Source organism: Theobroma cacao, chromosome 7 (assembly GCF_000208745.1).
Source record: "Theobroma cacao cultivar B97-61/B2 chromosome 7, Criollo_cocoa_genome_V2, whole genome shotgun sequence".
Taxonomy (NCBI): domain Eukaryota; kingdom Viridiplantae; phylum Streptophyta; class Magnoliopsida; order Malvales; family Malvaceae; genus Theobroma; species Theobroma cacao.
The window spans coordinates 7071014-7201454 of NC_030856.1; the positions used below are offsets into that span (position 1 = coordinate 7071014).

The 130441-nt window shown below is 34.1% G+C and overlaps 16 protein-coding genes, 3 long non-coding RNA genes and 1 pseudogene across 26 annotated transcripts; 9 read left to right on the top strand and 11 right to left on the bottom strand.

Moving 5' to 3' along the window:
• LOC108662865 lies at positions 2988 to 6221 on the bottom strand. 2 transcript variants are annotated; one of them, XR_001928710.1, is made up of 4 exons: positions 6028 to 6221; positions 5360 to 5421; positions 5070 to 5227; positions 2988 to 3733 (listed from the first exon to the last, which is right to left on the bottom strand). It is a non-coding gene; the product is annotated as an uncharacterized LOC108662865 (long non-coding RNA). The 2 variants fall into 2 exon arrangements; XR_001928709.1 differs by having other exon boundaries at positions 5360 to 5441.
• Positions 10192 to 13451, bottom strand: LOC108662750 (leucine-rich repeat receptor protein kinase EMS1-like). The gene is made up of 2 exons (XM_018124288.1): positions 10666 to 13451; positions 10192 to 10325 (listed from the first exon to the last, which is right to left on the bottom strand). The coding sequence occupies exon 1, from the start codon at positions 13449 to 13451 to the stop codon at positions 10689 to 10691; it is 2763 nt and encodes a 920-aa protein (XP_017979777.1). The 3' UTR covers positions 10192 to 10325; positions 10666 to 10688.
• Positions 25460 to 27564, top strand: LOC18594233. The gene has a single exon (XM_007021726.2). The coding sequence runs from the start codon at positions 25563 to 25565 to the stop codon at positions 27297 to 27299; it is 1737 nt and encodes a 578-aa protein (XP_007021788.2). The 5' UTR covers positions 25460 to 25562; the 3' UTR covers positions 27300 to 27564.
• Positions 29535 to 35149, bottom strand: LOC18594227 (polynucleotide 3'-phosphatase ZDP). 2 transcript variants are annotated; one of them, XM_018124048.1, is made up of 12 exons: positions 34690 to 35148; positions 34545 to 34604; positions 33928 to 33947; positions 33750 to 33818; positions 33208 to 33279; positions 33008 to 33064; positions 32623 to 32699; positions 31678 to 31759; positions 31451 to 31567; positions 30623 to 30741; positions 30376 to 30445; positions 29535 to 29758 (listed from the first exon to the last, which is right to left on the bottom strand). In XM_018124048.1, the coding sequence occupies exons 4-12, from the start codon at positions 33783 to 33785 to the stop codon at positions 29711 to 29713; spliced, it is 678 nt and encodes a 225-aa protein (XP_017979537.1). In that variant the 5' UTR covers positions 33786 to 33818; positions 33928 to 33947; positions 34545 to 34604; positions 34690 to 35148; the 3' UTR covers positions 29535 to 29710. The 2 variants fall into 2 exon arrangements, with proteins under 2 accessions (XP_017979537.1, XP_017979536.1); XM_018124047.1 differs by lacking the exon at positions 33928 to 33947 and having other exon boundaries at positions 34690 to 35149.
• LOC18594234 lies at positions 35369 to 39157 on the top strand. Of its 3 annotated transcripts, XM_018125273.1 has the most exons (7): positions 35369 to 36260; positions 36557 to 36655; positions 37329 to 37442; positions 37575 to 38183; positions 38256 to 38387; positions 38493 to 38585; positions 38757 to 39157. In XM_018125273.1, exons 1-6 carry the CDS (start codon positions 35535 to 35537, stop codon positions 38559 to 38561), a joined length of 1749 nt encoding a protein of 582 aa, XP_017980762.1. In that variant the 5' UTR covers positions 35369 to 35534; the 3' UTR covers positions 38562 to 38585; positions 38757 to 39157. The 3 variants fall into 3 exon arrangements, with proteins under 3 accessions (XP_017980762.1, XP_017980761.1, XP_007021789.2); XM_018125272.1 differs by having other exon boundaries at positions 38493 to 39157; XM_007021727.2 differs by lacking the exon at positions 36557 to 36655 and having other exon boundaries at positions 38493 to 39157.
• Positions 39584 to 41522, top strand: LOC18594235 (multiprotein-bridging factor 1b). The gene is made up of 4 exons (XM_007021728.2): positions 39584 to 39793; positions 39976 to 40059; positions 40965 to 41047; positions 41202 to 41522. The coding sequence occupies exons 1-4, from the start codon at positions 39652 to 39654 to the stop codon at positions 41319 to 41321; spliced, it is 429 nt and encodes a 142-aa protein (XP_007021790.1). The 5' UTR covers positions 39584 to 39651; the 3' UTR covers positions 41322 to 41522.
• Positions 42835 to 47101, bottom strand: LOC18594236 (tubby-like F-box protein 7). Its single transcript, XM_018125174.1, has 4 exons — positions 46578 to 47101; positions 45544 to 45631; positions 44384 to 44513; positions 42835 to 43602 (listed from the first exon to the last, which is right to left on the bottom strand). Exons 1-4 carry the CDS (start codon positions 46941 to 46943, stop codon positions 43026 to 43028), a joined length of 1161 nt encoding a protein of 386 aa, XP_017980663.1. The 5' UTR covers positions 46944 to 47101; the 3' UTR covers positions 42835 to 43025.
• Positions 49888 to 51148, bottom strand: LOC18594237 (transcription factor TGA5). Its single transcript, XM_007021732.2, has 2 exons — positions 50667 to 51148; positions 49888 to 50542 (listed from the first exon to the last, which is right to left on the bottom strand). The coding sequence occupies exons 1-2, from the start codon at positions 51062 to 51064 to the stop codon at positions 50251 to 50253; spliced, it is 690 nt and encodes a 229-aa protein (XP_007021794.2). The 5' UTR covers positions 51065 to 51148; the 3' UTR covers positions 49888 to 50250.
• LOC18594238 (axial regulator YABBY 5) lies at positions 51774 to 57168 on the bottom strand. 2 transcript variants are annotated; one of them, XM_018124069.1, is made up of 7 exons: positions 56634 to 57168; positions 55537 to 55656; positions 53398 to 53518; positions 53236 to 53284; positions 53055 to 53130; positions 52759 to 52827; positions 51774 to 52036 (listed from the first exon to the last, which is right to left on the bottom strand). In XM_018124069.1, the coding sequence occupies exons 1-7, from the start codon at positions 56706 to 56708 to the stop codon at positions 52001 to 52003; spliced, it is 546 nt and encodes a 181-aa protein (XP_017979558.1). In that variant the 5' UTR covers positions 56709 to 57168; the 3' UTR covers positions 51774 to 52000. The 2 variants fall into 2 exon arrangements, with proteins under 2 accessions (XP_017979558.1, XP_007021796.1); XM_007021734.2 differs by lacking the exon at positions 56634 to 57168 and adding an exon at positions 55799 to 55903.
• On the top strand, positions 63197 to 64946 carry LOC108662912. Its single transcript, XR_001928772.1, has 3 exons — positions 63197 to 63227; positions 63866 to 63949; positions 64819 to 64946. It is a non-coding gene; the product is annotated as an uncharacterized LOC108662912 (long non-coding RNA).
• Positions 79492 to 80373, bottom strand: LOC18594240. 2 transcript variants are annotated; one of them, XR_001928876.1, is made up of 3 exons: positions 80193 to 80373; positions 79983 to 80094; positions 79492 to 79883 (listed from the first exon to the last, which is right to left on the bottom strand). It is a non-coding gene; the product is annotated as an uncharacterized LOC18594240 (long non-coding RNA). The 2 variants fall into 2 exon arrangements; XR_001928875.1 differs by lacking the exon at positions 80193 to 80373 and having other exon boundaries at positions 79537 to 79883; positions 79983 to 80164.
• LOC18594241 (alpha-1,3/1,6-mannosyltransferase ALG2) lies at positions 79938 to 83444 on the top strand. The gene is made up of 8 exons (XM_018125129.1): positions 79938 to 80375; positions 80691 to 80807; positions 81073 to 81266; positions 81349 to 81454; positions 81552 to 81699; positions 81828 to 81967; positions 82583 to 82749; positions 82837 to 83444. The coding sequence occupies exons 1-8, from the start codon at positions 80315 to 80317 to the stop codon at positions 83128 to 83130; spliced, it is 1227 nt and encodes a 408-aa protein (XP_017980618.1). The 5' UTR covers positions 79938 to 80314; the 3' UTR covers positions 83131 to 83444.
• On the top strand, positions 83991 to 85888 carry LOC18594242 (annotated as a pseudogene).
• Positions 88134 to 90261, top strand: LOC18594243 (pathogen-related protein). Its single transcript, XM_018124072.1, has 4 exons — positions 88134 to 88372; positions 88475 to 88607; positions 88733 to 89031; positions 89948 to 90261. The coding sequence occupies exons 1-4, from the start codon at positions 88241 to 88243 to the stop codon at positions 90107 to 90109; spliced, it is 726 nt and encodes a 241-aa protein (XP_017979561.1). The 5' UTR covers positions 88134 to 88240; the 3' UTR covers positions 90110 to 90261.
• On the bottom strand, positions 90776 to 100342 carry LOC18594244 (anaphase-promoting complex subunit 6). Its single transcript, XM_007021744.2, has 16 exons — positions 99952 to 100342; positions 99431 to 99565; positions 98379 to 98452; positions 97680 to 97719; positions 97252 to 97297; positions 96945 to 97024; positions 96592 to 96773; positions 96330 to 96455; positions 96146 to 96220; positions 95290 to 95415; positions 94858 to 94927; positions 93816 to 93898; positions 93200 to 93313; positions 91624 to 91723; positions 91272 to 91307; positions 90776 to 91028 (listed from the first exon to the last, which is right to left on the bottom strand). The coding sequence occupies exons 1-16, from the start codon at positions 100195 to 100197 to the stop codon at positions 90924 to 90926; spliced, it is 1638 nt and encodes a 545-aa protein (XP_007021806.2). The 5' UTR covers positions 100198 to 100342; the 3' UTR covers positions 90776 to 90923.
• LOC18594245 (thioredoxin-like protein 4B) lies at positions 100566 to 103551 on the bottom strand. Its single transcript, XM_007021749.2, has 3 exons — positions 103204 to 103551; positions 102807 to 102873; positions 100566 to 101086 (listed from the first exon to the last, which is right to left on the bottom strand). The coding sequence occupies exons 1-3, from the start codon at positions 103491 to 103493 to the stop codon at positions 100988 to 100990; spliced, it is 456 nt and encodes a 151-aa protein (XP_007021811.2). The 5' UTR covers positions 103494 to 103551; the 3' UTR covers positions 100566 to 100987.
• Positions 108478 to 110008, top strand: LOC18594247 (organic cation/carnitine transporter 2). The gene is made up of 3 exons (XM_018124289.1): positions 108478 to 108985; positions 109052 to 109389; positions 109478 to 110008. The coding sequence occupies exons 1-3, from the start codon at positions 108478 to 108480 to the stop codon at positions 110006 to 110008; spliced, it is 1377 nt and encodes a 458-aa protein (XP_017979778.1).
• Positions 113659 to 116040, top strand: LOC18594248 (putative pentatricopeptide repeat-containing protein At1g53330). Of its 2 annotated transcripts, none has more exons than XM_018124059.1 (2): positions 113659 to 115698; positions 115852 to 116040. In XM_018124059.1, exon 1 carries the CDS (start codon positions 113694 to 113696, stop codon positions 115074 to 115076), a length of 1383 nt encoding a protein of 460 aa, XP_017979548.1. In that variant the 5' UTR covers positions 113659 to 113693; the 3' UTR covers positions 115077 to 115698; positions 115852 to 116040. The 2 variants fall into 2 exon arrangements, with proteins under 2 accessions (XP_017979548.1, XP_017979547.1); XM_018124058.1 differs by having other exon boundaries at positions 113659 to 115144; positions 115183 to 116040.
• LOC108662751 (cytochrome b561 and DOMON domain-containing protein At5g48750-like) lies at positions 116593 to 117801 on the bottom strand. Its single transcript, XM_018124290.1, has one exon. The coding sequence runs from the start codon at positions 117799 to 117801 to the stop codon at positions 116593 to 116595; it is 1209 nt and encodes a 402-aa protein (XP_017979779.1).
• Positions 118897 to 121505, bottom strand: LOC18594251 (indole-3-acetic acid-amido synthetase GH3.17). Its single transcript, XM_018124057.1, has 4 exons — positions 121188 to 121505; positions 120853 to 120954; positions 119935 to 120752; positions 118897 to 119714 (listed from the first exon to the last, which is right to left on the bottom strand). The coding sequence occupies exons 1-4, from the start codon at positions 121454 to 121456 to the stop codon at positions 119158 to 119160; spliced, it is 1746 nt and encodes a 581-aa protein (XP_017979546.1). The 5' UTR covers positions 121457 to 121505; the 3' UTR covers positions 118897 to 119157.

Sequence of the window (130441 nt, forward strand, 5' to 3'; positions counted from 1 at the left end):
ATTCAGAAAGGAAATTAAACAAGAAGGGCAAATTACCTTGCTAGAAAGAAAAGGCATGAAGCGTTGTATGCATACATGTTAAAATCGTACCATATAGACTTGTCTACATAGACTCTTAACCTGAGCTAGTTAAGGGTCATTGTATGGCTTTTGGGAGTGAAGAGTGAAGACTACGCCAACTCTTTATTTTTCTTGAATGACGTATAATTAAGGGTTCAATGTGTGCCCTTAAATGCTGACTGTAAATAAAAATGTAATTAAGTATTTAATTCAATGATAGATATATAAACAGTAAACACAGTAAAGAGAGAAATGCACAGAGCCTATTGGTGTAAGTATGAGATTAATGCATCAAATTGAAAACGAAAAGCCAAGTATAACAGCGTTTGCATAGGAGTAGAAAATGTCAACCATTGCCCGACCCCTCAAAAGTGAGTTGGAATGAGGTTGATGCTAATAGTGTCCAATACAACATATACTTTCATTTATAAAGTGTAAAATATATAAATACAACATTTTCTTAATAGAAAACAAGCACAATTATTTATTTTGTGATGATGAATGTTGATGTAGAACATTATTTTACACAACCTGAAGAACATAAACATGAGGAACATAAGGAGAGTCCAATGATGATCCTAACCGGTAAGTTGGCTGAGGGAGTTGAACTTAAAAATCAGTTGTGGTTGAGGCTGAGGGAGATGAGAAGTGAACTACGTATTGGAGAAGTGGGGACATGAAAGTGTTAGAATGGAAAGCATGGAGGTCGTTGAATCCTATCGCATTAGAGACGTTAGTAGGATTTGCATATTTTTCTTGAATTCTCATTTGATGTTACTTGGATAATGTTAAAGCAAGAACATGAGTGCAAGGGATGTCATTATGCAAGAATATGTACAAACTTTACTTTTATCAATTGATTGAAGTAACTTTTAAATATGGAAATATATGCACTTAATTATATTGAGCCAAATACTCAATATGCAATTTGTTTTCAATATATACACTATTTTCTTATTTTAACGATCTGTTAAAGTGGACTATAAGACAAAGAGATGATAATTGAAGTAAACATTTAATTTTTATTCCTTTTTATTAACAGAAAATTAAAGTAAACTTCATAATTTACTTATAAAACTTTTTAAAAAATTAAAAATAAAAAATCAGATAATTCAATTGAAATTCTCCCTAAAAGGCCCCCATTTGTTGGAGTTTTTCAGTTTTACGTCTAAGATTAATCCAAAGTTTTATGTTCAATTTTCATACCATAAAAACGCAGCCTCAAAATCATTTTCTTTTGTACTATTTAACTAACATGAGGTGCTAAAAAACTTAAAAATTCATTGAGTAACTCAAAATTGAATCTATCAAATTGGGTCAAGCCAGTGGGCCACCCGACCCATGGATAGGTCTAATGCCGTGTTTATAGAAAGGAAACACATGAATCGCATCGACTGTTGTGGTTCCTATTTGAAGACACATTCAAATTCAATCCCTTTCATACAGTTGTTTCTCAGTAGATTGGACGTAGTCTTCACTCAACAAAGTTAATTAATTGTTAAATAAACCCTTAGCTCACATTAATCCCGTTTCTTACGTATGAAAAAATATATATATATGTAATATTTGAATAATTAATTCAATAATAAGGGTCAAATCTCTACTTCAACACTTTCATCCTTACTCTTTCCGTGCATAACAAAAAATTATTAAATAGACCATTTTTATTATGTCATCCATAAATTTGATAAATTATGATACAAAATATGGATTCATGCATGCTCAAATGACAACTTTTGATTACTTATTACATCAAGCTGAAATATATATGTGATTAGGAGAACCTATCTACTAATTTAATTTAATGATGCTTATTGATGAATGACTGATGCTGATGTAATTTTTAAGCATTGAAACCAAGAGGAAGAAATGAAAAGGGAAATAGTGACAAAAGATGAAGAAGGGCAATTCATAAAGGAATATCAAACAAGATAGGCAAAGTGCCGTGTTACAAAGGAAAGGCTTGAAGCGTGTTGACTGTTGTATGCAAGCATACATGTTAAAATCGAACCGTAAATACTTTGTCTGCATTGACCCTTAACTTGAGCAAAGGGTCATTGTATAGCTTTGGAGAGTGAAGAGTGGACACCACGCCCAGTCTTTTGAGAAAAACCTGTTCTTGAATGACTTTTAAATAGGTGATGCAATGTTTGCCCTTCAATGTATTTAAGTATTTAATTTAATAATAAATATATAAAAAAGAAACACAGTAAAGAGAGAAATGCACAAGCCTAGTGGTGTAAGTATGAGATTACTGCATCAAATTGAAAATGGAAGGCCAAGTATAACACTCTATGTGTAGGAGTAGCAAATGTCAACCCCAGCCCCACCCATCAACAGTGAGTTAGAATAAGGCTGATGCTAATGCACCCAACACAACATATACTTTCATTCATAAAGTGTAAAATATATAAATACAACATTTTCTTAATATAATACAAGCACAATTATTTATTTTTTGATGATGAATGTTGATGTAGAACATTGTTTTCAGTTTAATTCATAATTGCATTTTGATGGATTATTTCTAAAAAATAAAAATAAATTGTGATGCCATGAAGACTCAATTTGATTTGAAATGATTGTAATTATGCTTTTGATTATTTTGGGTAGAAAGAAAATTGTTGAAGCAAAGGGAGATCGGTAGAACCTCGCACAGTTAGCTTGTTTTGAAACTGTCTATGTACGTCTCTTTAAATAAATTAAATGTGTTCTTTCATTATTTTCTACATAAGAAAATATATTAGAGCAAGTGTATGATTATTTTTATTTTGATTTTTTGTGTGACGAATATTAATTTATGAATTTAAAATCAAAATTTTTTTATTATATTCTAATATTTTAAAAACTATCAATTAAGATAATCAATATCAAAACTATGCTAACATATTATAATATATGATATATTAATTGCTACAATCAGTACATCAATCAACAATCCAGTAACAATCAACTAAAATTTCAAGAGAAGAATCAGAAAACAAATGTTCCAGAAAGAACAATTCAGAAGCAAGACTGATCTATAGATCCAAATGCACAATCTACTGACGAATGAAGAAGAAATAAAAAACATATAACAAGAAAAGAAGAGTATAAGAATTCAATTGCAAAACCTCAACTATGATTGGAAGAAGTTCTGCAATCCAGAGTCCCATTTCATACTGTCCGCTCTTATACCATGTTGAAAGATGCAGAAGAATCGAGAGCAAAGTTTGTGTGAAAGGGAAAATTTCTTATTCACTCTTACTGAAAATTCCAGAGCTAAAGCAGCATATGCGGAGGCTATGTTTAGTCTGTCATGAAGAGAGGGAAAGCTTGGTGCAGTTAGTTTTCTAACTAACCATCAACTCTTTAACTACAGATAAAAACAGTAAAAGTAAAAATCCTCTTGTTGTAAAGAGAGTTAAAGTTACTGTCACACGTGTCCATCTTCTTTACTAATCAGATCACGTGTCTTTCACATATGCCGCACACTTTTCTCATTTTAGCTACTCCATTGCTGCAGCTAGTTTATGGGAAGCTTCCCGCAGACATCTCAAGCCGCCATGTTTTCTTCCTAGACCCTGTTCTGGCGTCAGGTTTGAGAACATAAACTTGCCATTGAGATCATAAGTTTATGTTGGAGAACATAAACATAAACTTACCATTCTCCATGACTTCTCACCAAAATTAACTGTGAAAATTTAATAATTTTTAATTATTGGGATTGTTTCTGTTGACAATTTAGATTAGAATAACAGTTAAAAGAAATCCAAAAAATCTCAAATCTTTTTTTTAATTAAACAAACAAACAATAAAAAGATCATTATAAAAAAAAGTAGTTATTATCTTTTTACAAAAAAATAATTTAAAATTTAACACAATTAACTTCTTTGAGAACTGAAGTTAAACACAAAGCTTTATGTAACAAAAAATAAGCTCATGTAAAAAAAAAATTCATACCACAAGAGATTTATATGAAATTTACCCAAAGAAAAAGCATAAATCATATTAACTATTATGGTTCCTATTTGATAACACATAAATTCAATCCCTTTCATGTTGTTTGTTTCTCAAAAAATTGGACGTAGTCTTCACTCAACAAAGTTAATTAACCCTTAACTCATGTTAATCCCTTTTCTTCCATATGAAAAAAAATATATATATATATATATAATTTTTAAATACTCAATTCAATAATAAGTGGATATACATATTAATCAAAGAATTAAATTTTTCATCAATTCAAAAAATAATGAACTTGTGAATGACAATTCAGACTCCCATTTCGCTGCAAGTTGCCAACAGCAAGTGGACCTCTGGCCCCTGGTCCCGGGGTCGACCACAATTTTCAGTACTTCAAGTCTTCAACGTCTCGCTCGTAGCAACAAAGCGATGACTCAAACATGCTTTTATTTGGTGTCCCCATTTGAGAGTTGAGACTTATTAGCTGTATTACAGGCAAATGGCCAATACATTCTTATTTTAAAATACTTTATCTATTTTTAATTTTTTATCTAATTTTATCAACTAATTTGGTAATTTTTTAGCTAAGGACACCAACTCAGATAGCAGTTTTGTCTAGTATATACACGCTAAGATGAACTCTTTTGGTCTAAGCCCATAGTTGAACAGCAAAAATAAGCATGTGGCAAGGATGACAATCAAAAATTATAAAAAGCCTTACTAAATACAATAATCAGAGAAACATGCAAGCAGAGGTTACATGCTTAATAATGAGAACTAAAGATTGTTGCCACAAATCTTGTGATAGTACCAAAGGAAAAATGAGAACTAAAGATCAGTTAAATGATCTCAGCAACAGCAAACACTCCTGACCAATGTAAATCAGCTTCAATCACCTAAAAATTTGAATCTAAGAAAATATTTCTTTTAGAATAATTATAAGTATGCATGAATTTTGAAACAAGCACATATTTTTAGAGATTCACACTACATAATTTAAGTACCATGGAGAAGATAATAGCAGAACCAAATGAGGAATAATATACAAGTTTAACAAACTTCACCTCGAGCAAATGATTGAGGCTTCTCTTCTGACTTCCTCGTTGGCATTTTTTCACTCCGCCATATCATTTTAGAAAAAGAAGCAATTGTGGAAAATGTTGCAGGCACAACTTTTGACAAAATAGCTCCTACCAAGGAACTGTTCCTATCTTCTGAAAGTCTTCAACATAATTAAACAAAAGTTTATCAATAAAGCACCAAAAGAAAAGAAAAAGAGAAACTACCAATGAAAGAATCCCTTCTTGTAATGAAAGATAAATCATACTATATTTCAAAATGCGAAAAAACTAACCTGAAAGCTGAAATCACAGCATCATCTCCAATGGTGACTGCACAATAGTAGCGTTGACATGACTGCCCAACAATAAAAGCAGCTGAATTCAAATACCAGAATAACTTCAGAAAGCTTCCATAATTCATAGGCGAAACAAACAAAAGCATAAATAAAATGTACTATAATGAGCAAAATATTGAACCAGTAAAACCAGTTTTTCATATGCACATTTTGAAGATCAAATGGCCATTATTTAAGAATTGAAAAATAAATTATTTAATTGTTAGCATGAGCTAATAAGATTAAGCAACATTAAAGTGTACATGAAAATCTACAAAAACACACCATTCATGTTCATTTCACTTTTCTACAACTGTATCGTCCATTGAAGTTAAAATATTAAATTGAAGGTAAAACTAAAAAACTAAACACATAAATAAATCCAGCAATTATACTTTTTGAAGAAAAATTACCATTAGATTTTTGAAGAATTAAAAATGAAAATATAAATTATTTAGATATTCGAAATGCATAATTATACTTTTTATATGAAGTAATTAACATTATATTCCAGTCAATGTTCATTTAATCAATTACATAATTTTGCTTTAAAGCAACCTTTCAAGCAAATAGCAATAACACCCAAACCAAGCTCCAAAAAATAAAAAATTAAAAAGAAAAATTACCTGTCTATGAATCAAATCACCACGCAAAGAGTAAACCAAGATGAACCCTCGAGAGGTCCCAACTGCAAACACTTTAATCTCATCGAAAACCAGCCACTCTATGGCCGTGATATGCTCGGCCTCGATAGGTGACAGTTCGGGACAGATCTGAACCGCGGCTCATCCTGGTCGGACCTTCCGAAGTGATCGGTTAGCGATGGTGTTGGGAAATTGCGGAATTGTCTCTAAAGAATTGCCCAAGATCTAACCCAATCAATAGAATAAAGAAAGAGAGAAATCAAGCACACCCACAAGAACACAAGAATTTACGTGGTTCGGTCTTTTGATGACCTACGTCCACGGGCACAACAACAGAGAAAAATTCACTAAGAAAAAAATCAGGAGATTACAAGAACAGTCTCAAACTTATAACCCTTATCCCACGTACACCTAAATCACTCTCTCTAAATCTAGGTGATAATTATTCTTTAACCCATAGAGTCCTTTTATAGTATCAAATACAATACCCTTATCCTAATATAATTAGGAATCTTATCCTAATAGAATTATGAATTGTTATTCTAGTCTAACTAAATTTAAAGACTATTTATAAGGTATACTAATTTAATTAAAATTAAACCATCCTAATTAAATCACAATTCAAGGCTATCCTAACAAATCTCCACCTTAGGCTTGAATTCACCAAGCTCCACCTTACGAACCAATCTCTGTCGACACCGCCACTGCCCCAATTGGCCTCAAGCACTACGAACACCGATCAAGTCCAAGCAATGCTTGAACTTTATCCCAGAAACTGACTTAGTTAGCATATCTGCCAGATTTTCATCTGTAGCTATTTTCTTTACTACAATCTCACCTTTAGAAATAATCTCTCGAACGAAGTTACACTTGTCTTGGATGTGTTTGGTTCTCTCATGAAACATCTGATTTTTAGTCAAATGTATAGCACTTTGACTATCACAAAACACAACTGTTTGTGTTTGTTCAAAACCAAGATCACTAACCAAGCCTTTAAGCCACAAAGCCTCCTTCACTGCCTCGATCACAGCCATATATTCAGCTTCAGTTGTAGACAAAGCAAAGGTTGATTGAAGAACTGCTTTTCAACTGATTGCAGATCCTGAGAGAGTGAACACATACCCCGTTTGAGATCTTCTACTATCTAGATCACCAGCAAAATCTGATTTGGAGAAGCCAACCACATTACGACTAATGTTTGCACCTCCTTCACACACTAAGCCAACTTCAATAGTAACTTTAGGTGTTTTCACAAGCTCCCATGTTTGATCCCAGTGTAGAGACTCAATCTTCTTAGAAGACTCGACATATATAATTTTCTCATGATAAAAGTAAGGCTCTTCAATCTCTACTTCCACAAATAAAACATAAGAATCAAAATCACCATCAATACAAGTAATGCTTCGTTGAGATACCAATTCTTGTACCTCTTGCAATTCTTTCTGGATTTCACTATCATCTCGCACTGTCACAAGAGCATTGATTTCAAGCTCCACCTGCTTGCCAACTTCTTGGTCTGATGTGTTTGCAATTCTAGACTTTATCCCACAAAGTAATGCAGACTTGTCAAAGGTAACATCCCGACTCACCATAAACTTGGGGAACTTACAATCAGTACACCACAACCAATAACCCTTCACCCCATATGCATAGCCTAGGAATATGCACTCTGTCGCCCTCAACTCAAGTTTACCATCACTCACATGAACATGAACAGGACAACCAAATACTCTCAATATAAAATAATCAGCAGGCTTACCAGACCAAACTTCCTTGGGAGTCTTAAATTCAATTGCAGTTGATGGAGACCGATTTACCAAGTAACAAGCCTTGTTGATAGCTTCTGTCCAAAATACTTTGGTTAGGCCAACATTTGAGAACACGTATTTTGCTCTCTCCAAAAGTGTTTTCTTCATCAATTCTACAATATCGTTTTGATATGGTGTTTTGTCGACAGTGCGATGTCTAACGATTTTCTCATTCTTGTAGAATAGACCAAACTCACCTTTGCAAAATTTCAAACCTTTGTTTGTTCGAAAGCTCTCGATCCTTTTCTTAGTCTGCTTCTCGATCAATACCTTCCAATGCAAAAAGGTGGTTAACACTTCACTCATAGCCTTTAGAAGATACGTCCACACCTTTCTTGAAAAATCATCAATAAAGATCCACATGTATAATGATCCACCTTTTGATACCACCGGAGAAGGATCCCACAAATCTAAATAGATGTAGTTTACTGTACCCCTGGTTTGATGAGTTTTAGTGCTAAATTTCACTCTACGTTGCTCACAGAAATCTAGCTTTCCACTCTTTTGACCACACAGCAAACTATGCTTACTTAGTTTTCTAATCCCTCTCTCGCTCATATGACCAAATCTCATATTCCATAAACGTGTTACATCATCTTCAGGATCATTAGATGAGACCACAGAAACAGTTTCAATGACCGTGTTTCCCACTAGACAATAAAGGTCACCGGATAACTTGCCCTTCATGATAGTTAAGGCTCCTTTAGATACATTCAAGACACCATCTTGGCCACTATATTTGTAGCCCTTCTTATCTAACAAACTCAAGGATATTAAATTCTTTTTCATGTCAGGGACATGTTTTACCTCAAGTGTTCTTACCATACCATCAAACATCTTGATTCTAATTGTGCCAATTCCAACAACTGAGAGAGAGAAATCATCTCCTAATTGTACAGTGCCCATATTAACAGATTGATAAGTTGTAAACCAATCACGCCTAGGACATATATGAAAGCAACAAGCCGAATCCAAGATCCATGTATCCATCAGGTTACAATTAGTAATTGCAAGAACATTATCAGTTTCCTCAAAAGTATCAAAGTCATCTCCAACCACGTTTGCAGTATTCTCAGACTTATTAAACTTTTCATCATCCTTGAATTTGATACAGTCTTGACGAAAATGCCCTTTCTGACCACAATTCCAGCAAGTTTTCCCTTTTGCTCTAGATTTACCTTTTCTGTCTAAGCCTTTCTCTTTACCTCTACCTCTATTTACAACCAAACCTTCTGCTTGATTTTCATTCCGAATACCACCAACTTTCTTCTTTAATTCCTTGGAATTTAAAGATGCCCTTACATCCTCGAAAGTGAGAGTGTCTCGGCCGTAAAGCATAGTATCCACGAAATTTTCATACGATGGAGGCAAAGAACATAAAAGAATTAGGGCTAGGTCCTCATCCTCAATTTTAACATCGATATTCTTTAAATCAAGAATAACTCTATTAAATTCATCAATGTGGGTATTAACGGACGTACCTTCACTCATCTTGAGAGTATACAATCGTTGCTTCATATAAAGCCGATTCGTCAGGGACTTGGTCATATAAATACTTTCGAGTTTAAACCACACTGCAGCAGCAGATTCTTCATCCGTGACTTCTCTTAGCACCTCATCAGACAAAGCAAGGAGAATAGCACTATGTGCTTTTTCCATAAGGTCATCTTTCTCACCATCAGATAAATTCGAGGGAAGATGCTCTTTTCCCTTCAGTGCCTTCAACAGTCCTTGTTGCACTAGCAATGCGCGCATCTTAACACGCCACAGGCTGAAATCGTTTCTTCCATTAAACTTTTCAATCTCATACTTGGTCGACGAAGTTGCCATAGCGAGATTCAGATTGATCCAAGACCTTGAAGCTCTGATACCAGTTTGTTGGGAAATTGCGGAATTGTCTCTAAAGAATTGCCCAAGATCTAACCCAATCAATAGAATAAAGAAAGAAAGAAATCAAGCACACCCACAAGAACACAAGAATTTACGTGGTTCGGTCTTTTGATGACCTACGTCCACGGGCACAACAACAGAGAAAAATTCACTAAGAGAAAAATCAGGAGATTACAAGAACAGTCTCAAACTAATAACCCTTATCCCACGTACACCTAAATCACTCCCTCTAAATCTAGGTGATAATTATTCTTTAACCTATAGAGTCCTTTTATAGTATCAAATACAAAAACCTTATCCTAATTTAATTAGGAATCTTATCCTAATAGAATTAGAAATTGTTATTCTAATCTAACTAGATTTAAAGACTATTTATAAGGTATATTAATTTAATTAGAATTAAACAATCCTAATTAAATCACAATTCAAGACTATCCTAACAGATGGCGAGAGAATGGGCATCGAGAGCACAGAGGAGAGTGGTGCTGGCGTCAGGGGTTAGCCATCCTTCCTTGCCAGCGCCGAACTCGGACAAGTCTTCGCCGGCGATGCACCAAGATCCGTCAAGCGATGGTGGCTCCCCTTCAACATTGGCAATTGAGATTACAGATTTGAATTTGGAAAGGAAAGAATTTTGTACAGGAAAGTAAAGCAGGAGACTTATTGTGGAGTCCACGTGTAGAGTTGTGAAGATAATTAAGAAAATTAAATAAAAAATTAAAATTACAAGTAAAGCATTTTTAATTAAAGTCTTTTAAATTACAACATTTTTCCATACAAACTTCAAACAAAAGCTGCTGTGCTCGCAAATTTAAAAAGGATAAAATGCTGCTCCTCACTAAGAACACCCAGAAGCTGCTGTTGCATTAGATTCAGTTCGAAAGCCACTCTGACAAGTAGAAAAAAGAAAAGGAAAAATCACCTATGTATGATCTGGATGTAGTGCTAGTTTCTTCTTCTTCTGCTGCTTCTGCGAATCCACTTTGTAACATTATTTTGCCAATCTCTCTCAACCATTCTGACAAACCACCATGGTCTTCCTGTTGTGAATAAAATGTATCCCATGCTCAATCCTAACACCACTCCACATCCATAGCCCATCATTACAACTTTCCAAATAAAGGCTATTTCAGAACCTTCATCTTCCTTAAGCATTGGTACCGGCGGTTTTGGCTCCTCATTGTTGCCACATTGCTTTGATAGTGGGAAGCCACACAATCCCAAGTTCCCACTATAAGAATCATTCTCAAAAGTATCAAATTGCTTCCCATGGGGAATTGGTCCCACAAGATCATTTTGTGAAAGATTTAACACTTCAAGGAATGTCAGATTCGTCAATTGGGAAGGAATTCCGCCACCAAGCTTGTTTGATGAGAGATCTAACGATTCAAGTGCGACCATATTTCCGAAAGATGGTGGGATAGGACCAGTCAAGTTGTTGTTAGACAAGTTGAGCGTTTGGAGCGAAATAAGTTCTCCGACTTCCTTAGGAATTTGTCCACAAAATAGATTGCTCGAAAAGTCGATGGATTTAAAAATGGTTAAGGTTTCTGCCAACTCCATCTCCAATTTTTTTGTTGTTACATTCACAGAAGCTTTCTTAGAATCAACCATAGAAGATTGGCAGTCGCGATCATAAATTGCACATCCACGACTATACAACAGTGGGCCTAGACCACCATGTGTCTTTTGATCTTTCATTGCTCTCAAATTTTGGAAGAATTTTGTTGGTAAGGGGCCGGTGAGCTCATTATGAGAGAGATCAATTATTTGCAATGCCGAGAAGTTAGATGGAGCTATGGAAGTGGGCATGGGACCATACAATCTATTATTTCGCAAAATAAGAACTTGTAGGTCACGAAGTGAAGCTAACCGATGGGGAAAGGTATCAGTGAACTTATTGTTCCTTAAATTCAAAATTCTCAAGGAACTACAATTAGCCAAAGATTGCGGCAGTAATCCTTCCAATTGGTTGTCATTAAGGAAAAGATATCCCAACCGATCTTTTGTAAAAGAATCAGGGACTTTGCCATAAAAATTATTCACCTCCAAATTCATGAACTGGAGAAAAAAGCTGAAATTTCCAAGACAATTTGGAATGGTTCCAGTCAAGTAATTTCTAGACAAGTCAAGAAACACAAGCGAACTTTGATTGCAAATCAAAGAATTTGAAAGAATTGGCCCTTGAAGCAAGTTTGACCGAAGGTCAAGAACTTTAAGATTCATTCCTGGAAATTGCTCCAAATTGGTCAAAGAGTTGTTAGAAAGGTACAACTCGAGCAAGCTTTCCCACCCTTCTGCTTCCCATTTGGAAATTCCACCACTAATATTGTTATTGGAAAGCTTTAAAATCTCCAAATTTGATGTTCGAAAGAAACTTGGGAATTGTGTTATGCTACAAGAAGAGAATGACACATTATAAAGCTGAGGGAAGGAATAGTTAACATCATTTTCGCTTGCGCTTAATGATAGTAAACTATTATTTGAAAGATCAAGATCCGTAAGATTTTTGAGTTTTGCAAGCATATTTGACTTGATGACACCACTCAAGTTGTTTGAGGAAAGATCAAGCATTTCAAGGCTCACAAGATCAAAAAAGGAGTTTGGTATTGATCCATGAATGTCATTAGAACTCAAACAAATATATTCAAGAGAATTAGGCTTCTGAATTTGGTCAATTGGACCGGTGAGCTTGTTATAGCTGAGATCTAACTTTCTCAAAGATGGCAAAGTAAACAGCCAAGAAGGTACTCCACCACTCATAAGGTTATTGGATATGCTAATATCTACTACCAATTGAAGCTCACTAACATGATTTGGCAGGGAACCTTCTAATCGATTATATGACAAATCTAGATGGGTAAGATGTGTGAGGTTGAACATAGTTGATGGAAGTTGACCACTAAAATTACAGGAATCAAATGACAAAAAAGTCAATTTATTAAGATTTCCAAAAGCATCAGGAATCTGTCCTCCAAAATCATTTACAGAAAAATCTAGGAAGATGATTTGAGTGAGATTTCCAATTGATGCAGGAATTGACCCTCTAAAACTGCATAAGGAAAGGTCCAACAACTTAAGGCCACTACTCAAGTTTGACTTAGGGAAATAACCTATAAGATTTCTGTTACCACTTAAATCCATGTGCTGGAGGTATGGAAGGCGAAAATTTTCACTTGGAAATTCCCCATGCAGATCACAAAAACTGAGACTCAAACGTTCCAGAGATGAAGTCAAGTTCAAAAAGGACTGAAGTGCAACATCAGACATATTTACAGAGTCAAGGATAAGGTTTCTTAATTCAGTTAAGTTGCGTGCAAGCATGTCAAAACCTTGACTATCAAATCTCAAGTCGGGATAACCATTCCTTGAAAGATCGAGTGAGACCAATTTTGACAGGAGACTGATTTCATATGGGATTAAGTCAGAGAATGAATTATGGGAGAGATTAAGATGGGTCAGACTCACTAATTGATTAAATAACTCTGATGAGATAGAGCCATTGAAATCGTTGAAAGCAAGGTTGAGTTGTTGGAGTCCTTGAAGGTGGAAGAGGCTGCTGTTTTCAAGAAGAGAGCCATGAAGGTTGTTGGCAGTGAGGTCGAGCCATTGAAGTCTTTGAAGGTGGAAGAGGCTGCTGTTTGCAGGAAGAGTGCCGTAAAGGCAGCTGCTACTGAGGTCGATGCCAATGACATGACCCGTCACCATGTGGCAACTGACTCCATCCCATGAACAGCAATCCGTGCTTTCATTCCAAGAACTTGTCCTTGGGTAATTAGAATAAACTGGCCCACAATAATCATCTAGAGAAATGGCGTTTTTGAATTCGAGCAAGGCAGCTCTCTGTTCTGGGAGGCATAAATGAGTTGAATGAAGAAAAAAGGAAGGGGAACTCAATGAACAATGGACCTGGAAATGCAAGAATGCTAAAAGCAGGCAAAGGATTCGATACAACATGCTAACTACCTTTCCCATATTTTCTCGAGAAAAAGGAAATTATGAAACAAGGGTAGTCGAAAAAGGGAAAGCTATGGGAGGTGAAACTGAAAATGAGTTGGGGTTGAGGTCGAGGGACATTATAAATGAAGTACTTGAGAAGTGGAGACATCTCCTTTTTAAGTCAACCAACAAGTCCTTGCAAAATCTCTTAAATTAATGGAAAAAAAAAGGAAAAATGTATTGTCCGTGTTAGAATGAAAAGCATTAAGGCCACTGTATCCAATCCCATCTGAGACGTTAGTAGGATTTGCATATTTTTCTTGATTTCTCATTTGATGTCTATTTTTATTTTGACCTTATTGGATCCAAATCTCAGTAGAGACATAAAACTAATTCATCTTAGAATTGCAACTCATTACTGTTTAACTCACTTGGTGTGATAATAAAAATAAAAATTATTAAATAAAGGAATTCTTTATTGTAGATTACAACTAATTCAAGTTCTCGTCAAAGTAACTTTAAAAAATTATAAAGATTTTCACATTTTGAGATCACCATCAGAAATTAAAGGTAACTTTTTCTTTTTATTTTTTTTCAAAAAGAAGAGAGATAAGTCAAAAGTAAGAATTCATATCAAAAGCAAGCCGTGTGTGATGGTATGACACTTATCAATGTTAAAGGAAAAACTTCAAGATGATAGAAGGAGAGGAATCAGAAAATTGCTGGAAAAGTGTATAAGCATGTTTTTCCCATCCTTCCATTGCATTTTCAAGTTAAAAGCACCTACTGAAAGTTAAAGTAGCATTATTTTTCCTTATTTTTTTGTTTTTACGTATTTAACTTACCTGATAAAAAATTAAATAATTTAAAAATAAAATTTATCAATTTATGATATGTCAATTTATTCATAAATACAATGTTCAAAATTGAATCAATTTATGATACATCAATCGATGGTATAAACAAACGAAAACTAAGAATTATACAAAAACAAAATTGAATAATATTTTGAAAACAATCCAAAAGATCGTAACGTGAACTTTGAAATTAAAGAGTAACAAAATTGATCATCTAAGTGACAATTCAATTATGAAAACTATCAAGTCAAAAGGAAGATGAAAAACAATTTATTGCTTCTTTGTTCTCTTATAATTATTAGTATTTATCATCACATGTGTTATACATAAAATTCTTTAAATTTCATGATGTGGAAGATTAGATGTTTTTTTTAATTGGCATATAAACACTGCACTTTAATAATCTTGAAATGCAATCTAACGAAAAAAATTAGAAAATATGAGATTCTTTTGGCTTTTTTACAAAGAAATTATGATATTTTTGTTGGTCATATTTTCCCAAAAGAATTATTAAAAAAAAGTATATTGAAAGAATGAATTTGAAAAGCCAAATTAAAAATATAACAAAAAGAAGCATTATAGGCTCAATATATTTGTTATTTTTTTAGAGTGAATATATTTCTTATCTTTAATAAAGGCTTAAGGGTAATAAAATAAAGAAGAGAAGGTAGATTTAAAATTTAGTTTTATATACATCATCAATGAAATTTTTAAACTCTACAATCGAAGTTAGAAAGTTCCCATGTATCATATTAAGTATATTAATGTAATTAATGAATTAATATAATAAATAAAAACAACATATGAAAATATTCTAACTTTTGTTTTGTTAAATTTAAGAACTCAAAAGATAGTCTTTGTTTACATTTTCACGCTTTATACACAGTTAGTCTTCGGCAACTTTCCCAGCAATTATTGATTACTTCAAGACGGGATATCCTTTTGCTTTTTGTTCTTTGATAATTATATGTATCCTTTTGCTTTTCTTTGGTCTTAATTAATTAATTTACTTAATTGGAATTCCCATTACATGCTTTAGCTTGTGTTTGATCTTAATTAATATAATTACCATGACTCTTCATCTGTTATGACTTCTCTTTTTTAGGTGTTGGGTGTTAAAATAATGAAGGGACCTCCATTACTATTATAAGTGATTGTATTGGTGCATTACATGTATATATAGTTTTATGTGTTTGAGGAAGTAATACTAGAAAAAAAAAACATAATAATAATGAGAATAAAAACAAATAATTTCTTTTTTTTTCTCTCAAGAGTAATTTTTTTTTTCGAAAAGTGATTTTATTAGCATTAAAACTAATATACCATCTGAAGTCTATAGAATTGCTAAAGACTTCTGTTGGCATATAATTCTAACTCGTGCATCATTAGGACCTATGGCATCTCCTCATGAAAATCCTTACAATTGACAATATTATAGCAGTATATATAAAACCATGGAGGACCAATTAGGAATTAATGGAAAAGTGATGACAGCAATAAATAATTTTATCGTCCTATGATAAGGTTGTTATATGTATCTTTCACTAAATCTAACGTTACTTTTAAAAGGAAATGTAAAATGGGCAAAGTAATGTTTGTCAGATAGGAAAGCGTCAGCCATGTTGTCTAGTTCACACCTCAGAGAAGCCAATTTTTTTTTTTTGAGGGGGTGCAACTGCAACTGTTCCTTCAAGAGCAAGATATGAACGACTTACTGTTACATAACTGTTATTCTATTTTCTTTCTTCTAGCTGTTCCAAAAAGGTACCTATTGCTTGAAATTACTGTCGAAGCATACTTCAGAATACAATTGAGGGAAAAATTAGTCAGAACTTCATTTTGCAATGCTTTACAATTGCTCCTACATCATATTATAGTTAACACCATTTTCATTCGTGCCTCGTTCCAACTACAATATTAAGTAGCTTATTTCCAAATGAGATAAATATTATTATATTTATAATAAAAATATTTTTAATCAAAGTTAGTTGATATAATTAAATTTGTGATACCTTATTTTACATTTGATATAAATATGATTGTTAAGACATATATAAACAATCCAAGTCAATTACTATTAACAACTTAAGCTTGAGCTTCTTGCAACCATGTGATTTAGATCTAAAAAGTTATTTGATCAATGCTTAGACTTAAATTATTACAAATGGTATCAGAGCATTTGTCAGCTCGATACAGACTTTCATATTACGCTGATGAGATCTTAATCCTGTGGAATGAATATTGATTGTGATTGTAATGTATGCTACATTTGATGTGAATGTGATTCTTAATTATTAAGACTTATATAACGATCAAAGTCAACCACTATTAACACCTTGAGCTTACCCTTTTGAGAACCACGTAGTTTAAACTAGAAATCTATTAATAACTTGAAATTTATGTTTTTGAAAGCCACATGATTTAGACTTGAAAAGTTACTGGACTCACATCTAATTTAAATTTGAGTTTAAGTTTTTAAAAAATTATGTGATTTAACCATGAAAAATTATTAGATCTACATGTGATGTGAATATGATTATTAATATTTATATAATGATCCAAATCAACCACTACTAATAACTTAAGCTTGCTTAAAAAGTTGCCGAACTAGTGCTTATACATCAATTAGAACAAAGTTAGATTTAAAAATTATCATTCATCGACAAAAAAAAAAACAAGTCATGTTTCTTTATCAAATTAAGCTGTTTTTTTTTTTCAATTTACTGTCAAGTCATGTTTCTTTATCAAATTAAGCTGTTTTTTTTTTTCCAATTTACTGTCTGTGTGAAAATAAAAGAAGGCATGATTAGTACCATCATTCTTTCTACAATTTACATTTCATGGCACCTTAATTTGCAGTCACAGAGGAAACAAACAGAGATGGAGGCGAAGATATGAGATATCGAACAAAGAATGAACTTTCTATGTAAAATTATTTTCAATTAAGAAAGCGATTCAACACTGACAGTTGACCAGAGCCTCCGTTTAACAAAAAAACTTCCTGAGGAACATAAGGAGAGTCCAATGATGATCCAAGTCGGTAAGTTGGCTGAGGGACAAGCGAGGGAGGTGAACTTAAAAATGAGTTGTGGTTGAGGCTGAGGGACATGAGAAGTGAACTACGTATTGGAGAAGTGGGGACATGAAAGTGTTAGAATGGAAAGCATGGAGGTCGTTGAATCCTATCGCATTAGAGACGTTAGTAGGATTTGCATATTTTTCTTCAATTTTCATTTGATGTTACTTGGATAATGTTGAAGCAAGAACATGAGTGCAAGGGATGTCACTATGCAAGAATATATATAAACTTTACTTTTATCAATTGATTGAAGTAATTTTTTAAATATGGAAATATATATAAGCACTTAATTATATTGAGCCAATACTCAATATGCAATTTTTTTTTCAATCTAGACACTATTTTCTTATGTTGACAATCTGTTAAAGTGGACTTCGAGACAAAGAGATGATAATTGAAGTAAACATTTAATTTTTGTTCCTTTTTATTAACAAAAAGTTAAAGTAAACTTCATATTTTAGTTATATAACTTTTTTAAAAAATTAAAAAATAAAAATCAGATAATTTAATTGAAATTCTCCCTAAAAGGCCCCTATTTGTTGGAGTTTTTCAGTTTTACATCTAAAATTAATCCAAAATTTTATGTTCAATTTTCCTAGCATAAAAACGCAGCCTCAAAATCATTTTCGTTTGTTCTATTTAACTCTCATGAGGTGATACAAAAATTAAAAATTCATTGAATAACTAAAAATTGAAATCTATGAAATTGGGTCAAGCCAGTGGGCCATCCGACCCATGGATAGGTCTAATGTCATGTTTACAATGAGGAAAAACATGAATCACATCGACTGTTGTGGTTCCTATTTGAAGACACATTCAAATTCAATCCCTTTCATACAGTTGTTTCTCAATAGATTGGACGTAGTCTTCACTCAACAAAGTTTTTTTTTTTTTGAAAAGTGGAGTTTATTAGCCATTAACCGGTATACCATTGATAGTCTCGAACTGCTGCAGAGACTCTCATTGGTATCAAAATGAAACCCGGCTTGGCAAGAAAAGTCAGAACAAAAAGGTTCATCATTACAAACATAAACCAGCAGTATACCCTCATCAATCAGCAACTTCACAAAACTAGACTGAATCCTGCTTAAGATCAAAAACAAACAGCAGGAAACAAAGAAGCTAAACAACAAAGACATAATTTCTAAAAATCAACCTCAAACAGTGACAGCAATACCCTAAGACCACAAAACAAAAATGATCCAAAAACAGAGAAGAGACTTCAAGATCCCTTGAAGCCCTTGATCATCAAAGCCAAGATCCAATCAAGTCGGGGAAGTTGACAGCACATTGAGAAATCCAAGCTAGTTAATTAATTGTTATATGAACCCCTAGTTCACGTTAATCCCTTTTCTTACATATGAAAATATAGATATATANAAGACAACAAAACAAAAATGATCCAAAATAGAGTAGAGCCTTCAACGTCCCTTGAAGCACTTGATCATCAAAGCCAAGATCCAATCAAGTCGGGGAAGTTGACAGCACATTGAGAAATCCAAGCTAGTTAATTAATTGTTATATGAACCCTTAGCTCACGTTAATCCCTTTTTTTACGTATGAAAAACGTATATATATATATATATATATATATATATATATGTGTGTGTGTGTGTAATTTTTGAATAATTAATTTAATGATAAGGATCAAATCTATACTTCAACTCTTTCATCCTTATTCTTTCCGTGCATAACAAAAAATTATTAAATAGACATATTTTTTATGTCATCCATAAATTTGATAAATTCTGATACAAAATATAGATTCATGCATGCTCACATGACGACTTTTGATTACTTATTACATCAAGCTAAAATATATATGTGATTAGGAGAACCTATCTAATAATTTAATTTAATGATGCTTATTGATGTATGACTGGTGCTGATGTAATTCTTAATCATTGAAACCAAGAGGAAGAAATGAAAAGAGCAATAGTGACAGAAGATGACGAGGGGCAATTCATAAAGGAATATCAAACAAAATTGGCAAAGTGCTGTGTTACAAAGGAAAGGCTTGAAGCGTGTTGACTGTTGTCTGCATGCATGTTAAAATCATAGCATAAATACTTTTGTCTGCATCGACCCTTAACAACTTGAGCAAAGGGTCATTGTATAGCTTTCGAGAGTGAAGACTACGTCCGCTCTTTTGAGAAAAAAACTGTCCTTGAATGACTTTTAAATAGGGTATTCAATGTGTGCTGCTCTCAAATGTATTCAAGTGTTTAATTTAATAATAATTATATAAACAAGAAACACAGTAAAGAGAGAAATGCACAGAGCCTAGTGGTGTAAGTATGAGATTACTGCATCAAATTAAAAATGGAAAGCCAAGCATAGCAGTGTTTGTATAGGAGTAGAAATTGTCAGCCCCTCCCCCACCCATCAAAAGTGAGTTAGAGTAAGGTTGATGCTACTACAGTACCCAATGCAATACATATAAGATCATTTATAAAGTGTAAAATATGCACATAAAAATTTAAAAAAAAATTAAAACTGAAGGGTGGACTGCCACCCCTCTTCCTCCGCCTCTGGTTGTCGAAAAGGGGCAAGTTAAGGAGGTGAATTTAAAAATGAGTGCAAATTAAACACAATTGCTCTCAGAATTGCAACTCATTACAACCAGTGTTATTGTTTGTGTCAGATTAATTTTCGATATTCAAGTAGTTTCATTCTATTCGTAAAACGCTAATGTTACTTGGATAATGTGCAAGCGAGAACATGAGTGCAAGGGATGTCATTATGCAAGAATATAAGCGTTACTTTTATCAATTAATTGAAATAACTTTTTTTTTCTGTAAATACATAAAAGAATTATTGAGTCTTAAAAAAAGGAAGTAACTCTCTCCAATCTTTTTATTTTGACAAAAAGAAACCATATCTTCAAGCCTAACTTTGTAAATGTGGAAATATATGCACTTAATTATATTGAGTCAAATACTAAAATACAATAAAAACTTATTACAAATTCAGCATACAAAATATGAATTCATACATGCTAACATGATAACTTTCAATTACTTGTTACCTCAAGCTGATATATATGATTAGAAGAACCTATCTAATAATTTAATTTATGGATGCTTATTGATGTATGTATGACTGATGGTGATGTAATTATTAAACATTTAAGCCAAGAGGAATAAATGAAAACGGAAATTAAAAAAGATGGGCAAATTGCCGTGTTAGAAAGGAAAGGCATGAATGAAGGGTGTTGGCTGTTGTCTGCATTGCATACATGTTATAATATTTGTACCATATAGACTTGTCTGCATTGACCCTTAACTTGAGCTGAGGGTCATTGTATAGTTTTTGGGAGTGAAGAGTGAAGACTACGTCCCACCCTTAACAACTTGAGCAAAGGGTCATTGAATAGCTTTGGAGAGTGAAGAGTGAGGACTACGCCCACTCTTTTCAGAAAAAAACTGTCTTTGAATGACTTTTAATAGGTGATTCAATGTGTGCCCTTCAACGTATTTAAGTATTTAATTTAATAGTAAATAAACAAGAAACACAGTAAAGAGTGGTGTAAGAATGAGATTACAGCATCAAATTGAAAATGGAAAGCCAAGTATAACGGTGTTTGTATAGGAGTAGAAAATGTCAACCCCAGCCCCACCCATCAAAAGTGAGTTAGAATAAGATTGATGTTAATACAGCCACTACAAAAATAATTACTTTTGAATGATCAACATATACTTTCATTTGTAAAGTGTAAAATATATAAATACAAGATTTTCTTAATAAAAGCAAGGGCAACAATGGATGTTGATGTAGAACATTATTTTCAATTTAATTCATAATTGCATGTTGATGGATTGTTTGAAAAAAATAAAATAAATTGAGATGCCATGAAGACTCGAGATGGTTTGAATGAAAACAACTTATTGAAACAAAGAGACTTAAGTAGAACCTCACACTTTGCTTGTTTTGTTTATTTTAAAACTATCGTATAAATAATTTTTTTTAAATGAATTAAATATTGTCTTATTATTTTTTTATATGAAAATAAAGTCAAGTATATCATTATTTTTTATTTTAATTTATTTATATGACGAATATTGATTTATGAATTAGATATGAAATTTTTTATTCTGTTCTAAAATTTTAAAAGCTACAAATTAACCTTGAGAAGTGAGATAATTGACCCCAAAACTCACTGTACAACCCTGTTAACGAGTTATGGTATTTTTTTTTTTTTGTTTTTGGAAAGTGAATTTATTGGCACTAAGCTGCCATACCATATAAACTCTCTAGACTTTTTGCTAACGAGTTATGGTACTTAGTGTATAATTCCGTTAACTAGTTATAATAGTTAGCATATTATCTCACTAATGGATTACAATAATTAACATAAGGTTCTATTAACGGATTATGATAGTTAACAAAGGATGCTACTAACAAATTATGATTAATAATAAAATCATGAGAATGATGATATGATCTTGTCATAGGTTATAGTAGTGACCATAATCAAATTAGATGATGAAACTTTGTGAGTTTTAAAAATTGAATTTATAATTTGCATGATACAATATTTGAATTATTATATTTATTTATTAATAATTTGATTTTGTTTGAAAACATGGGTTATTGAAATAATATTGAATGATTTATATAAATATATTGAAATCAATACTTGACGTGGTTGTGGGAAAGGGGCAATGTTAGGGAGGTGAAGCTGAACATGAGCTGTGGCTGAGGCCGAGGGACATAAAAATACAAGCAGTGGACATCTCTTTTTCAAGTCAATCAACAAGTCTTTTGAGTTGTTTTCCATTAACGCATTTAAAGTCAAGTCTTCTCAAATTTATTGATTGTGTTGAGAAATTTCAATAGCACAAGTGTTAGTGCGTGGAATCAAAACTACATTAATGGAATAAAAGAAAAAGTGTTGGTGCCGTGTTAGAATGCAAAAGCAAGAATCCTATCCCATTTGAGACGTTAGTAGGATTTGTATATTTTCTTATTGGGAAATGCTAATTAGACCAGAATTTCATGATCCAAATCTAAGTGGAGTAAGAAAGATAGCCTTTTTTTCCTTCTTGTTTACCAAGAGAAAAGCTCAAAAGTAAGAAATTCATGTCACATGCAAGCTGTGTGTGTGACAAAATTAAAAGAAAAACTTCAATATCATATAAAGGAGAGGAATTAGGAGATAGCTGGAGAAATTTGTAAGCATATTTTTCTCATCCTTCCGTAGCATTTTCACATTAGAAGTTAAGAGTAATATTCTTTTTCCCAACAAAGAATAATTGACTATTTTTATTACTCTATTGCATAGGCATCATATCACCTATAATTATTGTTATTAAGATACTATGATATTTAATATAATACCTACTAATTAAGATCAATTAAAGAAAATAATTTATATAAAATAAGACATAAATTTTTCTCCCATGAAAATTTCTCTTTTTTTTTTAATTTTCAATTTATGATTTATTCACTTAACAAACTAACCAATATAACAATATGAAAAGAAATGAATAAATAAATAAAGTTAAATATTATTTATTATAATATTTTTAATGTTGAAAAGAAATGTTTTGAATGCATTACATAATTGATAAAATGTCTATATTTATATGATGTCATGGTAAAAAATTATTGAAGATGGAAAAACTTTTGAAGAAGGGTCATGATGGAAAATATTTTTTACAAAATTATCTAAATAATAGAAAATATTTTTGACTGTTTATCTTAGACCTAACAATTAATTTTGGACATGAAATGCTAACACGATACAAGAAGATATGGAATTAACTAGATTTGGATTTATCGACTTTATTGTGTTTTATATCTTAATCATGTCAAACACAACAAACATGTTTAAACCCGTTTAATTAATCGTATTAATCTTGTTATCATCTCTAACCTATATAAGTGAAAACATCCACCTGTTTAAGTTTAGTAGTAAAATGTTATTTCACTATGATAATAGATTTTATAGATGTTATTCATGTTGAAATTCTAGTATTTTTTATGGTATTATTATCTTATTCTTGATTTTAAATTTAAATGATAAAATTATATTTTAATTTAATCGTATTAAACGTGTTAATCTTTTAATTATGTTGTATTGAATAAAACTTAACCTAACACATTTAATAAATATATTAGTTATGTCGTGTCTCATAACACGGTTATTACACAATTAGTTAATCTTGTCTTATTCAGGTTTACTCATATAATTGTTAATATTTTATATTTACACAATACGATTAAAAAATGAAAACATGAATTGACAAGTTTAATTTATCTAAACAAACTAATTTTTTTTATTACGAAACAGAACTTAATCAATAATTAGATAAAGCTGGTACATACGGTAAGAAAAACCTATCTAATAAATAATAGATTTTTATTGATATATGACTGATGCTGATGTAATTTTTAAGCAACGAAACCAAACCAAGAGGAAGCAATGAAAATAGTGCCAGAAGATGAAGAGGGGGAATCCGAAAAGGAAATTAGAAAAGATGGGCCGACCAAAAGTGAATTAGAATAAGGTTGGGTCGGACTTGATGCTAACACACCCAATACAATAAATATTTTTAAAGTGTAAAATACCCAGATACAACATTTTCCTAATAAAGAACAAGCACAATTATTTATTTTTTGATAATGGTTGTTGATATAGAACATTATTTTGAATTTAATTCATAATTGGTCTTCGATGGATTTTTTGAAAAAAATAAATAAAAATTGAAAAGCCATGAGAACTCAATTTGGTTTGAATTGGTTACGTTGAATGATTCTGATTAGGATTTTAATTGATTTATTTTTTTTGGGAGAATGCAACTAGTTGTGGTTGAAGCAAAGGGAGGTAACTCGAATCTCGCACATTTTACTTGTTTTGAATTATCGTATATATATGCTTCTTTAAGTGTATTAAATGTTTTGTTTTATAATTTTTTGTATATGAAAATAGAATCAAGCATATGATTATTTTTTATTTTAATTTATTCATGTGATGAATATTGATTTATGATGGGATATATATGAAATTTTTTGTTATGTTCTAAAGTTTTAAGAGCTACAAATTAATTCTTGATAAGTGGGATAATCAACACTAGAACTAATTTTACAATTTTGTTAATGGGTTATAGTCGTTAGTGCATTACCCATTAACGTATTATAATAGTTAGCATACGATCCATTGACTGCCGAGTAAACCCTTACTAAGTTATAATAGTTACATAAAACCCTACTAACAAGTAATACCATATAGTAAAATTATGAGAATGATATTATTTATATAATCTTTATCACAAGTTATATTAGTGATTGCAGTTAAAGATGATGAAACTGTGTGAGTTTTAAAACAATAATTGAATTTTGATATTTATTTACTGTAATATATGAGTTTACAAATTTATTTGTTTTGATTATAATAATTTTTTATTAGAAAGAAACAAAATCGATAAAATTACATCAAAATAGTGTGCGAGAATGTCACTAGCATAAATTGACGATCCTTGAGAAGAATCGTGCTAATAAAATATTAAGAAACAATATTGGTGCAAAAATTCATCAAACGATTAAACTTGCGGTACATATGAACTTGCCACTCATTCTTTAGTAGGTTTTTAATGATAAAAATCAAACTTGAATTAACATTTTGCTTATTTGCTTCCATTGAATAGCCTACGCAGCACTTGACTGTTCTGAGACTCGTAGCTATATTGGGATTTTCTTTGGTATACATTATCACTCTCAGCTACGAGAATTTATTTATTTTTCTAGTGCAAGGGATATATATATATATATATATATATATATATATATGCATATTAGTAAGAGCTAAGGCCCTGGGATCTATATGATCCCAGCCCTACGAGTTGCCTCATCCCCGAAATCCGACGGTTGGGTATCAATGTGATTCTCCCCGTCTTTTTAATTGATTTTTCGATATTTCCAGTTCAATTTTCCTTGCGAAAAATGCAGCCTCAAAATCTCTCCTTCTCTAAAACCCTAAACCCTTCTTTCCTTGTCTTCCCTTCCCCTAAGCCACTCCTCTCCCCTTCCCTACCCCGCCGATGCTTCCCATTTTCCCGCCAAAAGCCCCCCATACTTTCCGTTCATCACCGAGACGTCCGGGCCTTTGCTGGCCGGAGCAAGAAGAAACCGGGAGGCCAATCCTCGGGCCGGCTCGAAGGCAGCGCGGAGATAAGGCGCGTGGCCAAGCGAAACGCGCGTCGAAAATCAAAAAAGCTAGCCGAATCCCTCTTCTACCGGTTGAAGAACCCAGGGAAGCCAAACCATGCCGATAACTTCACGGAAGAAGAGCTGGAAGCAATCGGACTCGGTTACGACCGGATGGTCCGGTTCATGGAAAAAGACGACCCGAATTTGAAACACCCTTTTGATTGGTACAAGTATGGTGAATTTGGGCCTTATTCTTGGCGTGGGGTTGTCGTTGGCGACCCAATTCGAGGGCGGTTTGCGGATGAAAGGGTCACGATGATAGGGGAAGTGAAGAATCATGAGGAATGGGAGAAGATAGAACAGTTCGAGATGGCTTCAGAGTTTGGGAAAAGGTTGGAAATGATGGATAAAAACGTTGGCTTTAGGTACTTTTGGGTGTTTGTTAGGCACCCGAAATGGAGGTTAAATGAATTGCCTTGGGAACAATGGACTGTAGTTTGTGAAGTTGTTGTTGAAGCTAGGAAAAATGAGAGGTTAGACAAGTGGAGTTTGATGGGGAGATTAGGGAATAAAGCTAGATCTTTGATTACTCAATGCGCGGCTTGGATGAGACCGGATATTATTTATGTTAAGAAGCCTGTTTATCAATGTAGGTTTGAAGGTCAAGATGATTTTTTTAAGGCGTTGATACCGTTTCTTGATCCTAAAACGGAAGGGGAATATTTGTTTGAGGTTAGGAAAGAGGATGGGAGTGTGGAACTGTGTAGTTATTTTGAGGGGTTGTGTAAGATTGTGAAGGTGAGTCAAAAGGCTTTTGTGGATGATGTGGTGAAAGGGTTTGAGAAGTTGAGTGAGGAAGGGAAATCGCGCTGTTTAGAGTTTTTGTTGAGTAATCATCCGGTGCCTCTTTTGCATCCATATACAAAGGAGTGGAAGGCTAAGTTGGAGGAGATGGAGTTGGGTTGTGATGCACCGGATGATGATGAGGATGATAGGGGCCGAGATTCTGGTGAGACCCAGTTCACGGATTGGATTGAGGATGATGGTGGTGGTGATGAGGAGGTGGAGGATCAAGAGGATGTGGTTCTGGATATGGAAGAAGGTGGACATGAAGAATTTCGGACTGAAGGAGAGGAATCTGAGGAAGAAGAGGATGAAAAGTACTGGGAGGAAGAGTTTCAGAAGGCAGTAAGTAGCTCTGAAAGGATGGAAAAACTTGCAAAACGAAGTGTTGAGATGACTACAGAGTTCTACAAGAAGCAGTTGGGGGTAATGGAAGCTGACAAAAAGAAAAAGATTATGGAAGATGGAGATGAAACTGCCCTGAGGGGTAAAAGAGCAACAGTGAGACCAGAAGAGTGGAAATATGCAGGGATTGGTCCGTGGAGGAGAAGGATTAAGAAGAGCAAAATTCCTCCAGAGCTGTTTTTACGTGCAGCTGTTAGACCATTTACTTATAGGAATCTTGTGAAGGAGATTGTCTTGACAAGGCATGCAATATTGGAGGGTGAGATTGGTAGGAAAGAATGAGGCAGTAAATTTATCGGAAGCAAATTAGCTATCTGATTATAATGCAGATGACCACATATTCATGGCAAATCTGTCTATATGCTGCAACAAGCTTGTATTTACTGTTAAAGGAATCTTGAAATTATTTGTAAAACAGTACCGAATGTATGTTGTAGAAAAATTTTTGTTCAGAGTTGAGGGAGTCATGTAGCTAGAGTTTGCACAGTTTGTCGTAACTCATATTGAATTACATATCTGATAGTTCTTTACATATTTTATCCTACCATTGGCATTGATTAACCCTCTGCAGAATTACATTTTGATACATCTATTGAAATCAACATACTTTTGGCTCTGATTACTGGCGTTTGATTATGAAGAGGCTGGGCATCATTTGTTGAAAAACTATTTAGGAAGTGTATGCCAGTTTTCCCAATGTATGGATTGATATTAGAAATCTAGTGAAAAACAGAGTTCTCCCTGGAATTACTGACCAGATGCTGTGCTATGGACACACTATACTTTGTATATGCTGATGTGGTCCTTATATGATTATATGAATCTTAGTCTATTAGGCTTCACATTGTTTTTTTTTTTCTATTTTTAGCCAGAGGCTTCATATTGTGCTTATGCTTGGAAATATCAGTGAACGTCGTCTAGTTGCCTGTGTTAGAGAATTGGAAACACTCGCTTTACTCGGAGACTTTTTTTTCAGTCTTGTGGCCTAGCAGCAGAGAATAGAATACAACAAACTGCGACAACCTTGCCTTGGGTTTTTACATTATCTACACTTTAAGAAACAGACATTGGAAATCTTACATCTCTTCCATTTATAAATCTCTCTTGCATACCATCAATTGTCTCAGTGTTTGCTGTTGAGTTGAGAATTTGATATCCTAGAATACGTCTCAGTGGTGGAGCTTCCTTTTAGTGATGTAAGTTTATAAGACACCGAAAGTAGGTTAAAATGATCTGTTTCATATACTATGTTCCTACATGTTGTGCTCAGTTTGGTTGATGTTAGGAATGTCATCTTTTAGCTTTTCAGTGTAAGCCTTCTTTTGAACATTACTTGTGCTTATGCTGTAAAGTCATACATAGCAGTGGCTTACCTTTCCTGTTTCATCTAATGTTGAGCTATGCTTCCTAAAGAATGCTATATCCATTTCATCCCCTGAATTAATGGATGTTTTGGTCATTTGGATATATTATATATGTAACTCCTTTAAGCTAGACAGTAACATGAAAAGATTTGCTCGCCCAGGAATTCGCTAGCATTTTATCAATGAATTGAATTCTACAATTCAGGGTTGAACCAAGCACTTGGGAGCCAACTCAGTTTGCATCAATATCATGCTAGTTAAAGGGTATGAAGAAGCTGATGCCGGAAAAGATGCAACAAGGTCATTTACAATTAATCTATGAAGTTTGAATCAATATCGAGCCCACTTAGTATTAGAAAATGGCTCTTATATACTAAAATAAAGGGCATGAAGATCCTTTAATAGTACAAGTAAACACTGCGATCTCTTCACAATTCCTGGCTAACAGTGAAAAGTTTATGCAACAACCAGCAACAATCATTAGTACCTATATGCTGCCAGCATCTTAATCGACCTTTGTGTGCACATAGCTATAGTAAGAGGAAGAAAGTTGGTGTATATGATCCGTTATTTTGCAAGAGAATACATATTGCAGCATCTTGAATCCGTCCCCTCCCACTATTGGCATATCTGGATCAATTTAACCATTGAGGATTGGGTTAATCCCTCAGCTCATTAGTGTTCAGAGGGATTGTTGTCTGCATTATGTGGATTATAAATTGTGTATTTTTTACTTGTTACTCCTATTAAAAATAGATGGCATTATAGAAAAGCTCAGTTTGGTTCCACTGGATGTTATGCCCTCTAAACATTTCAGATACTAGTTATCTTAGCTATTGGTTTCAGGTTCTGTTGCTGAAATGCTTAACTAGATCTTAACATACACTCCATCAAGATGAGATTGCAAATCAGGCAATGAAACTTCTAACGGTCGTTGATGCATAGGCTTGATGCATCATGTCGACTTCCAACTGCCACGCTAGCCAGTCGGGATGATTCAGAAGCTGATTCTATTATTGATTAGCATGGGAAACTCACTGTTGCTCTTCGGACTGTAGGTAAAGAATGTGCGCTGTTTTTGGGGATAGTGGCTGCAAAGTTGGTTTTATTCTCACTTAAAAATAAGCTGCTCAGAGTCAGAGAAAGAGAGAGAGAAGCCTTAAAATAAATTTCTCTCAAGCATAATAATCTCCGATGACATTTGTGTTGCACAGACTTTGCTGTTAAAAAGATACATCAGACAAGATGAGTATAGCTTATAAATAATACAGAACTACACGCCAACAACATTGCTACTTTGTGCATCAGGAGCTACCATAAAAAATTCACTCAAGTGCTGAAGTATTCCTCAGGAACATAAAATTTCAATCCTACCGCCTGCAACCAAAAGAAAATCATGTCAATGACTCTGTTGACCATGCTGAACCAATAATTAATATTTTTTATACTACTAGAAACTAATGAAACAACAATGAGTGAATGCCTTCACATATCTAACAACTTCACACATTTTTCACATGATATGAAAGAATTACTAACTTATGTTTACTTCATGTATATAAGCTTTAACCTTATCGATAGTTATGAAAGCAATGCTTCTAGATGTGATCATCCTAGTTATCTGGATTACTTATATTGATTAATGTGGTTCACTTTGCTAGAACTATTTCAAAAGAAGTCGCACATGTCTTTTCTCTTCCTGGCAAAAGCTTCAGTGTAAGACTTAACCATTCCATATCAATAATCCAGGCACCCAAGAGGCACACATTGACATGTGGAAAAAAAACAGGGCAGTTTAGAAAATGGGTATTAAAATGACCATGGTTTCTTGCACATTATTAATCAGCATAATAGCACAAAGGGAGCATTTCCATATTCCAGTCTCTGCCAAATGGCATAGAAGACATGTTATTGCATAAAAAATCAATAACTGAAAACTGATGATTGTTGAAAATAAAATAAAATATCAATAACATGGACAAGTTCAATGAAACCTGTGCAAATTTTATATCAGCATCACTATGGTCATCGGGTCTCCCTGCAGCGTCGCCAACATAAAAAGATCTAAAATTCAGACAATCAGAGCTTCTGTCAGATCAATGTTCCACTGCTACATCACAAAGTTAAGCAACCAGATCATGCTATCACAGTAAGTAAATTCCCATATCACTATCAACTATTACAAGTCAAATTACTAAAAAGCTTAGAAGAGGAAGATGAGATAAGGAAGAGAAAAATAACTGATTCATATCAATTGGAATGCCAGAGTTGAAGTGTTTCTCCATAATGTGCCACATCCCAGGATTAGGTTTTCGAAAAGGATCATCTACTTTACCGCCTAACCCACAAGCTATAAAAACCTGCACGCATATATAACAACGGAAGACCTTTCAAATTTGTAGTATTCTACATTATAGTAGAGTGCTTCAGACACGTTAGGCCATCAGAACAAAATGAGAGACAGAAACAGTCCCCTAAAATCCAGCTTGATTCAGCTGAATGGTGGCATTCATAAAAAAAAAAAAAAGCATGAAAGCAAGCAAGAAGATCATGGTCAGATGTTTATTATAGATGATTCAATCATTCCAGAAATCAATATGGTGATGTGTAATTCATTGTTCAGATAGCATCATAATGGAGTGACTACGAAATTAGGATTTTCCAATACCAGAGAATGATACCTAAAGAGTGAGTTGTTTTATTTATAAACCATTTAAAATGTATATTAAAGAGCCCAGAATACAGCAAAGTCTGGACATCTCCATTAATACTCTATTTATATTTTGCTGGGAACCTTAAGCAGCACATTAACTAAATTCAAATAAACCTTAATTTAGTTGGGGTTCGCTAGATGAATGCATTTTGCACTTTTCTCAGTGTAACACTATTGAGATGCAGACTGGAAGTAATTATTTGATGAAGCACCATCATGGTGATCAATATAGAATCTGGACAAGTTCGGCACCAGAAATGATTTGAGATTTGGTGCTACTGAGAAGTCCAAATAGTTAGGAAATACTTGATTTTTATAGAGGAGTAACAAAGGTAACTAAATGGATCAACCCCAACCTGCATTGGAACCTTTACTTGATTAATGAAATTGTTGAGACGTCCAATTTTTGAGTCCACAGCTAGCTGTCTTTTATTCTTCCAGCGCTCAATATTGGATTCATTTGTAAAGATTACCTGTAAACAGAATTCACAATAAGAAAAAAAATTAACAAATGCACTAGGATAATAATTTTCTTATAGAAAATAAACAGCCAGAAAGCTTTTAGAAGAAAAAGAAACAAAACCAGCTTATAGCCCTCTTCATAAAGACTCTGCAGCTTCTCTGGTATTGAAGGATACATAAGGGACCAAGCATCTGCACCTACTCTGAAAACCAAAAAGTATAGTTGTCAGTTCAAAAAAGTGATCTGTGGCTTCAATTTGATGGTTAAAGCACAATACATAGGATTGGGCTTGGCATTATAGAGTGGCCCATGGCCATTCTACATTTTGTTGGCAAAATAGCCATTTCCATTTTCCCTTTATCCCCTCTAACTCCTAAACCTCTAAATCCCATTCCAGCCTCCCCATGGTTTTGGTTGATTTGGTTTAGCTTAGGTTAATCACTAAAGACCTAAGTTACATGGACTTGGGATAGGGTGTTGGACACAGGTACAGTCTGTTTTTGACAACCTTTTACATTAATAATGAGGATGTAAGTGTCATATCCATAATAGTAAAGTGTCCAAAAAGTATCAGACACAGGTATGTTAGGGTAAAATGAAGATCCCATTTAACATAGCTGAAGACAATATCTTGAGACATTTCAGTACAGAAAGAAGATTACATTAACAACAGTATTCTGAACCAATCACAAGATGAAGAAACAAATAAATGAAATAGAAATGAAAAAGAAAATTGCAACCCTGTTGAGCAACTATGTTGCATTATATTACATTCTACCAAAGTTAAATGGCATGGAAAAGGAGGAATAAAGGATTAAAAAATGCAACATCAATCAGAACCAAAAACAAGATAAAAAATTAGCATGCAAGTGAGTGACATAGAACAAACTAGTGGAATTTGAATCTCATTTAACAACAATGTGAAATCAACTGATAGAAAAGCAATCATTTACTTCATTCATCCAATACCAACGCATGTAAGATTATGAAATTTCATATGTTTGTATGTACGTATATATGTTTAATAGCCATACTTTAATGCACAAAAACTGCATACAATCATACCTTTTAACAGATGTTTTAGCCAGACAGCCGTCAAAATCAAATGCAGCAATTTTACCCGAATCATGAAGACCATCATCCTGAGAAAGATAAAAGGAGATGCATCTTACAACTGAAGTGCTCCTTACCAACAAATCAACTAAAAGGAAGACTGAGTCAAGAAGATTAGATTACATCTCGACATCAGAATTATTTGGATATGCCACCAAAGATTAAATGCATAAAATGATGAAGGAGATGAAAGTGATGATAATAAATATCTAGCTAATAAAAGTAGTTAGAATCTACAAGATTAAATCAAGTAATAAACTTCAGTATCCACCATTATGAAAGCAGCCAAGTTTTTTCTTCTTCATATCTCTTTTGTACTATTTGACTGGTATCTCACCTGCTCAAGAAATATGATTGTCTGGAATGCCTTCCATTTTGGTTTTAAAGCAGCATCCTAAAGCAAAGATAAAAAGATAAAAATAGGTAAAACAGAAAATTTTCAATAATTATATAGAGCTTTGATCTAAAATAAAGAAACTTGTTTAGAATATGTTAAGTTTCTAAAACATATCATATAACATGCAAAATATGCTATACCTTATACTTATCCTTCACATCAGAGACAGAAAAGGCTATGTCCATCACAGGTTTCTCATCTGGCGTTGACAACTAGTTGAGAGCACATAAAAGTTAAAGCTGATCAATCGTTGGGCTTGACAACTACACCAACATCAAGAACTCAAACAAATACATAGGCAATTATACAAAAAAGTTAGGATTAACCACAAACTAGTCACACTTCACAAATTTTTGGTCCATCCCAAATTAGTCCACAGTCAAATAGGCAGACTTTGACGTTGGAACTCATAAAAGGTAATCACAGTCATATTTCTTGAGCCACTTGAAGGAAAAGGATAACTTGCCCCCTTAATTTTGAATTACTTTCCTCTACATTGTTATTTTCTTTGTCTTTATCAGTTCTCTGCAAATGGTGCAGGATATGACATAAAATACAACAGATAAATGATACAAAGTGCAAGTCCAAAGGTGAAAATAAAAACTTATTCTCCTTTTCTCCTTTTCTTTTTTCTGAAGGTCTCTAGATCATGCAAGAAAGTGGAAAGGGATGAACCCCTTACCTTAATTTTCTTTGAATTACTTTTCTCCAATTCCATTTCTTCTTCTTCATCCTCATCTTTTCCCTGCAACTGTTTATTAAATAATGTAAGAATAGGTCAAGGATACTCATAAACTTACAAAGATAAAGCGGAAAACCCATAATTTTAATTTGGTCTTTTTTCACCCCCAAAAATACACCTAAAGCATCTCCTCTTCATCTACATGAAAAAAGGAAAGAAAAAAAATGGAAAACCAAACACATTAGCAAGTGAGTACAACCTGGGAAAAATTTTGTCAACTATCCAATCTAGGGGAAAACCACGAAAGTGCAAGAACAATGTAACTGCAAATGACTAAAATTCCGTTACATTCAAATTCTAGTAAAGATACACAACTGCTCAATTCAGAAAACAAAACTTCTGAAGTAATGTGCCCCTTTCAAACCACAAAACTCGGTCTTAAACTCTAATCTACTACCAACATATATTATAGAATATGCTGCACAAAAAAGACAAAGGTATAGAGGAAAAAAAGCATTGTTTTAATTAAAATCTACTTATGTGTTCATAATATAGAGTTTAAGGTAGGAGAGAGTAACACATATATATACTTCTACTCCTGAGTCATGACCACAGATAAATCTTAAATACTGAACAAAAGTCCTCTTGGACACAACTAAAACACTATTTCTCAAATCACACTCAGCTTGTTGTCGAGCGTCAAGCTATAACCAACTACTAAACTCTAAAGTTAACCAGCAAGAGATAACATCATTTCACATTTGCAATCACAATTCACAGAAATTAACCAAGTACCTGCTCCGTCAACTTATCAGACTCATCCGCCAATTTCTTCAAAGCTTCCTGATCAACACCCTGACACCAAAAAAATCACTTTTGAATCCAAACCCAAATCTCTTTAAACTTTTTGGCTGCAAATGAAAAGCTAAAAAGGTTCAACCTTAAGTAAGTCAAAGCCCTTAATTACATCCAGAGAATCGATCTTTTCAGAGAAGCAAGGCAAGTGATGCCATTTGGTCATGTCAAAGCCTCTTAAATCTCTGGTGACAAGGCCCAACCTCAGGGCCTGAGCAGTTATTGCTTTGCCACATTTCTTGCAAGAGGACCTGCCAGACTTGGCATACTCAGCTATAATTTTGGTGGACATTTTTCGTTTTTTTCCAAAAGTGAAAAGAAGGGGGTGAACAAAGGTTGGGGCTTTTTGGGGTTTTGGTCTCGGGAAGTGGAAGAATAAAAGAGTACTTTTGGGTTTAGCGGGGATTGTAAGGGTAGAGGAGAGCTTTAGCATGGAAACAAAGATGAGAGGTTTAATGGGTTCCCGCCATTTTTGGTGGCTCCGTTGCGGAGTTGGTGTTTAGTGTTTAGTAGGAGTTACCTGTTAAGTCGTCAATGTGTTTGGGAGGTGAGAAAACAAGAGGAAGTAAAAGGGTGCGGTAAAAATAAAAGAAGGAGAGTGGATTATTTTACCATTTTTAATGGATATTTTTATTTTTTACTTTTTGGAAGAGAAAGAAAGAAGGGTCGATTTGATTTAATAAACAAAATTAAAAGTAATGGTGAAATAAAAAAGACAAAATTTATTTTTTAACTTTTTTTCTACTTATTTTCCAATAAAAAAATGAAAGCATATTTCCTTTCCTTTCTCTTCCTTCCCCACGTTTCCACTTCCCTCACATTCCCTTCTCCGGCCTGCAACTAAGAAGATTTTTAACAGTCATTCAAGCCTGAAAATTCTCAACAAATAAAGAAAGACCCAAAAAGAAAGAAAAGAAAAACCTTCTCTCAATGAACCCATACGATGAGAAGAGGCTAAGAGATGAAGTAATCTACTTGCACTATCTCTGGCACCAAGGTCCCCCGCAAAACCCTAGCCCAATCCCCCAGAAAAGACCCAGACCACTAACCCGGAATCCCACCAACAAAAGCAAAAGGCTGGCCACTTCAGGATCCTACCCACCACCCAAACCAGACAATGGACCCGACTGGTCCACCCTCGTCAAGCCCCCACCACCTTCATCGCCAGGATGGCCAGCACCCAAGTCTAAACCGGACCACCCGACCAAACCCGTTTCAGTTGAAGACCAAGCGAGGTTTTCCTCCTTGAAAATGCAAAGCAAGGTTCTTGAAAGTTGCAAAAAATTTTTCAACAAAAGGGTTGTTGATGATGAAGAAAGTCAAGACGAAGAAGAAGAAGATGGTGAGGAGGACAAGTTTTTTATGGGAATTTTTGTGAATAACAGTGAGTTGAGGGGTTACTATGAGGAGAATCATGAGAAAGGTGAGTTTTTTTGTCTGGTTTGTGGTGGCATTGGTGAAAATGTTGGTAAGAAATTCAAGGGATGTGTTGCACTTGTACAACATTGTCTGTCGATATTGAAAACCAAGAGAAAGAGAGGGCACAGAGCTTTTGGATTGGTCGTTTGTAAGGTTCTTGGTTGGGATATAGATAGGTTGCCTGTGATATTGTTGAAGGGTGAGCCTTTGAGTCGTAGTTTGGCGAATTTGACCCAGGTAAATTTCTTGTGTTTAGTACGACTTTTTTTGAGTTTACTTGCTTATTAATTGAATAATTTATAGATGGTTTGAATTGAGTAATTTGTAGAATTATGGGGAGAATAGTTATAGTTGATATAAACCTGTGAACGGTAAGGTTTCTAGGCTTGAAAGGAGTAATGTTGGAAAGATGGTTTGTGAAGTGAGTGAGGCGTTTGGATTATCTGCTTAATTTAATGTGAATTTTCGGAATGTAAGTTTAGGAATGAGATGTGAAGTTAAATAAAGATTTGTATCCTAATTGTGTTAAGCAGCAGAACACGTTAAAGGGAGATGATTGCGTTAAAAATGTGGGAAATATTGAAACTGAAAATTCAGATGTGGAAGTCCAGAAAGGAGCATGTAATTGTGTGGTAAGACTTTATGTATTTTTTTTGTTAGTACTTTTTTATGTCCTTTTTGCAATGCTGTGATGGTAGTGATCATCATACAATGTGATAAAACCAACTGCATGAAGTTTAGTTGTGTAATCTTGTGTCTTCCAAGATAGTAAGTTTGTGTAATTTTACTAATTAGATGAAAAGATGAGGGTTTTGATTTGAAAGACAATCTAGATAGCTGAAATTTCTTTTTCAAAAAAAAATCATAATAATAGTCGTACAACAATGTAGGTCCAGGGTTGACATTTCATGGAAGCGAGCAGGAATACTAGAGTTACCACTATTATTTTGCTTGTAAACTCAATATCATCACCTTCATCTTCATTTCATTCCTAAGAGCACTATAATGATGCTTCCTAAATTTTAACGATCTGCAAGTATTTAATCTCATGACTTATTTGCAGAAAGAAGGACAACAGATGATTTAAGGATATGCCAATAGTTGCTGAAAAGCCTAATTTTGAAACTAAGCTTTTCCCATAAAATACTAAGCCTACCTTTTTTACTCAATTCTGATAAATTATGCTTTTGTTTAGTTTCACCCAAGTTTTGGCCTTTTGCTATGCTTCATAATCTGACATTATTCATGCATTGGTTAATTTTGGTTTTCCAAGTTCACAGGATTGGGTTATGTTGAATTTGGCAGGAAAAGGGGGATGATTTGAATTTTATTTTGGGTACTCAGTCTGTGAATGCTGATGGTAGTGAATCGGTTGAAAATGAGGTTTCTGGTGTTGATCAGAGTAATTGTGAATTGCTGGTAAGCGTTTCTTTCATATTCCCTCACTTCCCCACTTCCCCCCTTTCTTGTGAATGTGAAAATAGGAAAAAATGGGTTAATCATTTTGGTATTATCAAAATCAAAATTTGTTTTGGAATGTGTATAATGCAGAGATTAGGCTTATCACGGATCCCAAGTGCTGAATGGCCCTGCATAGAATCTATCGATGAGTCCACTTTAACAATTATGGGATGGCCTAGCTTTAAGCCTTGTTCTGCTCCTGTCACACATGTGGTTCCTGCTGAAGAACAGACTAGATTCAACATGGTGCAGTTGCAGCGTAAAGTCTTTGAAGGTTGTAAACATTTCTTTTCTACAACTGATGAATCTGACCCTGATGAAAATGATAATGAAGTTGATGATGAAGATGAAGATGATTCAATGGATGAAGATGGGTCTAACGAATGTAAGGAGTTCAATTTCTTTCTGAGGCTTTTCAAAGAGAACAATGAACTACGAAGTTATTATGAGACTAACTGTAGAGGTGGGGATTTCTGTTGTTTGGTCTGTTGTGGGATTGGGAAGAAAGTTTGGAGGACTTTTAAAGACTGTGTGGGGCTTCTTCAGCATTCCACTGCAATATCAAAGACGAAAAAGAAGCAAGCTCATAGAGCTTTTGGGCTGGTTATTTGTAAGGTTCTTGGTTGGGATATTGACCGTCTTCCATCAATTGTGATAAAGAGTGAGCCTCTGAGTCACTCATTAGATGACTTGTCACAGGTATTGTCCATGTATAATACCTTCTAACTGTGATGTTGTTGTCTATTAATGGTTTGAGTTAAACAAATGCAGTGTCAGCTTGATGGAAAAGCTAGTTGCAACCAGGATGAGCCGGATGGTCCTATGGACAAAACAGATTCCGGATCAGCTTCAGAGGAGGATATCAATGCACATCAAAATAATAGCATGTTGATAAGTAATGAGGTCAGTAATGCACCCCTGTTGAGCATTTCCGCCTTTATGGCTTTGTGGAATCCCCAACTCTTTGCCCTCCTTTTTCTCTCCTTAAGTAGCTTCTTCACATTGCAGATTACTTTGAATGAAGAACCAAATAAAGACAATAATTTGGAAAACATTACTTTTGAGTATCGGAGCTAATGAAATAAAGCAGTAAATTCCCTGGTGAGATAGTTGGTTTTTTGTTTTATATTATCGTCATGCTTTACACCTTTTAAAATGGGTAAGCTCTACAAGACATGGTTTTTATAACTGACTTTCTCAATTATATAATTCTCTTCTTTTTAAAGTAAGCAGTTGTCTTGTTCTTTGTTGATAAGTATAAATTGTCAACAGAGTTCGATTACGGAAAACAATTTTTAGACAATATTCAGGTGGAGAATTCAAGTATTGAGGAGCAGCATGAGGATTGCTCACAAGTAGAAGTAGAAATATTTTAATCAAGAAACTGTGTAGACAACTGAAAGTTAACATTGCATAATAGCCATTTGGATTCTGTTGGCTCAAGAACCTTGCTGAAGGTTCAAATGTAGTTTGGCAGTTTGCTTTTTTCCAGACTTGTAAGTAGGTAGACAGCTTATCAGCTTCATTCAAGACATTACAGGGTAGTAGATTATTTAGAAAGAACCAACAGTTGATTCAATGGTGTAATTACTAGTTTATAACTATATACTTATTGTATAGCTACCATTGCATCCTCTTCTTCATGCAACCTGAACCAATTCATGCTTGCTTTACCTTACTTTGGTTTAATCATTCCTGTATTGCTTCATAAAGTGTTTGACCATTTCTAATATCTGGATTCTGTATAAGTTTACACTTTTCCGGGCATCGAATTTTACCTCCGGCAAACTCATTTTCAGGTGGAGGTCCGCCGTTAAATAGAAAAGATAACTCTTTTCGAGAGTCATTATTGACATATCGAGACTCCCTAACGTTAATCTCGATGATACAAGAATTTGAGCTCGAGATAATTTTAAATAAAAAAAATAAAAGAAAAAAGAAACAAAGGACCCTGATTGGGTTTAGGGCTCTGTTAAAAAGTCCAGCGCAGTCCAACTAAAATCAGGGATTTTCATTTTATTGCCACGTCATATATATATCTATATATAAGAATAAGATATGGCCGCTTGGTTTCAACAATTTTAGTTTAGCAACGAAGACACTTTGATTCCTTTACCTTACATCCAAATCGAATCAAAAAAAAAAAAAAATTAAGACAACGGAACCAATGGCCGGAATCGGACCTTTAACTCAAGACTGGGAACCAGTGGTTATTCGAAAAAAGGCCCCAAGCGCCGCCGCCAAGAAGGATGAGAAGGTCGTCAACGCCGCCCGTAGGGCCGGCGCCGAGATCGAATCCATCAAAAAATGTATTCTTTTCTTTCTCTTTTCTCTGTTTTTTTTTTTTGTATTTTTTGACGAATCGCAGCATTTAATAAGATCATAGTACCAAAATACCAATATAAGTACTAGGGTTCTTTTTTTTTTTCTTAATGCAAAAAAAAAAAAAGAAATTATAAAATTTCTATTTTTTGTAAATGGGAATTTGCAGCAAATGCTGGGTCGAACAGGGCAGCATCAAGTAGTACTTCTTTGAACACCAGGAAGCTTGATGAAGAAACTGAAAATCTTGCTCGTAAGATATATTTTATTCCTTCCTTCCTTCCTTTTTTTTTTCTGTTTTTTCTAAATTTTTTTAATCTATTTACAAATGAATTGGTAATGGATTTATGTATGATAGTAATACATAAACCTTCCTTCGGAATTTATATCTTGGGATGGATTTTAATGTTTGTATGTTTTACACGAGCAGATTGTCGGTTTTAAAGTGGTTCCAGGTAATGACTGCTGATTGCTTTAGGGAATGTATCATCTGCGAAAACTAGTAGTTTTCATTAGCTTATGAGCAGAAGGGATTTGACCGATGGCTTTACAATGTTAAACAGAGAGAAGTTCTATGAATTTAATTTTATTTGTGGGTTTAAAGAATGGGAGTTGAAATGCACCAATATGTTTTGTTAAAATGTCTCGCTTATTTTCATTTTTATGTTTTTCTTTTTTTTTGAAAAAAAATTTGAGACATGGTTGGCTGGCATTGGTGGTGTTGGATGCATATTAGTCCTCTTAGCCGTAGAAGGATTTCACTGCTTCAATTGGACAGCATTTTGTTCTAGAGTGTTGGGGTTGTTGATCACGTGCAAGTTGACTTAGCTTTGCGCTATATTCGTCACATTGGGAGTTCAATTATGCTTTTATGATTTAATCTACATATTGCTTTTGTAATTTTCCATATTCTTTTATAACAACCATTGGAAATATCCTCTGTTACAAGTGGTGTGGTTTGATATTTACATAATTTGACTATGATGATATATTGTAAACCTTGCCTCTAATAATTTGTAAAACTTATAAGCATATGATATACGTTCTTACCTGCCGAAGTTAGTGTATATCTTTTCACCAGTTTGCAACTTGTGTAGCACCTTGCATTTTAAGATGAAACCATTCTAAAATTTTGCTGGTGTTTAAACTTATTAACAGATGATCGAGTGCCAACTGAACTGAAGAAAGCCATCATGCAGGCTCGAATGGAGAAGAAACTTACCCAGGCTCAACTTGCTCAGGTCTCTCTCTCTCTCTCTCTCTCTCTCTCTCTCTCTCTCTCTCTCTCTCTCTCTGTGTCTGTTTGTGAATGCCCGTGCATGGATGCCCTAAGGTTATGATGAAACATCTATAATTTTTAAGTTTTTTGATTGAATCTGTCTTGTCATCCAACAGATGATCAATGAGAAACCCCAGATTATACAAGAGTATGAATCTGGAAAAGCCATCCCTAATCAACAGATAATTGGTAAATTGGAGAGGGCTCTTGGTACGAAGCTGCGAGGGAAGAAGTGAGGCAGGTCTTGTAGTAAACATCAAACAGAACTCAAATATAATCCAGCGTCTGAGTTCTAAACCTTGGTGGTGTAAATGAATGTTATCTACCATTGTTATGGCTTGCTTGTAAGAACAGTGTCTTTGACTTTGTGTGATGACTAGACTGAAATAGAGTGTGTTCTTGACTCTTACATGGCATTTGCTGTGCTCTTTGTGGTTTGCTGTTGTCCATTTCGAATAATTTCCCTCAGAAACACACCTTTGGTAATACAGATGAAGAGTTCAGCTATTAAAAACACCAATAAAAATATGTTTGGCATTTTAACTTTTTGCAATTGGAATTTTATGCTTGGAAATATTATATTAACATGGTTTTGCTTGCTGCCTCCTTTGGAATAAGGTTATCAAGTGAAATAGTCAAATAGAAACAATGTGTCTCTTTCCATCCACTCAACAATTTTTCCTACCAGCTATAATTTAATTGTTGGCAAAAACTATATCCTTTTCACTTGTTTAACTTACCTGTCAAGCAAAGCCATAAAAAGGTAAGAGACTCAAGTTTAATAACATGATATTCTTCTCCTTTTTGGCAAGGGGTGGATAGGGAAAAAATGAATAAAAATTTATATTTATCAATAAAATATATCTTTTCATGATATAATGAGCATCACATATAGGCTGGAGACCCAAGGAAGTGTGGAATCAGATTTTGTATGTTGATTGTTACCCAACAACTTTAAAACTTTTATATACCATTGTTTGACTCCTGATGTTATTCAAACAACAATAACAAAACGTTGCTACCTAAAATTAGGATTTTGGAAGATTTCAGATGTCTGCCTACTTTGGACAAATTGAGGGGCAAGTAATCATAATTAATTCTAGAACAATACACAACATTTGGTTTGGTTTTATGCCTTATGCATGAACATAAAAAGTATATTCCATTATCTATGCCTGGTTAAAGTGCCCATCACCATCAGGATTGAGAATTTGTGAAATGGGGTTTGGCATTGGGTGGTGAAAGTTCATGGTATTGAACCAAAATCCCATTCTCACTCTGTTGTCCAAGAATCCGATGTGCTAAAAAATATTATATTCATTGTAATTTGAAATAGGAATACTCTTATTTACCCTAAATGATTACAAATTAGTTAAATATAACCCAAAACAGTAGGCTTTGTAAAACATTTGACAAGTACATTTTTAGACCTAAACATCTAGCAAATAAATGGCGGCTTAAGTTTGTTCAACTCCTTCAAAGCAAAAGGCCAAAAGAAAGAGTTGACAATTACAAACAACTAGAACTAACCACCTGCCTTTGTTGTTACTTTGCCCCAGAAACACCAACTCCAATGTGAAAAAAATTAAAAGGATAGAGAAAGGATTCATAACCTCTTATTTTACTCTGCAAAGCCAAGGTTCTGCTTTTTGTCAACTCAATTTTCCAATCCTGACCCCCCAAATTCAAGACACAATTAACTGCAGAAAGAGCTTTCATGTTGCTGTAAAATAAACCATACTCACAGTATATGTTGGCAGCCAATAATTTCAGAAAATGCTGTAGATACATAGGAACATGTACAATGATTTGCTTTGTCCCAACAAACCAAGGCTGTCCAAAACTTTTCAAAGTGACATTCAGTAGAATCATAATTATATTAAACATGGAGGATAACTTGTCACTATAATAAAAATATATATTATACATGGAAATATATATCACTCGCAAGCCAATTTTGTGCCAAAGCTTGTAAGACAGATGGCAAAAGCTAGAAAGGCTGACAAGGGCTGCCTATAATCCATGGTGAATGTATCATCCCCTACTTTCCCAAACTGGAGGAGCACCGTTTCCTCGTCTCCTTTCCCTCCAGGTTGGCTCTGGTCCACAGTCGCGACCAGCTGGAAGTTTTTCACAGATGCTACTGTTACCCGACCATGGAAATTCAAGCACCAGCACTGTAAATGTTCATGCCATCTTGGAGCTTTATTTCTCAAAATTGTTTCACCAGAGGCAGCATACTCTGGCATCTTCATCTTGGAGTCATCTAAATGCTTGTCATCAGCCCTTTCTTCCAGCAAAGGGCGTTTTATTGAGCAAACCATCCTCCTTGGACCTCTTGATTTCAAGAGATTGAACTTGTAAGACACTTGTCCAACCTCAAAATTGCCAGCTGGCACTTGGGGGCTGATTTGCTTACTTGCAAATCTGCGACTGGCTCTGCTGCTTGAGGGCTTCGCACCACTGTGAGGCGGCTGACTATCATAGATCGTAAAGTTGGTGCCTAGAAAATCCGAACTGCAAAGATTTTAAATTTGCATGTGAGTGTAAGCGAAAGTACATAAAAGGAACTCTAAAAGTATTCCAATTTTTACTTTAACAAGACAGAAAATAAATAAGTAATGGTGTCATCAAATCAAGATAGTGCTATTCCCACCATATAAGCCATCTCCCAAATGCTCTCTCAACTTTATGATTATCTCACCTATTACTAAATGCTAAAGTTTCTCGCTTCAGAGCGCTTTTACTTGCTCTAATGACACTCAAAAACTGCATTCTTTAGAAAGAAAATGAACTAAAATTGTATGGCATGATGACTTTGCATGACACCAGACATGCCAAAGAAGATAGTTTTACTATTAGGAAACAGAAAATACATAACAAAGAGAGATCCATTCCACAACAGCAGTCACTAGTTTGAAAATTTCAGGCTACAGCTTCTATACGATAAATGTGGTCCAAACAATGAACACATATGAAGTGCAGTATGTGAACAGAAAAATCCAAGGTAAATCAGAATATGCTGACAGACATTAATTACACTCTGTAACCAAGGAACACTTTGCCTTGCACAAAAGAAGGATAAGAAGTCAACCTTACCCCTTTTATACTTAAAGATTCTGGTTAAAATTCACACTGCCACTAGACAAGAATTTCGTGCCTAAAAGGTCTACAGTAAATAGAAATTTTATGAAAACCATATCCACTAAAACAAAGAACAGATTCTCTTAACTGAGTTCCAGCAAGAGAAGGACCATATCACAAAATACCTCACCTAAACTTAAGTTAAATCTCTTACCTTAACTTCCCAACATAGGCATTACTGCCTTGGGATAGGTCATCCGCATCAAGGGATATAATATACTCAATATGAGCACCATGTCGATATCTTCGTGCTGCCAATAGAAACTTCCCCTTGTCGGTGAATGCTGCAAAGGATCGAGAAAAAGATAACAATAAGCTAGATTTCAACCACTAACATCATCCAGTTGCATGATGACAAAAACAAAGGAAGAGAACTGAAATTGATTGGCTAAAAACAGTACAATCCTAACATTTGCTCTCAAGAACTAAAATCACAAGAACAGAATTTGTCTTAGTTTGTAAATAAAGAGTAACTAACTTATAGAGATGCAAATGATGAGAATCATTTTGGGTATGAGAAGCTCACCCCAATATTTTAATGCGAGCAATGTTGCACCTCATAAAAAAGAAAATAAACAAAATTATAGAACTTTTCAACTGCCAACATCTTTGAGAAAAATGGTTGCTTGCACATTTAATGCGACATGCTTCAATTTGGCCAAGGGTATGCAAGGTATAAAGCTAAAAACGACATCAGACTCGATAATAGATTGATGTCCTGGACTTCTTCAGGAAGTGTAATTGTTTAATGTAATGGAAAAGACAAATGATTACTACTCCTGCATAGTTTCCATTACCAAATTTGCCACTTTCAACAAGAAAATAATACTAATTTGTATCTCTTTAGATCGAGAGAGATACAGAGAGACAGAAAAACAGGGTAGATCCTCAGAGGGGTAGGGGGCACTGTAACAAATCAGAATCCAAATCTAAGATGATAACATGCTGTGTATAGTACAGACAGGTCCAAACTCCAAAGGACTACATCTCATTACAGTTGTAAAGAAAATGGTTGTGTAAGACCAATAAGCAGATCGATTGTCTTTGTTGACCATTCAGAATTTTCAAGATTAAGACCAAGTCAAGCTGACTTAGGCAAAGGTATTAGGTCAGAAGACAGAAATCTACATTTATTCTCTACCTAGACAAAAGTCAAAAGTCAAGTAGAAGCTTTGACAAAGTGGAATATGTCCCTATCAAACTTTTTTTTCCCTTCTCACTTATTTTCAACTATATTATTAGCACGTAATTTCGCATAAAAGTCTGATTAAGATGTTACCATGATTTGCTTATGACACCAAAAATATCACTTACAAGGTGTAAGAGCAAGATAAAGGTAGAATGTTGAGTTTTTTTTGTTCCGCTTTATAATACACTGGTTCGGAAAATCACGGGGACCAGGCTGCATTAACAAAAGGCAACAAACCATCAGTCACAAAACATATTAACAAATCCATTGACTGACAACTGTAAATCCTAAAATGCATTTCAGCTTCATAACCAGCAACCAGAAAAGCAACTCAATTTCTGAAAACTCCAACTCACACCAATAGCCGAAAGTGAAACAAACACATTTAAAGATCGCAAAAGACAGAAAATTCTACATCCTTTATTTTGTTTTCAAATTCCTTCCAGATAATTGATAGCAACAAGCCGTGTTCTGATTATTAGGAGAAAGAACCAATCACAGAAATGCGAACAGCCTAGAAAACAATTCTAACTCTCAGAGAATAATTTCCCATCACAACATAATTAAAAAAGTGTATTTTTGGTGGTTTCTCTTGGAAGCAAAACATTTTAAAAGCTAAAAAGTGACAATACATGGTCAAAGCTTCACTGATTTTTAATTTCCAATGACCAATAAACGGTTAAAAATGTCATTTGATTCAAAATTTTGAACCTCTCTGCCTCCTACATTTCTCTAAAATTACCCAATACACAGAGAAAAAGAAAATAAAGAGAAGAAATACACAAAATGAAAATTCCCTATTAAATTTTAAAAAATGCTAAGAACCAAAAGCATCAATCACTAAGATCTAACTGTACAGCACATTACACAAAAATAAAATTCAAATAAATGAACCCAAAAAATCTAATTTTTCACGAACTCCCCACAAATTATCCCAATTCCCAAACAATTAAAATCCAAAAAATTGTAAATATAAAAAAAAACCCTTAGAAGCCCTCAAAATTAGAAAATTTTGAAACTTTAATGATATTTCTTATATATTACCTGGAAAAAACTAGTAGCAGATAATGAAATAATATCTCAAGTTCACTAACCAGATGAAATAAAAGAAAAAAATTGATTAAAAGTTTAAAGAAAATTTAAGGAAAATTCATATTACTTGTTTAAGACACGAAGGAAACGTGATTTTGCCACTACTAGGAGGAGAAGCCCTAACGATCTCTCTCGTAACTTCTCTCCACTTCTTACATACGCACGCGCAAGCGACGACGTTCTGCCTTTGAGGCCACCGATCTTCACTAGCCTCCACGCGCTCCATGATCTCTCCTAACAACTCCGGCAGCATCGTCGACCACGATTCCCCTCCGTCCTCCGCCGAAGGAGGTGACGACGAAGAAGACGACTCAGGCTGACTCGCCGTGGTCGCGACTGTCCCAAACGACGCCGTTTTGGTCGACGATTTTAATGATCTCGAGAATCTCCGTGAAAGGAACGAAGGTTTCCTCAACGACGACGAAGACGACATCGTTTCAAAGAGGTTCCCCTTACACTTCTTTTCGGGCTAAATTTTCTTTAGAAGAGGAGAGATTCAGAGAGAGACGGGGGATTTTGTTTGAAGAAGGGATTGTAAAAAAAGAAGAAAAAAATTGGGGAAAAAATTTAATGATGGTGGTAAGAACGACGAGGCTGTGAAGGGAAGCGAAGAAGGGCGAATAATTTCGGGAGTCTTTGAAACGTGGCGGTGTGTAACTGGAGGTGATTGATTGGAGTGGGTTGGTGGGCGTTGGGGTTTGGTTTTATCGTTTTACTTTTGACTCGGTCGCTTCTTTGTTATGATGAAGCGCTCAACTGCAATGTTTTTGATTGATGATCCTAAAATGTCTGTCTCATGGGTGTTCTGAGTTGCCATTCACATATATCTTTGTTGATTTTCGAATTTGACCCCAAAATTTTCTAAAATATAGAAACAATTCTATCAAAGTTTATAAATATTCAATTTTTTTTCTGTATTATTGTCCATAAAATCTTTCAACAAGATTGGTAACAAAATAGAAACTCAACAATTTGTGTTAATTTACAGCCAATTCTACTCAATTATGCAAAAAATAATTTTAATCATTTTGAATTTTTAGTCATCACATTATAAAAAATCAAACTTTTTCCAACAAAAAAAATTATTGAAAATATTCCGTCGAAAAATTCTAATGAATTTCCCAGTGAATTTGTGATGAAACTTAATTTTGACTTCTGCGGATGGAAAAAAGTTCTTCCAACTAAATGCAATTGAAAAAGTATTGATGGAGATGGCCCTGGTTCCTCATTGTTGTTGCATTTCTTTGACAATGGAAATCCACACAACCTTGAGTAAGGAATGATCATTTGTAAACGTATCAAACCAATTGTCTCGAGTAATTGCTCCCACGAGATTATTTTGAGAAAGGTTTAACACTGCAAGAAATGTCAGCTATGTTAATTACAGAGAAATCCTTGCTTCAAGTTTCTTTAAAAACAGATCTAAGGATTCGAGTGCTGTCAAATTCCCTAGTGATGATGGGATATGGCCTGTTAAGCTGTCCAGCAATGATGGGATATGGCCTATTAAGCTGTTGTGGGAGAAGTTGAGAACCAACAGTGAATTCAGTTCTCCAAGTCCTTCAGGGATGAGTCCCTCGAACTGGTTGTTTGAAAAATCAATGAGCTCTAACATGCAAACCTTTCATTGTCACAATCACAGAATGATCCCATTTAAGCCATTCATGGTCGAATCAAGAACTTGCAGTGAACTCAGATTGCAAAGCATGGATGGGATAACTCAGGGTCAACATATTTTCCGAAATCAAGAATTGGCCACAGAAAATGGTGGAGAAACAAGTTGTCCTTGGACCAAAGTTGGAACGAAGATCAAGAATTTCAATTTTTCTTGCCAGGGAATTGCTCTATGCTAGTCAAAAAGTCGTGAGAAAGGTCCCAAAAGTAAGAGTTGCTCCCATCCTTCTGACTCCCATGAATTTTGCTTTTGGAGAGATCAGAAAGAAAATCAAAATTCTCCCATGTTGATCTCAAGAATGTCGCAAGAAGAGAAGACCAAGACTTAAGCTGGAGGAAAGTATGGCTATAGCCTCACCACCACTGCTACTCAATGACCAAAGATTCATGAGCTTTGACAGCATATTCGACTCAGACCGTGCCACTTAAGTTAGTTTGAAGAAAGATGAAGCTCAGTAAGGTTCACAAGGTCAAAGAAAGAGGTTGGAATAGGACCATGTAGCTCACTATACGAAAAATGAGGTCTTTGGTTTGAATTAAACCTTAGGTTATACGATAAATATATAAAGTGTTTGTAGGTAGGAAAGTCCACTTACATTTAATGAAAGGTGCTGCTCCTCCAATCTATTAGACGATAAGTGTGAATGGACAAGTTGGGTGAGGTTGAATGTTGATAATGCATGGCAATTGATGTTGTCTTCCAAGAAATAAAGTGTTTTAAGGCTTAAAGATGAAGCTTTATGATCTTTTTTTGTATGGACAAATCTACCGACCAAGCCTTATTTTAGTGAGGCTATATATGAAATAGGGCTTGAAATTTTACCCCATTCAACCTCATTTTATCATTTTTGTTTATTTGAGTTATTTTTCTATTAATAGTATCTCCTAATAGAATTACATCAAAATTTTAGATAAAATTCATGCTAGTAAATGATGAAATTATATTAAAAAAATTTGATTAGGTAATTATAAAATTATATAAAAAAATTTTCAATTCATAATATGTTTTTGTCCTTAGCAAAGACTCAAGTTGTAAATGTATTGATAGTGAAATGGTTAGTGGGTGGTACCCATTAATTATGAAGTATTTAAGTTCAATCTAGTTAAAATTTAACCTTTACTCCAAATCAATTAAAGATCAATACTTAATATCCAATCTGATTATTAATATTCGAAAAAAAAACCGAAACCGAAGCTAAATCCAAACTTAAAATTAAAAGTAAATTTAAAATCAATTTATATATATTATTAGTCAAAATTAAATTGATAAAATCGAATTTAACATATAAAAAAATAAACTCAAATTTAAAATCATATATATTCAGATCTGTTAATAAATTTTGTAAATTTTATATTAATTATATTAATAGTTTATATAAAAAATATAAAGATAAAAATTAATATTAAAAATTATTATGTATAAACAAATTCAAATGATTACCGAATCTTTGATAAATAGTAATTTCATTGTTACCGAATCTTTGACAAATAATAATTTCACTATTTAAATTTTTATCCATACGAATACTCGTATGTGAGGAGTAATAATTTACTATCTAAAATTTTATTAAGATAAATAACCAATTATAAAATTCTTATTATCATAATTAATTAATTAATGTGCTTGCCTTTTTTTAATTAATTCTACTTGAATGGTTGAGTGATTGCCTTTTAGATTGCAGAGACACGTACAATAGCATAAATAAAACCAAGTGTCACGGTGCATGCTACAACCCAGTCATCAAGGAGACACGTATGCATACATCGTTGAGCCCCAAAGCTTAACTGGGCAGTTGGCGCTCTATTTCACAAAGCCAACAAACGACGGTGCCAACAACAACAAACGACTGCAGCCCTTTATCGAAACGACGGCCTTAAAACGCCACCCAAACAACCCTAAGGGCCTTACTTTAAAAGTTTTATAATACAAAATCCAAATACTCAAAAAAAAAAAAACAAAAGAAGATAAATACACCTAAAACGTGCAACAACATGCACACTGCTCATTTACCGTCAATCAAACTCTAATCACCGTCCGATCCTAAATCAATCAACACCGCTAAAAACTATACCTGGCGATCCTGATTCAACCCCCACTCTCTGATCCCAAACTGCAACTCCGCCGCAGCAATCAAGAACTCCACTGCTTGCTGTGGGGTCAGCAAGTCCACCACTCTCTTGAGCGTTCTTAGCCGTAGATCATCAGCCTTCTGAACAATGCTTACCAGCCGTCCGATCATTTGTTCAGCATCTGTGAATGAGCCCACAAGATCGGTTACGCTGTGCTGCCACTCAGATAATTCATCAGTAATAGCATTCTCTTCCTTCACTGTCTCGCATTGTAATTCACTCACTCGCCTGTTTCACACTTATCAAATTCAATTAACATTGAATTAAATATAAATTTATGTTTTGATGAAAATATATAAATTTAATAATAATTCAAAAAAAGGGGTAATTTCTTTGACATGCAGTTTGTCACCTGAACTGGCTAGGAGAGAGGTCACCAAGGTCACCGGTTCGAACCCCACGAAGAATATCGACGATGTGGGATTCAAACAAAATACTAGACTCAGTGTAAACCAAATGGAAAACCGTGGTTGGCCTCCACCCAGCAATCCAGTGGAGGCTCTTCTCCAAAGAGGAGGCCCAAGGAGCGGCGAAAATGTCGAACACATCGCGTTCGGCGGCGGCAGCTTTGACTCTGTAGTACTCTGAGTAGTGGGAGAGAAGCTTGGTGACAAGGTGGTTCAAGTGGTGAAGGTGGTCTTGCATGGTGGGTGGTTTGGGAGCTGAGCAGAGCTGCCGTAGGAGATGGTGGAGTTGGTCGCTCCAGGTGTTGTAGAAGGCGGTGAAGGTGGTGGTGGTGGTGGTGGTCATTTTTAGGACGGGATTGGGTTTTTCGTGAGAGCTGGTTTTTTTCAGTTTACTTGGGGTTTGGGTCTTGGGTTTGGGCACTTTAGCTTTATGCATGGGGGGCTTGAAACGGTCGGTTTGTAAGTGAATGGCACGTGCCTGGCTTACGTGGAAGAAGGTAATATATAGCTATGTTTTAATACCCAAAAAAGAAAGAAAAAGAAAACAAAGTTGATTTCCATTTAAGTTTACCTTACAATCCAAAGAAACTAATTTAGATCATGGGAGGCTGACAAGGTAAGTGCGGTACGAAGAGTTGACGTAGGCACATTAATGGTGCAGCCATTAAATTACCGACACCCAACAAGAGGAGATATATTTGTGGATCAGTTTGGTCCAGACTTAACTTGAAAGGTCAGCCTCAGCCTTGGTCTGCCTGCCAGCCAGCCTCCGACTTCTGTTAAGACTTTTGAGGATTTCCGGGGGTGATGACTCCATCTCCTGGAAACTTTTCAGCAAGCCCAACGGACATAATTAATGGCTACCAAGTTCGTAACATGCAATTTGTCGTTTGTACTATATATTTCACGCATACTTTTGTATTTTAGCACAACTAATCTTTAGTAGATGTGCACCCATACATCCTTATCAATATTATGATGTTAGGACTTTTACTTCATAAGTTATTTCTTATAAGTCATCGAGTTTAAAACTCTAATAAGCATATATATATTGGAGAGAAATGGATAATGCCTTAATTTAACATAGTGGAAACCCTTTCAGTCATCATTTAATTACTTCAAATCATTACATAAATTACTGAAGGATAAAGCAACACATACAAATGCATTTAAAACCAATAAAATTAAGTTCAGGCGGCCCTCATTATAATGAATGCCTCTTACTTCACCAACATACATATCACTAATTAAAATGATCTGCGAAAATCGAGCCATTTGTTTACTTCAGCAGCTGCTGGAAATGCTCGGTCGAGTCCTGCACAGAAACATTGAAAGGAGAAGAAGGAGAAGAAGAGAAGAATAATTAGATGAAAATAAGGCAAGCAGTGAATCAGTAAATGATCGAGGGTTGCCATGCACATTGGTCAAAATAATTCAACTATACCAATCAAAGAAAACTGAAATATGAACAGGATTTCCATTAGAAACAATCTAGGATATTTACCTTAACAACCATTTTCATATATCTATCTAGTTGCAAATCTAGACATTCAAGACTTTATAAGGCTTATAAAGGGTACCAAAGGGATTTCGGGCTAGTTATATATGGATTCATCTAATGGCATTGATAAATGATTAGTGAGTTATAAATAATATTAATCATGCATGAACTCAATTGCATTCAAGTTCTATCAATAGTATAGTTGTCAACTATGAAAAAAGCAAGGCCTCATTCAAGAAAAGAGTTAATGAACTAACATTTATATCATGACAATTGATCAGCCCTTCCCTTTTCCCCCATCTTTGCCTGACAGATGAAGATTAATTCCTTTTGAAGAACATCAACAAACCCCCAACCCCCCCCCCCCCCCANCCCCCCGCCCCCCTTCCCAACAACTTTCTGACGGCATCCAAGAACAAAAATGAAGAAAAAAAGGGAGAAATGTTGGACCTCTGAAATAGAAAAATAGATATGCATGCATATATAGACAGAGGCAGTTACACCAAATTACTTTGCTTCTAAATGAAAGTACTTACATCATTCAGCTTAGGTTGATTGTCAGTCTCCAACATCAGTCCAAAATGAATGTGAGGGAAGCGTGCCCACTATAGAAGAGTAACCAAAATCAAATTAACACTAATATGAAAGTCTGTAATTAGTGGTCAACTGCTAGTAATGAAAATCTGATGATGTGGATATGTTGATAAATTATATACCACATCATCTCGGACAGGCTTCTTTTGTATTGTTGCAGATTATAATTCAAATTTCGATAAATATGAGATTTATTTGATCATTATTTAAAAGATGTTGATGATGAAATTTCACTTACATTTTTGGCAGCAGTGCTAAAGGCCTCCCTATGAGTGATATCAGGATTGTTCAGCTTGATCCTTTGGATCTCCTCCCTATATATAGATATCCCAATTTTTGTTTTCAAAAGATGAGAGGTTATTAATGTATAACTATGCATTGATAAAAAAAAATTAATGAACAAAAAAAAATATTATTACTTGATGAACTGATTGTACAAGGAAGGTGCCCTATGCCTCTTGTCAGGAGCTGAAATAGGAAATAACAGTCCATAAAACGTACTTAAAAAGAATGAAATTCTAATCCAACTTTCATATATATAAACTCAATTAGTGATCTAGCGGTGAGGATACGTTACTCACGTCGATTCACGACCCTTTCCGGAGTGGTATTTACAGTTGTTGCTCGCTTGGGTAGCTTGTTCTTGCATCTGGAAGAAGAGCCTAAGTCAATTCTGTACTCCGACGAGGTGTAGCTAGGCACCTGAAACCATTCAAAAATATTTTTCAACAACCAAAATCAGTTAACTATATATGTGTATATACCCAGCGTTTCAACTTTTATATGGAGTTAATTGGTAATCATTTGCATTACTGCTAGTGAATTCACAAGGGTAAAATCCGGGGTAGAATTAGATTGGTTAACCATCCTCAATTTTCCCAAGAACATACAAACCACTTTCTGAACTAAGATTAATCAAAGAATGGAGTTTAAGCTTCAAAACTTGGTAACTACGACAATGCAATGTACCATCTTGAGTGTCTTTCTTCAGAAATGCAGAATCTGAATGAAATGGATGGTATAGTTCCATTTACACATGTATCAAGATAGACGTCTTAGCAAAATGATTGATTCTTGTTAATTTCCATGTTAATTTCGTAAGGGAAGTATGAAACACAAATGAGTGTTATCTAAAGATCATGACTTAGGTTTCTTCCACCTACTCATAATGTAAGAAAGAGATCTTTAAACTTTTTGTGACCCACTCTATATATCTAATGTAAGTTTTAATTATTATATTTATACCTAAATGTAGAATTAGTTGAGTTAATTGAAAGCAAAGATTATGGGTGCTACTGCTCATTTAGTAGGTAATAAAGAAGAAGTAGATTAAAGAATAACAAGAAATCATTATAATACTACTCTCTTTGTATTGATTAGCAACTGTCTTTATATACCCCTTTGGGGGTGGGTTTGCTACCATTCACACAAACTCACATTTTCATTAAAAAAATAAAATAAAACAATGATAATCAAATATTTGGCTTTCATGTAACATAAATGAAGTGAACTATACACGAGTATTATAGTTAGTATAACATGATTGTAGACTCGAATCGGCATATTGATGTAATCTATTATTCAGTCATTAATGAAATTTGTTTTTCAAATAAAAAATGAAGTGAACTACATATCTCTAGTAAGTGATTAAATCACTTTAAACTTTGAGATTAAAAGCATAATGCAAAAACTTCACCATTTAATATCAAGGTTCATAATCATTGTGATGGTATAGTGGAAAAACTTTTTCCTTTTTACATACTGACATGTATAAATAATGTACATAAACTTTATTTATATATAATAATATTATAATACTTTATTTAATTTATAAATTATTAATTATCATGTTGCTTGTTTTTAAGACATGTGATCTTATGAAGCTATCTTGGTTCCATTCCATTGTACTACATTAATGGGATCTCATTTTGTGAATTTTTCTCTGCAAAAATATTATTATAAATTTACATTTTCTCATAGATCTTTTTAAAACTTTATTTAGATTTAGTTTCCCCATAAAATGAGGATAAAAAAAAGGAATCAAACAAAGGAAAAAACAAGAGTGAAGTGACCAAATCAATCAAATAGATTTATGTGCTATAAGAAAACAAAAACCCAAATCTTAGAGAGAACCAAGATAGATGTTAAATGGGATAAAGATTCTTCTTTTTTTTCTTCTTCTGAAGTTCAAAAAAGAAAGAAAGAAAGAAAGCTTCCTTGGGATCTAAAAACTGAGGCTTTGAAATTTGGTATAGTAGATGACAAATTTATGGAAAAAGGAATCAGTATATAGTGATCAAAACCTACAAACCCTAAAATTCATGTCAATCAAAATCAAAATCAAAGTGATGAGATCATACAAATTAGGGCTCAATGGAAGTAAGGGAAAAAAAATCCCTAAATAAAAGCTATTTGCCCTAATTGGCCAAACCAGATCCTGACTTCTGAAAAAACCTTCAAGAATTAGGTTTTGTTTATGGGTCTTTAGGCAGTTCCTAGGGTTTTTCCAGTGATATGAGGAAGGATGCTTTGAAATCACGTTGTCCTTGGTTTTCTCAAGGAGAAATGAAGCTCAGAAACCCTAGATTTCAGCCCCCTATGAAAATTTATGTTGAAAAACACTGGATTTTCCTTAGAAAGAGACAAAATCCCACAAACCCTAGCTAGATCTCAAAATGGAAAAAAGCAGATTTACTTTGAAACAAAACCATGATCATCACCTGAATATCTTTTCCAGCCCTGGATGGAAAGGAAGTTGCCAAGTTCACTGAACAGAGATTGGTGCACTGCCCACATCGGACCGTGACGGTTTCGAACAAGCTGCTGCATGGAACATTCACCTGCACAAATCAAGTAAAAGTTTAGCCTATACAACCTAATCAAGAAAAAACAAGTTGCTTGAAATAAATGTGGGTTTTTTGAAGAAGAAAAGCTTATGAAAAGTTGTATGATCTTTCAAATAGGAAGCCAAATATGATTAACTGTGTATGTTTTCATGATCTTCTGCAGGTGAAACAAATTGAACTTTCCAGGCAAAAGGATAAGGGTTTTTTGGAAGTATATAAGCTTTTCTTAAACAAATCCAATTAGCACAATACCTAGGGCTCTTTTCTGGTTTTTTCCTTTAAATTTTTTGTATTCTTTTTTGGGGTGGTCAACACTCAACACCCCCCCAGGCTTTCTCATGGTTCGAAAAACATTTTTGCTGCATGAAAATGGGGTTTTTGAGGAAGACAACTGGGATAGTCCCTTTCATTTTCCACGATCAGCTAAAGAAAGAAAGGTTTTGGAGTTTGCAAAGCAAAATCAAGGCAGCTGGTGCAGGGTGCAGTATTTCAATGAGGAAAAAAGGTTGAGGCAATCAGAAAAAATATGAAGGAAATGTCGTCTTCATTATTCAATATATCTATCATCACATGCTTGTTTTATCTTGCAAAAAACAAGTACTAAGAACCATTAAGATCCATATTTAATTACTTCTCTCAGAGGGTAAGATCTGCAAAAGAAAAAAAAATCAAAGAGAATTTATGACTTTTCTGCAAAAGAATGAGAAAAGAAGTCTTAGGATAGTGACCTGACTGCTTAACCCAGGAGACCCTAAAATAATAGGAAAAAGCAAAGAACATAAACCCCAAACAAAAATAAGAAGACTCAAGAAAAAAAAAAAAAACTTCTTGAAACATAGAAGAAAAGAGGACTTTTGCTATGATCTGAACTTTTTGCAAAGTCCAGGCCTTTGTTATAGACATTAAATGAAAAATTCAAAAGCTGATCCCACAGCAGTAAACAAGGGTCATTAGGGATCAAAATTAAATACCGCAAGAATGATGTTGCACAGGTTGCAAGGGATGTAGCAGAGTTGTTCTGGTGCAGAATTGTTGGAGCTTGACATCTTTTGTTTTTGTTTTTGATCAAACAGTTTTTCCCCTTGAATTAAGTTTAAGCCACAGACAAGAAAGAGAAGAGTGATGAAGAGAACGATAACACAAACACAAACTCTTGCAAGAAATCACTAGGCACAGAGGACATACTTATGGTCAAATAACAAGAATAAAAGAAAGAAATATAAACGAGAAAAAAGCAAAAAGGCAAAAAGAAATTCAAGAAACTATCACTACAAAGAAGGTAAAGGCAGTCTGAGAAGAACGTGGGATTTGTAGTGCCATGGCAGGCAGCACAAAAAGAGAGTACACACACACACACACTCACTCACTCATTAAATGTTCAACACAATTACTCAGTCACTCACTCTCAAGAAAGAGAGAGAGAGAGAGTGAGAAAGAGAAAGAATGGGGCCATGAGAAAGCAGACAAAAGAATATGGGGTTAGGGTTAGAAAACAAGGAAAGGGAAAGGTTTTGGGTAGAAAGCATCAACTTACAAGTGAAAGATGATGGTATTGGATATTATGATGAAATCTGACCACCAAACCAAAAAACACTACTCTATCTTTCTCTTTTCTCTTCTTCTTCAAAACCACAATGGAATATATTTAATTTTTTATGAGAAACCATGGGAAAAATTTTCTTGTATGTATAATGAAATGTGGCTACATAAGCAATGCCTAAATGCCATATTCTTGACTAAATTATGGGGGTTTGGTTCGTAGACATATTCACACACATGCAGATGTTGTAACATTTAGGGGACAAGGTTGCTTTATTCGAGAATATAAAGTTTTTCAAGTGCCCTATACAAGGGATTGATGGAATACCTAATGGACCCTGTTGTAGCTGGCTAAGAACTAGCCACCGGGGTTAGATATTATTTCTTTCTGGGAAGCAAACTAGAACGTCACCCTTTTACTTTGCCAACTTGGGACATCAATCAATGTTTTGTTAGGGTTTCAACTTTTCCCTCCCATCTTCTTCATATTCTTCTCTAATATAAACAGTGCTGCTCGAATTTTTCTTTTGAATCCAAGATAGTGGTAGTTTCCATTACTTACATTGCATGGGTTTAGAGAAGGGGAATGAGGTATAAACATGGATATTCTTGGTTAATGCATCTCTGTATATCTTGCATACAGAGGTGCAAGTATTATTTTTTTGGGTAATGTAAGGAAGCTGATGAGAGTAGCTAGACAGGAGATTTAAACAGTAAACCTAAATCCTTTTACCAATGGATATAACAATCATTAAACTAATTAACCTTGTGAATACTTAAACAAGTGAAATTTATGCAAAGCTAATCTCTCAAATTAAGTAGACCATCCAACACTTTAATTACAATCTTAGACATTTAAACCTCCAATTCCTATCAAAGAACCATCCATAATAATCACAAATTCATAAGCTGCAAAGACACATGATCTTATATACAGTGTGAGGTAGTCAAGGTTTAACAGTAAAGTGTTCCTCGTCATAAACCATCCTCTGCACCCATTGCCCTTTTCAAATAAGAAAAGAAATCAGTAGTTAAACTCTCCTCTGTCTCATTGAGCTGCAATCCCTAGCTTAATTACTATTCCTAACAAACTTCTTTTTCTCTGGTTGGGGCTCTGTGCGACAGATTTTGACCAGAGCTGTTACGTTGCAAAGACTCCAAGAATCACTGAGAGCAGTGCATATGCAAACGAGCCAACCAACTTTTGAAAATACATTTTCAGAGATGTTGGATATGGCAATTCTTTCTTTAATGGTTCTGCAGAGATATTAGTATAAAAGAGAGATGGATTTAATCATTTGGTTCGTGACCTTCGGTTTACGTGCTTTCATCTGTCTTTTTCGATCCCGAAGTTAATACAGTCAGCGTTTCTCTCTGAACTAGAAAAGAAAAACCAAAAAAACAAAAAAAAAATGAATTAATTAATGTTAAAAATGTCTCTGAATCATGAACCATGAGAGAGATCAAAGGCAGACAGTGCACACACTTTGGGGTGACGATACCAACATCGTGATTTGTATTTAGACGAACGTACACTGAAATATATATTAAAGGGGAAACAAAATATCTTCTACTTTCTCATTGGTTGGAGAAATATGTGAAGGAGAAATTAATCAAATAATCAAATAAGACATAGAATTGGTGCTTAATTTCCTACCCAAAATCATAATGCTACTAGAATTTTTTCTTATTACAAGAAAATTAATGATCTAATTTTAAATAAACTCTTTATAAAATTGTTCATTGATTTTTTCTTTGAATCAAATGTATGATGTAGTTTATATCTAAAATTATCTGTTTGTAATTATCTTCAGTATCAGGAGAGTGTAGTGTCTGAAAACTTGGCCTGTATCTAAAATGGAGAGTTAATCAATCATTAATGAATTCTCTGTTTTGACCTGAAAGAACTAAATGATATTTAAGATTTTGAAAAAGGGTTATTATATGTGCCAAAACTAGCTAGGAAACTACAGAAATGAGGTCTCATTTGGAGCAGTGAAAAGCTACTAAATGCTTTGAACCTGTGCTATTGGATTAACTAATTGGGGAACAGCTGAAGTAACTATTCGAAAAGAAAGCAAACCAAAGTTTCATTAAAAAAACAAAAAAGGAAAGTTGGTTTTGGAGTTTTGTTGTTCATGAGACAGAGCATGCATGTGAATCATTTCCAAGAAGTAATTAATGCTATTGCTGAAAGTGAAACATTGAATAATGCTAACCAAAACCATATTAGCTCCAGGTACTCTTAATGAAAGGTTAGGACTTAACTTATTGACACAGAAAAGTGACAGCTTCATTTTCATTTTTCTTTATCATGAATCAAAAAGTACAACTACTAAGGACGTACTATATATAGTTTAGATATACTACGAAACACAATGTTGATTGCTGAAAGGGACATCTAGCTACACAGATGAAAATTTTGGCAAGTGTTTGCTAAGAATTAATAATACGACTAAGATATAAATAGATCGTAAAATTGACCAAAAATTAAAAAAATAAATTGTCAATTTTGTGTTTTTTGTTTTAGTTTTTTTATTTTGTATATGTAGATGTCTAATTTTGATTAACTATTATTTCTTAAAATATTGTGTTATAGAAAAAAAAAATTACACCAAGGGCTTTCTGAGAACGGAAGCACCCAAAGGCATTTTGAACGTAGAAGCGCCTAGGGGGTTTTTCGAGCACAGAAGCACCTAGAGAGTTCCAAGCAGAAAAGCACCGATACGCGTTCTAAGTACGGAAGCGTTTAGGGTCGTTTCAAGTGCAGAAACGCCCAAGAACAAGCATGAAACAACTATTTAAACGAGAAAGTGAAAGTAACTTAGAATGAGTGGCAGGGTTTATGAGTTATCTTCACATTTGGGATGTTCTAGAGAGCTTGGCTTGGTGGCTTAAATATGGAGATGGTTAAGAGGACCTCTTTTAACCTTTTCTTAAAGTACACGTGCTTTACCCAAATCGTACATTCCTTAACGTGCTCTTCCATGATTAGCACGTTCTCCCATAATTAAGCTTAACTTCAAAAAAGTCATTTGTCAATGTACTCTCCTACGATAAACACGCTTTCCAATGATTGAATGTGTTTCCTAACTGTTCTTGAGAAAGTGCTCCTATCTAGTATATATATAGGAGTTTAGAAAGAGAAAATGACAATCATAATTTAGCAAAAACTCTGTCAAAATTATCCTAAAAACACTCTCAAAGCCCTCCCAAATTCTCTTTCTACTTAGCCTTTTCCATCCATCCTGTTTTGCGGCTTTCCTTACCTTTTTTCTTATTCTTGACTACTTGCCATCAAAGCACGTACGCTTCAGGAACAGCTCCAGTCTTCTTCTCTACTGTCTCTAGCAAATTTTGCTTCACTTATTGCAACACGTCTTCTTTCCTTACCAGAAAAATCTTTTACATTTTTTATGACTCCATTAGGGATGAGTGATTACAATAAGTGAAAAAGTTATAGAAAAATTTCTTGCCAGAAGATATGGAGAGTTCTCCCGACAACCAAGAAACACTCCCCCCCTATTTATGTCTAGGAGCTCATGAAAATGGTTTAAGGTTTCTAAGAAAAGATGCAAGTCTTAGAAGAAAACAACAAACAAATGACAGAGAGCATCACCCAGTTTACATCCTCAACTGCCACAGCTTCTCAACGTCAACCAATACCAACTGATAATGGAGAAAATGTCGCTGACCTGGTCAACAATAATGGAAATGGAGAAATGGAGAAATGAAGAGAGCACAACTGACCCGTTCCTCAATACCACTAATCCACCTATTATAGGCAATCCTGTTTTGGTAACTCCTTTCACTAGCGCTCAGAGTTTTGTCACAAATGAAGAGTTGGAGAAGCTGCTCGATCAGAAGAACAAGAGTCACAAGTTCTCAGAGTTTAACCTAATATTACCTTATCTTGCTAAGGTAGTCACTAAGTAGTACCCCAAGGATTACACCACCCCAAAATTCAAATAATTCAATGGCAAGATTGGTGATGCTCGGGAACTTGTCATGAAGTTTATAGAAACATTGGGAGTTGCAAGCTTAGACGATGATTTAAATTTGAAGGAGTTCTTTGAGTCCCTCACTAAGAAAGCCTACACCTGGTATGTAAATCTCACTCCCAGCTAAGTTGACTCTTGGAACTAGATGTTTAGGATGTTAAAAAAAGAGTTATTTTCTACTCAAGAGAAAGTGACCTTCATTAACTTGGGGAGAGAACATCAAAAGCCAAGATAAGATCTTATGGAGTACATTTAGTTGTTCAGGGAACATGTACTGAATATACAAGATTCTCATGATGAAAAAGAGCTGGTCAAAGTATGCATCAAAGGTATGTTTGATGAATATATGGTGCATTTAGAAAACTTACCTCTTCCTACTTTTGCCACTTTAATTGAAGCTGCATGATGAACTAATAATACAATCTTTAGGCAAAAATGAGCTAATTGTTCCAACAAGAGGAACATCCCGATTGTGAACGCAATCCAAGGAGGAGGTACGAAAAAAAAAAAGACTTCGAGAAAACCAAAGCCCAAAGCGCAACAACTTTAAAAGAAGACAAGATGAAGAGATTGTTGCACCTTCTTCATTTTGAGCTCCACTTGATCGAGTAAAGGCATTCCTTTAAAAATGGATCAAAGATGGACAAATAAATTTACTTTTCGTATCGAGACCACCAACAGCAGAAGAAAAGTCCAACCTGCGCTATTGCGATTATCAACGTGTGATGGGTCATCCATTTGCTGAATACAAAAACATGCACAAGATGTTTCATGAAATGACACAAGCAAGAGAAGTCTTGATTGGAAACAACAAGATTCAAAATAATCCATTCCCTACTCATCTAAATGCTCAAGGACATGTAAGTGCCATTATCAATATTTAAGAAGAGCCTACCTCTCCTTCTAATCAAGAAGGGGATACACATGCAGCTTCCATAATTAACTTTTCTATTACCAATTCATTCATGAAGACACCTAGCTGTAGGCACTTCTTTGATCAACTTGAATTCTCGAAAGAATTAAGGATGAAGGTAGCCAAAATGTTAGTACAGATAGCTTGTTTGTAGCATGGAATATGTAGCGTGGTGGGACAACCTATGAGGAAAATGACAAGTGGATATGAGAATGCCATAGTATTCACAAAAGTAGACATTTGCACATCACATCCCTATCATAACCAGCCACTTTATGTGGAGAACAATGTTAACAGATGCTTAGTGCGAAGGATGTTCATTAATGATGGTTTCTCGGTAAACCTCATGCCACTGTTTATGTAAAGCTTGATCTTATAAAATACTTGTCATGACATACATGTGATGGATAACATATTTGCATGCTAGGAGAGCCCCGAAAAATTTATAAAAGTAGGTATTGTACGTAGAGGTACAACAAAGTTGATTTAAGCCTCGAACTAGATCAAATGAAAATTTTATGGTGAAATTGAAAATTTTACAATCCAGGAATGATTTAAAATGGTGATTTGGAGTTCGAGGATCAATTTGGAGTCAAACCGAAAATTTCACTATCTATGGGTAAAATGATAATTTTGCCACTTGAGGAAAAAATGAGAATTTTTTTGGAAAGATTTTGATCACATTTTGACTTATAAGAGTATGATTTGAGGTTGAGAAGTGAAAAATTATAATCCCGATATTTTTCGGAGCATAGGGGTAAAATTATAATTTTGCCACCATAGTGGCAAAATTGTAATTTTACACCACCAACACTTGTCATGCTCATAGAATTCATCCATTGACTTTTTATGTTATGGATAAGTGAGAAATTATATGTGATGGAGACAAAAAGTTTAAATTTTTAAAGTTTTAAAAATGGACCAATAATAAAATGACACTTGTCAAGCTTAGAATATTTTATTATTTTTTTTACAAATCAGCCTATAAACCTCTCACTTCTCTCCAAATATTCGGCCAAGCAAGGAAAAGAGGGAAACAAAGAAAGAACAAACCCTAGGTGGAGAATTTCAAGAGAAAAAGTGTGTAAAATCAAGGAAAACAAGTGAAAAAGGTAGGATTTCTCAATTTAAACTTGAAATCTATTTTCCTTAGCATTTCTCCTTATTTTTCATGGTTAAATTTCATGTTTTCATGGTGAATTCATGGCTAGCCGAATGGGTATGGAGAGAGAATGATGTTGGATTGATTTGATTTCAAGTTATGTTAGTGTTTTTAGTTAGTTTACCATGTCTAGAAGTAAAACAATAAGAAAAGAATTCATTTTTCCCATCACCCATCAATGGCCGAACCTACCTTGTATTGAGCGAGGATGAATTTGATTTTTTATTTTAAGAGAATTGGTTAGAAAATGATGAATTATGGTGTGGAAAAGTAGTAGGAAAAATCATGGTGTTAATACACCATTATTGACCAAAAATTCTAAGAAGAAAAGTGAAGATGGTTTTACCAAATTTTAGGTTATTTGACTTGTGTTTGGTGAATTAAGGTATTGGAAAAGAAATGGAGCAATTTGGAGCTAAATTGGATGCGTTGGCCAATTAATCGGGTGATAAGACGAATTAGGCTAATACCGGGTTTAGATGGTTACCCGTGCATTTTGCATTCCATATCATGCATTAGTAGTCTAAATTAGTTTAATTTCGATTTAGTACCAATGTAGTAAGTTTCTCGATTTTGTACTATGTCAAGGTGGTGAGTCCTCCGATAAAGGTAAGGAAATTGCATCCGAGGACCAGTAGTCAGAATACTTCGAAAATCTACACTCTAGACATTGTGAGTAACCTTACTATCATCTTAATTATCTAGAGTGATTTTTATCCGATTTTGTGATTTTATGAAAAATGAGTTTAAATGGTAAATCTTTATGTTTTATAAGCAAAATGTGTTTAAATGAAATGATTTTATAAAATTGTCTTGAAATTGAATAATGGCTTTGAAAATAGAGTAATTGGAGATCATTTGATGTATTATGAATTTATGGTTCTAATTGATTGGCTTATGACAATAGTGGCATAAATGGTTGAATTGGTATTTATGTTAAAATGTATAAACTGTTGTTTGCCTTGATAGGCTGGATAATGATAAAATTGTCATGTCATGCTGTTGAATTTTTATTGTATGGTGGGTTTAGCTTGCTCCAGTGAGCTGGTTCTGTGGACTAGCCTAATAGAGGGGCACGAAACCTGGTTATATTCATACCTTAGTATGAGAGATGCGGTTGGCTAACTCCTGAGGTTAACACTTTAGAGTTCACTTCACACCAAACCACCACGTGAGGGTAAACTCAGCCAACGCCAATGAACGACTATGTTTTCAAAATAAAAACATGATTTATGCATACATAACTTTTTAATAGCCTTGGCGGACTTGGTTGGGATAACCCTCGATCAAGGCATCCTTGATAACTGGGTATAAAAATGATTTTGGTACAAGCCAAAGTTTTAAGAAATTCATAAGCCATGTTGATTACTCGATTTATATGAATTGATTTTATTTGGTTGAAACAAGTTGAAAGGTGATGAATTACAGTATGTTAAACTGTTTTATCTGTCTCCATTTACTCAGCTTTAGATATTTTAGATGGTATTTGTTTACTCACTGAGATTTTATAATCTCACCACCCTCTTTTCCACCAATTTCAGGCTCAGGATAGTCTATAGATAGCTGATTTCATCGATGACCACTATTGGATTTGCATCTTCCAAACTGTAGGTTCACAATTTTTCTTACTTTTGGTTATTTAAGGGCCCACTAGTTATTGTATATTAAATTAAATACTCTGGCTTACTGTATTATGATATATATGAATTTATTTTGCTTTTACACTGTAAAAATTATTTATGCAGTGTTCTAAAAATATTGTTTTATGAAGAAATTGAATATTTTATTCAATATTTTTATTTTATTCTAATAGTCATAATTTTATTTTAAACGAATGTTTTAAACATCCAAATTTATTTTTGATTATGAAATATGTGCTTTACACCAGCATATTACATTTTTAGAGGATTTCAAGATTTTTGAGGAAAAATGACCAAAATGCCCATGTGAGAAAAAAATTGTTTTTCTATTGTTTTGATTTGGAAAATATTTATAATATCTTAAAACATAATTTTAGTGACTAATACTCACAGGGGAAGCGAAAAAAAAACTGATGTTAAGCCTTGCGAGGTTTCGATTGATATTCCGGGTAATAAATATTTATCGGGACGTCGTGACGGTTGTCAGGGGCTCGATGAGAGTTTCGGGTCGTGACAGTTTACTTTGAAGGTTGTGACTATAGACCTAAGGAATTTGCGCCGTCATATGACCATTACTTCCTTCAATAACAAATAAATTAAAACCTTGACACAAGTCATGGTGAACTTCAAAATGGAACCTATTCAAGATTGCTTCCACGTTTTTGAAGCTAGTGTAGCCTATCACCTCATCATAAAAAGGAAGTTCTTGCACACTCATAATGTCATTCCTTCTTCACACCACCAATGCATCAAAGGCTACTGGAAAGGGAAGGAAATCTTCATTCTAGCAACCAAGGCATCTTTTGAGCATCATGAGGTAAATTAAACTAAAGTTTCTTTCTTTAAGTAACTAACGAAAAAAAAAAAACTACCTTATCTAGGCCCTAAAGTGTTCCACTTCCACAATAGGAAGAATATCCCAAAAAGAAAAAGGAATTATATTAAAGAAGAAAAAGTGATGAGGAAAGAGATGATGTTATGAAAAGAAAAGGAAAAACCCCACTAGGATAAACTCTTATGCTCACGAAGACAAAAATATGGTTTACTACTTATGATGGAGTATGAGGTATAGAGAAGTATCCTCTTTTGACTCCATATCACATTAACCACCGAATATACCACCATCTCTTTTTCAGGTGGAAGAAGTAGAAGAAGAACATGAAACATCTTTTGTAGTGGAACAACTTCAAGAACAATAGAAGCCTCAAGGTAAAAAGTTAGAAGAGCTCAACTTAGCTAAGGAAGGAGAGACTCTCAAACCACTATTTATAGGTAAAAGCCTTTCGAAAGAATAGATAATAGCAATGGTTCAACTGTTGAAGGGATTCCAAGATGTGTTTGGCTAGAAATATGAGCAAATGCTTAGATTGGATGAGAAACTTATCACTCGTGAGTTACACATCTCTTTTGGAATTAAGCTAGTAGTGCAGCATGCATGAGTATTCCACAATTAAGCAGAAAGTTAGATAAAAAAAGAGATCAACAAACTTTTTAAAGCTAGGTTCATCAAACTAATACATCACCCAACTTGGTTAGCTACTATGGTTCTTGTAAAAAAGAAGAATGGAGCAATCCGGGTGTGTGGACTTCAAAGGTCTCAATAAGGCTTATCTCAAGGATGATTTTCCTCTTCTAAACATTGATACTCTTATGGATGCTACCACTGGTCGTGAGATGTTTTCGTTCATGGATAGGTTAGAGGATATAACTAAATAAGAATGGCACCTGGTGATGTAGAGAAAACAACCTTTAAAACCTCATTTGGTAATTTTTATTATACAGTTTTGTTGTTTGGGTTTAAGAGTACAGGTGCAACTTATCATCGTGCCATGACCGCCATGTTCCATGACATGATGCATGATTGCTTGAAAGACTATGTGGATGACATTGTGGTGAAGTCTAAAAAAACTTTAAATCATCTTGGAGACATGAGAAGAGTGTTCGAGCCATGTTGATAATATAAGTTACACATGAATCCCTTGAAGTGTGCCTTTGGAGTAACAATTGGTAAGTTTTTAGGTTTCGTGGTTCACCCAAAAAGCATAGATGTGGACCTTGCAAAGATAAAGGCTATTCAATCAATGCCACCTTCATCGAACCAGAAGCAACTTCAAAGCCTATTGAGGAAAGTTTCTTACATCCGGAGGTTCATTCTAACCCTAGGAGAGATCATTATGCCATTTCAAACTCTTCTAAAAAAAAGATCCCATTTTTATGGGGTGAACAACAACAACAAGCCTTTGAGAAAATGAAAAGTATTCTTACTTCTCTTAAGACAATGACCATGCCAATCCAAAGGGAACCAATGATGTTGTACCTCATTTCAACACCATACTCAATTAGTGCTTTACTTGTTCAAGAAGTAGAGGGGCAAGAACAACCCGTGTATTACTTGAGTAAATGTTTACATGAAAGTGAATTAAACTACCCACCGATGGAGAAGTATTGTCTTGCATCAATGTACCCAACCCTAGAAGCTTCACCATTACTTCTTAGCTCAACTTAAAGTGGTAACCAAGTCAAATCCCATCAAATTCTTGCTCTTTCGACCAGCTTTATTTGAAAGAGTAACAAGGTGGCTCCTCTTACTTGGAGAATTTGATATTTCAGTTGTGCAACGCAATGCATAACGACAACAAAAATAATAATATAAAAAATAGATAAATGCATAAATTTGCAAGTTTTTCTTTATTCTTTGAATAATAAAAATAAAATAAATAATAAATAAGACAATAAAATAAACAAAAGCATTGCCTTGCTTATTCTATGTGCATCTTATTATTTGATGCATAAAACTCCTCATAAGAACTTTTATATAGGGGAAAAAATGTAGATGCCCAATTTTGACTAACTATAATTTCTTTAAGTATTGTGTTACAGAAAAAACCTACACTAGGGGTGTTCTAAGCTCAGAAGCACCTAAGGGCGTCATGAGCGCAGAAGCGCATAGGGTCATTCCAAGTGCAAAAGCACCTAGGAACAAGTGTGGAACAACTATTTATACAAGAAAGTGAAAGTAACTCAAAACGAGTGGTAAGGTTCATGAGTTATCTTCACATTTGGGATGTTTTAGAAGGCTTGGCTTGGTGGTTCAGATATAGAGGTAGTTAAAAAACCTCTCTTAACCTTTTCTTGAAGTACATGTGCGTTACCCAAATCCTAAATTCCTTCCAACAATAATTGTTAAAGTTATAAATAAAGGGTATACAAGTAAAGCTAGCCCTATACAAAATAACAAAACCATGGCTCCTTGCATGTGGGAAAATGAATAGCTCCCCTTCCAAAGAAAGAAGGCTTTCCAAGCCTCTAACATTTAAAAAAAAAAAAGATAGCATGAAAAAAGACAAACATCTAAGACCATCATCAACTAAGGTTACATAACAATAATAAAAAAAAAAAACACAATGCCTCTCATGAAAGGACAAAATCAGCAATTCATTCTCCATAGAAGGATGGTCATCATGTGTTTGGTATTACAGAAAGTCATCCAGAAAAAGTGACATTGTCAAAAGCAATCGTCACAGAAGAAAAGACAGCTCTATCACCAATAAGCATTATATGTGGTCGGTTGGTCGACTTTTGTTTTAGCTAGGGAATTTATGAAGAAGTTAGTTTCCTTGTAAATATGTTTGAAAGTGACATCTTCAATTTGTCATTATAACCAGTTAATATCATAATACCTTCTTAGTGTCCATGGCCTGTCATTCGGTGTAGATATCCATGAAAGAAAAATGCCAGAATCTAGTTCAATCACTAAATATTTTAAACCATTCTATGAAGAAAAGGCAAAACATTGTAATCATTTTTAATAGCATGAACTTCTGCATAATTAGACTCAAGTTTTTTTAAAGGACCAAAGAAAAGACATTATTTATCATCTTTAAGAACCCCTTAACACTCGTTAGTCTTAGCTACCCTCTTGTTGAACTATCCACATTAAATTTTAAATCTACTTCTCTATGGGGAACCCATCCCACGACTCTTCTAAGTTCCTTAGTAACTAGAACCTTAAAAATAAAATGGATTAAAACCTTTAATTTTCTCTTTTATATCTCCAATGGCATTGCCTAAACATAATGTGTTCATTCAACATATACATATATATACAAACATACATCCACGTATGCACGTGCAAGTGCACATGCAAAATCTAGTCGTCTCATCTATCTTCTTTGTTAAAAAACTACCGCTCCACGTCCTCCTCTCCCAACTTTTTCACCTTCTCTTCCCTCAACTTGTAAAAACTCTCCTCCCAATCCTCCCACTAACAACTTTACAAGAACCTTAACCTCAAGAACCTTTACGGAGAAACTTTATGAGAAATTAAAAAAAATATCTTTGTTATCTCTACGAATCCTTTAACACCTACTGGTCCTAGTTGTCCTCTTACTGAACCATGCACATTATATTTTAATTTTACTTTTTTAAAAGGAATCCATTCCACTATTCTTCCAGGTTCCTTAGCAACTAGAACTTTAAATATATAATGGATTAAGACCCTTAATTTTCCTCTTTCATATCTCCAATGGCATTGCCAGAACAAAATGTGTTCCTATAGCATATACATATACATCTACATACACAAGCATGCAGGCATGGATGCATGTGTTTTAGCAAGTTTTAAATCCAATCATCTCCTCCATCTTCTTTGTTCAAAGACTACCCATCTACCTCCACATCTCTTAGTTTCTCCGCCTTCTTTTCCCTCTGCTTGTAACAAATCTCTTCTCAATCCTCCCATTAACAATTTTTACAACAAATTCAACCTCAAGAGCTTTTATGAGAACCTTTATGAAAAAGTAAGAAATACATTGTTATCTCTAAAACCCCTTAGCACCTGCTAGTCTAAGCTGTCCTCTTACTAAACCATCCATATTAAATTTCAATTCTATTTCTCTAGCGGAATCCATTCCACTCCTCTTTTAGGTTCTTTTTCTTAGTAACATTGTTAGCTAGATCCTCAACCTGAACAGTGCTCCTTGTAAGGTTAAGAAGTGGATTAGACATATTAGAGAGCTAAAAACTAAAATTAGTAGCTAGAATATAGTTTACACCCTTAAAAAAGCTAATGGGGCAATAGATAAATTGGCCAAGTAAGTAATGCAGCATAGTGAGAACCTCTTTAATGTTATTGGCTAATGTTATAGGTGCAAATACCTTAGTGCTTAAAAACTGGGTTTTCCATATCTGGTGTAGATAGAGAGGTGTTAAGTATAAAAGTTGCTGGGGTGCCTTGTATTAAGAACAACATAATGGAATACTGAATATTTTGCTCTTTCTTTACTAATCGATGCTTTCTTAAGTTATGTAAATGTGTTTCCTTGGCTGCCTGATCTGATTTCTTTTAAGCTATGTGTTTATTTTTTGCTATCTTACTACCTTTCTGGTCCTTAGAATGTGATTGTGTGCTGGATGTGGGGTAAGATGCTTGCACAAGGTTAAAAAGGTGATGTTTTGGCCACGAGATTAAGATGCTTTTGTTGGACACGTCCTTTGTGTGTTAGGGATTGGGTTAGGGATTGTGGAAAGTGGGTGAAGTTTTTTTTGTTGGTACAGGTTTGCAAATGTAACTGAGCGTATTGAGTAGGGGATTCTTTGATAGGAGCCTCTGAAGATGGTGGGTCATTAATTGTACAGCTTTGAAGGGAAACATGTTGGGGAGAGCCTTATACTGGAGTGAGTCTCACCTAAGCATTCATGTCTTTCATTTTTTACTGAAAGAGAATTAATTTAAAAAAAAAAGGTAAAATTCCCCTACTTCTTAAGTTTTAATCATAATTTACTGTAGGTCCTTTAGTATTGAAAATGGACATTCTGTCTCAAAAATATATATATTGTTTGATAGATAAGTCTAACTGTTAGTTAATTGTTAAAATTCTCATTTTTTTAATGACTTGGTAAGAATTTTATACCCATTTTACCCTTCTATTTATTTAATTTTACAATTCATCTTCCCCAATATACCCATGAATGCATATATTCTATTTTAGTTTTAGATCTGAAAAATTTTTCCTAAATCCATTTCTTGTTTTTCTCCTTCAGAACTTCATTCTCATACCATTCAAATTATCCTCTATCAAAGCTTTATCTTTGTCATTATCCTCCTTAGCTTCACACTGTCAAGCACCAAACCTTCATTTTTCGAATGTTAGTCCATCTCTTTAAAATGCTATTGTTTTTTGCTTTTTACTAAGTACTAGTTTGCTAGCATGCAAGTATAGAATAAAAGGCAAAATACAGCTTGGCCGTGTGTATTTATGGGTGCTTGACCAAGTGATTAATGAAATAAACTGATGGTTTTCTTTTGGAGAATCCCATGATGAAATTATGGGGATTTGTTGTGGCATTAGCGCAGAATTATTAGTGAATTATGAATTGTATTGGAATTGTTGTGAATGTCATCGATTACACATTTATGATCTGTTTGTTAAGTGGATTGGGTGATGCATTAATTGCTTAATGTAATAAGTTGCTGGCTTTAATTGTGGGGAACTTACATGTCAAGATTTTAATGGGATTATGGGGATTTGCCATGGACCTTTTAATGCTCAATTAAAGTTGCAAGATTGATTGTGTTGGGATTACCATGTCACTACACATTTATGGTGTTTTGGGTATTGAAATTTCTTCCATTTATTGCAAGTTCATGTGTTACAATTTATTTTCCAAGTGAAGAGGCCTTGGAAGGATTGGAAAATTTTTCAACAAATTGATCTTTTATATAATGCAATTGCCTATGTATCTTTTGTGTATTCCTTTAACGAGAGTAACCAATGTGCAAACCAACTTGCTAAACAAGGTGTTAACTATTATGAATTGATTATTGCATGGTTGTAGGCTCTGATTTGTTTATCTATTGGTTGTAAAGTTGTAGAAATTTATTGTTAATGTATTCTAATATGGGGAGTTTCATTCTGGGTGATGGGTTCATTTGGTTGTTTTATTGAATGCAAACTTATTCTTTGTTCTAGTTGTTTTTGCGTAAACTTGTTATAATTGAAATGGGTGGTTGTTTGTTGAGCTTCTGTATGTGATGTACCAGCTCTACCTTGAAAGTTCATTAATGAATTTCTTGATTTAACAAAAAGAAAGACTAATAATAATTCCACAACAGAAAGAAAAACATTAACAAACATTTAAAGACACTTTTGACAAAAAAGACAAAAACAAGATAGTGGGTGGCATTTTAATGTTTTTCATTATGCTTTTGTTCTATTGAGCACAATAGAGATACCTCCTCTTTCTCTCTTATCTTAATTTTCTTAGCTTTGACTCACAAGAACATTCCGCTAGTAGTGTTACTTCTTTCTATGCCTTGTTTAAGGGATTGGCAAGAGCAAGAATCAATGGACTCTTTTTTATATATAAAAAAAAAGATTGATCTAAGATCAAAAGACAAGGCTGAAATGAGATAAGGTGAAGTAAAAGAAAGAATAAAGTTATGGGCATTTTAGTCATTTTATAGATTCCATTAATGGTGTTTAGGATTTTGGGGCAAAGTGCACACTTCTAATACTAATGGATCCATGGTGAATTATGATTAAAACTTAAGGAGTTAAGGGTATTTTACTAGAAAAGAAAAACTAGAATCTTAAAAACAAGATAACGAGGAACCATGTGAATCCCACATCGTATGCTCCTAATAGGTAAAGCCATAAATCCCACATAGAAGTTCTTAGAAGGGAGTTAAGAAAGGATATCATGATCCTAGAGGGAAGCCATGAATCCCACATAGAAGTTCTTAGAAGGGAGTTAAGAAAGGATATCATGATCCTAGAGGGAAGCCATGAATCCCACATTGGCTATGTGGTCATTTAAGGATTCACACCACTTTTAATATGTGAGGTGTCTTTTATGGGACAAAACCGTGAGGCATAAAAGTGAGCAAAATAAAATCAAACCAATTACCAATTCAAATTAAATGCGATTTGGATAAAATGGTTTGGTCTAATTGGTCCGTTAGGTCAATTGGTCCAAAATGTTTGGCCCAATTGATTTTTTGGTCGGTTCTTAGTTTTAAAATTTTTAGACCAATACAACCAGAAAACCAAACCAATTATATATATATATAATATTTTTTATATATTAAGAAGAATTGATAATAAACTTAATTAATAATATACTTAAAACATATTAGTTTATTATATGTATATATACTAATTATAATCATAGCAATTTAATATTAGCTATATATATTTATTTATAAATTTGTATTATTATAAAATTACAAGTTATATATTTTAAATAATATACTTATATGTTAATATTATAATATATGATAGTAAATAACCTACATATTGATATGTTATAATTATTATACCTTACTAATATTTCGTAATATAAAATATTACGCATATATATTTATAATTGTATAAATATATTATAAATATATATATTTAATTTATACAAAAGTATTACTATAACTTATAATAAACTTTATTAGTTATCACCTTAGTTTTTATAACATATTGTTTATAATTAGCTATTATTTATACAAACTTTGATATAAAACATTATAACATATAAGTTGTGTCATTAATTTCATATATATATATATATAAAATAGTATTTATTATGTATATACATATATGTAATTTATATATAAGCATAATTAGAACTTATAATAGACTTTATTTATATGATTACACTTAATAGCTTTATTAGTTATCACCTTAATTTTTATAACATATTGTTTATAATTAGTTATTATTTATATGAATTTTGATATAAAAATTAAAACATTATAACATATAAGTTAAGTCATTAGTTTCATATATATAATAAAGTAATATATTATATATATACATAATTTTAATTTATACATAAATATGACTATAACTTATAATAAATTTTATTTATATGATTACACTTAATAATTATGTGAGTGAAAGAACAAATGTATATTTTTTTATGTTTAGATTATTTGCATATTTTATAATTATGGATGAAGTTTATAAGTTTTAATATTGTAATTTGCAAAAAAAAAAAAGTGATAAAATTTTGGTCCATTGGTCCAAAACCAAACTAACCAAACCAATGCTATGTTTGGTTGATTTGGTCTTCATTTATGTTGGATCGGTTTTGGTCGATTTTTTAAAAATATTTGGTCCATTTGATCCTTAAGTATGGCGGACTAAACCATCCAATCCACCCATTTGCTCACTTCTAGTGAAGTCAGTGGATCAAAGTAGACAATATCTCACAGAGATTGGTGTAGATCGTGATAGTTGATATCAGAGCGAACTCTAAGGGTATAGCGATATGCCACTGAGGATAATAAACCCTTGTTGAAATAAGAGGGGCTGTCACGATTCCAGTAGAGAACCATGTGAATCCCACCTCGTATGCTCTCAATGGGTAGAGCCATAAAAACCTAAGCTTTAATTTCTTCTTTTCTCTCAAACTTTCACTCATTAATAAAATCCAAACAGAAAAAGGTACATCACTCATCTCATTTGCTTAGTTATAAACCTCCTACATATAGGCTTAATTTATGCATTTAAGGGTTAGATACGTATTTTTCTTGCTCAATCAAGACCAATTTATTTATTACCAAAATCTGGTTATACTCACCAAAAGATATAATTGTTTCTGGTAAACAAAAGTGTATTAAAAACGCCTTACAACATGAAAAAAAATAAGACATAGTCTCACAACAGAATACCATGCAACACACCATAAATCAAACACAGCGCAAACATTTCCATGAAAATATGACATTCTCATACACAACCGCTTTTGGCTGATTACAGGTTCTCATGTGCAAATTTGCACAAGAAGGGTCTCTGTACTCCATGTGATGTTCTGCTCTACTACATTTTAGGGTAGTTTGTAATAACATTTAGGTAATGAAATCAATTCTTCTGCATTTCAAAAAAAAAAAGAGTCAATTATTGGGAAGAAAATGAAAAATGGAAGACAAAAATCTAATATCTCTAACGGCTTTGTTTATTTATAATAATTGAGAAAAGATAACATGAAAATCAGAACATGTGTTGATGATGGCTGAATAGGCTGCTACCCTTGAGTTTACAGGAGAACCTTTTAGACTGGGTTAATGGTTATTGGATGAGATGTGGAGACTGGTTTTGTTTGATGCATTGAGAATGATTGAAGGATAGGTCATTTGGGCGGTCTATATATGTTTTGCTATTAGGTAGAGTTTGTATAGGGATCAACCTTGTTTCCTCATGGAAGGTTACAATTTTATCAATGGAATATTAATGGCTTATCAAACAAAAACATCAGAACATGACTTTAGTTCTTTCTGGTTACTGAACTGGACCTTCTTCCTACATCTTGTTCACTTAAACCCTAGCTTTTCTCTTTTTCTTTTTTTCCATATGCTTAGGCGTGCTTGACGTAATCTTAATTTGTCTGACTAGGTCAAATCTGACATGATGCAATATATTAACATAGGAAATCTCTTTCAATTAATGGCTTGGATAATTAGGTCAGACTTCATGAAAAGGAGTCACCGACCCTAAGAAGTCTAAACCATCACCTCAAAGAAGAAAATGGCGGCTTAAGAAAAGGCAAAGCACTTTCAAAATTCTTTGACCAGCCTGGTTGGTTAGGTCAGGACTCAGAACCGATCGATCCTGATCCTGACTCCTTAAAAAAGGATCAAATTAGAAGGCCCTACGGCTAAATTAGTCTGAGGTCTATGACTTATCCTTCTCATGAAGGCTTTAATTTTTCAAAAAGAATAATTCATCTGACAAATGGTAATTCTCATACTGAAAGAGAAAAGCACTTGATTAATTTCTTCGACAGGAGACAGGCTACAACCTTTAGATTTCAGAGGCTACACGGATGGCTAGACTTTTTGCTAGAAAGCTTAGCCCTTTCTTTTGTGATGAAAAACATCACCCTTTCACATGACTATCACGCCACTTCTTGGCTGCCATATTCTCAAGTCAAGTTGCTGCATGGAAAGCTCACCTACACATGAAAGGAAAAGCACTACCTGAACACTCCTATTTCTGTTAGACTCTAGTCCAATGGGGTGCAAAGCTCAAGAGGGCTCTTATGGTTAATTTCCGAGGAATCAATTACATATTATTGATACCATATTAAAGAAAGGTAGAGAACTTTAGACATGCGTGTAGTGTCATCATCCATTGAGGGGCCCCCGGGATACCTAACCAACATGCCAAAGATTATATGACGAGAGGAGTGATAAATGATGAAAGATGAAGTTACATAGACTCCTCCAACATTTAAAAGTCCTTCTCACTGACTCACGGTTGATTTGATGTATGGTGATGGGATATATATCATGGATTTGCTGTCTACAATATTGTAGAAAGAGGACAAAAGCAATGGAAGCCCTAGGCAATACCACGGATGCTGGAGATACAACAGAGAAATCCAAAACATTAATAGGATCCTTCTTGTTTGACTTATCCGACTTGATAATGCCCATGTTTGGAACCAGTACAACGTTCTATTTGTGATGGGGAGGCGTTTCCCTTATTTCCATTTCACCCCTTTTCTACTTTTGCTTAATACCAGTAATGCTATACTCACAACCAACGCAATGATTACAATTAATACTCGCCATGTTTCATCATCTTTTTTCCAATTAAAATAGTAAGATGATCACTTAATTTGGAACTAACAGAGTGAAAGAAAATGACATTTTTAATGTATGGGAGTGAGTGGGTCAATCAAACTGTTCCGGCCTCAAAGAGATTTCCAACTTGTTCACGGCTCCTCTTCAATAAATTTCTTGAAAGCAACAGGGTGAAGTGTGCACAACAATGGAGCAAGTACACATATTGGATAGAGCCAGTTAAAAGAGGGAGAGAGATTGGAGCACAAGGCAAATTATTGTTGGATTAAATTTGAACAGGTAAAAAGCAAAATAGGGAGTGGTGATTGCGATTGTACACTGTGGGGGGGGGGGGGGAAGGGATGCTGAGTTCTGCTTCTGATCAATGGGAGGTAGCCAAGGTCATATCCAGCAGAAACCCCTCCAAGAAGCTCAGGTCTAGTAGCTGTCATTGCAAAAGCTGAAGAGAGTTTTGGTCAGACATATTGCCCCTTGAAAAGTGATTGAGATTGTTAGGATAATTAGGTTAGAAGATATCACAATGATTGAGCCAATGTTTCACCAAAGTCTAGCAAGAAGAATCTAAAGTTACAAAACGACGTACACTTGTCGTTTTAAATTGGTGAGTGGCACTACTCTTTTGTACATGTTTAGCTTCAATAATTGGATGGTAAATCATCGTCTCCTCCTTGCCCTAATTAATGGGCTTATTGGCTTTAATTTGTACGTAAATGGGAACGTTTTTACATATGTTCTTTGTCTATCCTCGTTGGTGATTAACTCAAACAAAAGGAAAAGGTCACTCTCGATTACGTACGTGTTCCCATTGAGTAATGCATGTATTCTCTGTTCAAAGAGTCGAATTTAAATATTTTTTCCCTCTCTTTCTCTGTTTTTTTGAAACCATTTTAATCTTTAGTGAAGCAGCTTCATTTGTCATCTTTCTTTTATATTGATTGAGATGATCCTTTTGTTATAATCACTAACCCAAATTATGCTTGGAGTTAATGTTGTTGTCCATAAGCCACCTTGGAAACCTTGCACATCAGTTGTACAATAAATATGAAGAATAATAGAATTTATTTTACGCAAAAGTTAATTTTTCATTTAAATTTAAATGAAATAGATTATTCATATGATAAAATAATAATTTGGGTCAGGTGAGGCAAGGCTTTGAGGGTTGAAATCATTGACCAAGCCTAGTCTGAAACGACCCGGGCTTGCTGGTCTAACAGGCTACCTAGCCCAGTTACAGGTCTAAGTAACCCAAAGCCAATAATCGCACCTAACAAGCTCCAAGAAACATTATACAAGTTAGGACGGAGGAAAGCTGAGAAACCCTCAAAACCCATCCTAGAGAGGATTGGTGCCGCATGTAAGCTTCGAGGAAGCTCATCCCAAGATCTCTAAGTTAAATTACAACTATGTACAAAGCCCCAAAGTCAAATTGAGACATATTTAATTACTATTTTTAAAAAAATAAGATCAATACAACTGTCAAAAAAGCCAAAAAAGTTACCTCGTGCTATCTGTATTTTGATTTGAACTTCTCCTTCACTGCTTGAAACACAATGGTTTCAATAAAACTTTGCTAGACATCTGCTCTCATTCTCATGGCAGGTATGTTTGCCAAATCCTCCGTATCTACCCCCTACAAACTGTATTGATTAAGAGTCTTACAACTGTTGCTGATGCTTTGCAATTTGCGCAACATGCAAACCATTTAACATTATAATGTCTACTCTTTTTCTCATTCCAGAAAAATGTTCATTGCTTTGTGGGGTTGATATTTGAAGAAACTATTATAACAGTTATAACCTAGATAACATGAGCTGAACTGAAAACTATATAATTAAGTGCAATTTGCAAACTAAGAGCTAAGCAAAATAGCAATAAAAGCAGCTAAATTTAACAAGATGCATCTTCAGATGCTGGAGTAGCTGTTGCAGCCAAGAAAAGAATGAGAAGACACTGGCAGGTATGCAACAGAAAGAATGATTGAGCCAACAGCTAGATGGGAGGGCACTGCAAGCATAGTTTGCTTAATCAGTAATTTAATTGCCACCAGCTTCGTATACAGAGAACTGTATAAGAAGCTCTTGAAGTACATTTGCTTAACATGAATCTTGTACATGAAATATAAAACAAAGGGGAAGATTGAAAGGGACTTTGAGAGATGCCTAATCTGCTATCCCGAATCAGCTGTAAAACAGTAAGTCTCTACAATGTAACTCAAAAGCTGCAAGGAAAATGGCAGACATGAGAATTATGCTCATCAGATGAGGAGCCAGACAAGAGAACAGCTGCACATCTACCTCTGAGGTGATCAATAGCAAACATAATATCACATATGTCCTGAGCTGTTGTATATTCGGAGTTTATATCAGACCAAACATTCCAAAATTTACGCTAGTGAATGTCTTTTGATTGTTTTTCTTATTTATTTCTATGCAGCTTGTTCAAGTCTAATCGCTTTAATGAAGGTTCTCATCTGATTGAAGTGCATCAGATTCAATTTAACAATCACTGCCACAAGAATCTTTAAAACCAAGACAGATGGAAATTGAAATTTTGCATCCAAAATGGATTTCTAAATTGCATAACTCCTCATATATCTCCGACTCCATCCCTTTTGCTAGACTCTATGTTAGTTCCAATCTTTACATCTCTGAATTCTCACCCAAAAGAGAAAGTTAAATCTCTTCATCCACAGGCAACAGGCACCACATCCAATTCCTGATCTCCCTAGATGAAACTTCAGTACACATTTGCATTGCGGATTGCCACCCGTGTTTGGTCTATTTGGTCCTCTACAAGTGAAAGTTCTCCGACTACTGTTTACAAAATCCATTCCAAGGCTCAAAATTCCACCATTTTTTGGCCCTTAAACACCCTAGACATTCAAGGATTCCCTTAATAGAATTCAACTAACATTTCTCTAAAATTCAGCACCCAGGATTAACTGTTGCAAGTAAATGAAATTTAATTTAAAAACCACATAATTAGGCCAAAACATGAAAACCCACAACCAATTTTTTTTAATATACGCCGTTGAACCGCTGTAGAACCAAAATCCCTATCACCCAAACCAGCTTAGTATAACTAGTAATAATTCAAAGAACAAAATTAGACCAAATTATACAAATTTAGTAACAAGAAAAAAAAAACAGAAACGAACTCATATAATGAATAGACAACATTATCATCGTAAATCAACAATTCCACACAAAGACCATTATTCGCTACAAATTTTGTTCTTCCAAAATGAAAAACCTGAAAAATTATTCGATGGGTTTAGTTGCAGCATTGGTAGAGCTTAAAATTTTCGGTTGCTGATGAATCCCTTGTTGTTGCTGAACGGATTTTCGCTCTAGCTCTCGCCATTTGTTGATTCCAATACTAAAGATAACTGCAAATATAAATAAATAAATAAATAATCAAAGCAAGTCTCTTTTAGGGTTAGAATAAAAAAAAAAAAGAAGAAAAGAGATTGACTGAAGATAGTTACACGCAGCGCCGGCGAAGTAGAGGAGACGGAGGACTTTGGGGCCAGGGGGACCTGCCGCTTCTTCACCCGTCATTTCACTTTGATTCCTTTGCTACGGCGTGGATATTTTCAGCTGAGAGGTTTGAGAGAGAAAAAGTAGTGCGTCCTTTTTCTTAGTAAATAATGATGAGAAAGAAGGGCAACGCGGGAAAATTATATTAAAGTACAAACCCTTCATTTAATCCTACTCCTTGGTTCTTTGTCTGTCTGACGACGACTCCTTTCCTCTTTCTGCCCCTCCCCTTCGTATCTAAACGCTATATCTCGTCGGTCATTGAAGGAAAGCAAACAAAATGGAGAGAAAGCAAAGCTCCAAGTTGAACATAGCCTTCATACACCCAGATCTTGGCATAGGTACCCCTTTCTCCGCCGATAAATTTTAATTGTGAAAAAAAAAAGCCTTTGAGGTAATTTTATTACTGCCCTTTGATTGGTTGCTGAGAAAAGTGAAGAAATCAACAGGAAAAAAAAAGGAGATAATTTTTAGGTTTATTTTGGTGGATAATTAGGTTTCCAAGTTTTAATTTTGAGTAGGAAAAAGCTTAATCTTGTTATTTGAATTCGAGGTTTGAGATTATTAGTTTCCATAGCAAATATCAGTTAATTTTCTTTTTCCAGATTAAAAAAGATAAAATTTTTATGCTGTTGCTCGTCTGTTCTGATTTAAAGGTGGAGCTGAAAGATTGATTGTTGATGCGGCTGTTGAATTAGCATCCCATGGGCACAGTGTTCATATTTTCACAGCTCACCATGACAAAAATAGATGCTTTGAGGAAACCCGTGCTGGTAAATTTCTTTTCTATTCTTTCAATAATTTTAGCAGCTTATTTATGAAGTTAAGAATAGACAGATTGGAAAGAGAAATTTTTATCAGAATTATGATTTATCTTTTGAAGTTCATTTCAAATTATAAGGAACATAGTTTATTAAAACTATTTGCAGTAAGTATACTGCTCGATTATAGCTGAGCAGGAGAACAGAATTAGACTTAGTTCCGACTTAGAAAAAGTGTCTAACCGAAATTCAATTACATCCTGGCATGGTTATCCAGGTATCTTTCCAGTTACAGTATACGGTGACTTCCTACCACGACATATTTTCTACCGTCTTCATGCTGTATGTGCATATCTGCGCTGCATGTTTGTTGCTCTTTGTGTGCTGTTCATGTGGCCATCATATGATGTTATAGTAGCAGACCTGGTCTCTGTTGTCATCCCATTGGTGAAACTTAAAAAGTCAACAAAGGTATATAAAATTAATCTATATGAATTGTTATCTAGAATTTCTGGTGTGATAGCTCTTTCACGTAGCACTCCTTTTCTCGCAGGTTGTGTTCTATTGTCATTTTCCAGATTTGTTGCTAGCTCAGCATACAACGTTTCTTAGGAGGATGTACAGGAAACCTATTGATTTTATAGAAGAACTGACAACAGGTTGGGTCCCTGTACGGCCTCTTTGTCCTTATGGAATGTGGAATATAATGTTCATCTTTATTTGTTCTTTTGCTATGTTTTGGAAATTGGGATGCAGGAATGGCAGATATGATACTTGTTAATAGCAGATTTACTGCATCTATCTTTGCGAAAACATTTAAGCATCTTCATGCACGAGGAATTAGACCAGCTGTTCTTCACCCTGCAGTTAATGTGGATCAGTTTGAGAAGCCTCATTCTTATAAGTAACCAACATGCTCTTACATCCCGTGGTCTCCTTTTGTTTAAACTCTCATGTTGAAACATTTCTTCAATTATGTAAAACTTAACACCATAAGCTTCACTCTGAACAATATTTTGTTACTTTGGCTAGGTTGAATTTTCTCTCCATCAATCGCTTTGAAAGGAAAAAAAACATAGATTTAGCAGTTTCTGCTTTTGCGATGCTTCACACTCTTGAAGGAAATATCCATCAAACCTCTAAACTGGCTGATGCTAACTTGACAATTGCTGGTAAGTTCCTTCTCATTTTTTTTTATGAATACTACCATTAGACATTTTAAGCTGACTGATAGATTTTGTATTTGGATAGAATATCTTCATCTCATTATTTTTTTGTGGTGACATGGGGAGTACTTCAATTAGGATTTGTCACTTATTAAGTGTATTATTTTTTTTAAAAAAAAATGAAGTTCACAATGCTGTAGTTGAGTCTTGATATATGTAATAGCCTCGAATACTGTTGTGCTGCAATGTCAGTATAAACAGGTTAGAAAGTCTGTGACAGGTAACCCTGATATATCCAACTGTCACAGTGGAGTATATAGAGAAGATGCTCTGTTGGCCAGGATATTTCATATGTTTTCTTACAAATAGTTACTTGGGGAAGGTTGGACAGGCAGAACTTTAGTTATAATTGTTGGTTGCACACCTGGTATTCCATTGAAAAGGATCATTGTGATCCAGGGATTTCACTTAACTTCTCAGCATGTGCTGTGTAAATGTGAAAGCAATAGTGTTTCTAATATGGATAATAAATGGTTTCGTTCTTTCTCTTTCACCTTCTGGTATTACTTTCTGCAGTAAAATGAACATAGATTTTTTTCTCTCTCTTCATTTAAATTTTAGGTGGATATGATAGACGCCTAAGGGAAAATGTGGAGTACTTAGAGGAGCTCAAAAGCTTAGCAGAGAGGGAAGGAGTGGCTGATCGGGTTAATTTTGTTACATCTTGCTCAACAGCAGAAAGGAATTCTCTGCTCTCTCAATGCCTATGTGTCCTTTATACACCAACGGTATGTTGGCATATATTTTTCTCAAGAATTAATAAGATTAATGATTGAAAAGTAAGTTTAACATACAACATTTCCAATTCAATGCAGGATGAACACTTCGGCATTGTTCCATTAGAGGCGATGGCAGCACAAAAGCCTGTTATAGCATGCAACAGCGGGGGTCCTGTGGAAACAATTAAGAATGGGGAAACTGGATTTCTTTGTGATCCAACTCCAAAGGACTTTGCTTTGGCCATGGCTAAACTCATTCAAGACCCAGAGATGGCAAAGAGACTGGGGGAACAGGCTAGGCAGCATGTCAATGAATCATTTTCTACAAGGATTTTTGGCCAGCGTTTGAATCAGTTTCTTCTGGATGTTGCTGGAAATAAGCAGGACTGAGAATGGGGATTAGAAATGAAAGATGACCTTGTACAACATAATATGTGGACACTGTCAACATTAGCCTATCCTTACATCATCCGTAGTGTTTTCTTTCTTGAGCTATTAGGAGGGATGACATTTATACTTGAGATGGTCAGCCCAGTCAACTAAATCTAATGACTTATTATATGAGTGTGATTTAACACTAGTTGGATTTTACAGCTACTAGGGCGAGAAAAATGCAATATTTTTGTGGTTTTGTTGACTCCGTTATTGTTCCATAATGGACAATTGCATTTTGCTTATTTAGATAATTTTTGGGTTTGCGTTGATGAAACCTTGAAGATATGTTTTCATGCATTGCAAAGTGAGAACTTGATGATTAATTTGATTGTAGTTTTGGAGACAGCATAAGAATTACAAATCAATTGATATCAAAGACATGGTTTCTTTGCAAGCATGTGATGTGATAACTGAGATTTGATTTGCCCTTTCCTTTGTTTACTTTTGATAGTGAAATCTGGACAAGGTGAAAGGCTTTCCGCAATGAAATTCATCAGTTGAAGACTGCTAATAAGACATACCAGATTGAATAAATTGAGATAAGATGATATATCTAGTAGAACTCTAAATGCAGATACGCCATGGTGACTAGGCTTCTGAGCTTGCAGTTGGCAGATATTTCAGATGCCACTAAGCCTCCCTGAGATCACCACTCTAAGTCTTTTACGGCAATGTTATCTTTTCAGCTCATTTTCTTCAATTTCTCAGATCACCATTCTTCTCTTTTATTGCAAAATGATCTAGTAATCGGTAACTTACGAATGTATTAAGAAATTTTATCTTTTGGGGCAGTTTCTGTTTCTATCATTCTTGGATGTTGCAGTATAACCCCTTAAAAAAATCTTGGCTACGTTCTCTCTGCTAAATTTCGACACATGATGGCTAGTGAGAAACAACAGGAGACTATGGCTAAAATTGTAGGAGATAAATACTGCTCAATCTTGAATGAAGTATCAGAGAACATAGAGTGGAGACATGGAGGCCCTCCCATTTTCGATGCTGTAAACAAGCTCTTTGAAGAAGGCAGAGCCAATGTAGGTGGCTAGCTCTTTCAGTTGATTAATCTCTCTTTCTCTTGAGTATGGTCTTTTATTCTTATCTTCTACTTAGTTTGCAGGAATGGCCTAAGGGATCAATAGAAGAAACAGTTCAAATGCCGTCAAGTCATGGGAGGTAGAGCTTTCTCACAAGACTAGTTTACAAGACTTCAAAACTATAAATCCAGAAAAGTTCAAGCTCATTGTTAATGGTATCTGATACTCTTGGTTACCCTTTTCAATCATACGTTCAAAACCATGGATTTTTCAAATAAGTTGTTGGTGACTTTGATGTAAAGAAGCTAAATTTCATGACAAATAGGAAGGGAAGGACTGTCAGGGGAAGAGACTCTTAAGCTTGGAAACTACAATGCCTTATTAAAGAACTCTCCGCCAGAGGAGTTTCAGTACTACAAATCAGATGAATAGAACTTTGAATCATCCCATGATGCTTTTCGGACAGCTCTGCCTCGTGGATTTGCATGGGAAGTAATCAGTGTTGACTCAGGACCTCCTTTGATAACTTTCAAATTCAGGCACTGGGGTTATTTTGAGGGTCCTTACAAAGGACATGCCCCCACGGGGGAAATGGTTTGAGTTCTATGGGATTGGAGTTATGAAGGTTTCTTCCCTGCTCTCTCTCTCTCTCTCTCTCTCTACAGATTCAGAAGCTATCTATCATTCATAATCATTTAGATTGGACATTGAATTTTGCTGTTAATCCATGATCTTGAACAATGTGGTGAATTCTATGAGGTTGCTAAAGAAAATGTGGTGAAAAACAGTACTCAATATCATTGACATTTCTCAAGCAGCTTTCTCTTTTGGCCTCATCTGGTGAACTTCTCCCATCAGTAAGAGTCCTAGCTTTGAAACTATGAGGATTCGTTAATCTATTTGTTTTCCCATTCAGGTTGATGAATCAATGAGGGTAGAGGAGGTTGGAAATTTACTATGATCCAGCAGAGCTGTTTGCAGGCCTTCTCAAGGGACCACGTAGCTCATCAAGTTCAAACACAAAACAACACAATTCCAATGATACGTCGACATCTACTCATCACTGTCCATTCTGCAAGTGAACAAATAAACAGGTTTTGCACCCTTTTTTGTGATGCAAATATAAGTTGATTCAGCCTACAAAACAACACATCTTTCCTAGCAAATGTCAAATGTAAACAAAACATGGGAATATGATCAAGGACTTAGATCACTTGTCTTGTTAGCTTGATTAATTGTTTGCTATGCACAGTTTTATGAAAGCTAAAATGGATAAAATAGTAGTATCATGCTAAGTGGTCCAAAATTTAAACAGATGAGGCTCTGTAAAGGTGCTGGATGCAAATTGTGGGGGTGGAATGGAGCTCAACTGACTCCTGCGTGGTGGTTTGGCTGTCAATTAACTTGACTTGCTTGGGGATGGAAGTAGATATTGTGCTAGAGGTCAAGATTTAAAGTTTTCTTGGATTGTTAGTCAGAGTTTGTGCTAAAACATAGGTGGTTTTGTTTTAGGTTAATTGTTTTTGGATTTAATGGCACGATTTAGAATTTCTTTACTTGTGATATTTGTGTACACCTAGCAGTTTTTTTGGAGTTGGAAAGGTCGGGTTTTTTGTTTAGGGATCTAATAGCTAATGTGGAGTCACCAACTCCCTTTTTTTAGTGCTTGAATCCTTTTGTAATTTTGCTATCATCTTTTTGTAGTGGTTGAATCTTTTTATTATTTTTTTTTCAGTGGTTGTATCATTTTGTAATTTTACTATAATCTTTTTTCATAATTTGATTTGATGTGTCACTATAATTTTTTTTTTTAGTTTGATTTGATATATCACTATAAATTCTATCTTTTAAGGTTCAAAACTTGATATGGTATGCAAGTTACGTGAAATTAATAAATTTATTTTTTTTTAAAATTGATTAATTGTCATTAGGTAAAATATTATTTGTTATATTCATATCGTGTAGATATGACATTGACGTGAAATGTTAAAATGCCACATAGTCATGTTATAATGACATGTAAGCCTGCCACGTCACTATCCATAATGACATGTCAATATACCACATCATCACCACATGACAAATGACAATTTGACCAACGATAATGAGTTAACCCTTAATTATAAGGATTTCTTTAATCACAAATGAAAGTATCATACCTTGATTTTTGAATTTTCGTGAATAATTTTAAGATATTTTTTTAAAATATTATACCTATCAATTTTTATAAACAATTATTGTTTAAATGAATGTGTGGTTTGAGCCGTTGTTTTGAACCCTAGTTTATACTAGGATTCATGTGAAGGTATTAATTTATTGTTTTTATTGATATATTTAAATATATACGTCATTATTGAATCGAATATTCGTTTGCAGCAGGAGTTTGACCATTTACATGCAAATATTTCTTTTTTATTTACTTATTTTGAATCTGGAATTGTATGTTTATTTCACTAAAAATCTTCAAGTGTTCCAAAAAAATTTGACTTTGGACATCCACGTAACAAATATTATGAGTAAGAATTTTTTTATTATTTTTCCCTATAATATTTAGTTGTATTGATCAACACGTAAATTTCATATTCAGCCAGTTTTATAATTTTTCTCTTTAAAAGATTCTGCTGACAATTATGAAATTCCAAATTAAATAAAGTAGATTAAGCAATTAAATTTTCCATTAATTGTAGGTTGAAAACTTTAGTAAACAATTAACAAGTCTACTTCATTGATTTCCTGGAGATAGAGAGACCTGCAAATGATTATAAAGAAAAAAAAAAACTATGGGATCCATTTGGAAGCTAATAATCATTTGGTGAAAGAAAGAATCAAGCTCTTTTGATTGGTGCACCTGCACTATGACATTAGCAGTAGGTTGGTACCTCATTTTATTTCTAGGAAGTTTGAATTGTTCAAAACCATTGATTGTTTGATTCAATTATGAGTGAAACAATTGCATTAAAATTCAAGCTTGACTGACTGACTGACTTATCCCACTTGCAAAATGTCAAAGTTGGCTCTTAACAAAGGGATTGGAATCCTATGACAGAAGTGGGTCCAAAGATGACAGAAGAACTTTGAGCATTGCATGAACATCCAGGAAGAAGTCAAGTATCCAATTTGAATGGGTGGTTTTAAGGTGAATGGATTGAAATGGGAAACCTCCCTAGTTAATGCGAATTTATTCTCCAAAACTCAGGTAAACCTCTGGAAACTTTAAGGTTTTTGATTGGTTTACACTTGTTTTTCATTTTTGAGTCAATTACCTAGGAAAACAAACAACAAAGAAGGGCAGGCATGCACCAATGACGACCAGAAATCGACAATGGGAATCTTCGGATGTTAAACAGTGTGCTATTTGATCTTATATACATATACATGTCCATGGAGAATCTTCAATATATGTATCTTAATTCGTAACAGTACAAGGATGGAGACAAATACATAAACATAGAAATGATGGTTTTACCTAGAAATACATAAACATATGCACAGGATATACTATATGCTTATTTTGATGATCATCTTGTAGTAGGTGACAGACAACACGAAAGTCGAGCACATGGCTTGGTTGCCATTCGACACCCTTCATTCGTAAGAAATTGAAACATATAGCTTTATATAAAGAGAAAGATAGATACTAATTTCTTTATTATTTTTCAGATATGGACTCGTGATATATTTTTAATAATTGATATTAAATTATGTGATGAAAATAATTTATTCTCATTTATGAAACTCACTTGTAATAAAAATTTATGTTCTAACCGTTACAATGTCTCCTTTCCCTTGAAGTCTCGACATTGAACATGTGGGTGCTATAGGCTCCACAAGAATCTGACACTTGAACTAGTTATTTATCCTTAGGGTTTGTGGGTCCAAATTGGAAAATACATAGAGGCAAGGTGTAGGGAAATCTTCCATTCTCAAAATTTAACCTTGGGTATATTTAACCATGATGTTGCCCATATTCTTCTATAAAAGCTGACCACCAAGTTGCTGTTCTTCAATTGCAAATTTGTCAAGACTTTAGCATGGCTTCTGTGCCAGGAAGAGATAAGTACAGGTCTTTCCTGCATGATGAAGCAGATAGTGTTCAATGGCGACATGGTGGCCCTCCAACATATGATGCAGTGAATCAGCTCTTTGAAGAAGGCCGAACCAAGGTGCCCTGGATTAGCTACTCCTTTTTCATATTTTTGTGAATTTTTATTCCTTGATTTTAAATTTCTGAACGTTATTGTAAAACTTGGTGTATGTCTATGCAGGAATGGCCAGAAGGATCACTTGAAGAAACAGTGCAAAACGCTATCAAGACATGGGAGATGGAAATCTCCCACAAGGTTCGCTTGCAAGACATCAAGTCCATCAACCCTGAAAAATTCAAGCTCATCGTTAATGGTATGATCCCAACTTGTGAAAAGATATCACCAAAAGTATATGATTATTGATGGTATTTTCATGATTGGTCTCGACTTGTATGTCGTTGAATTTGTTGTTAATACTTGTTAACATGGGGATTGCAGGGAGAGAAGGATTAACAGGAGAAGAGACTCTAAAGCTAGGGACCTACAATGCACTGTTGAAGAATTCTCTACCAAAGGAGTTTCAATACTACAAAGTGGATGAAGAAACGTTTGAATCATCTCATGAAGTCTTCCGTTCAGCTTTTCCTCGTGGATTTGCATGGGAAGTCATCAGTGTTTACTCAGGACCTCCTCTGATTGCTTTCAAGTTCAGGCACTGGGGTATCTTCCAGGGTCCTTTTAAAGGACATGCCCCCACGGGGGAGAAGGTTGAATTCTTTGGCCTGGGAACTCTCAAGGTAACATGTTCCTCCCTTCTTTAGTTTTCCTTGGAAAAACAGAACAAAAGAAGAAAAAAGCCCTGGATTGTCTTCTTGGTATGATTATTAACTTGAATATCTATATATGTGGAGAAGTAGGTGGTGCCTATCAGTGCCCCATTGTTGGACCAGTTATTAATTGAAATTCATGGTATTGGTTGGTCCCTTAAGAAAAGTTTCAAGCTAGAAAGGATTATACAATATAGAACGTTTACCTGCTCCTTACTTTTTCTTACAGTAAGCATTAAATTTGATCTTATCTTATCTTTCACCACAAAAAGAAACATGCTTGAATCAAAATTAAAATAAAATTGGCTTGAATTAAATCACAAACACACAAAAACTTGCTCAAATCTCTTTCAACTCTTGATTGTTAAAATTTTAGATACAGATATAACTAAATTTGGAACTTGGGTTCTGTTTTTTGGGTTTTAAGGATGAGCTTGAAAGCACATAGAAGGCATCTATTGGCCTTTATTAATAAATAATAAGCAAAAGGTAGAATAGCTAATGGGAACATTTTGGTTTGACCTGGCTAGCAACAAACATTTTAATGTGATCCAATAACAGAAGGTTAACCATAGACTTTTTGAGACATTGTGACTTTTCTTTTTTTTCTCTTTTTCATGTAATAGCAAAAAATAGATTATCTTGTCACAAGAAAATGACATTTTTTAATGAAGAAGAACTCTTAACTATATTTAATTATATGCACCGAGTTAAGAGAACAACAAATAGCTTCAATCGTTTCTTCTTAATTTTTATTTTTTTTATTATTATACGTATAAAACTTAATATATATAATAAAATTATTTTTATAATTACTTTTTAACTATTTTTATGTAAAGTTCTGAGTTCGTCAGTGATTATATGCTAATGAAATCCCTTTTCACAGGTTGATGAATCTCTTAAGGTAGAAGATGTTGAGATTTATTATGACCCTGGAGAGCTATTTGCTGGCCTACTCAAAGGTCCACCAATCTCAGAATCACAAACAGGCGATGAAGACATTGCTCAATGTTCAGCAAAAACTCATGGTTGCCCTTTCCAGAAGTGAATATACACATGCACTTGGAATAGCTTCCCATGTGCCTCAATTTGTGCTTAATGTAACCGCTTACATGCAACCACCTAGCCCAATAAAGATGAACCTTTATCTATTTTGAGTGCCATCCTATTTATATTTGCTGTAAGAAAGCAATTAAATTATTCCAACTTTTTTCTTTCCTTTTAATTACTTCTTATATAGAAAGGGATCACCAATCTCTAAAATCACAAAAAGTTGACATTACTAAATAGATGGCCTCAATTTTTGTTTCTAAAATGGAAAAAGAACATCAACATGAGCTTTTTCTTTTTTTTTTTTTTCTATTTGGAGAATTATAATTGAAATAGAGAAATTACTCCAATCTTTAAATTAAGAGTAAAGAAATATAGGGATCAAATGCATCCTTCACTAAGTAGCACCACATAGGCATAATATTGCTTGTAAACTCGGTTGATGAGCCATGAGGGCACTGAAATGTGCTATATGGCCACCGGAATTAATTGGTAGTTTTCTTTGGAAATAGGTAAGTTGGCAAGAAATCAACAAGCAATGTACCATTAAATTCCCCTTTTTCCAACAAAAATCTTTTGGTAAAAGGTCATATAGGTTTGAATATTTCTAACTTCTAAGTACTCTTAGGCACCTCAAAAATAAATATCTAAAACATGCAAAGAGTAAAGAGTAAATACTGCCTGATACTGGATACAAGAGAAAAACACCACATAGATTAATGTGCTTTATCATTATATGCAGTGTCAACGTTGCATTTCATATTACAACAATACAAAGAATATTACAAAAATGACACGAAACTTTAACCTTTTCAGCAGAAATCAATTTTTGGGTCTATGCCCTGTCGACATTCGTCTACAAGAGCCACATTTAACATTTCGGTGCAAAATGGATCATCTGGTTTCAGCCATAAAGCCTGTTTCGAAGACAAGTGGGAAGATCAAATTTAGACATTTGGGGCAAAAAAAGATAGCATCGAACCTGTACTTCAGCTATCCTACAACTATAACATCTTATGTCAATCAAGAAAATAATCAATACATTTGCTAAAATGCATAATATGCCAAACATTGTTGACCCAAGCTAAAAGCAGGTGAAGTGTGGAGATGGAGAACACACATTACATAAAAGCTATGAAAGTAGATTCTTGATTACTGACCTTATGATAGTATGTAATTGCAGCGGTAAAATTACCCTGTTAACAAAATCAATGTAAGTCCCAAAGCAAGTAATCAGCTTACAACTAATTCAAAAAAACATTTTCATGTACAATCTAGAAAAGCCAGCATAGTGGAATATTCAATCTTGATGAATTAGTTACGAAGTATAACAACTTTAAGTTAGGGTCCATTTGATTGATGCTTTTCTTATTTTCCTACTGTTTTCTGTTCATTTTTTATGTTTTGCCTTTTACTTTTTATTCAATTTTTGTAAAAAGAAAGAGAAATAGCAAAAACGTTAACCAAACGGAACCTTAGTGAGTGTTAGGGGCAGAAAAGGGCTTAACTGACCTGCAAATGGTATGTGTAGGCAAGACCTGCATAAGTGCTCAAGCTTTTGGTCGATAACGTAAGTGCTTTCTCATAGAATGAGATTGCTTCATGGTACATCCTGATATACAATGGGCTCATATAATTAGTGTCAAAAGGTTGCAAATTAATACCACCAAAATCAGATTGTAAAAATCAATATAAAGAAATGCCATTCTCCTTGTTAAATACAAACTATGACATATAGTGACATCGGATAAATCAAAATCAACTGGGAATTGCAAATTCTCTTTGAATCTACCATAACCCAGCAGATGGAGTTCAAAGCTTGAGACATACTATCTAAAAATATAAAGGAAAACTAAAAATATTGGAACATTAAGCCAACAATATATAAATATCTGAGCTTCTCAAACGCAAGCATTAGCATTAAACACATTCTTTCCTTTGCCGGGGTCACTGCTGAACCTTTAATGCTCTTGTAAATGAATGCCAATGTTGCATAGACAGAAATTAAAGAAATTAGTAAGTCTTAATGCTCCTATAAATTCAGCATGCTATATTAATATTATGACAAAAATTTTGTTAAGTTATTTGAAGGAACTTTCTGTATCCAGAATAAGGTAATACATATGTGGGACTTGGCACTAATAGGCATTTCTGATGTAGAATAAGTAAAGGAAAGAGATAGAAAATAGACCGATAGAAAATTGATGAAAAATCAAAAATAGACAGAAGCAACTAGGGAGGAACAGAGGAAATCGGGGGAGAAACAGAATACTAAAAGTGAAAACCAGAAAGAATCAATGAAGGGACAAAATCATAATACTCAATATCTCAAATTCTCGAATATTCATCAGCCAAAACCTAATTGAAACTAAAATGACAATAGCATTTATAACTTAACTCAAAACCCTAATAAAAAACATATACCAAATATACCCCTAAAACCCTAATACTTGAAAAAGAGATAACATACTAACATTATAAAATATCCTAAATAATCTAAAATAACTAAACATAAGTCAAGATTACAATCAAATCTGTAAAACATAAAATAGAGCCCTAGATAACATAATCCCTCAACTAGCATATTTCCATCCTCCATCAATTTCAATTTTAGGTATCTGGAGTACTTAATGATAAGAATATTTGTGACCCTGCTCAAAATGTTTTTTTTTTAACTCCTTCCAATAAATTGCAGTAGATACATACTTGTAATACAGAGGAGACACCAAGGCCAAAAAATAAAAAATAAAAATAGATACTCATGTATGCTATGTTCATAAGAGCAATGCCCATCCACAAGAATATGCCTGGCATATCAGGCCAAAACCTTCCTATTTCCTCACTGTTATTGCAAACACTGCCATTATTCTACAAACTACTTCGAGAATTTTCCTTATTATATCATGCCAAGAATAACATGCTATCATGCATTGACAATGTAATCAAACTTACTACTAAAAATGCATTTGCTGGTTACATTTATTTTCACTTCAGGGTTTTGAAGAAAGCACCAACATCATTGTGGAGTTAATAGAGAAAAAGAAAGTGGAAGTATAGCATAACATTTCAAAAAATTAAAATGACATACTTAAGTTTCCTGTAAGCATGGGCAAGATTAACCACCGTGGGTTCCCACATTTCACTTATTGGGGCTGGAATAAGAGCCAATGTTTTCTCAAACCACCAGACAGCTTTGTTATACCTGAAAGTTTTTCAAAAGGAAAATGCTATTTTAAACAATTAACACAAGATACGTAACTTAAAAGAACTTTAACAAGGGAAACTTCAAAAGGAATATAAACATATGCTACATGACAGACATGGGTACAATGAAATCCTTAGCAATAAAAGGTATACAATGAAAGGATAATCTAAAGCATGATAATATCTTGTATGTGTAATTTGAGAGCACAACCGCATACTAGGAATACAAGTTACAGAGAATGGTGTTTAAAGAAGCCTTCTAGTTAAACTACCCATCTAGTGATAACAGTTCAATTGGGGAAAAAATTACTGTACGTTTAAGATTGTTCCTAATTTTCATTTTCAAAGATATCAGTCTCAATATAATTAATTTATTAGCATGCTTCAGGAAGTTCAATTCAACAACCCATCTTCAGCAAAAGATTTCAATGAAATGTTCAGAACATAAAATGTTGACCATCAGAGGAAAAAATATATAATAAGGTGCAATCACTCCTTACTCTTTCATATGATATGCAACAACTCCAAGCTCATTATATACAAGTGGATCTGAAGGGCAAATTGCCTTTGCCTGCATAATAAACTGAAAACAAATGCCCTTATCAAAATTTTTTACCATGCCAGGAAATTTTTTTTATTTCTGAAGGCTTATATAGAACAAAAAAATTGCAATGAGAAATAGAGACAAAGGAGATGATTGTTACAGAAGCAAAGAAAAACTCAGCAGTACAACACATTCCACCACACAAAAACAAAGAAATAGAATGATGAACAAATTACAGATGACTTTTGTTCTTTCACCTTGTCAACCAACAATGAATAGCATTAGCAACAAACAATAGACTCCACCATTTCTACTGATTTTAAAAATGGAGAGAATCTCATTCTCCTTGTACATGGGCTAGGAGGGAAAGCTGCTTCCACTTCCAAAACTTATTCTTGAAAATCCCAGCATGATTTTCAGGCATTTTATAATTCTATGCTACAGAGCTATAAGTGCAATCTCCCTTAACATAGGGGAAAATGACAAAATACATGCAATCAAGAAAGAGGGCAATCTCAGGTAATTGAAATGCCCTCAATATTACTAAGGACAATATCATAATCTATATGCAAACATTATAATACAAAAAGCATTCATTTACTGATTTGTAGCCTCTATGTATGTGGTTATTCAAAATGGAACAGAATAGGCCTCCCCAACATTAGGACTTTATATTTCTAAGCCCACCTCCATTAGTTTGCCATATGTCTACTCTTGACATACAACCCATCTAAAATAACATTTCTATAAATTATCTCCCAGAATAATTTAACAGTAACCAGCTCTTATAAGTGTTAAATTTTTCTGTCTAGGAAAAACCTTAAGATATCTAGAAAGTCTTCAAGAGTCTATAATGGCCCTCATACACAACTAATACTAGGAAGTTTGTAGTCCACAAAGTAGTCATTCTTGATAAACACAAGCAATGACGATTCTTTGACCCCCACTAAACTCAGCCAAAAATGATAATCTGCCTAACGTTATAAGAGAACAATAACCTGCTCAGCAAGCTTGAAGCTGTGAGTCCGCATGTACTCCATTCCAATGTATAAAGTTGGTAAATGGCACCTGGAATAACAGAATATCAAGATTCAACCTGTAAAAGGACAATCCATAAATAATAAGAGGACTTTGACTACGCTTACATAAATGACATATTAAATGGACACTATGGATGACAACATCCCTGTATTAATCAGAGTACAGAAGTTTTTGATCTAAGAGGAGCAATGACTACAGTGGCAGATTGCAAGTTTTAGATACAGGAGCAAAACTAAGGAACTTGCACTCTCCAGTCAACCAGGAAAAGAGAAACATCAAAAGCAGTAATGTCAACAGACCATTGAACAAATATTAGGAAACATCTGGAAACAAATAACTAGAAGATTTTAAACTGTTGAAAGAGCCAAATAGAAACTAATATAAGTTACCCCGGAAACAGGCGAGCAGCAGTCCTATAAGCTGACATTGCTTGATCACCCTCTTCTCGAACAGCATATGCATTTCCAAACCCTATCCATGCAGGAGGAAACGTTCCATCTAAACTTGTAGCCTTGCTGCAGAGTGGAGTGAAACCAGTCAACTCAATTGATCAGGGAGCCTAATAAGATCAGAATTTAAATACTTTTTACAAGTGGAACAGACAAATGTTGATCTTAAACACAAACTCCGTTCCAAATTAAATGTCCATCTTACTATTTTAAAATGTTTCAAAATAGCATCCACTTCCCAAAATAGAAAACATTTTCCAGCATTGCTTTTCATTGAAATACTAACTTTAGGAGGGATCCTCTAGCTTTTATGTTACTTCAAGAGTAGAATTTGCAAAAGAACCAAATACCCCATTCCTAAAACTTTATACCATTTGGAAAGTGGACATTCAATTTGGAACAGAGGGAGAAACCCTTATTGAAATTGAACTAGCAATCTCCAAGAAGCACATGACAAATACCAACCAAGACAGATGGAAAAGAACAATGGAGAAAAGCTAACAGAACATTACCAAAATAACCAATGCCCAACTCATGATACCATTTATCCTTGAATAATAAATTACAAACAAAAAAGATTTCTACATTAACTCATAAAGCCACACAATATTAAAGTCTTTTGAAGCATGCATAAGCATCTTTTGAAGTTTATTTTGATAGGTTGATTTCTTTCTACGAAATGGACAATATAGTTAGTATAGAACAAGGCAACATGCTATAACATCAATATCAATAAACCTTACTTAGTCATCCTTTACATAGGTATATGCACATACTAGTATTGTGAAATATTTACCTGAAATAACGGCGTGATTGATCATATTTCTTGATACAATAGTAGTAACAGCCAACAGCAAACCATGACAAAGCCCTATAAAATAAAATGAAGTACTAATCAGTGAACAACTTAATACAATATTGAAAGTCATCATAACAGATATGAACAGGAAGATACATGCTAAAGTAAAACTCTGTCTCACTTTTGAGGGTAATCTTTTACTAGATTGCATGCCATAAGATAAAGCTCATTTGAATGACCAAGCTCCATTGCCGCTGCTAAATGCACCAGGGTACATTTCAAGTGGAAAGGATCCTTTTCAAGCAATCTGTAAAGCTAAACACTTTGATGATATAAAGCATCCTAGATACCGTCCAGAATCATTTCAGCTTGTATAACAAAAAAAAAAACTGAAATAAAAAACAAAACAGAATTAGAGAAAACCAAAAGGAGTTCTAACTTACGTAGAAGTTAGCTCAAAGCATTTTTGGTATTCTCCACATTGATGGTAGTATTCAGCTTTGCATGCCAAGAGATCGGTGTTATCTTTCAAAGTACACATCAAAGATTGGCTAGAAGGGTTACTTTTAGAACTTTCCTTCTCAAGTTCTTTGAATTTGGCTTCTACAACATTTTCTTTGTCATACTGCATGATATGAGAGAGTAGCAGTTAGGTAGAGAAGAGTGAGTTAGCATAAGATAGACCAAAGAAAAAAAATTAAAAAGATAATTGCAGACAAAACAAACAAATGAACAAGTAACAAAGGGTATAAGAAATATTTATATTTCAACAGAACAAATTCAGGTTGCTCATTGCCTTTTTTATCAAGCAAGAGTAGAAAGAAGAGAGCCATCCATCTTCAGCACCAAATTGCAAAGATGAAAGTAGACTAGTTTCTGCAATCCAATAACAAAACCGAAAGTTAAACGTATTACTTCATCAAAACCAAAACAACATTTATCCTGAACAATGTGAAAGTGACTAATGGATATGAATTTAATGCAAAACTAAGAACCTAAATTTGGGAGAATTAAGAGCAAGTATCAAGTTTCAAGGAGTCATTTTTATTCAATTGTTGATGACCAGAAAAGAACCAAACAATATCATAGTTAAAACATCATACCTTCCTCACAAGTAAGCATGTGATTTTCAATAAGACACTCCAAAGCCTGAAAAATAACAAAAAACACAATCACGAAATATATCATAGGGAATGAACAATTACATCATAAAAAATGACTATATCATTATTCTGATTAAAACTATATTTACAGAAGTTATCAATATAACTTTTATAAAGAAATTAACTTCAGAGAACTAAAGGGAAAAAATTGATAATAAATAACTCAGATTCCAAAAGGTTTATCACCAATGAAATTTTTAAAATGAGCATTTATACTGTCAGAAATGTGAAATTGGCACTTTCTGCAACCCTGGATATCATGAAGCCCAAGGGAGATATTTTGTTTGCAAAAGGCCACATAGCGCACCCACAAGACACAATTGGGCATTCAAACAGCTATAACAACTATTATAACTTTCCATAAATACCTCATAACATAAAGGATCAGCTTTGATAGCAGCTTTGTACCTGAAATCAGCATGTTCAAGCAGATCATCTATTAAGGTTTTTTCAACCAATATAGACATATTCATTTCAACAAAACCAAGAGAACTGAGACAAAGATCTTTACATAGATACAGGGGAACTAAAAGAAACAGAGCATGAGTTTAGGCAGAACAAAATGTAAAATTATACTAAAAATAGCTCCGATCTACTACCATAGCATAAAAACTTGGAAGAGAAAGGTACTTAGAAGATCATCATTTCATTTTTAAAACAGTGATTCCAAAGATTAAAAAGGAAAAAATTGAAAATAAAAGAACAAAAGAGAAATGACCCAGGAAGATAGTAGTCCAAAATAAGGACTAAATCTACAATCCAGTAACAAAGGGGATAACAAATTCTAGGAGACATTATCTAGAACAAGTTTCCAGGTCCAAGCATTTTTTTTACCCCCTATTCTTGTGCACGCAAGAGTTCAACTAACTCTAAAATTGCAAAAATAGAAAAATTCCCTCCAGTTATTAATATTCCTCAATCTTTTCTTTCTTAATAAAATGAGCACAAAGCACACATGAATAAACAATGATTTTGTCTGTGTGTGTGTGAGTGGTTGGGGGTGGGGGGGGGGGGGGGGAGGGTGGAGAGAGGGGGGGGTCGTTCTTTTTCTAGAATCATGTACTAACCACTGTCGAGCCTGAGCACGATTTTCCAATGCTTCATATGCCTTGCCTCTTAGAAAGAATATTGCTGAAGAAATCTGTTAGAATGTATTAGTCATGCTCCTACACTACAAAACCTTGCACTTTTATAGCAAGAGAAATATCCCTGACTATCTAGAGAGGTCATGCATCTCATATCATCCCAAAATTAACAAAACTAATAAAATAGAGATTTTCATGAGCTTCAACATCATTATATGGATAAAGTACTGGCTACTATAGCAAAACAAATAAACTGGCAGCATAAAATGGAACTCTTCAATGGACAATCAAACAGAAAGAGAACACATTAAAACACTGCGCATTACATCATTCAATTTAATCTTGAGCTAGTTAATTTCAGAAAAAGAAAAACCATAAATTGTAGCCAACTACTCCAAGAGTTCTACAAGAATCCCCGGTCACTGTCTGCTCAAAATAGGGCTGCAGGTTCTTTCTAATCACATGCGAGATTCTGTCCAGTTAAACAAATATTAAACTTGATCCATTGAGTCTTTAACTTGATAGGTAGGCCTTTAAATTGATTTTACAGATTAAAACAATTCAACGAAAAACCTAAATTAAATTATACCATTGTCCATTGTGGAGTTTTCTGATGAAAATCAAAGCAAGGACGGTGGAAGATCAAAAACTATATGCACCATGCTGTCTCCAGGCATAAAAGGAAACTAAAGAGATAGTTTTGGAAACATTAGAACTAATTCAATCCCCCTCTGGCTCTGCCTTATAAAATACTATTAACCAATCAAATTTAAACCAAACTTAGTTATTTTCTGAACTGATTCTTTTGCTGAAAAAAGTTAAAATACTAAAAAGAGACTAAAACCGACTCCACAACAACCAAACTGGCCACGTTTTAAAGGCTCCTGAACAACCCACCAGAAACCCAAAAGAAAGTATTCCTACATTAATATGAAGATGTTTGAAGCACAAATTGACAACCAAACAGAACAGAAATGCCACTACATTTGCAGATGTAAAGTAACACCAAAAAGAAATCAAATAAGATCTTTTACATTGATTTCACGATCTTCCCCATCTTTGTCTAAGTACATGGCACTGTTATCCTTTGCATCATAAACATTCCCATGTTCATCAAACTTCTCATCACCAAGCATCAAAAGACACTGATCCCACTCCTTGAGCTCCTCCTGATCAAATAAGTTCATTCAAAAAATATTTTTTATAAAAAAAAAAACTTTAATCAAGAACTCTAAACCCTCAATCAAACTTTTCTGACAAAAGAAACTTTTCTAAACCCTCATTCAAAGTTTTCTAAAAAAAAGAAAAACAAAATCGTTATCGAATAGGGGCAGGTGATCATCTAATAAAATTTATTAAACTATTATTTGAAAAAAGAAAAAAAAACCCTAAATCATCAACCAAAAAAAAAAAAGAAAAACTTCAATTACTAAAACGAAGCAAAGAATAATTTTAGTAAACGAAACAAGGCAGAGAGTGATATTAATATCTTAACAAGGTAGAGAGTGATATTAATTAAAGAAATGTTAGTTTTAGTGTAATTGAAAGAATTTACGAGGCACTTGGCAGCGAGGTAGCGGAAACGGAGATCGCGGAAGACGATTTTTGAGGCGTTGAGGAGATGGAAGGCGCGACGAAAGTGGCGACCGAGGAAGAGGGCTTGAGCTTGCATGTAGACGTCGGCGGGGTCATTGGTGATGGCGGCGACTTTGTCAGCGAAGAAAATGGCGGAGGAATATAGATGCTTGCTGACGCAGTCTCGGACTACACCGCGGAGTTTCTCGATTTCTTCTTCTCTCATTGTTTACAAAAAAGAAAATGAAGGATTTTTTCTTTTTCCTTTTCTGGAGAATTTTGCAGGGATTTTTTCAGAGGGGGACAGTGGAAAAGGAGTGAGAGGAGGAAATGAGCGGGAGTTTGGATTCTGTTGAATTTTTTGTGTCTTGTTGGCCCAAACGACCGGTGGGCTGGACTCAACTCTAGTGTATGAATATAACCTTTACCGTGACTCGAGAAAAAAGCCATGGAAATTTGAGTTTGTGTAAACTTTCTGTGCCGGTTATTCCATTCTCATATGGTTCCAGTTTCAGATTATCATTAACTTCTTCCTAAACATGAATACTTACTGAAAATGCTGAGAGAGAGAGAGAGAGGGGTGACAAACTAATGTGTATAAAGACTTGCAGCACAAGGGGACTGATCAGCTATTCACAGATATAGATGAAATTTCACATTAGATGATGGAGCAGCGTAACTGTACAAAAGTTTGAATTCACCGGATACAAGTCAATGACATTTCTGGAATAGAACTTCAGCTAAGCAATACAGAACTATTGAGACAGGAGAATTATCTTCTTTTCATTACATTTAATGTTGACTTTGCTTCTTTGCTTGAATCAAGCTTTTGGTGGTGCCTAATGAGTTTCTTTTAACTGATACCTTCCTCTCTGGGTGAAGCATTACATTCCGATTCCCTCATTTGAATAATTACTGAAATGATTCTTCAGTGGGATCAATGGTATTCACCAAACTAGGGTGCAATACTTCAGGTAAACAACTGGTCAAATGATTCATGTCAAGACCCAAAAAGGTTACATATCCTTGTATAGCAGTTGATATTTCGGTATTCGCTCTGGAGGTAGGGGGCAATTAACAATCATCTTGCCTTTCATGGCTCCCCTAAATATTGCCTGCAAGGTTGGAGACTGAAGATTAGCTCAAAGCCGCAAAATTAATGCAAATGTGAAGTGAATCCATCAGGAGCATAAACTTTATTACCAACAGTCATTTTATAACTATAAATTTAAAGAACTTTTGTAGCAAAAGCAAACCCAGGACAACTACTATGGAGAAAAGATGGGAAAAAATTGCTTAGCACATAGAATACAGTTCACAAAGAGAAAGCCTACTCTGGCAACAGGGCAGGGTGGGGCAGATTTTTGCCTGCCCGGTCCCTGACCTGATCATCTACTATCACTATCTGAACCTGCCCCAGCCTGACTTGGATTTATTATTGAAGAAACCCGCCCCCGCCCCATCGGGAGAACTAAAACCCAGACTTCAACCCACCCCGGCCCACCTCTCTCTGTCATCAACTAGTTTTCATTTTTATATCAACAATTGGCCAACAAATAAAATAAAGGCATAACAGCAACAAATCAGAACAAAAAAGTCTAATATGAGTTAACAAAAATATCCAAAAATAAAAACAAAAGATCAGAAGCAAAACCCTAAACAAAAATTAGTTTACATCAAACATTTGTTAACCAAAACATTTTCTAGAAAAATTCAGTAACAAAAAAATCTGAAGAAAATACGTTTGCATCAAGCATCAGTCAATAACAGAACTTAGAAACTAGAAAAATAAAAAGATTAGAATCCAGATCTGAACAAGAAGAGAGAGAGAGGAGAAGATCTAGGCATAGTAGATCCCTGTCAGGAACCATCAAATACACCGTAAGTTCTATAGCCCACATAGCCTGACTTCTCAAATTCACAAACAAGATATATTGAACTTCCCTAAATTTTATGCAAGATGCCAAGTTCAATGTTGCAAATCTGTATCCATTCCTATTTCTGAATATTAGAGCCAAGAAAGTGAAAAATGCCATACATAAGTGTATAATTCAAACCATGCAAACAGTGTCATACTTAAGCACGTGGTACAAAACAAACTGTTCTCCATCCAATGATAATGAACAACAGTGTCATACTGTGTATACCAAAGATATACTAATCATTTGAGAAGAAATCAAAATGATCTCTTCTATATTTTACTCAACAATTCCCTTATTTTCCTCCTAAAATCATCCAGATGAACATAGCTCATTTCTAGAGAACCAGGTACATAGAAAGTCATAGCTTTGTTAAAACTGAATTCCACCCACTACTCTACCTCTGCAAGCAACATAGACAACAATATGATGAATGGATAATCATGCAACAACAGGTAAATAGTCTTACTTGACACCTTTATACTCAACAAATCTAAACAACAAAGTAAGGATAAAATTAAAAACAAAAATGGAAAAAGGCATTCATCTCAATGTGTTAAAGGAAGCATTGCCCATATTCTCAAAAGCTATGGTTTATTGATCCTCCCAATGATGCAACTTTATTGAGATATACACTCTAGTATTAGAATCAAACGAGGATCAAACCTGACATTCCAATATCCAAGAAATTATCGCAAAAGCAGGGTAACAGCTCCAAGGTGTCAAAGGTAACAATTTTCGGATATTGGACCATGTTGGGTGATAAAAGGACTAGGAAGTATCAACTCAGACTAGTAAATTAGTAAAATGAACAAATGGAAACAATAACGTTGGATGAATAAACTACATCACTCATACAGTCAAAGGAATGGGATCATTAACTTAATAAATTATTTAGGCACTAAATACAACATACCTCTACAACATCTATGAAGTCCTGCTTTTCATGAAATGCACCCACCCATTTAGTATGGTCCGCAGTCCTGAATCACAAACAAGAAAAATAAAACAATAGCAACACATTGCAGAAGAAACCTAACATCTTAAATGAAGTCTCTAAATTCTTATTTATTGCAGAATGAAATTTTCTATTTGAAAACAAGAGACATAATTATATAATTTACAAAATAGGAATCCCCAACATAATTGAAATCCCCAAAACATGTGACACAGCTACAACAGTCACTATAATCAGAGGCTTAAAAAATTAAATATTAAATAGCAAAATAGCAAATAAATTCAATTCATTTAACCAAATTAAATTTAAAAAAAAAAAAGAGAAATTCAAACGATAAAGAGCTAAAAATAAATACCCAGAATCCATCTTCATATGATGAGCATTGAAGAAGAAAACAGTGGAAGGAATCAAAGTGATATCGAAATACTTGACGTAAACCTTAACATCCTCAGAATCTATATCGACTAAAGCCACCGTCGCGAATTTGGAAACCTCACGTGCCGTCTTCGCAAGGATGTTGTCGAGTTGGAGACAGACGGCGTCGGCGGCTCGGCCGAAGCGGAGGACGAGGACCTTGTCGATGGTGTCTCGGATGATTGTGTCGACTTCTGTCTTCCTCGTCAGTGTCGGTAATAGGTAACTCATTGTCGTTCTCTTCCTCGACCTCAGACGAACGAGAGTTATTTTTAATTAATTCTTTATTATTTTTATAGTTTCCGCTACGGTGAAAATAGAGCCTTGAATGAACCGGGCCTGGCAAACTTTGGGCCACTACATTTGAATTTGGTCTTTGTAAGCTAACCCAAGCCCATTAATAGGCCCAAATTTATATTATTATATATAAAGTAATTTTTATAGTAGTAATATTCAATAAATGAAATTGTCTAATTTTGAAATGCCTAATTATTGCAGTCGAATATTTAGTTTAGTGATTTGTACATGATTTTTTTAAAAAAATTACATTTTTTTAAATTGAAAAAATATTTGACTACTTATAAAATAACATGTTTAGATTGTTGAAAAATAATAATTTGGTAGACTTATTTGTAATAGTTAATTGTGAAAAATTTTAGTATTCTCTATTTCTATTTCTATTTCAATATTTTTTAATTTAACTTTTATTAAATTTAAAGAAATATAAATTCATTATTATTAACTAATAATTAGAAAACGAGTTAAATCAAGTCATGCTTCAAAATCTTAACTCAATTGTTCTTATCTATTAAAATGATTTCCTAATATAGTTTCTCCCTTTACTATTATGATTTTTATATTTTTGGATTACCCCAAAATGATGTTCTTCTCCATTTTTTAGGAAATTTTTTTTAATTTTTGCAATCTTAATCAATCTTTTTCTGATAATAAAAATCCAAATTCAAATAAAAAACAAAAAATAAATAAATTTTAAAACAAAAAATATTTGAAGTTAAATAAGATGCCTAATTTATTAGGAAGTTATCATGAACAACAAAATCTATTGGTCCATAGACAAGCATCTAAAACAGCAAAACAAAAGCATCATAATCTCAAAAAGGAAGCAAAATGTCACAAAGAACAAGTTTGGGAAGCAACCCCATCCCAGTGAAGAAGAACATGCAAGCGTTGGCAGAGGGATGCAGTTCCATAGCTTCATTGAACATTGAAATGAACCAGTAAATAGTTGGAATTTCACCAAAAGTTCAAAATGATGGTGTCCCTCTAGCATGCAACTTTACTGATCTATCCATGGCACTTTACAGGCTAACAAAAAGTTCCAATGATAATGTGTCTATTATATTTGGAACACATCTCCCAATATCCCCAGAAATGGGTCAGATTATTACAGTAAAAAAGACAATGAGAAATGTTGTAAGCTAGCTGACCATGCATGTAGTCCCATTCATCTCAGTTTTCTCAACAGCAAGTAACTTTCAAGATATTCCAATCTGATTCAAAATTCAAAATGGCTTATTCTGAACTTATTGGGCAAGAAAGAATGAAAAACGGTCATCTCAAAACAACCCTTTTATATCCCAACCTTCATTATATTTTCCTTTTTTGCTAAGATGAAAAGACAGTCACTTTACTGGAAAATAATTGCAAAACAAGATCATAGTCAAGTAGCAGGTTATAACAATGAATTCTATCCTAAGAAGCAATGACTGTAAAAGGAATCTTAATCATAAAACTTGCTAATATATTTGGTGATCAGATGACAATTAGGTGTATCATGATTATCCCATGCATGATGTTAAAACCTCTAATGGAATTGTAGTTGATCCAAAGTACTGTTAATCTTCTAATGTATCATTAAAATTTGTGAGCTGGGGGGCTCCCAAGGAACAGATGGTTCTCCAATCTATAAAACAAGATTTCATTGACCCAACCCTTTAGTTTTTTAGGGTACAACCTCAAAATCTTTTTGCAAGCCACCTTCTCATCATGTTCACACCCCCAACATCACCAAATCATACCACTCACTTTCACTGCTACATATTTTCACCTTAGAAACTTCTTCTACTTTTATATATATATATCCACCCATCTCTCTCTTTCTCTTTCTCTTCCTCTCAGCTGCATTTCTTCATGGCCATCTCTGAGTCATCTTCCTCACCAGGGAGTTCATCTTTAACCAGCCCTAGTATCCAGATGGTTTCGAAAACGGTGTCCGAAAGGCTTCTTGGCAAATTCTTTGATGCATCTCAATATGACTTTGATTATGAGCAGAGTGGTCTGTGGTCTCCTCCAGTCAGGAGAAGTGTGTTCTTGACCTCCCCTGGTAATATTTGCTCTGAAGATGAATTCTTCTCCAAACTCAAAAAAGCAAAGAAGGCTTGCAGATGGCGCTTGCGCATTGCCTGCTTCAATGTATGCACATTGCTTTTCCCCTTAATTTGGCAACTCAATATACATCTAATACACATTTTTCTTTTTAATTACATCTTTATATTTATCAATCTTTCCTAGCTATTAATTACTGCATAACAATCAACTCAAGCAGATGTTTTTGAAAGGGATACATGTTTGCCATATCTTCTTGTTCATTATTTTTTGAAAGGCTAAAGGATTTTCCTAATATTCTGTACCTTTTGTGCCTATTATGGCCATGTGAATATTTGATTTATACCTAAATATCTGCAATTTGATTTAGACCCACTACTTAATTTGTTTCCTTAGTTCATATATATCAGATTCAGCTTTTTCTCAGTAACAATATCAACCAAGTTTTATTTATTTATTGCCATAGATCAGCATGATCATAATCATAACTATAGCATCATCTAGAATAAATTTATGATTTCATTGTATGTATAAACTCGAAACCTCAACCCTTCATGAACTGATACTGGGATGCTTTTTGCTTGTTAATTTTGCAGGCCCTTTGGTGCTCTTGAAGTAAATCTTGTGTTTGCCACTTGTCTTTAACATTTCCCCTTCAAGAAAGGCATGTTTTGTCTCAAATTAGAATACCCATGCTCTAAAGATCTAAGACATACCATATTTCCAACTTCTCTCAGTCAAAAATGGTCCCAAGTCAAAAAGGGAACTAACTCATCAGGGCTCAGCATGTGGCCTTGCATGTAAAACTACGTTCTAGTTATCTTTTCTGTACCACCCCTTTCTAATATAATACTCGGATATAACACTTTATTATTATGATTTATTATATATTTTCAGTTCCATGTTTTTTTTTCTTTTTCTTTTATCTTTAAAGCTTGAATATTTTGGGATTCTAAAAGAATGATAACCATGGAGATAATTTGAAATGGTACAATGACCCATCAGCAGACAAATGTTCAGTAATCTGCAGGAAGCAAGCAAAAGGAATTTCCAGGAGACAGGATCGTTGTTTCCCTGATAAAGTCCCCCCAAGGGTTTGCTTTTGAATCTAACAACAATTTTACTGCAACAAACGGTTCATTTAAGATCCAAAGCTGTAACATTCTTTTCTTTCCTCTTGTTTTTTACTCTTTTGTCTGTAAATAAACTTGAATTAGATTCCCCCCCACCCCTACTTTCGGGTTAGCTTGTGGACTTTGGGAGATACTTCCTGCAACCAAATTAATTGCTCTTTTAATTCTTGTCGCTTTTGATTAATTTTGGGTGTGAATTAGACCTTTCTTTGGTGGGCTTTGTTTCTTTTCCTAGTGTAGCATTTTTTTTCTTGCTATTTTCTTGTTCATGGCAGCAAGTTTCTGGGTGGGTCACTAAATGGGCCTAAAGCACCTCCATATGGATCATTCTGATTAAAGTCTGGCCAGCTGCTTATGGGCTATGGGGTCTTAAACTTCTAATCATCTTAGTTTTTGGCATAGTGACTTTATTGAGCAATCCTACTAGTTCTTTATGTTTGGTTTTAATTTGATTATTGAGGTCTATGACTTGTAACAAAATTTAACACATATTCTTTAAGAATGTGATAAACTATAATATTTGCATGTGTATTTATTACCATTGACATTTTCTTACTCTATATATATATTATACATTATTTCTCTATTAGCAATCTTTTCATATTATAAAAGTAATAACAAGAAATAATGTACTTAACATCAATATAAAATTGAAAAGCAGATAAAAATTTTTTTTTATCCGATTGTAGTTTTTATAAGAAATTATGTTGTCTAAGTTGTTTCATAAGTTCTGTGAAAAAAAAATCGAGATAAAGTTTGGCATACTTGAATAAAAATTTTTATACAATTTAAAAAGTTCTTCAATAGTAGTTTTTTTTTTTAAAAAAAATGCTTAAATTATATATCAAAAATGCATTTTGCTAAAGTGTTGTGCAAATACATTTGCAAAAAAATTTTGTTTTCAATAGATAAATTAAATAAAAGGTGCAATTTCATTGAACCCTACCTTAAGTGTAGGCAAACCATAATTTTTAATGCGAAAGAAATACGTAAAATTACACTTTGAAAAAAATAAAAAAAATCAAATCAAATGATAAAGTACCAAATGCATATAACATGCTTGTGACAAAGCTCATTGAAGATCACTGACACAAGCTACTTTTTAATTTAGATTCATTCAATCTAAACTATAATGATTTTCGCCTACAAAGGGTATTATATTCATTTTATATCTTTTAGTAAGTGTTTTTTGGTATTTTGTTATCTATTAAATGAAAAACGTTTGTCTATTTGTGTTTTTATTTTTATTTTTTGTTATACTTTTTAACAACATATCACGCTATCTATATCTCACAGTCACTCCCCCATACATCATTTGGATTTTTTTTTTTTCAATCTAAACTATAATGATTCAAAGGGTATTATAATCACTTTATATCATTTAATAGGTGCTTTTTGGTATTTTGCTATCTATTAAATGAAAAACATGTGTTTGTTTGCTTTTTGATAGTTTGGTATTTTTCTATTATGCTTTTTAACAACACATCACTGTTATCTAATTCTCTTAGTCACTCTTCACACATGATTGTTTTAAATGCTAGGTACTTTGTTGTATCTTTTATCTCTTAATATATTTTTTTTCAAAAAAAAAAAGTCTTCATCCATTTGTCTTATTATATAAATTCACATTCACCTTTGACATAAGTTTTCTTCTATACCAAAATAAACCTTTTAAAAAATTTTTAAACCAAATTATTTTTTCCAAATCCATTTTATGTACGTAAAATACTCTTAATATGACAGATTCATTACAACCTTCTCAAAAGACTCTAACGATAGATGATATAATAGAAGACAGTCTTGAGAGTTTTGGTTGGGCTCAAGCATTCCATTCTATCCTTGTTGCTTTTGCATCATTGTTTGATGCACGAAATTCCTTCATCAGTGTCTTCACCGGTGCCCAACCAACTTGTCATTGCATCGACAATACACTATGCAATTCAAGCTCTAATATATGTGAAATTCCCAAGTTTGCATGGGCATGGAGTGATCATGCTTCAAAGACAATCATTTCAGACTGGATGCTTCAGTGTTCCAGTTCATTCATCCAAGGTTTACCAGTATCTTCTCACTACACGGGATGCATGCTAGGTGGGATCTTGTTGGCAATGTATGCTGACTCCTTCCTTGGTAGGAAGAAGTTGTTATTTGTTTCTTGGCTAATAATGTCAGTAACTGGAATTCTTACAGCATTCTCCAGTAATATCTGGACGTACGTCATAATGAGATTTTTCTCAGGACTTGGTCGTGGCTCACTAGTCACATGCACCATCGTCTTGTTAACCGAAAGGATGGGAAGGAATTGGTGAGGAAGAGTTGGAATTCTCGACTACTTGTTCTTCTCATATGGAACACTCTCCTCACCAGTTTTAGCCTTTTCAACTAGAAGATGTTCTTGGAGAGTGCTTTATCGTTGTACTGGAATTCCAGTATTTGTTTATTGTGTCATAGCTTATCATCTTGTTGTTGAATCAACAAGGTGGCTATTCATGGGAGGCTATACAGAAGAAGCAATCACAGCTTTAAGACAAATTTCTCAAAAGACTGATTGGACGTTAATAAATTTAGGCCAGCTACCACCACTTCAAAGGGAAAATACCATTAGTAATTTTAACTTTTCAATTAAAATTCTCTTTAAGAGAAGATGGGCTATTTGGCGTCTCCTTGTCCTAATCTTGTATGCTTTTGGAAATGGAATAGCATACTTAATTTGGTCTGATGTTGGGTGTCGGACAGTTAGACTTTAGCTTGTATTTGAGTGCCATGTTCAACGGTTTAACGGAAATGCCTTTGCTTTTAATCACCTTTTTCCTACTCAAGAAATGCAATAGGATGAGCTCCTTGCTATCATCATCTATCATAGGAGGCATCGGTTGTATCTTAACATGGTTGGTTGGTACAGGACAAAGGGTCCCTCAACTCATGCTAGAGCTTTGCTCCTTCTTTGGGATTTACATTGCCTATGGCATCCTACTCGTTCATAGCATCGAGTTGTTCCCGACATGTGTGCGCAATTTTGCCACAATGGCCGTGGGGCAAGCCATTGTCCTAGGAGGAGTGGTTTGTCCTGTCTTAATTTCTGTTGCAAAGGAAAACCACTTCTTTTCTTATGGCTTGTTTGGATGCATCGTGCTTTTTCCTGGCCTGTTTGTGTTGTGCCTACCCGAGACCAAAGGTAAATCGCTCTATGATTCAATGGAAGATCAAGAACGGAATGAAAGCAGGGGGTTAATCAACCTCGTGAATCTCACTGGCTCATACGTTTGAAGTTTTTAATTATTTATTTTCAGTTAAGTCTTTTTTTCAATGGATATTTTCGATCAAGTTTGTTGATGCGTTAGGTATGGTACTGGGTGCAATGATTTATTCTAATTATATAATGTCAACAATATCTAAATTGGTGTCACTCCAAGGTGATATTTTTTAATCAAATAGTTGAACAAAATTTTTTAATCTATCGAACTTGAAACTATCATTTCTTTAATTTTTTCTTTTATTTTGTAATTTTTTTCTTAATTTTTCTATCTATCCTCTTTTGCATTTATGTGAACCAAATGCTATTTTCTAATCCTTTCTTTAGTGCGTAACAACTTACTTTTACAATTGCATTCGAAAGCAAAAAATTGAATGAAGCTTGGTGGAGAGACACAATCTAGTAAAAAAAACACTTGGCATTAATCCATTAATTGTTTAAGGGCGTGACGACACTACTAATTAAGATCCTAGTTCGTGGTAAAGACAAACAACTTTATAGTTAGCCACTTTCTTATGTAACCAAAACTTACAACCAACTAGGCAAGATGGCATGAATTCTTAGTCGAGTTTGATTTTCATTTCAAGCATAAAGCAGGGAGAGTTAACCAAGTGGCAAACACCTTCAGCACGAAGGTCAAATTCATGGCCCTTAGATTGATCACCCCAATGACAGTAAGTAAAGGGACCACGGACATCCACAAGTTGATTGAAAAGAACTTGAAGCAAGATCCCAGGTCATTGTCCTCATGAAATTAGTGGAGGATAGGAAGTCCAAATACTTTTTGGGTGAAAAATGGGGTCCTATTTATAAAAAGGCCATGTATATTTGTTCCAAGGGCAAGAGAGTTGAGACAGAAAATGATGCACTAGTGTCATGATACTCATTGGGTAGACCACTTAGATAGTAACACACTGTTGCTCTAATAAAACAAGATTACTATTGACCCTATATGCAACAAGACGTGATGAATTATACTAAGACCTGCCTCATTTGTCAATAGTATAAAGTGAAGAGACAAAAGCCAACAAGAATACTCAAACCTTTGCTTGTACCCACTAGACCTTGGGATAGAATTTCCCTTGACTTCATAGTAGGGCTCACCAAAATTGGAGATCTAGCATCTATTCTGGTGGTGGTGGATCTTTTTTCGAAGTACGTTACTTTCATCCCAATCCAAAAGTTTGATATTGCAGAGGACACTGCTCGCATGATCTTCGAACATGTAGTAAAATATTGGAACGTTTCTCAAAAGATCATCAGTGATAGAGATCCAATATTCCCTGATTCCTTTTGGAAGGAGCTCTTTTATTTGTTGGGGTATATATTATATATACATATTCACACACAACATGTAGTAATAAATGTCCCAACATTTGGGAAAACATTTTGGGTAAATCAAAATATTGTGTTATGTTATAGGAACTAATTCAAGTAAATGAACTTATGTTTTATACATATGTAGCCTTGCCATTTCCTTAACCTCTAAGGTTGGGGTGTGACACCTGTTCAAACTGATAATGTTTATTAACCTATGTATGCTTTCATTTTCCTCATTTCTTCATGATAGTGATGTTTTTTGGCATATTTATATTTGCTTATCAATTAGTCATTCATTTTCTTTTTCAACATATGAGAAAGTTCAAAGAGAGATCAGATTTTCGAATCTTCGACATCTAACTCTCCTAATGAGAGGTAGCAATTGCTACATAGAATTGTCTAGGTCGTTATGGTATTGGCATTTACATTGAATAAGATATCTTCTAACCATATATAATTATTTATTTTATAATTCTTTATGTTTGGCTTTATTTTGATTATCTAGGTCTATGACTTATAACAAAATTTAACACATATTCTTTAAGAAAGTGATAAACCATAATATTTGCATGCACATATGTTACCATTTAAACTTTCTTAATATATATATATATATATATATATATATATATATATATNTTTATATATATATATATATATATATATATATATATATATATGCATTATCTTTGGATTATTTGATTTTTTATTTCATAATTTTTTGAAATTTGAAATTTAAGTTTTAAATTGAGATATGATAGAAGAAAACATTTTAATTGGGTTGAATTTTAAAATTACTGATTAAAAATTGATTCCAAGTCTTAGATATAACTTTTTAACATTTGGACTTAAAAAAATTAAAAGCATCTCTTTAGTTGTACATAATTTTAGTATTGTTTTTAGATTTTAAAATACAAAATATCAAACATTGCTTGTCAAAACATTTTTTTTAATTTTTCTAGATAATAACGAGAAAAAGAGTTACATTTTCATATCTTATGGGCTTAAATGAGTTGGCCCATGAAAAAAAGCCATTAAACCCTCAATAATCCTTCAATTGTAGCATTTTATTGGATGAAACCCTTAACTATAGCATTCCATTGGTGGAAAACCTCAACTATTACCTTTTATTGACTAAAACCCTCAACTATAGCATTCTACTAGCTTAAACCCTCAACTGTAGCATTCCACTAACTAAAACAAACCTAATTTCTGAGTTTTTTTTTAAAAGTGATTTTATTAACACTAAGTCATGGTGTCATTCCAAGTCTTTAACTGTTTGCTAAAGACCAATGTTTGCTAACTCTTTACTTGATGGAAAAGAGCTGCTATTTATTTTGTGTTTAATAATGTTTGTAACTGAAATTCTTATAGCATTCTCAATTAACATTTGGATAAACTTCTTTGAGAAAAAAAAGTAAAAAACATTTGGATGTACACCATAATGAGACTATTCTTTAATAAAAAAACATTTTTGAGAGAAAATGGACTATTTGGCTTCTCATTATTCTAATCCTATATATTCTTTTGGAAATGGAATAGCATACTAGGGTTTAATTTGATGTTGGGTGTTGGACAAATGGATTTTAACTTGTATTTGAGTGCTCTTTTCAACAATTTAGTAGAAATGGGTTCGCCTCTAATCACCTTCTCCATGCTTAAGAAATGATATAGGAAGAGCTCCATTCTATCAACATCCCTGATAGGAGGCAGTGCTTGTATCTTAACTTAGGTGGTAGGTAAATCACTATATGATTCAATGGAAGTACAATTGGCATGTTGCACCTAAGCATTTAACCAACTAGTAGTTGCATGTCGAGTTTGAATCTTTTTTCTCAAAATAAAAATAAAAAATTTCATAATTTTGTTATATGAAATATTCGTACGTACGATAAACTTTATTATAAAATTTTAAAATTTTAAGTTTTCTTTTATATATTCAAATTTCATACTCCCCTTATCGTTTTTCATTTTCATTTATAGTACTTTCAAAAGTAGAAGGAAAAACCTTTTCCTATTTATGTTAATTATTTTATATTTTTATCCCTAATTTCCTTCTTCCTATTTTTCATCTTTCATACCAAAGGTAAAGAAAGAAAAACAACCTTCTTGCCCTTTATTATACTCAAAATAATATAAAAGAAATTTTGATTGATCTTTTAATATTTTTAAATATATTTTCAAAATTAATTTGAAATTAAGATATATATTATTTATGTAATAAAATAATAATTTCATGTTGACCCCAGCTTTTTTTTAGACAGGTTTTCTTGCTAAACTTCCAACGGAAATCTTGGCGCCAAACAAACCTTTCAAATTTCAGTTACTCCTTTCCTGTCCCAAACCTAAACACAGAAAACAAGGAAAACAAAGCAAAACATGAAAACTCCAAATCCCATCTCTCCTTTTAGGCTCTCCTCTCTTCTCCGCAGCGAAAAAGATCCAACCCTCGCGTTCAACCTCTTCAAAAACCCAAACCCAGACCCCAAACCTCCCGGCAAACCCTTCCGCTACTCCCCGCTTTCCTATGATCTCATCATAACCAAGCTTGGCAGGGCCAGAATGTTTGACGAAATGGAACAAGTTCTTCACCAAATCAAAAATGATACCCGTTTAGTCCCACAAGAGATCATCTTTTGCAATGCCATGAAGTTCTATGGTCGTGCGTGCTTGCACGAACGTGCACTGCAATTGTTCGAGGAAATGCCTGCGTATCGTTGCCAAAGGACAGTAAAGTCTGTGAACTCGTTGTTGAACGCACTTTTGTTGAGCGAAAGGTTTGATGAAATGAAGCAAGTGTTTTTCGGTATGGCAAAATATGCCCGCCCGGATGCTTGTACTTATAATATATTGATTCGTGCCTGCTGTTTAAATGGGTGTTTGGATGATGCTTCAAACCTGTTTGATGAAATGCAGAGGAAAGGTGTCAAGCCTAATGCGGTGACGTTTGGGACATTGATTCGAGGGCTTTGTATGGAGATGAAGGTAAACGAAGCATTTAAGTTGAAGGCGGATATGGTTAGGCTTCACGGTCTGTGTCCCAATCCATGTACTTACTCCATGATGATTAAAGGGCTTTGTAGGATTGGTGAGTTGAGTTTGGCAATTAGGCTTAAGGAGGAAATGGTTGGGAATAAGATGAAAGTGGATTCATCTATATATTCTACTTTAATTAGTGGGCATTTTAACATTGGGAGACAGGACGAGGCTCTTGGGATCTTTGAGGAAATGGCTTTAAATGAGTGTAAACCGGATACGGTTACCTACAATGCGATGATTAATGGGTTCTGTAAGGTAAAGGATTTCGAAGCAGCTTACAGAGTTCTTGAAGATATGGCAAAGAAACAGTGTAAGCCAGATGTCATTAGTTATAACATCTTAATTGGTGGGTTGTGCAAGGAAGGGAAGTGGAGTGAAGCTAATGATTTATTCGAAGATATGCCAAGGCAGGGGTGTAAACCTGATGTTGTGTCATATAGGTTGCTTTTTGATGGGCTTTGTGGTGGATTGCAGTTCAAGGAAGCAGCATTCATTTTGGATGAGATGATTTTTAAGGGCTATGTGCCACATTGTGCAAGTATACATAAATTTGTCTCTGGGTTGTGTCAGAAAGCAGACAAGAAGTTACTATTGATGGTTTTGAATAGTCTAGCAAAAGGAAATGCAATTGATCAAGATACATGGCTGATGGTGATTTCTAAGGTTTACCAAGAGGATAAACTGTCAATTTCATCTGAGATTCTTGATGCTCTGATGCTGTAGTGGTACTGACAATGTTGGTTTATCCTGTCATGACCTTGTTTTAAGTTTTAACTTCTTTGAATGTTGATAATTTGGAAGTCAAGTTGCAACTTCACTAGCGATGTGTCATTGTGCCATTCATAATATTTAGCTTGGCTTGTAGTTTGACCATTGAAGTTCTTTACGCAATGAACTGATTAGACTACAAAGAGAGTTGTGTTTCTGGTTTGCAAGAGGTAAAGATTTATATCAAGACAAGCTTGAATGTTTTGAGGTTAGGTAGTAGTTGCCTATTGGAATTGTAGGTATATATGGCTGTTTGACGTTACATTGGTAACTGATTGCTTTATGAGGTACAAGCATGAGTCAACTGCTTAAGTGGTTTCTCCTCTTAACTAGCAGCATCTGCTATCTCACAGAATTTTGGAGCTGAAGCATTCTGTAGAGTCAGTGCCAACTGTTGTTCTGAATATGTGCTCTTAATTTTCTTGAAAGTTGGCCTTATTATTGGATTATCTTGATTGTCTTTTGAGTTAAATTCCCTAGACAGTTGTGAATGACCGAAATGTAGCAATTTTGTGAAGTAAACTATCGGGGCGAGGGAGGGGGACCCAAAAGACAGCTTCTGGGATGTTTATACAAGGTGCGTCCTCATCATTTCACTTTGGATGATCTGTTCGACCTTGTTGCTTTTCAAACTGGAAGACAGTGTTTGCATGTATTGCTTGGGTTGCAAATCAACTGAGCACTTGACTAGCCACACTGTGTAATGTTTCTTACTTTGCTGGTTTTGCAGAGAATTGTGAAGTGAGAAAATAGAATACATATGGTTGCCATGGCTTTCGAATGGCAAGGAGCAGGGCTTTTGAATACACAGGAGCTTAGTTGATTGTAAAATGGGATATGTGCAGATTGTGTGTTTGTTGATCTTGTTTGTACAGATAGTTTTAAATTGTAAAGTGGCATATGGCAGATTATGTGTTTATATGAGAATTCCTATACTATATATTATTGAGCATGTATATCCTATCAGTCTATCACTTATCATGATTTTTATTTTCATCATTCTTTGTTGACCTTTCTTGGCAAGTAATTAATGATGTATGATTTCCTATAACAAGTTTTTTTTGAAAAGCAATTTCCTATAACAATTTGTAGAGGTACATTCGCTTAAAACCATTTCAACTTATAAAAATTTTTATTCACCTTATTTGAGCTATAATTTTTTTATCATTTGTCAAACATATTTGGATATCATGACTTGTTTCGATAGTAAAGAAAAAAAAATTCAAATAAACCTTATATATTGAAAGCATGCTCTGGAATTTAGACAAATAATTCTTGTATTAAAAATATGATCTAAAAAATGTGTCAAAGCTCGAAATTGCTAGAATACTTGAACTATTTATGCTAGCTTTTCCAAAACAAGAGTCAAGAGTCTGGAGAATAAACTCGAAAAGAACTGAAATGAAAAACAAAAACAACTTGAGGCAAAAACCTGGAAAGAAGTCTAAAAGAGCAAAGCTTAATATTATTTCTAAGCACCTATTTGATTCTGCATGGTAGTCTTTGATGCGTTGATCCTCTTGAAACATGCGACTGCTTCTAAGATAAGGGCAATAAATCCCAAGAATGAGAGTGCAGCAATGTAGGTCAATTGAGGCCAAGTCCGGATCCCAAAATGCACCATGTGAAACCCTAAGAAGACATTGGCAATGCTTAAGCCAATGGTTCCGTAGCCAACCGAATAGTGAAAGATGTTGAAGTAGATTCTCTTTCTATCTTCCTTGTTTGGTCTGTAATAGCCTACTATTCCTTGAATGGCTCCAAGACAAAGAAGGGAAATACCAATGTGTTGGTGGCTTCCTCCTTCAACTCCGACTCCAAGTACTCCAAGCCAAAGCAAAACACCAATGATCCCGCCAGCCAAACCCAGCAAATAAGCTGTGCATTGACAAAAGATATGGGCATGAAACCATGCAGGGCTTGGCCCCAGGAAGTGTTTCCCATGCCTTGCTATCAAAGCTCCAACGGGTATCAGAAAACCCCATCCGAATGTGCATAGAACTCCATGAACTATTTTCCAACAGCTTCTTGAACTTGTCCTGTCTATAACAACCTTGCCCGAGAGAAAATCCAAGGTTCCCATTGAACCGACATTTGGACCAGACAATCGGTGCATCCCAGGAACATCCCCGACTAACGGTCCTACTTGCCAAAGGTGATTCACGGTTGTGGTGTTGGCAGGCAGTGCCAAAGTTGCAAAGATAATCATCTCGTTATCTTTAATCATGGAGGAAACCCGATCAACAAGGAAACTGATGTCCCCTTGTTCAAGCTGAGTTGCGTAACTTGTTATAGGAGAAGTGTAAGCCGCCATGGTTCCATCATCTTTCCGAAACGCAACCAAAGCTTGTGAACCAACCATGCCCTTTGCCTCGGGATTGATAGCCCAGGAAATCCATCTTGGTGACTTGTCAACACCGCTCTGCCTAAACGCAATCTCGACTGTTTGAGACGACGAGATGTAGTTCCAATGAAGTGAGCAATCCAACGACGGTAAGTCGTTGCAGGAGGCAAAGGTTTTGCCTTCATCAAATCGGTGGTTGCTGCAGTTTTCAGCAGCACCAAGAGGGCATAAGAAAGAGAGCAAAAGAAAGAAAAAGAAGAAGGATTTCAAAGACGCCATGGAGAATATGGATGGATGATCAGAGCAATAATTCTTAGCATCGATCGTATTCTCCATTATATACAGCTTAGACAGTCGGTGTTGTAATTCCTTGTGTTTCTTTCTCTACAAGTTATATAGAATAATCTTTTCTTTTTTGTTTAAATTTAAACTTCAAGAGTATGTATTATACCATATTAAATAAATTATAAAATAAATAATCTAAACTTTACACCAATTTTCTCCTTTTAAAATGTTTAATAGAAAGTTTTTTTAATTCCAATACAAATTCCCTATACACCTAGCCAGCTTATACCCTTTTTTTTTTCTTTCCTTTGCTTATTTTCACTATCCAGAAACTATTTGCTTTACCAGTTAAATTTATATATTGAATTTAGATGAAAAATTAAAATCAGAACTTTTTTAAACACAATCTATACCAACTACAAAGGATAAATTATTTGTTGTGCAACTAAAAGATGGAAGAAGAAAAGTGTGTGAGGGATTCTAACATTTAATTTAAAGATTAATATCTTAGGTTTTCAAAAATTCTATCTTAACCTTGTGGAAATTATTTTCCACTATAACCTTGCGGAAATAATTTACCGATATCTAACTTAAGTAGGAGATTATATATCAACTAATGAGCGAAATGCTCGGGTGTCATTATGAAATTACAGTTTATCATAAGGAATTCGTTAGGGAGGAAAAAGGCATAATCATTTATATGCGCCACGACTTTTTCTTGTAGCTCCAAATTTGAAATTTGAACAAAATTCTTGTCAATTAACATTACATGTCAATAAACCCGATAATTTACTAGTTTCCATCAAAATTGTCAATTTTCTAGTCTTTTAATACTAATTTCATAAATGATTGTAATTATAATAGCTGTGTCAACAATTAATTTTTATGAAATTACTAGTAATTAGTTTTTACGTACATTTTATTTAATTTTCATAGATTAAATTTCCAGAAGATAAAACTCAACCAATTAATGAGTTGAGGATTCAATTGAAAAAATTTAAAAGTTAAAAGATCAAAATGGAACACGATTAAATAGTTAGGGATCATGTATTTTACTCCACTTTTACCTTAATGTAACTTGTTCAATTGAAATCTTATAACATTTTCCAAACTATATTGATAAATAAAAAAAACCGAAAAATGAAAAACGATTTACTATTGGTGAAGGTCTTATACATCAATAAAGTCAAATAGAAGTTGAACTTGATAAACCAAGGAAGCTGATACCAAGAACTAACATAAGCTATTTCCAATCAATGCAGATGCATATTACATTCACCCTTTAAACAACTGGAGGCAGAGTCGATAAAGATTTTGCTGCAGCTGTTTTGACCGTATAGAATTACCTTCTGCAAGAGGCTTTATCCTTCACCAAAGTCACAAGACAAACATAGGATTGGATGCATCTTAATCAAGAGTTTTGGGGCTGAAGTATCTTCCCACCACCTTGGAGTCCAATACGTTTATGGCATCTTCCAATTTGATGCAACAGGGTGTCTTGTATTGAGTAATGGAAGCGCCCCTTGATACATAGAAATCCATAAGTGCATCAAAGGTTCCATATTTTACCACTCTGATCTCTAAAGGGCCAATTACACCGTACTTCCTCTGAATTCCATACTGAAAATTAAGTGATTTTTCCACTGTAGAGCAGCATTGTTCCATTATCTTGGGATCTAGCTTTGGCATATCGCTAGTTCCTGGAATCTTAAGCTCCCAAAATAATACATAGTGACCTGGTTTCGATGAAGTGTCAGCATAACTAGTGTGCCCAACCAAGAGAAAGCCAAGGGGCTCAAGGAGGACTTCGGCATCTGTCACTGCTCTTGAGAGGTCTGTTTCAGTAGTTTTTTCAAATTCAAGGTTTAAAGCCACATTTTTCCGCTCTATAAACCGGAATTGAGGAGCATTATTGTGGAAACCAGTTGCCATAAGAACATCTCCAACATTGTATCGATATAGACCTGGAAAAAAGAATGGTTATCACGAGCATAAATTTCTCGTATAAAGATGACTCATGGAGGGTCAACAAGGGGGCAGAATCTGACTTTGATACCATGTTAAATTTTTAGGTATGCATTCAGTCTAAAGCCAATTGACAATAAGTAGAGTAATATATTTATATATGTTCTCAGGAAGAAGAGACAAGAATACGTTTGTTAATTTAAAAAGCGAAAATATTACCTGTAAGAGTTGTGACAAGTAGTTCGTAACATTGACCAAGCTTCACATTCACAAGATCAACAGGTTCAATATCTTCATTTTTATTCTCTGTTTCCCTAGATTCTTGAGTCAACTTTTCATTGTCTTCTTTCACAGGTAGAAATTCAAAGTAGGCCATATTGGGAAGAAAGGTGTAAGAGACTTCCGAGGGCTTGCTTAGAGGTTTTAAATTGATACCACAAACAGCTTCAGAACAAGAATAATATTCTGAAACTAGAGGCAGGCCACCACAATAGAAGTCAAGAATCTTGATATATTGGCTCATACTTCCTGTAACAAGAACACCAATATACTTTGTTTTAGGGAAAAGCTTTTTAACTATCCCTTGCCATGATTGTCCCCCGCATGCACGTTCTATTGAATCAGCCAACTCTGGATTTGGCTCGGTGAGGACTGAAGACAATGCATTTCTGCATCCTGCATCAGTAATCCAATCGCTTGCACGACCTGTCCTTATGTTAAAGCATAGCTCTTTCCAGCAATCTTCTAAAAACTTAATGCTCCGAACCAAAGTAGATGCAAAGATTGTAGCAACCCTCAAAACTTGATCACTTTGAAGTAAACCAATCAATAATTGGCAGTACATGCTCTGCTGGGTGTCTAAGCACAAGATTATCTCAACAGGGCTTGTGCAGATTTTAGCCACACTGTTTTCGAAGCCACTGCTCTTAAAGTAGGTTGTAGTATACGAGCTTTCCATTAAACCACATGGAGTTTCAACCTCTGGATTGGCAAAAAGAAAGTACATTCCTTTTCCTTTGTCTAAGCCATCAAAATATCTGTAATTCCACAAAGTTAGCTATTTAATTAATTGGACTGCAAAATATCTGTCAAGAACAACCCAGATAAATAAATAAATAATTGAGCAAAGTCTTATACTTTCCCATGACAGCCTCAGCTAGGATTGGTTGTAAACACATTTTGTCCAAACTCTCAGCTGTGTACGGTATCAACTTTCGCTTCCCTCCCGTAGTGCCAGTGCTACGTCCAAAATAGATATGGTAATTTATTTCTATATATGGCTTAATTTTGATATTTTATTTTTTACATTTTGTTAATTTTTTAAAGAATTGTTATAAATCACAAGGGAAAGACAAAACAATATCATAATTGATTTAAAATGAATAAATAATTAAAATGTAATACTAATTACATGAAAATTTAACCTGTGTCGAAGTAGAACAGGTATTTTGTCATTTAAAAAAATTATATACCTTCGTAGAAATCCGAGTACAAGATCAGCTAAAAGGATATCTGATGGCTCTCCGTTGGCAATTCGGTCAATATAAGGCATGATATCTTCGTAAGTCGAAATGGGAACATTCTCTTTGAACAGTTTCTTGTCGGCTTGGCCATGGAGGTAGCCTTTTAGATATTCAGTTCCTGCATTTCGTTTTAATATTTCCTCCAATAGTTTTTCCTGCATCTCATGAGCATTGCTGGTCAGCTCCTCCATAATTTTCAAATACTTATCTGTTTCCATCTCACCGGCAATGAAAAATAATTTTCAGAAACTAATTAAAACCAGAAGAGAAAATTTCTAGTATGCAACTTGCCAGGGAAACAAGCCGTGACGAATCCTTTAAATAGATGGCTTATTGGAGTGTTTTCACCTACATCAAGTTGCCAATTGGAGATTAATTATTATATCTACCTATGATCTAACATCTATGTAGTACTATGCAATAGTAATAGTTTATTTATTTTTACGGGTAAAATGTCTATATCTTCTTAAATTTTAATCGAAATTTCTTATAGGTTCATTAGTTTTTAAAATAAACAATGAAACTCAAAAGTATAAACATTATTAACAAAAATATGAAAAGATTAAAATATTTTTTTTTCTCTCAAATAATGTGGACTGGTTGGCGATCCCAAGGCATGTGCTCCCCAAGCGAGAGGAGCACCCTTAGTAGCACCGACCTGGTGCTCTCTTGAATTTTTTTTTTGGTGAAAAAAATTATATAATAGTAATTTTTAAAATTAATAAAAGATAAAAATTATCTTTTCAATAATGTCACGTCATCAAACTAATAAAAATACTAATTGTTGATTAATGGCTGGACTTATGTGTCTAGCGAAAGATATTTTTTAAGGTGGAGTGTCCACTTCGAAAACTAATGGATTTACTTGAAATTTTGATTAAAACTTAAAAGGTCTAGGTATTTTATCCTATTTTAATCTATCATCAATAAATAATAAAAGCATAGTATAATATCTAAAAACTCCCTAAACTATTTCAAAAAATTCAAATAAGTTTTTATTTTTTAATTGTGTTTAATCAAAACTTTATATTTTTGAATCAAATAAACACTTATGACTAATAGTTAACTTAGTCAAAATACTACTTGTCATTTTATGTCATGTGATGTTAACGTGATATAGTGACATCTCATAATAGATTATGACATGACATACTGATGTGATATAATGACATGATCATGTGATAATTTTCACTATCCACGTTAGTACTATGTCAGTGCGATATGAGTTTTAAATGACAAGTGATATTTTGACAAATGAAAATTAATCAACCTTTAATCATAAAAGTTTATTTGATCCAAAATAAAAATATATAAACTTAGTTAAACACAATAGAAAAATAATTAGATAATTTTTGTTGACTTCAAATTGCCAACTAGAGAATAATTATTGTAATGCTATGATATGTATGATAGTACTATGTAATACTAATAGTTTATTTATCTTTATCTATAGTCTAAAATTATAAAAGTATTTGACTTAAAAATGTGTTATAAATTAAGCCAGAGATGATCCTATTTCAACTCGTAATTTTGCTTTTTCAACATAAATCGAACACATTACTTGCATGTAAATAACATCTATCTATTCATATAACGCATATTCTCATTGAAAAAATTTAAACATGCATCAATGGCGAGACATAAATATAATAAGTGCTTGTTTGGTCTATTTTTTTTTAATTTATCTATATTTTAAAAGCAAAAGTTAAGCAAAATAGGGATTTTAAAAAGCTCTTATACAAAAAGTAACTCTTTTTTAAAGAACAATTTTTTTTTTTTATAAAAAGAGCTTCAAAAGAAGCCCCAAAGAGAAGCTTTTTTTTTTGTTCTCTTTTTTTACAAACGTGTCTCTTTTTCAGAAGAATTTTTTCTTTTTGTTTCAAAAATGTCATTATCTATTAAAAATAATTTCAACATTATCTGTTTCCATTTTTATATGATTTATTATTAATTATAAATTTTATGTTATATAAAAAGACTTTTTATATTTCTAAAACTTTATTTCAAATAAATAAATTAATAAATTTAACTTTTTTTTATTGTGAACCCTTTATAGTAATTTTAACCAAAATTAGAACTTATATAAATTATTTTACCGAACAGCTTATCTATACAAAAGAATTTATAAAAGTAAATTTACCTAACAGATTTAGTCTAATTTTAAAAATTATTATTTTTCATAAAAGTTTTATATTAACTTTTAAGTTAAAAAAAAGTCAGGCCAAACAGGCTCTAAGGCTAGTTTGTGAAACCTATTTGGGTTATTTTAATGCCGCGATGAGTTTAAAATCGATTGACAGTAGATTCGAATAGACATTCCATGTGTAATCTTTCCAATTATTATTATTTATCAAAAAGATTATTATAATTGAATATGAAATTTATTATTATTGTTATTTTATTTAAATTCAAATTTAATAAACCATGTAAAAAAATTAGATTCTTTGTTAAATTTCATTGTTAGATAGTTTAAACCATAATTAAATAAGAATTACATAAATATGTTTTTAGAAAATATACTAATTGAACACACATTAATTATCATTAAATTGAATATTAATCATCTTTCAAGGCTTAAGTAATTAGTAATTCTAATTAATTTGAAGTAAATAGAAATTAGGCAAAGTTAGGTGATGGGCAGCATATAATTCATTACAACAACACACCAAACTTGGTTGTTTCTTCCAATTGCATTGTAGTGAATTAAAAGCAGCCCACTCCTCCAATCCTCCCTAAGACTTTTTCCTAGGAGTTCGCAAGAAAGATTAAAGTTTGCTAATACCTCTATTCCTACTCTACCTTATATTAAAGTGTGCAGCTCTTGTATAGAATATTTTGTACAGGGAATCCTTTCCTCGCTGTTGCTTTTGATTGCAGGGGCCATCATCACGCGCCCACCACTTAAGTGGTGTCGTGGTCTTCTTCCAGCAACTACCCTCTCTACTCCTACTCTACCTGATATTTAGGTGTGCAGCTCGTGTAGAATTTTTGTTACAGGGAATCCTTTCCTAGCTGTTGCTTTTGACTACAGAGGCCATGACACCACCACCAGTTAAGCGGTGTCGTGGTCTTCTTCCCGTAAGCTGCCGCCTTTTGTAATCCTGTCTTGATCAGCAATGAAATTTTTACTTCAGCTTTCTAATAAAAAAAAATTTGATAAATAGAACTCCATGTCACCCCCTCCTTACAAATCTAATTAAGCTAATGACTACAAAAACTTTAACTGAACTAAGTTGAGAAATTGCATTCAAGCTTTGGATAAATGTCATGAATGAGCCATCTTGCCATGAATTTGTAAGCCTGTTGTGTCAAATGAGAACCAAGACTCTTATCAGGATTGGAACACGTCAGTACTCCAAAAACTCCACATATTTTGATCAAGCTGAAATTATAATCTCCTCCAATTCCACAACAAGCTTTTCGTATCGATTTAATATTGAAATTAATCTATTTAGACTCGAATAATATAATTAAAGAACTCAAAAATGATGAACTTAAATAATGATTTATAGGATTTAACACATTCTGAATATCCATGTATTTTTTTCAAAACAATTAAAATTAACCATAGACTATAATCACATTGGGATTTTCGTTTTGTAGCTCTTCAATGGCTTGTTGGAGACGATGATTGTGATACATTAACAATTTTTTCAAATCCTTTAGGCAATGAAATTTATCATAAGCAGTAGTATCTATGAAAGATAGGCAAACACCCTATTGGCAAGTTTCCAAGGACAATTAGTTGTATGGCACCATAGCCAATGACTTTGCCTATCGATAAAATGTGAGCACCCAGACACTGATAATTAGCTAGCAAGTGGACATGGAGAAAAATAAGTACACTTGTCATGTTTGTTAAGTTACGCGTCATTGAGATTTTGCAACTCACTTTAAAATGACTTTATAAGAGTTAAAAGTATTTAAAAGTTTCCATGGAATCATGAATTTTTTAAAATTATTTATGACAAAAAATTATTATATGACTTTTTTTTTTTACTGCAATCTAAACTCTCGAGCCGTGATCAATGTATGGGCCTACTAAACAAGACCCACAAGACCCATGCAAGCTTCTAAAATCTGATAACTGCATACATATAATTCCTTGCTCAATCATAATCACAGTATACACACACACGTAAAGTCATTTACATCTATATTCAAAATCCTTTTTACATAACCCATGCCTCGACATGTTGATTTCCGCACTACTTGTGCTCTAGAATAAATAACAGTACTTTCGAATACTTTACATCAATAAATACAAAACAGCCACAGATTGGCTGATACAGTGGGCCTTGACCCAACATAACTGGCTACGAATACACACACACATATTCACATAAAGTCGTTTACATCTATATTCAAAATCCTTTTTACATAACCCATACCTGAACATGTTAATTTTCGCACTACTTGTGCTCTAGAATAAATAACAGTACTTTCAAGTACTTTACATAAGTAAATACACAGGAGCCATAAATTGGCTACCATAGTGGGCCTTGACCTAACTTAACTGACTACGAACAACCATACAAACTCAATAGCAACATTCGGATATAACATGGTTACAAACTTAAAACCAAAACCACTGGAGTAAACGCGGAAACAGATATCTACGAGATGTCATCAAATACCTACCAAGCAAAGCTAGCTACTCACTCCTCAGATGGAGGTCCCAATAATGTTACTTATTTGCATAATCAATTAATTTGGGTAAGTCTAGTAGACTCAATGGGTAGGTGAGGAAGGGAAACAAGCATAATAGGTTGAAATTTAATAAATATCGACGTTGAAATAAACAGCTCAAAGCTGAGCTTATGACATGATGCATTTAAATTCGCGTATGCCTCAAATTATGAGTTAAATCAATATACATGGCATGCATAAATCACGTATAAAAATACTAGGTAAAAACCTGCTTAAAAACCTCTTAAAAGCCTTTATTTTTTTTCCAAACCAGGGGCCTAAGGTCGATCCTTGTCCAACAAAGAACAAATTGTTTTTGTTTAAGTGTGGGAGGATCGACCTATACCATGAAAGGGTCGATCCTTCATTTTCTAGAACAAAAAACCAAGCTTTCTCATAAACCGAGGATCGACCTATTCCATGAAGGAGGTCGATCCCCAAACTTCCATAGTGCATTTTCAAGGAATCTTAGTGCCAAAACATTTTCAATGAAAGATAAACAAAAATCCCCCCCACTATTTTCAAAATCCAAATGCTCATTTAAATCATCCCATGGCTTGTAAAACAAACGGCAATTAATTATGCAAGGCATGTAAATCATAAACTCATTTAAATAAACGCCATGCCAATGCAATGCTAATTCAACATATATAAACCCTAAGCCATCTTAAAATCCAAGTTTACAATAAACCAAATAATGTGCCAAGCATTGTCATAATAAGTCAAACTCAGAATTAAAACAATTGGCCTCACAATAGATCAACTATAGGCCTTGCCAACCCGGTAGGAATTTCCATCTACCGTAACCCTCACATACAGTGTCGTAGCCATTGATGGAGTAAAAATCAATAGAACTAATTTCGTGGGAATTGCCCACCTAGTTGGTCTGTCCATCTACCACAAACTTTCACGTATAGTGCTATCGGTGGAGTAAATATCAATAGAACCGTGGGACTTGCCCACCCAGTAGGAATATCCATTTGCCATAAACCCTCACGTACGATGTCGTAGCTACCGGCAAAGTAATCTTTCTGCTAGCTGGAGTCAGAAACTTTATGCACAAAGGTTACGGATATTGCCATAACAATAGGACTTTATCCCTGAGATAGTTTCATTTAAAACATAACCATTAAATCAGGGGGTTTCTAAACACATTTCAAATCCAATATCATTTCAATAGCATGCCATGATTTCAATAAGTACTTATGCTACTGGCATTTAAAACCAATGCTATGCATATGTCAAGCTCAATAAACCAGGCCAATGTAAACAAATGGTAAGCACAATTCACATTTCATTTGTATCACTTAGACCAAGTGTAAAAGCATTTAAAAACCAGCCATTCCGAGGTTTAAATTTCAACAGAAATCCATTTTGAGAAATAAACAACTTAAAAGGCTTGTTTCTCAATGTTCAAAACTACTTATATAGTAGTACATACGTACATTTATAGTTTCTAAAACCCACTTCAAATCCAGCATTTCAAATCAAGCTTAATATCAACTCAACTCATGATTCCAGTAAGCAATAAAACCATGCTTTCATGCATACTCGTATAGCAAATATAGCTTTTGAAATAGATTCACCCACTCACAGTGACAATGTGATTTCCTACCAACTATCAAATCACTGATCCTTTGACCACTAACAAATCCTTGAGCTCTAAATAATTTCCTTAAATTTCCTAGCATTCCATAAACATTCATAGAACTCTTTTCCCATGCTTTAGCTAACAGCTTGTACTCAAATCATAAAACCTCAACCTCAAATACTTACACATTCAAAGTTTTACCTTGGTGACCAGATGAAGATTAACCAAACCTCCAAAATCCTTAAACTTGGAGAGGATGAGATCTTGCTAAAACATAACCAAAACAAATATTACAACCAGTAAAATTGAAGCTCAAGCTACAAGGAAGCTTACTTTTAACTTGGTTGCCAATTTCCTATCTCCAAATTACTGGTATGAGTGCTCAAAGCCTGGGGGAAAAGATGGATAGTGCTCAGCCTAAGGGAACCAAAGTTTTCCTTCCAACCAAATGAATGGGTGGACAACCCAATGTTGCCTTACAATCCCATAAGGATTGACCTTTTAATTCAAAGGGGTCAATCTTGGTAGCTACAAAATGCCTTCAAATGCTTGTCTAACATTTAGGGATCGACCATATAGTTTAAAGGGGTTTATCCTTTCATTCATGGAATACTTCTAAGTCTTTAAGAAGTTAAGGATCAACTTATTCCTTGTAAAGGGTCAATCCTTTTAATCATGGAGAATTGTCTAAGTGTTCTAGCAACTTGGGTTTAACCTTCACTCTTCAAGGGGTTGATCCTACCTTAAACAAAAACTCATCAAGGCTACTAGAAGCCATAAGATCAACCTCCACCACCCTTTTGGGAGTCAATCCTACTCATCACAGGAAGTTTCCAAGTGCTTCTAGAAGCTAAGGATCAAACCTCCCCCCTTATGAGGGTCGATCCTCCCAAGGCAAAAATCTAATTCAGTCTTTTTTTCAGCTCTTCTTTTATTCCTTTACCATCATGTGTCCTTTTTGCTCAAATTTACTTAACCAATTGAGTTTAAACTCCTATAGACTTAGCTCAAAATTTGTCCTCTCCTCCATTGAGAATGCTTGTTTCTTCGTGTCCTTGTATACCAAAATCTGAGATGTTACATTTTCACATTGATATTAGATCATTCATTGAAAATTGTGAATTGTATTCATGATGTGTGTATTACTAAATGGAAAACTTGCCTTTATACAAAGTACAAACAATCAAGATCCTAAAATGAGGTTGGTCAACCTTACAAGGAAGCTATGTGAAAGTATCCTATAATGTATACAAAAATCAATTATGTGGAAATAAAATAAATATCCTAAATTAATTCTCTTTTACTCCCCCTCAAGTTGGAGTATGAAGATTAGAAATGTCCAACTTACCTAACAAAGCTTGAAACCCTTCCCGACCAAGTGCCTTGGTGAATATGTTTGGCAGTTGATACTGAGATGAAATTGGTCGAGGTGATAAAATATTGGACTGAATATGTTATTGAATGAAATGACAATCTATTTCAATATGTTTGGTGTGTTTGTGAAAAACTAGATTGACTACGATATGCAATAATACCCGATTGTCACAAAAAAAAAAACTGGATATGGATGTGATACTCCCAAGTAAAAAGACCATTGAAGAAGCAAAACGATCTCACTTGCAGTGGTGGTCATTACCTTGTGCTTTGCTTTAGTTGTGGAATGAGAGACTACAAACTATTTCTTTGATCACCAAGAAATAGTTGAAGACCCTAGGAACACTATATAGCCAATGGTGGATCTACAAGTCAAGGGACACCTAGCTCAATCTGCATCACAATGGGCCCATGAGGACAAAGAACTGTTAGAGGGAAGTAAAATGCCTTGTCTGGGCGCATTTTTTGAGATATCAAAGAATTCGTACAATGACATCAATGTGTGATTGTCTCGACTTGCGCATAAATTGATTCAAGATGTGCACCATGTAACTAATTTCCAGTCGCATGATTGTGAAAGTAATATGCTAATGAGATGCCTATACTATTCAAGATCATCACAAAATTGTCCTAAATTTGTAGAAACCACATTTTGTCCGAGTGAATTTCAAGTATTCCTTTATTATTATTATTATTATTGTTATTATTATTATATTTTGATTTTTTTCTTGTTTCTTTCTTTCTTTTTATAGGCTATAATTGAGTCCAACTTAGACTTGAGCTCTTTTGGGCTTTAGAAGCCTTAAAACCATCGTCATTGTTAAATAAATCCATTTTGAACTTTTGGAATTCAAAACCCCTTAAAAAAAAAAAAAAGACTTTGGCCTCACTGCCATGCTTAGCATGGCACTTGAGGTAGTTGCCATGGCAGTCAACTTAGCTGGCTTCCATGACAAGATTATAGGAAAAGAGAAGTTTTTTTGGGAAAAAGTAAAAAGGTTTGGTAGTGAGCTACCAAACTCGAGTATACTGCCAATGGCAGTAGGCGTGGGAGGAAGATTTTCCAAATCCTCTTCCACAGCAACACAAGAGAATGAGGGCCCGTGATTTATAGGCTTAAGCTTTATTTACAAAGCTTAAGGCCGCATAGGGTTAGGCTTAAGTTCTGGCCTATGACATTTGGTATTAGAGTTGACTCGAATCTTCATTGATGTGAGACCACCATGAGAGATACAAAGGTCGAGGTAGACATGGACTAGTGTAAAAGTCCCTCTCCCCTACAAGTAAAGAGCTAGTGCAACAAGGACGTTGCACAATTAGGTCGAGTAGAATGTCATAAATCCCACATTAGTAAGAGATAGGGTGGGTCTTGAGCATATAAACACGAGCCTTCTGTAGACACCTAAAAAAATAATAAATTTTAAATTTAAATTATAATAAAATAAAATAAAATATAAAAAAATAAATAAAGAAAAATATAATAAAAAAAAAGAGGTATGGCTGGGCGTACGCCCAGCCATCCCTTCCCCAACCACCACGCATGATGGGG

Coding starts and splice junctions, on each gene's coding strand:
- LOC108662750 (XM_018124288.1), bottom strand. CDS start 13,451: ATGGTGACGGGTCATGTCATTGGCATCGACCTCAGTAGCAGCTGCCTT.
- LOC18594233 (XM_007021726.2), top strand. CDS start 25,563: ATGCAGCCTCAAAATCTCTCCTTCTCTAAAACCCTAAACCCTTCTTTC.
- LOC18594227 (XM_018124047.1), bottom strand. CDS start 35,037: ATGCTAAAGCTCTCCTCTACCCTTACAATCCCCGCTAAACCCAAAAGT. Junction 30,742..31,450: donor AAGTAAAGGTTCCAATGCAG/GTTGGGGTTGAT, acceptor ATATGCGTGCAG/GTTTTTATAGCTTGTGGGTT. Junction 30,446..30,622: donor ATTCCAATTGATATGAATCA/GTTATTTTTCTC, acceptor TCTGAATTTTAG/ATCTTTTTATGTTGGCGACG.
- LOC18594234 (XM_018125272.1), top strand. CDS start 35,535: ATGAACCCATACGATGAGAAGAGGCTAAGAGATGAAGTAATCTACTTG. Junction 36,261..36,556: donor GTTTGGCGAATTTGACCCAG/GTAAATTTCTTG, acceptor TGTGTTAAGCAG/CAGAACACGTTAAAGGGAGA. Junction 37,443..37,574: donor AGAGTAATTGTGAATTGCTG/GTAAGCGTTTCT, acceptor TGTATAATGCAG/AGATTAGGCTTATCACGGAT.
- LOC18594235 (XM_007021728.2), top strand. CDS start 39,652: ATGGCCGGAATCGGACCTTTAACTCAAGACTGGGAACCAGTGGTTATT. Junction 40,060..40,964: donor AGAAACTGAAAATCTTGCTC/GTAAGATATATT, acceptor ACTTATTAACAG/ATGATCGAGTGCCAACTGAA. Junction 41,048..41,201: donor CCCAGGCTCAACTTGCTCAG/GTCTCTCTCTCT, acceptor GTCATCCAACAG/ATGATCAATGAGAAACCCCA.
- LOC18594236 (XM_018125174.1), bottom strand. CDS start 46,943: ATGTCGTCTTCGTCGTCGTTGAGGAAACCTTCGTTCCTTTCACGGAGA. Junction 45,632..46,577: donor TTCCTTCGTGTCTTAAACAA/GTAATATGAATT, acceptor TTGTTAATGCAG/CCTGGTCCCCGTGATTTTCC. Junction 43,603..44,383: donor GCCTATGTTGGGAAGTTAAG/GTAAGAGATTTA, acceptor AAATCTTTGCAG/TTCGGATTTTCTAGGCACCA.
- LOC18594237 (XM_007021732.2), bottom strand. CDS start 51,064: ATGACCACCACCACCACCACCACCTTCACCGCCTTCTACAACACCTGG. Junction 50,543..50,666: donor CTCTCTCCTAGCCAGTTCAG/GTGACAAACTGC, acceptor AGTGTGAAACAG/GCGAGTGAGTGAATTACAAT.
- LOC18594238 (XM_018124069.1), bottom strand. CDS start 56,708: ATGTCAAGCTCCAACAATTCTGCACCAGAACAACTCTGCTACATCCCT. Junction 55,657..56,633: donor TGTGCAACATCATTCTTGCG/GTATTTAATTTT, acceptor TGATTTGTGCAG/GTGAATGTTCCATGCAGCAG. Junction 53,131..53,235: donor TTGTACAATCAGTTCATCAA/GTAATAATATTT, acceptor ATCTATATATAG/GGAGGAGATCCAAAGGATCA.
- LOC18594241 (XM_018125129.1), top strand. CDS start 80,315: ATGGAGAGAAAGCAAAGCTCCAAGTTGAACATAGCCTTCATACACCCA. Junction 80,808..81,072: donor CTTTGAGGAAACCCGTGCTG/GTAAATTTCTTT, acceptor ATGGTTATCCAG/GTATCTTTCCAGTTACAGTA. Junction 82,750..82,836: donor GTGTCCTTTATACACCAACG/GTATGTTGGCAT, acceptor AATTCAATGCAG/GATGAACACTTCGGCATTGT.
- LOC18594243 (XM_018124072.1), top strand. CDS start 88,241: ATGGCTTCTGTGCCAGGAAGAGATAAGTACAGGTCTTTCCTGCATGAT. Junction 88,373..88,474: donor TTGAAGAAGGCCGAACCAAG/GTGCCCTGGATT, acceptor ATGTCTATGCAG/GAATGGCCAGAAGGATCACT. Junction 89,032..89,947: donor TTGGCCTGGGAACTCTCAAG/GTAACATGTTCC, acceptor CCCTTTTCACAG/GTTGATGAATCTCTTAAGGT.
- LOC18594244 (XM_007021744.2), bottom strand. CDS start 100,197: ATGAGAGAAGAAGAAATCGAGAAACTCCGCGGTGTAGTCCGAGACTGC. Junction 99,566..99,951: donor ACCTCGCTGCCAAGTGCCTC/GTAAATTCTTTC, acceptor TTATTTGATCAG/GAGGAGCTCAAGGAGTGGGA. Junction 95,416..96,145: donor CAATCACGCCGTTATTTCAG/GTAAATATTTCA, acceptor TCCACTCTGCAG/CAAGGCTACAAGTTTAGATG.
- LOC18594245 (XM_007021749.2), bottom strand. CDS start 103,493: ATGAGTTACCTATTACCGACACTGACGAGGAAGACAGAAGTCGACACA. Junction 102,874..103,203: donor CATATGAAGATGGATTCTGG/GTATTTATTTTT, acceptor TTTGTGATTCAG/GACTGCGGACCATACTAAAT. Junction 101,087..102,806: donor ACTTCATAGATGTTGTAGAG/GTATGTTGTATT, acceptor CCAACCTTGCAG/GCAATATTTAGGGGAGCCAT.
- LOC18594247 (XM_018124289.1), top strand. CDS start 108,478: ATGACAGATTCATTACAACCTTCTCAAAAGACTCTAACGATAGATGAT. Junction 108,986..109,051: donor GAGATTTTTCTCAGGACTTG/GTCGTGGCTCAC, acceptor GGAATTGGTGAG/GAAGAGTTGGAATTCTCGAC. Junction 109,390..109,477: donor TTCTCTTTAAGAGAAGATGG/GCTATTTGGCGT, acceptor GGTGTCGGACAG/TTAGACTTTAGCTTGTATTT.
- LOC18594248 (XM_018124059.1), top strand. CDS start 113,694: ATGAAAACTCCAAATCCCATCTCTCCTTTTAGGCTCTCCTCTCTTCTC.
- LOC108662751 (XM_018124290.1), bottom strand. CDS start 117,801: ATGGAGAATACGATCGATGCTAAGAATTATTGCTCTGATCATCCATCC.
- LOC18594251 (XM_018124057.1), bottom strand. CDS start 121,456: ATGGAAACAGATAAGTATTTGAAAATTATGGAGGAGCTGACCAGCAAT. Junction 120,753..120,852: donor GCTGAGGCTGTCATGGGAAA/GTATAAGACTTT, acceptor GTGGAATTACAG/ATATTTTGATGGCTTAGACA. Junction 119,715..119,934: donor ACTTGTCACAACTCTTACAG/GTAATATTTTCG, acceptor TCTTTTTTCCAG/GTCTATATCGATACAATGTT.